General features: G+C 43.1%; 1 protein-coding gene and 1 long non-coding RNA gene across 3 annotated transcripts; one reads left to right on the forward strand and one right to left on the reverse strand.

Annotated features, from left to right (window-relative positions):
• Positions 1-43,501: 43,501 nt before the first annotated feature.
• Positions 43,502-98,030, forward strand: LOC132501739 (uncharacterized). 2 transcript variants are annotated; one of them, XR_009534301.1, is made up of 4 exons: positions 43,502-43,692; positions 44,840-44,936; positions 95,711-95,830; positions 97,798-98,030. It is a non-coding gene; the product is annotated as an uncharacterized LOC132501739 (long non-coding RNA). The 2 variants fall into 2 exon arrangements; XR_009534302.1 differs by lacking the exon at positions 97,798-98,030 and adding an exon at positions 96,458-96,765.
• FAM110C (family with sequence similarity 110 member C) lies at positions 93,458-101,455 on the reverse strand. The gene is made up of 2 exons (XM_060117452.1): positions 100,362-101,455; positions 93,458-96,635 (listed from the first exon to the last, which is right to left on the reverse strand). The coding sequence occupies exon 1, from the start codon at positions 101,354-101,356 to the stop codon at positions 100,391-100,393; it is 966 nt and encodes a 321-aa protein (XP_059973435.1). The 5' UTR covers positions 101,357-101,455; the 3' UTR covers positions 93,458-96,635; positions 100,362-100,390.
• Between the last annotated feature and the right edge of the window lie 42,724 nt (positions 101,456-144,179).

The following is a 144,179-nucleotide window of genomic DNA, read 5'->3' on the forward strand; positions in this document are numbered from 1 at the left end:
CTAGGGCTGGGCTGGGGCTAGGGCTAGGTTTAGGGCTAGGCCCTTAGTTAGGAATAGGGTCAAGGCCTTACTTAAGGACAGTGTCAAGGCCAGGCCTATGAGGAGCAGAAAGGCCTCTATAGGATCAGCATCAGGGGCTGGGGCTGCGGCTGGGGCTGGGCCTGGGGCCTTTGTTAGAAATAGTGTCAAGGCCTTAGTTACCACATTGTCAGGGGAAGGCCTAGGAGGATCATAAGGGCCTCTATAGGATCAGCATCATGGCCTAGGGCTGGGGCTGGGGCTGGGGCTGGGGCTGGGACTGGGGCTGGGACTGGGCCTAGGGCTGGGGCTAGGGCTGGGACTGGAGCTGGGGCTGGGGCTGGGGCTGGGACTGGGGCTAGGGCTGGGGCTAGGGCTGGGGCTGGGGTTAGGGCTAGGGCTAGGCCCTTTGTTAGGAAAAGTGTCAAGGCTTTAGTTAGTGTCACTGTCAGGGCCTTAGTTAGGGACAGTATCACGGCCTGAGTTAGTAGTAGTGTTAAGGCCTGAGTTAAGGACAGTGTCAGGGCAAGGCCTAGGAGGAGCATAAGGGCCTCTGTAGGATCAGCATCAGGGGCTAGGGTGGGGCCTGGGGCTGGGGCGGTGGCTGGGGATAGAGCTAGGGCTGGGACTGGGGCTAGGGCTGGGGCTGGGGCTCGGGCTCGGGCTACGGCTACGGCTAGGCCCTTAGTTAAGAATAGTGTCAAGGCCTTAGTTAGGGTCACTGTCAGGGCCATACTTAGGGTTAGCATCAGAGCCTTCGTTAGGTATAATGTGGCCCTGAGTTAGAATTCGTGTCAGGGCCGTAGTGAGGGACAGTGCCAGGCCCTCGATTAGGACGAGCGTCAGAGCCTTTTTTATGTATAATGGCAGGGCCAGTGTTAGCAGGAGAGTTAGGCCCTTAGTTACGGACATTGTCAGGGCCTTATTTAGGGACAGTATCACGGCCTGACTTAGGAGTAGTGTCAAGCCCTGAGTTAAGGACAGTGTCAGGGCAAGACCTAGGAGGAGCATAAGGGCCTTTGTAGGATAAGCATCAGAGGCTGGGGCTCGGCCTGGGGTTCGGGCTGGGACTGGGGCTAGGGCTGGGGCTGGGCATGGGGCTGGGGCTAGGGCTAGGGCTAGGGCTAGGCCCTTAGTTAGGAATAGTGTCAAGGCCTTAGTTAGGGTCACTGTCAGGGCCATAGTTAGGGTTAGCATCAGAGCCTTCGTTAGGTATAATGTGGCCCTGAGTTAGGAGTCGTGTCAGGGCCTTAGTGAGGGACAGTGACAGGCCCTCGATTAGGACGAGCATCAGAGCCTTTTTTATGTATAATGGCAGGGCCAGAGTTAGGAGGAGAGTCAGGCCCTTAGTTAGGGACACTGTCAGGGCCGTACTTAGGGACAGTATCACGGCCTGAGTTAGTAGTAGTGTCAAGGCCTGAGTTAAGGACAGTGTCAGGGCAAGGCCTAGGAGGAGAATAAGGGCCTTTGTAGGATAAGCATCAGAGGCTGGGGCTGGGGCTGGGGCTGGGGCTGGGGCTGGGGCTGGGGCTGGGGCTGGGGCTGGGGCTGGGGCTGGGGCTAGGGCTGGGGCTGGGGCTGGGACTGGACCTAGGGCTGGGGCTGGGGCTGGGGCTGGGGCTGCGCTGGGGCTGGCGCTGGGCCTGGGGCCTTAATTAGAAATAGTGTCAAGGCCTTAGTTAAGGACACTGTCAGGGAAAGGCCTAGGAGGAGCATAAAGGCCTCTCTAGGATCAGGGTTAGGGGCTAGAGCTGCGACTAGGGCTAGGGCTAGGACTACGCCCTTAGTTAGGAATAGTGTCAAGGCCTTAGTTAGGGTCACTGTCAGGGCCTTATTTAGGGACAGTATCACGGCCTGAGTTAGTAGTAGTGTCAAGACCTGAGTTAAGGACAGTGTCAGGGCAAGGCCTAGGAGGAGCATAATGGCCTCTGTAGGATCAGCATCAGGGGCTGGGGTTGGGCCTAGGGCTGGGGCTAGGGCTGGGGGTGGGGCTGGAGCTAGGGATGGGGCTGGGGCTGAGGCTAGGGATGGGGCTGGGGCTGGAGCTGGGGCTGAGGCTAAGGCTAGGCCTGGGGCTGGGGCTGGGGCTGGGGCTGGGGCTGGGGCTAGGGATGTGGATGGGGCTGGAGCTGGGGCTGAGACTAAGGCTAGGGCTGGGGCTGGGGCCGGGGCTAGGGCTAGGGCTAGGCCCTTTGTTAGGAAAACTGTCAAGGCTTTAGTTAGTGCCACTGTCAGGGCCTTAGGGACAGTATCACGGCCTGAGTTAGTAGTAGTGTCAAGGCCTGAGTTAAGGACAGTGTCAGGGCAAGGCCTAGGAGGAGCATAAGGGCCTTTGTAGGAAAAGCATCAGAGGCTGGGGCTGGGGCTGGGCCTGGGGCTGGGGCTGCGCTGGGGCTGGCGCTGGGCCTGGGGCCTTAATTAGAAATAGTGTCAAGGCCTTAGTTAAGGACAGTGTCAGGGAAAGGCCTAGGAGGACCATAAGGGCCTCTGTAGGATCAGGGTTAGGGGCTGGAGCTCCGGCTAGGGCTAGGCCTAGGACTACGCCCTTAGTTAGGAATAGTGTCAAGGCCTTAGTTAGGGTCACTGTCAGGGCCTTACTTAGGGTTAGCATCAGAGCCTTCGTTAGGTATAATGTGGCCCTGAGTTAGAATTAGTGTCAGGGCCTTAGTGAGGGACAGTGCCAGGCCCTCGATTAGGACGAGCGACAGAGCCTTTTTTATGTATAATGGCAGGGCCAGAGTTAGGAGGAGAGTCAAGCCCTTAGTTAGGTAGGACACTGTCAGGGCCTTAGTTACGGACAGTATCACAGCCTGAGTTAGTAGTAGTGTCAACGCCTGAGTTAAGGACAGTGTCAGGGCAAGGCCTAGGAGGAGCATAAGGGCCTCTGTAGGATGAGCATCAGGTGCTGGGGTTGGGCCTGGGGCTGGGGCTAGGACTGGGGCTGGGGCTGGGGCTAGGGCTAGGGTTAGGCCTGCGTCTTGGGCTGGGGCTGGGGCTGGGGCTAGGGCTAGGGCTAGGCCCTTAGTTAGGAATAGTGTCAAGGCCTTAGTTAGTGTCACTGTCAAGGTCTTAGTTAGGGTTAGCATTAGAGCTTTGGTTAGGTATACTGACAGGGCCTGAGGTAGAAGTAGTGTCAGGGCCTTAGTGAGGGACAGTCTCAGGGCCTCGCTTAGGACGAGTGTCAGAGCTTTTTTTATGTATAATGGAAGGGCCAGAGTTAGGAGGACATTCAGTCCCTTAGACAGGGACACTGTCAGGGCCTTAGTTAGGGACACTATCACGGCCTGAGTTAGTAGTAGTGTCAAGGCCTGAGTTAAGGACAGTGTCAGGGAAAGGCCTAGGAGTACCATAAGGGCCTCTGTAGGATAAGTATCTGGGGCTGGGGCTGGGGCTGGGGCTAGGCTTGGGGATGCACCTGGTGCTGAGGCTAGGGCTAGGGCTGGGACTGGGGCTAGGGCTGGGCCTGGGGCTCAGACTGGAGCTAGGCCTCGGGCTGGGGCTGGGGCTATGGTTAGGGCTAGGCCCTTAGTTACGAATAGTGTCAAGGCCTTAGTTAAGGACAGTGTCAGGGCCAGGCCTATGAGGAGCACAAGGGCCTCTGCAGGATCCGCATTTTGGGCCGGGGCTGGGGCTGGCGCTGGGGCTTTGGTTGGAGCTGGAGCTGGGGCTAGCGCTGTGGCTGGGCCTGGGGTTAGGGCTAGGGCTACGGCCTTAGTTAGGAATAGTGTCAAGGCCTTAGTTAGGGTCACTGTCAGGGCCTTAGTTACGGTTACCATCAGAGTCTTCATTATGTAAAATGTCAGGGCATGAGCTAGAAGTAGTGCCAGGGCCGTAGTGAGGGACAGTGTCAAGGACTCAGTTAGTACGAGAGTCAGAGCCTTTCTTATGTATAACTGCAGGGCCAGAGCTGGGACGAGAGTCAGGTCCTTAGTTAGGGACACTGTCAGACCCTTACTTAGGACTAGCATCAGAGCCTTGGTTAGGTATCGTGTCACAGCCTGAGTTAGCCGTAGGCTCAGGCCCTACTTAGGGACAGTGTCAGGGCCTTGGTTAAGACTGGCATCAGGGCCTTCTGTTAGGTACACTTTCAGGGCCTGAGTCACGAATAGTGTTAGGGACTTTGTTACGGACAGTATCAGGCCCTGATGCTGTCCCTTATAGTCTCAGCTGTCACTAAATAATGCCCTGATCCTGTCCACAACTAAGGCCCTGAATATGTCCCTAAGTGCATCTCTGACGATGTCCTTAACAGCCTGAACTCTCTTCAGGTTATCTCTGAGGCTCTGACACTGGCCCTTCCTAAGGCCTCACCCCGGGGTTGTCCCAGGCTGCTGGGCAGTTCTCTCTTGTCCGCATCTCTGGCCAGCTGCCTGCCATTGGTCACTCTTAAGACTCAGCGATGCAGTGATCCCACGTGGGATGTGCCTGTGTAGACTCACCTGTGGGAGGAGACTCATGGCCACTCCGCCCTCCAGGGGACTGCGGCTCAGGGTAGGAATCTCTCAGCCAGTGTCTGGAGAACGGGTTCGGTGTCCTTGTTTGTTGTAAATCCCTTGAAGTTACCTCTAACATTTTTTAAATGGATATCCCCCTCAACATATTTATAATTTAAATTATTTACCACATAAAAATTCAGGATGACATTATTAGAATGAGCAGGAAAACACGGGATGCCCCCCACCCCCAATGATCTCTTACTTGGAGGATTTAAAATTCTAATGAGAAAACAATCACTCTCCTCACTCTCTTGGGGTAATGCCCCCCCCCAGTGATGCCTCCCTCAATGATCTATTACTTGGAGAATTTAAAATTCTAATGAGAAAACACTCACTCTCCTCACCCTCTTGGGTGTCAGCACAAGGCGGGAATCAGCTGCATCCTTTATTTATCCCTCTGGTTTTCCAGAACCTTTCCTTCAAGGAGAAATCTCTGGGCTCTGCGCGAGCTGTGAGTGGTGACCATCAGGTAAATCTGAGGCTGAAAAGCAAGGGGAAAAGAGACAGAGGAGGAGATGAGAATCGGTGATGGGGAGAAGCAGGGGCATCCCCGTTCAATCGCAGGCCGAGAGTCTGGGTTAATCTCCAACGAAGCTAAGGACCACCAGGATCTGGCCCCACTGGCCTTGTCACCTGGTGTGGGGACTGGGGACAGCCAAACCACCATGGCCACTCTCAGAGAAATAAAGAAGGTGGGAGGGCACCCCGAGAGCCAGATTGAAAATGGTCATGCTGTGAGATAGTAAGATGCCCTTTTCAGAAAAGTGAAGACTGTTCTCTTGGCTCTCAAAGACTTGCAAATACTCTGTGTCTTTCTGGAGGCATGCTGAAGGCTTCAGCCTTTGAGGGCAGTAATGGGAGTGCATCGGGGCTCAAAACCATCCGGCACTCAACTCACTCCTTGAGGGTGCCGAGGATGACCAGTGACCACCCCTCGGGTGCCGTGGGGCCTGAAATTCCCTGATCACCGAGGACGGGAGGGGCCGCACAGACACTCCACTGGACCACCGGGGGCTTGGCCGGTGGGCTACATACAGTCCTTTATCAGATACATGGTTTGCAAACATCCTGTGCCATTTTGGATGGTGGATTATCTTATTCCTTGCTCCTATTATACACAACTCTTTTTCATTTTGAGGAAATCTAATTCATCTATTTTGTCTTTTGTTGCTTGTGCTTTCGGTAGATCTAAGATATCATGACCAAATCCAAGGTCATGAAGATCTACTCTCATGTTTTCTTCTACGAGTTTTATAATTTTGGCTCTTGCACCTAGGCCTTTGGTCCATTTTGTGTTGATTTTGTATGTGGGGTGGGGGGAGGTAAGGGTCCAACTTTACTCTTCTGCATGTGGGTATCCAGTTGTTCCACTACCTGTGCTAACTGTTTGGGAGAAAATACTTGCAAATGATGCGACCAACAAGGTCTTAATTCTAAAATATACAAACGGCTCATACAGCTCAAAAAAGAAAAAAAAAATCAAAAAATAAGCAGAAGGTCTAAACAGACATTTCTCCAAAGACATACAGATAGCCAATAGGCACATGGAAAGATGCTCCACATCGCTAATTATTAGAGAACGCAAATCAAAACTACAGTGAGTTATCACCTCCTAGTGGTCAGAATGGCCATCATTAAAATGTCTAGAAAGAAATGCTGGAAGGGGTGTGGTGTACTACATACACTACTGGTGGGAATGTAAATTGATGCAGCCACTATGGAAAACAGTATGGAGGTTCCTCAGAAACTAAAACTACAATTACCATACGACCCAGCAATCCCACTCCTGGGCACATATCCAGACAGAACTATAATTCAAAAAGATACATGCACCCCAGCATTCACAGCAGCACTATTCACAATAGCCAAGACATGGAAGCAACCTGAATGTCCCTCAGCAGATGAATGGATATAGAAGATGTGGTACATATATACAACGGAATATTACTCAGCCATAAAACAGAATGAAATAATGCCATTTGCAGCTACATGGATGGACCTAGAGATTATCATACAAAGTGAAGTAAGTCAGACAGAGAACAACAAATACCATATGATATCACTTATATGTGGATTATAAAATGAGACCCAAATGAACCTATCTACAGAACAAACACAGACTCACAAATATAGAAAACAGACTTGTGGTTGTCAAGGGGAAGACAGGGGAGAGGGATGGATTGGGAGTTTGGTATTAGTAGATGCAAGTTATTAGATATAGGATGGATACATAAGGTCTTCCTGTACAGCACAGGGAACTGTATTCAATACCCTGTAATGAACCATAATGGAAAAGAATATGAAAAATATGTATATATGTATGTACGTATACATGAATCACTTTGCTGTGCAGCAGAAATTAACACAACATTGTAGGTTAACTATACTTCAGTATCCATTAGTTTGAAGGCACTTTTTATACATTAGGTCTTAGTTCTCTTGTCCTTTCATCCTGGGACAAATGTGTAACAGAAACTAACCTGGATTACTCCCGGATGAACTCTTATCACACAGACCTTTAACTGTTGAACAAACCATGAATACCAGTTACACCATGGGATGTCCTGACCCAATATGAAGTTTGTAAACCTTGTCACAAGCCTGCAGAATCCACTAAATTTGGAAATTCAAACTGAAATGAAGCCACCTATCCCATGACTTCTCCACAACTAGTTATACAACAACAATTGGAAACCATATACGATCAAATGAATGTAGACAGAAACAACTATAGCCTTCCTTTTTTTCCCTTTTAGGTGAAGACGGTATTTAAGGTGATGTCTTGGGCCGTTTCACGGTGTTACTCAATTTCCTGGGTATCTGCCATGCACACAGGAGGTACACATGTTGGTTAACTTGTTTGTGCAACTAAATGAAGGTAGTTAATACCACAAAACTGTAAACATAAAGTGAATTAAATGCTAAAGTCGTGTTTTGTATTTTTAATGACAATGAAAAAAAAAGTGTAGCGCTGATATTTGTTACAAAAATGAACGTTAAAGACATTCTTAGTGAAAAAAGCCATACAGAAAAGCCCCCCTAGATCCCATACTCATCTTGTCTGCTTCAAAGCCATCAAGGTTGTCCAAATGAGGGAGAAACTCAGTCATGGTTCTAGAAAAAAGAAAACTGGATCAGGATGGAAAGACATTTTCATACCGTTCGGACAGTAGGTGAAGGTTGAGGTGGGGCTGAGTATTAAATTATAATGTGGACATCAGGATTTCTTCATTTAGGGGTTATGTGCTGGTGCCTTGGGCAAAACACACTGAGCATTTTGTGTCAAGTGGCAAATGTGAGTACTTTTTGACATTGTTGCAACTTTTCTGTACATTTTAAATTACTGGAAAGTAAGTTACTTTTCTAGACAACCATGTCAGGATCATGCCAGAAAATCAGAGAAGACAGACATCAAATTTTTCTTATAGAGGCCAAGCCTTACCCAGACCACGTTCAACCAAAGCTGTGATACTTATTTCCCTTGTAGGAGTCCGCATGGTATTAAGAGGCACCGTGGGAAGAGTATATTAGTAGCTACCATGTTGTGGGTCCTGTGGATCACCTGGGGGGCAGTAGAAACGGTGAGATTTTAGTCTTGCAATTGTTCACATTACTTCAAAAACTATGTTAAAAAATAAATTCAGTAAAGTTGCAAACTATGCACTCAATATACACAAATCAGTTTCGTTTCTATACACTAATAATGAACCACCAGCAAGAAACATTAAGAAAACAATCCCATTTACAATTCCATCCAAAAGAACGAACTATTTAGCAATAAATTTAACCAAGGACACGAAAGACCTATACTCAGAAAACTATAAAGCACTGGTAAAGAAACTGAAGGCACAATAGGAAACAATATTCCATGCTCATGCGTCAGAAAAATTACTATTATTAAAATGTTTGGGAGAGGGGGAAGGTGGCGGAAGAGTAAGACACGCAGATCACCTTCCTCTCCACAGATACATCCGAAATACAGCTACACGGGGAACCACCCCTACAGAACACCTACTGAACGCTGGCAGAAGACCTCAGACCTCCCAAAAGGCAAGAAACTCCCCACGGGGCTTCCCTGGTGGCGCAGTGGTTCAGAGTCCGCCTGCCGATGCAGGGGACACGGGTTCGTGCCCCGGGCCGGGAAGATCCCACATGCCGCGGAGCGGCTAGGCCCGTGAGCCATGGCCGCTGAGCCTGCGCGTCCGGAGCCTGTGCTCCGCCACGGGAGAGGCCACAACAGTGAGAGGCCCGTGTACCGAAAAAAAAAAAGAAAGAAAGAAAGAAAAGAAACTCCCCACGTACCTGGGTAGGGCAAAAGAAAACAGAATAAACAGAGACGAAAGGATAGGGCCGGGACCTGCACCAGTGGGAGGGAGCCGTGAAGGAGAAACGGTTTCCACACACTAGGAGCCCCTTCGCGGGCGGAGACTGCGGGTGGCGGAGGGGGAAAGCTTCGGAGCCGCGGAGGAGACCGCAGCCACAGGGGTACGGAGGGCAAAGCAGAGAGATTCCCGCACAGAGGACCGGTGCCGACCGCCACTCACCAGCCCGAGAGGCTTGTCTCCTCACCCGCCGGGGCCGGCGGGGCTGAGAGCTGAGGCTCGGGCTTCAGTCAGAGCACGCTGGCGGCGTGAACACAGCCTGAAGGGAGTTAGTGCGCCACGGCCGGCCGGGAGGGAGTCCGGGGAAAAGTCTGGAGCTGCCGAAGAGGCAAGAGACTTTTCCTTCCCTCTTTGTTTCCTGGTGCGTGAGGAGAGGGGATTCAGAGCGCTGCTGAAAGGAGGAGCTCCAGAGACGGGCGCGAGGCGCGGCTGAAAGCGCGGACCCCAGAGACGGGCGTGGGACGCTGGGGCTGCTGCTGCCGCCACCAAGAAGCCCCTGTGCGAGCGCAGGTCACTCTCCACACCTCCCCTCCCGGGAGCCTGTGCTGCCCGCCACCGCCACGGTCCCGGGCTCCACAGACCACATCCCCGGGAGAACGCACGGGCGCGCCTCGTGCTGACGCAACGTCACGCCGGCCTCCGCCGACGCACGCTCGCCCCGCCTCCGTGCCCCTCCCTCCCCCGCGGCCTGAGGGAGCCAGAGCGCCCGAATCAGCGGCTCCTTTAACCCCGTCCTGTCTGAGCGAAGAACATACGGCCTCCGGCGACCTACACGCAGAGGCGGGGCCGAATCCAAAGCTGAGCCCCGGGAGCTGTGCGAACAGAGAAGACAAAGGGGAATCTCTCCCAGCAGCCTCAGAAGCAGCGGATTAAAGCTCCGCAATCAACTTGATGTACCCTGCGTCTGTGGAATACCTGAATAGACAACGAATCATCCCAAATTGAGGAGGTGGACTTTGAGAGCAAGATTTATTTATTTTTTTCCCCTTTTCCTCTTTTTGTGAGTGTGTACGTGTATGCTTCTGTGTGAGATTTTGTCTGTATACCTTTGCTTTCACCATTTGTCCTAGGGTTCTATCCATCCGTTTTTTTTTTGTTTGTTTTTTGTTTCACTTAAAAAAATTTTTTTTCGTAGTAATTCTTTACTTTAATAACTTTATTTTATTTGACCTTACTTTATTTCCTTTTATCCTCTTTCTTTCTTTCTTTCTTTCTTTCTTTCTACTTTTTCTCCCTTTTATTCTGAGCCGTGTGGATGAAAGGCTCTTGGTGCTACAGCCAGGAGTCAGTGCTGTGCCTCTGAGGTGGGAGAGCCAACTTCTGGACACGGGTCCAAAAGGGACCTCCGAGCTCCACGTAATATCCAACGGCGAAAATCTCCCAGAGATCTCCATCTCAACACCAACACCAAGCTTATCTCAATGACCAGCAAGCTACAGTGCTGGACTCCCTATGCCAAACAACTAGCAAGACAGGAACACAACCCCACCCATTAGCAGAGAGGCTGCCTAAAATCATAATAAGTCCAAGACACCCCAAAACACACCACCAGACATGGACCTGCCCACCAGAAAGACAAGATCCAGCCTCATCCACCAGAACACAGGCACCCTCCACCAGGAAGCCTACACAACCCACTGAACCAACTTTAGCCACTGGGGACAGACACCAAAAACGACGGGAACTACGAACCTGCAGCCTGCAAAAAGGAGACCCCCAAACACAGTAAGAGAAGCAAAATGAGAAGACAGAAAAACACACAGCAGATGAAGGAGCAAGATGAAAACCCACCAGACCTAACAAATGAAGAGGAAATAGGCAGTCTCCCTGAAAAAGAATTCAGAATAATGATAGTAAAGATGATCCAAAATCTTGGAAATACAATAGAGAAAATGCAAGAAACATTTAACAAGGACCTAGAAGAACTAAAGATGAAACAAGCAACGATGAACAACACAATAAATGAAATTAAAAATACTCTAGAAGGGATCAATAGCAGAATAACTGAGGCAGAAGAACGGATAAGTGACCTGGAAGATAAAATAGTGGAAATAACTACTGCAGAGCAGAATAGAGAAAAAAGAATGAAAAGAACTGAGTACAGTCTCAGAGACCTCTGGGACAACATTAAACGCACCAACATTCGAATTATAGGGGTTCCAGAAGAAGAAGAGAAAAGGAAAGGGACTGAGAAAATATTTGAAGAGATTATAGTTGAAAACTTCCCTAATATGGGAAAGGAAATAGTTAATCAAGTCCAGGAAGCACAGAGAGTACCATACAGGATAAATCCAAGGAGAAACATGCCAAGATACATATTAATCAAACTGTCAAAAATTAAATGCAAAGAAAACATATTAAAAGCAGCAAGGGAAAAACAACATATAACACACAAGGGAATCCCCATAAGGTTAACAGCTGATCTTTCAGCAGAAACTCTGCAAGCCGGAAGGGACTGGCAGGACATATTTAAAGTGATGAAGGAGAACAACCTACAGCCAAGATTACTCTACCCAGCAAGGATCTCATTCAGATTAGATGGAGAAATTAAAACCCCCACAGACAAGCAAAAGCTGAGAGAGTTCAGCACCACCAAACCAGCTTTACAACAAATGCTAAAGGATCTTCTCTAGGCAAGAAACACAAGAGAAGGAAAAGACCTGTAATAACAGACCCACGCACATATGGTCACCTTATCTTTGATAAAGTGGCAGGAATGTACAGTGGAGAAAGGACAGCCTCTTCAATAAGTGGTGCTGGGAAAACTGGACAGGTACGTGTAAAAGTAGGAGATTAGATCACTCCCTAACACCATACACAAAAATAAGCTCAAAATGGACTAAAGACCTAAATGTAAGGCCAGACACCATCAAACTCTTAGAGGAAAACATAGGCAGAACACTCTATGACATAAATCACATCAAGATCCTTTCTGACCCACCTCCTAGAGAAATGGAAATAAAAACAAAAACAAACAAATGGGACCTAATGAAACTTCAAAGCTTTCGCACAGCAAAGGAAACCATAAACAAGATGAAAAGACAACCCTCAGAATGGGAGAAAATATTTGCAAATGAAGCAACTGACAAAGGATTAATCTCCAAAATTTACAAGCAGCTCATGCAGCTCAATAACAAAAAACCAAACAACCCAATCCAAAAATGGGCAGAAGACCTAAACAGACATTTCTCCAAAGAAGATATACAGACTGCCAACAAACACACGAAAGAATGCTCAACATCATTAATGATTAGAGAAATGCAAATCAAAACTAGAATGAGATATCACCTCACACCAGTCAGAATGGCCATCATCAAAAAATCTAGACACAGTAAATGCTGCAGAGGATGTGGAGAAAAGGGAACACTCTTGCACTGCTGGTGGGAATGTGAGTTGGCACAGCCACTATGGCAAACAGTATGGAGGTTCCTTAAAAAACTACAAATAGGGCCTCCCTGGTGGCGCAGTGGTTGGGAGTCCGCCTGCCGATGCAGGGGATACGGGTTCGTGCCCCGGTCTGGGAGGATCCCATATGCCGCGGAGCGGCTGGGCCCGTGAGCCATGGCCGCTGGGCCTGCGCGTCCGGAGCCTGTGCTCCGCAACGGGAGAGGCCACAGCAGTGAGAGGCCCGCATACCGCAAAAAGAAAAGAAAAAAAAAAAAAAAAAAAAAACTACAAATAGAACTACCATATGACCCAGCAATCCAACTACTGGGCATATACCCTGAGAAAACCATAATTCAAAAAGAGTCATGTACCAAAATGTTCACTGCAGCTCTATTTACAATAGCCCGGAGATGGAAACAACCTAAGTGTCCATCATCGGATGAATGGATAAAGAAGACGTGGCACATATATACAATGGAATATTACTCAGCCACAAAAAGAAATGAAATTGAGCTATTTCTAATGAGGTGGATGGAGCTAGAGTCTGTCATACAGAGTGAAGTCAGTCAGAAAGAGAAAGACAAATACCGTATGCTGACACATATATATGGAATTTAAGGGAAAAAATGTCATGAAGAACCTAGGGTTAACACAGGAATAAAGACACAGACCTACTAGAGAATGGACTTGAGGATATGGGGAGGGGGAAGGGTAAGCTGTGACAAAGTGAGAGAGTGGCTTGGACATATATACACTACCAAACGTAAAATAGATAGCTAGTGGGAAGCAGCCGCGTAGCACAGGGAGATCAGCTTGGTGCTCTGTGACCACCTAGAGGGGTGGGATAGGGAGGGTGGGAGGGAGGGAGATGCAACAGGGAAGAGATATGGGGACATATGTATATGTATAACTGATTCACTCTGTTATAAAGCAGAAACTAACACACCATTGTAAAGCAATTAGACTCCAATAAAGATGTTAAAAAAAATGATTCTTTGGCAAAATCCTGCACCTTGTTGCTACTTGTTCATTCCTCATTGCTTTCAATTCCTAGAAAGTATCTTTGCAAGGCAACATGGACATTCACACCTGTATGACGCTGTTTCTACAGAAGGCCCTGACACTGCCCCTAAATAACGGCCTGACACTGGTCCCAAGTATGGACCTGATCCTGTCCATAACTAAGGCCCTGAAGATGTCCCTCATGAAGTCTCTGACACTGCCCTTAATAAGCCCCTGACACTGTCCCTAGCTCATGGCCTAAGCTATAACTTACAAAGTCCCTAACACTATCCCCAGGACGCTGACACCCTCCCTGAGGCTTTGATGCTGTCCTTTAGTGCCTAAGCGGTGACAAAATAACACCCTGATTCTATTACTAAGGCCCTGAATATATCCCCAAGAAAGTCTCTGAAGTGTCCCTAACTAACGGCCTGAACTGTCTCTTACGAAGGCCCTCAAGTGATCTCTGAGGGCCTCACAACACTGTCCCTAACTAAGGCCCCGTTGCTGGCCCTAACGAACGTCCTGATGCTGAACCTAACTGAGGCCCTGATGCTCTTCCCAACTAAGGCCTTGATGCCCATTCTACCTGAGGCCCTAAAACTGTCTGTAACTAATGACCTGACTCTTTTCCTAACTAACACCCTCATTTTGTCCCTCATTAATGCCCTGACACTGGTCGACACCACAGCCCTGACGCTGGCCCAATCTAAGGCCTGGACGATGTCCCTAATAGTCTTAGATGTCCCTCACCGTTGTCCTGACCCTGTCCCTCACCAAGGCCCTGACCCTCTTCATAACTAAGGCCCGGATGCCGTCTCTACCTCAGAATCTGAAATTCTCATGTCCCGACGCTCCCTAACGTCCTGACGCGGCCCCTAAGTGAGGCCCTGACACTCTTCTTAACTAAGGACTTGCCGCTGTCCCCACCTAAAACCCTGACACTGTCTGTAACTAATGACCTCTTTCCCTAACGAACACCACAGTTTTGGCCCTACCTAACGCCCTCACACTGGTTCTAATTATGGCCACGATGCTGGCTCTAAGGCCCTGAAGAGACCCCTAAGTAACAGCCCGAACTGTGTCGAGCTAAGGCTCTCACGTTCTCTCTAACTGAAGCACGGACACTGTCCCTAACTTAGGCCCTGATGCTGTCCCCTATAGTCTCAGCTGTCACTAAATGATGCCCTGATCCTGTCCACAACTAAGGCCCTGAGTATGTCCCTAAGTGCATCTCTGACGATGTCCTTAACAGCCTGAACTCTCTTCAGGTTATCTCTGAGGCTCTGACACTGGCCCTTCCTAAGGCCTCACCCCGGGGTTGTCCCAGGCTGCTGGGCAGTTCTCTCTTGTCCGCATCTCTGGCCAGCTGCCTGCCATTGGCCACTCTAAGGTTCTGCGATGCAGTGGTCCCACGTGGGATGTGCCTGTGTAGGCTCACCTGTGGGAGGAGACTCATGGCCACTCCGCCCTCCAGGGGACTGCGGCTCAGGGTAGGAATCTCTCAGCCAGTGTCTGGAGAACGGGTTCTGTGTCCTTGTTTGTTGTAAATCCCTTGGAGTTACCTCTAACATGTTTTAAATGGATATCCCCCTCAGGATAATTGGATAATAATTTGATTATATCAATAATCAAATTACTGATAAATAATATAAATTACTTACCACATAAAAATTCAGGAATGACATTATTAGAATGAGCAGGAAAACACCGGATGCCCCCCACCCCCACTGATCTATTACTTGGAGGATTTAAAATTCTAATGAGAAAACACTCACTCTCCTCACCCTCTTGGGTGTCAGCACAAGGCGGGAATCAGCTGCATCCTTTATTTATCCCTCTGATTTTCCAGAACCTTTCCTTCAAGGAGAAATCTCTGGGCTCTGCGGGAGCTGTGAGTGGTGACCATCAGGTAAATCTGAGACTGAAAAGCAAGAGGAAAAGAGATAGAGGAGGAGATGAGAATCGGTGATGGGGAGAAGCAGGGGCATCCCCGTTCAATCGCAGGCCGAGGGTCTGGGTTAATCTCCAACGAAGCTAAGGGCCACCAGGATCTGGCCCCACTGGCCTTGTCACCTGGTGTGGGGACTGGGGACAGCCAAACCACCATGGCCACTCTCAGAGAAATAAACAAGGTGGGAGGGCACCCCGAGAGCCAGATTGAAAATGGTCATGCTGTGAGATAGTGAGATGCCCTTTTCAGAAAAGTGAAGACTGTTCTCTTGGCTCTCAAAGACTCGCAAATACTCTGTGTCCTTCTGGAGGCATGCTGAAGGCTTCAGCCTTTGAGGGCAGTAATGGGAGTGCATCGGGGCTCAACACCATCCAGCACTCACTCACTCCTTGAGGGTGCCGAGGATGACCAGTGACCACCCCTCGGGTGCCGTGGGGCCTGAAATTCCCTGATCACCGAGGACGGGAGGGGCCGCACAGACACTCCACTGGACCACCGGGGGCTTGGCCGGTGGGCTACATACAGTCCTTTATCAGATACATGGTTTGCAAACATCCTGCGCCATTTTGGATGGGGGATTATCTTATTCCTTGCTCCTTTTACACACAACTCCCTTTCATTTTGAGGAAGTCTAATTCATCTATTTTGTCTTTTGTTGCTTGTGCTTTTGGTAGATCTAAGATATCATGACCAAATCCAAGGTCATGAAGATCTACTCTCATGTTTTCTTCTACGAGTTTTATAAGTTTGGCTCTTGCACCTAGGCCTTTGGTCCATTTTGTGTTGATTTTGTATGTGGGGTGGGGGGAGGTAAGGGTCCAACTTTACTCTTCTGCATGTGGGTATCCAGTTGTTCCACTACCTGTGCTAACTGTTTGGGAGAAAATGCCTGCAAATGATGCGACCAACAAGGTCTTAATTCTAAAATATACAAACGGCTCATACAGCTCAAAAAAAGAAAAAAAGGTCAAAAAATAAGCAGAAGGTCTAAACAGACATTTCTCCAAAGACATACAGATAGCCAATAGGCACATGGAAAGATGCTCCACATCGCTAATTATTAGAGAACGCAAATCAAAACTACAGTGAGTTATCACCTCCTAGTGGTCAGAATGGCCATCATTAAAATGTCTAGAAAGAAATGCTGGAAGGGGTGTGGTGTACTACATACACTACTGGTGGGAATGTAAATTGATGCAGCCACTATGGAAAACAGTATGGAGGTTCCTCAGAAACTAAAACTACAATTACCATACGACCCAGCAATCCCACTCCTGGGCACATATCCAGACAGAACTATAATTCAAAAAGATACATGCACCCCAGCATTCACAGCAGCACTATTCACAATAGCCAAGACATGGAAGCAACCTGAATGTCCCTCAGCAGATGAATGGATATAGAAGATGTGGTACATATATACAACGGAATATTACTCAGCCATAAAACAGAATGAAATAATGCCATTTGCAGCTACATGGATGGACCTAGATATTATCATACAAAGTGAAGTAAGTCAGACAGAGAACAACAAATACCATATGATATCACTTATATGTGGATTATAAAATGAGACCCAAATGAACCTATCTACAGAACAAACACAGACTCACAAATATAGAAAACAGACTTGTGGTTGTCAAGGGGAAGACAGGGGAGAGGGATGGATTGGGAGTTTGGTATTAGTAGATGCAAGTTATTAGATATAGGATGGATACATAAGGTCTTCCTGTACAGCACAGGGAACTGTATTCAATACCCTGTAATGAACCATAATGGAAAAGAATATGAAAAATATGTACATATGTATGTACGTATACATGAATCACTTTGCTGTGCAGCAGAAATTAACACAACATTGTAGGTTAACTATACTTCAGTATCCATTAGTTTGAAGGCACTTTTATAAATTAGGTATTAGTTCTCTTGTCCTTTCACCCTGGGACAAATGTATAACAGAAACTAACCTGGATTACTCCCGGATGAACTCATATCACACAGACCTTTAACTGTTGAACAAACCGTGAATACCAGTTACACCAGGGGATGTCCTGATCCAATATGAAGCTTGTAAACCTTGTAACAAGCCTGCAGAATCCACTAAATTTGGAAATTCAAACTGAAATGAAGCCACCTATCCCATGACTTCTCCACAACTAGTTATACAACATCAATTGGAAACCATATACAATCAAATGAATGTAGACAGAAACAACTATAGCCTTCCTTTTTTTCCCTTTCAGATGAATACGGTATTTAAGGTGATGTCTTGGGCCGTTTCAGGGTGTTACTCAATTTCCTGGGTATCTGCCATGCACACGGGAGGTACACATGTTAGTTAACTTGTTTGTGCAACTAAATGAAGGTAGTTAATACCACAAAACTGTATACATAAAGTGAATTAAACGCTAAAGTCGTGTTTTGTATTTTTAATGGCAATGAAAAAAAAAACTGTAGCGCTGATATTTGTTACAAAAATGAACGTTAAAAACATTCTTAGTGAAAAAAGCCATACAGAAAAGGCCCCCTAGATCCCATACTCATCTTGTCTGCTTCAAATCCATCAAGGTTGTCCAAATGAGGGAGAAACTCAGTCATGGTTCCAGAAAAAGAAAACTGGATCAGGATGGAAAAAGACATTTTCATACCGTTCGGACAGTAGGTGAAGGTTGAAGTGGGGCGGAGTATTAAATTATAATGTGGACATCAGGATTTCTTCATTTAGGGGTTATGTGCTGGTGCCTTGGGCAAAACACACTGAGCATTTTGTGTCAAGTGGCAAATGTGAGTACTTTTTGACATTATTGCAACTTTTCTGTACATTTTAAATTACTGGAAAGTAAATTACTTTTCTAGACAACCATGTCAGGATCATGCCAGAAAATCAGGTAAGACAGACATCAAATTTTTCTTATAGAGGCCAAGACTTACCCAGACCACGTTCAACCAAAGTTGTGATACTTATTTCCCTTGTAGGAGTCCGCACGGTATTAAGAGGCACCGTGGGAAGAGTGTAGTAGTAGCTACCATGTCGTGGGTCCTGTGGATCACCTGGGGGGCAGTAGAAACGGTGAGATTTTAGTATTGCAATTTTTCACATTACTTCAAAAACTATGTTAAAAAATAAATTCAGTAAAGTTGCAAACTATGCACTCAATATACACAAATCAGTTTCGTTTCTATACACTAATAATGAACCACCAGCAAGAAACATTAAGAAAACAATCCCATTTACAATTCCATCCAAAAGAACGAACTATTTAGCAATAAATTTAACCAAGGACACGAAAGACCTATACTCAGAAAACTATAAAGCACTGGTAAAGAAACTGAAGGCACAATAGGAAACAATATTCCATGCTCATGCATCAGAAAAATTACTATTATTAAAATGTTTGGGAGAGGGGGAAGGTGGCGGAAGAGTAAGACACGCAGATCACCTTCCTCTCCACAGATACATCCGAAATACAGCTACACGGAGAACCACCCCTACAGAACACCCACTGAACGCTGGCAGAAGACCTCAGACCTCCCAAAAGGCAAGAAACTCCCCACGGGGCTTCCCTGGTGGCGCAGTGGTTCAGAGTCCGCCTGCCGATGCAGGGGACACGGGTTCGTGCCCCGGGCCGGGAAGATCCCACATGCCGCGGAGCGGCTAGGCCCGTGAGCCATGGCCGCTGAGCCTGCGCGTCCGGAGCCTGTGCTCCGCAACGGGAGAGGCCACAACAGTGAGAGGCCCGTGTACCGAAAAAAAAAAAGAAAGAAAGAAAGAAAAGAAACTCCCCACGTACCTGGGTAGGGCAAAAGAAAACAGAATAAACAGAGACGAAAGGATAGGGCCGGGACGTGCACCAGTGGGAGGGAGCCGTGAAGGAGAAACGGTTTCCACACACTAGGAGCCCCTTCGCGGGCGGAGACTGCGGGTGGCGGAGGGGGAAAGCTTCGGAGCCGCGGAGGAGACCGCAGCCACAGGGGTACGGAGGGCAAAGCAGAGAGATTCCCGCACAGAGGACCGGTGCCGACCGCCACTCACCAGCCCGAGAGGCTTTTCTCCTCACCCGCCGGGGCCGGCGGGGCTGAGAGCTGAGGCTCGGGCTTCAGTCAGAGCGCACTGGCGGCGTGAACACAGCCTGAAGGGAGTTAGTGCGCCACGGCCGGCCGGGAGGGAGTCCGGGGAAAAGTCTGGAGCTGCCGAAGAGGCAAGAGACTTTTCCTTCCCTCTTTGTTTCCTGGTGCGTGAGGAGAGGGGATTCAGAGCGCTGCTGAAAGGAGGAGCTCCAGAGACGGGCGCGAGGCGCGGCTGAAAGCGCGGACCCCAGAGACGGGCGTGGGACGCTGGGGCTGCTGCTGCCGCCACCAAGAAGCCCCTGTGCGAGCGCAGGTCACTCTCCACACCTCCCCTCCCGGGAGCCTGTGCTGCCCGCCACCGCCACGGTCCCGGGCTCCACAGACCACATCCCCGGGAGAACGCACGGGCGCGCCTCGTGCTGACGCAACGTCACGCCGGCCTCCGCCGACGCACGCTCGCCCCGCCTCCGTGCCCCTCCCTCCCCCGCGGCCTGAGGGAGCCAGAGCGCCCGAATCAGCGGCTCCTTTAACCCCGTCCTGTCTGAGCGAAGAACATACGGCCTCCAGCGACCTACACGCAGAGGCGGGGCCGAATCCAAAGCTGAGCCCCGGGAGCTGTGCGAACAGAGAAGACAAAGGGGAATCTCTCCCAGCAGCCTCAGAAGCAGCGGATTAAAGCTCCGCAATCAACTTGATGTACCCTGCATCTGTGGAATACCTGAATAGACAACGAATCATCCCAAATTGAGGAGGTGGACTTTGAGAGCAAGATTTATGATTTTTTTTCCCCTTTCCCTCTTTTTGTGAGTGTGCACGTGTATGCTTCTGTGTGAGATTTTGTCTGTATACCTTTGCTTTCACCATTTGTCCTAGGGTTCTATCCGCCCGTTTTTTGGGGGTCTTGTTTTTCTTACTTAAAAAATTTTTTCTTAATAATTCTTTATTTTAATAACTTTATTTTATTTGACCTTACTTTATTTTCTTTTATCCTCTTTCTTTCTTTCTTTCTTTCTACTTTTTCTCCCTTTTATTCTGAGCCGTGTGGATGAAAGGCTCTTGGTGCTGCAGCCAGGAGTCACTGCTGTGCCTCTGAGGTGGGAGAGCCAACTTCAGGACGCGGGTCCAAAAGAGACCTCCGAGCTCCACGTAATATCCAACGGCGAAAATCTCCCAGAGATCTCCATCTCAACACCAACACCCAGCTTATCTCAATGACCAGCAAGCTACAGTGCTGGACTCCCTATGCCAAACAACTAGCAAGACAGGAACACAACCCCACCCATTAGCAGAGAGGCTGCCTAAAATCATAATAAGTCCAAGACACCCCAAAACACACCACCAGACGTGGACCTGCCCACCAGAAAGACAAGATCCAGCCTCATCCACCAGAACACAGGCACCCTCCACCAGGAAGCCTACACAACCCACTGAACCAACTTTAGCCACTGGGGACAGACACCAAAAACGACGGGAACTACGAACCTGCAGCCTTCAAAAAGGAGACCCCCAAACACAGTAAGAGAAGCAAAATGAGAAGACAGAAAAACACACAGCAGATGAAGGAGCAAGATGAAAACCCACCAGACCTAACAAATGAAGAGGAAATAGGCAGTCTCCCTGAAAAAGAATTCAGAATAATGATAGTAAAGATGATCCAAAATCTTGGAAATACAATAGAGAAAATGCAAGAAACATTTAACAAGGACCTAGAAGAACTAAGATGAAACAAGCAACGATGAACAACACAATAAATGAAATTAAAAATACTCTAGAAGGGATCAATAGCAGAATAACTGAGGCAGAAGAACAGATAAGTGACCTGGAAGATAAAATAGTGGAAATAACTACTGCAGAGCAGAATAGAGAAAAAAGAATGAAAAGAACTGAGGACAGTCTCAGAGACCTCTGGGACAACATTAAACGCACCAACATTTGAATTATAGGGGTTGCAGAAGAAGAAGAGAAAAGGAAAGGGACTGAGAAAATATTTGAAGAGACTATAGTTGAAAACTTCCCTAATATGGGAAAGGAAATAGTTAATCAAGTCCAGGAAGCACAGAGAGTACCATACAGGATAAATCCAAGGAGAAACATGCCAAGACACATATTAATCAAACTGTCAAAAATTAAATGCAAAGAAAACATATTAAAAGCAGCAAGGGAAAAACAACATATAACACACAAGGGAATCCCCATAAGGTTAACAGCTGATCTTTCAGCAGAAACTCTGCAAGCCAGAAAGGACTGGCAGGACATATTTAAAGTGATGAAGGAGAACAACCTACAGCCAAGATTACTCTACCCAGCAAGGATCTCATTCAGATTAGATGGAGAAATTAAAACCTTCACAGACAAGCAAAAGCTGAGAGAGTTCAGCACCACCAAACCAGCTTTACAACAAATACTAAAGGATCTTCTCTAGGCAAGAAACACAAGAGAAGGAAAAGACCTGTAATAACAGACCCACGCACATATGGTCACCTTATCTTTGATAAAGTGGCAGGAATGTACAGTGGAGAAAGGACAGCCTCTTCAATAAGTGGTGCTGGGAAAACTGGACAGGTACATGTAAAAGTAGGAGATTAGATCACTCCCTAACACCATACACAAAAATAAGCTCAAAATGGACTAAAGACCTAAATGTAAGGCCAGACACTATCAAACTCTTAGGGGAAAAACATAGGCAGAACACTCTATGACATAAATCACATCAAGATCCTTTCTGACCCACCTCCTAGAGAAATGGAAATAAAAACAAAAACAAACAAATGGGACCTAATGAAACTTCAAAGCTTTTGCACAGCAAAGGAAACCATAAACAAGATGAAAAGACAACCCTCAGAATGGGAGAAAATATTTGCAAATGAAGCAACTGACAAAGGATTAATCTCCAAAATTTACAAGCAGCTCATGCAGCTCAATAACAAAAAACCAAACAACCCAATCCAAAAATGGACAGAAGACCTAAACAGACATTTCTCCAAAGAAGATATACAGACTGCCAACAAACAAACAAAAGAATGCTCAACATCATTAATGATTAGAGAAATGCAAATCAAAACTAGAACGAGATATCACCTCACACCAGTCAGAATGGCCATCATCAAAAAATCTAGACACAGTAAATGCTGCAGAGGATGTGGAGAAAAGGGAACACTCTTGCACTGCTGGTGGGAATGTGAGTTGGCACAGCCACTATGGCGAACAGTATGGAGGTTCCTTAAAAAACTACAAATAGAACTACCATATGACCCAGCAATCCAACTACTGGGCATATACCCTGAGAAAACCATAATTCAAAAAGAGTCATGTACCAAAATGTTCACTGCAGCTCTATTTACAATAGCCCGGAGATGGAATCAACCTAAGTGTCCATCATCGGATGAATGGATAAAGAAGATGTGGCTCATATATACAATGGAATATTACTCAGCCCCCAAAAGAAACGAAATTGAGCTATTCGTAATGAGGTGGATGGAGCTAGAGTCTGTCATACAGAGTGAAGTCAGTCAGAAAGGGAAAGACAAATACCATATGCTGACACATATATATGGAATTTAAGGAAAAAAATGTCGTGAAGAACCTAGGGTTAAGACAGGAATAAAGACACAGACCTACTAGAGAATGGACTTGAAGATATGGGGAGGGGGAAGGGTAAGCTGTGACAAAGTGAGAGAGTGGCTTGGACATATATACACTACCAAACGTAAAATAGATAGCTAGTGGGAAGCAGCCGCATAGCACAGGGAGATCAGCTTGGTGCTTTGTGACCACCTAGAGGGGTGGGATAGGGAGGGTGGGAGGGAGGGAGACGCAAGAGGGAAGAGATATGGGAACATATGTATATGTTTTACCGATTCACTTTGTTATAAAGCAGAAACTAACACACCATTGTAAAGCAATTATACTCCAATAAAGTTGTAAAGAAATGTTTATTCTACCTAAAGCCATCAACAACCAGTGCCTGGAAAACTAGACACCGGACTCCAAAGAACGACAGTGGTCACCAACTACACTGCATATAAAGCTAACTAAAAGCACACCGTATTCCACATTAAACTCTTTCTCTCCTGAGTCCCCTGAAGATGCACCCACCCAGCCAGCAGTCAGTTGCACAGGAAGATTCTCCACACTTGCTCATTTTTTCCTCTTGCAGAGTCTCCTCACCAGTGGCTCCTGAGAAAACCTAGCTCCTGTCAGTGTGGACAATGCCTCATGTTTCAGAAACCTAAGCCCTGACAGGAGACAAAGCTCCCGTCTGCTTGTCACAGAGCGAAGTCTGTGGGCAGGGTGCACCCGTGCCCCCAGGGTCAGACAGGTGGGTTTGGCGCCCCCTGTGGGACGTGAGAAAAGTGCCGGGAGTGCCGCACTCACAAACCCAGAGGCCTCGTCCGGAAGGCAGTTCTGCTGTATATACTAAGTTTGGAAATCCAAACTGAAATGGAGCCAAGTGTCTCACTGTATCTTCTCTAAAATTGGTTAAGGAGCAATTAATTACAAACCATATGTAATGAAATGAATGTAGACACAAACATTACAACTTAAACCAAAATTCACTCAAAATTGCCCATAGACAAATTTAAATTACCAAACTATATAAATCCTAGACAAAAAAAGATAATCTACATGACTTTGGGTCTGGTGACCTTATTCAGAAAACAGGAAGACAAACCACAAACTGCAAGAAACTATTTCCAAAACACATATCTGTTAAAGGATTTGTACTCAAATTATGCCAACAGCACCATTAAAATTTAGTAAAGATTGAAACACACACCTAGCCCAGGAAGATAAACAGGCAGTAAATAAGCATACAAGAATATACTCAAGATGCTGGTGGAATGCATGTACAACCAACTTTGGAAGACAGTTTGGCAGTTTTTTCCAAATCTAAAAAGTCTCACCTTAGGATCCAAGAAGTGTACCTCTTGTATTTAGACAACTCCTTTGAAAAACTGTGTTCAAACCGAAACTAGCATCAAGTAATGCACAGCAGCTCTATTCATAATGGCTAAAAACTTAAGATATCAGGATGTCCTTCTGTAGATGAATTCATAAGCAAATTAGGGCACATACATGTCAAGGGGAGCAGAATACACCACCCCAAAATATGCCCATTTGACAAAAGGATTATTTTGGACTGGCTAATTTAAGAAACAGCAGACCCAGGAGAATCTTTCAAAACCAAGTAGATGGCTTCCCTGGTGGCACAGTGGTTGAGAGTCTGCCTGCCGATGCAGGGGACACGGGTTCGTGCCCTAGTGTGGGAAGATCCCACATGCCACGGAGTGGTTGGGCCCATGAGCCATGGCCGCAGAGCCTGCACGTCCAGAGCCTGTGCTCCGCAACGGGAGAGGCCACAACAGTGAGAGGCCCATGTACCGCAAATAAATAAATAAATAAATAAAGTAGAAAATGCCCTTTTAGGAGGTAAATTTCCATTTATTAAGGATATCTCCATTTGTAAGGGTATGTCCCTCTTTGGACCAGGAATTGAAAGATGACTAAATATCAAGAAAAGTTTTTTGGGACTTCCCTGCTGGTCCAGTGGTTAAGACTCCACACTCCCAATGCAGGGGACCAGGGTTCAATCCCTGGTCTGGGAACTAGATCCCACATGCTGCAATTAAGGGCCTGCATGCCGCCACTAAAGTTTACACAGGCTGCAACTAAGACCCAGTGCAGCCAAATAAATAAATGTTTAAAAAAAAAAAACAAAGCTTGTCAATGAAATAGGCCTGGATGTAAATCTGTGTAACAACCATACCCTTGTTTACTGGGCTTTGACTAATAACATCCCTTAAATGGCTTCCTCCATTCCCTAACATCTTTCTTTTGTTCTCAGCAGAAGATAGCATTTAAGGTAATGGCTTGGGCCATTTCAGGGAGTGACTCAGTTTTCCTGGGTATCTTTCAAGTATACAGGAGGTACGCATGGGATATATTAAACTTCTGATTGTTTTCTCCAGTTCGTCTCTTTTTCATTACAAGGGAGATCTCAATAAAGAACATAGAAGTGTAGAGGGAAAATTATTTTTCCTCTCATACACATGCAGTGCAATAGTATTCAGAGATATAAAGGAATGGATCATCAACCCATGCAAATATATATAGATAGATATAGATGCAACTAACACGTACATTGCTAAGTGAAAGAATCCAGTCTGAAGTGCTACACACTGTATGACCTCATTTATATGACATTCTAGAAAAGGTAAAACTGACACTGGTAAACAGTTTAAGGAATATGTGGTAGAAATAGTCCATATGATACTTTAGTGGTGAATACCTGTCACTATGCATTTGTCTACACCCACAGATTTTTACAACACAACAAGTAATTTACAATCTATTCAAACTTAGCTACTTAGGATATGGGAGTGTCAAAGCCTGGAATACAGAATGTAACAAAGAATCTAACTGTTTCAGAAATGTATGGAAAAACTCACTGTTGGTAGTGGGACAAATGGGCTGACCTAAGTTAACTTTGGAAATGTACAGAATCTGTAGACCAAAGACAAAATGTGCCATACATACACAGTGGACTCTAAGTTCTTTCCCATGAGGGGTAGTAGCTAACAGTACTGAAACTACTATATCAGTAATTGAATGGAACAAGCACTGAATTTAATAAATGACAAATGGTGGAAGCCAGGTTTCTTACCACTGGACTGGGATGTTACAGTCAAACAAAGGGAAAAGATTACGATATCCATGTCATAACAGATCCGGTTGGAGACATCGGTATAAACTATCTTTAGCCTACACATAGTTCCACATGGATATCTTTATAATTATGTGTATATGCATAGGCTGGGATACATGCATGTATTTCTATGTACTGTCAGCTGAGCATATTTAGCTCCCACATGTAAGTTTTTAATACCATTCTCTAATAAAAGAAACAAGGGCTCTTTGAAGAAAGGGCTGATGCTAGGACTGAGACAGTAAATATATGAAGCAGCGTAATCTTAAAATATCAGAAAGTAAAGAAGTACCCAAAATTTTAAAAACCCACAAAAGGAAAATTATGTAAAATGAAAACAGGAGCAAATGGAAAAAGCTCTCAACAGCCAAAGCAAGAATGAACTAAGCAGTCTAATAATGTAGTGCTGGATTATAAACAAAAGTTTACAGTAATCATTCACGTGTCCAAACTGGTAAAAATAAATTACATAGTTTTCGATGAATGGTGTTAAATAGAAATCTCCTATGCACAAAGCTTCTAAACAATTCATATAGACACTCAGCTGTAACACCTCTCTCCTCAGTGGCTTCTGCATTATGACTTCCTCCTAAATAAGACACACAGGATGGACATGGGGAAAAAAATAATCTGTGGGAAAACTTGACAAACACTACTTCAGCTAGGTGACCAAAGTTAAGAATATAAGTGAGAAGTTTCCTTAAGAGCCTGTCCTCTTGATATATAGTGAAGAGGAAGCACTTCACCTCTGTGATCTGCTTTTTCAAAGCCAAGTCTAACCACGACAAAAACACCAAGCAAATCCCAGTGCCCGGCAGTCTATACAATACCTGACCAGTCCTCCTCCACACTGTCAAGGTCATGGAAACAAGGAGAGTCTGAGCAACTGTCAGAGCCCAGAAGAGACTAAACAGACATGATGACCCCATGTCCTTTGAGACCCTGGAACAAGGAAAGGTATAAAAAAGGGAACGTGAATAGGAACTTCAGTTAATAGTAAAGTATCAGTATTTGTTCATTATTTGTCATGATTCTGTAAAAAATTAGACAGGAAAAAGTAAACGTCAAATAAGAGAAATCTACTGTAACAAACTGGAAATCTAGAGGAAAAGGGGGATTTCTTTGTAAAAACACATTACCAAAATGGACCCTAAATTAAGGAAAACACAAAAAGGCCAATTAATCACTGAGGAACCTCTTCCCCTACTGGTTATCCTATCACTGTTCCAGGCTTTTCCTCTCCTGGGACAGGGAAGGAACAGGGACAGAGCTGTTTGGCAGCTCCCCTAGTATATGACCCCACCCAGTGTCTTCACCTCCCCCAGCCACGCCTACCCAGTGAGGACACCTGAGGAAGGGTCAGGGATTATTGACTCAGATGTATCAACCAGGACTTTTTCTTTTCCCAGCGACTGGACACACTTACGGAAGTAAAATAAATTAGTATTTATTGTAAGGGTAGAAATACATTAATACTTGCAAGTGACAAGTTGAAGAATGGGTTTGGACCTGGCAGGTCCAGCGGCTCACACTGTCTCAGTGTGACCTTGCTTCTCTCCAAACCTTTGTCCTGCTCAGTGCCTTTGGGGGACCCCATTCACAGGCACAGGCTCTCTCACTGCCCTTTGGCCAACAGCAGTTCTAGGCTGACAACCACTCACCATCCATTTTCCGAGAAAGAGTTTCTCCTTTTCTTGGATTCCAAAAAGTCATGGTTTTAAATGCCTTTGATCTGGCTTGGGTTGCATTCTCATCCTTGACCCAACACCAGAAGGTGGAAAATGGGACTGGCTAGATGTGGGTTGTAAACTCTTCTTCGAGCTGGGTGGAACATGGGGTCATCCTTCTGCAACTGTTTGGACTGGAAGCAGGTGAGATGTAATTCCCAAAGGAAAACTGAGGCACTTGGGCCTGAGAACAGATGTTGGCTGGGAGAAAGCAACAGATTCTAAGTCAATGACAGCTCACTGCACAGCACAGAATCTGACACAAAAGGAAGAAAGGGGTTCACTTAGGGTCAGGGACTGCAGCTACTCATCCAGTGCTCTTACTGTCCCTCTCAAGACTGCAAGAAGTTCTTTCACTTGCTGAAAAGTCAGGATCATTGGTGGTGGTAAACTCAAGTCTCTTTCCTTGGGCATCAGGTCCTCACATCTCAGAGGCTGGCCCAGAACAGCCCATGTGCCCTCAGAACACACACAGACCTCATTCCTGCCCCTGAGAGGAGGGAGCCCGTGAGTTATGCCATCTCCCTGGCCATATTAATTGCCCATCCCTGAAAAACAATACTGCTCCTTTTCCAGTTTCTTCTCTCTCCTTTTCTAAGGGAAGAAACCAAATGCTAGGGTGGTAAGGAAACTCTTGTGCAATGAAGTAACGGGAGGCTCAAGAATTATTCCATGCCATGGAACCCATAATTGTCAGGCTTCCAGAGGCCACATGGATGCATATGGCTCTCCAAGACAATGGCAGTGTCAGTGTAAACCTCCCACTGGGCGGTCCAGGTGCTCCCATATCTTTGATCCTTAATGAATATGCATGTCAAAAGTTTCTAACGACTGAAAGGACAAAGGATTGCAGGGCCATGGTCTACTGTATGGGTGTTGTGTCAGGGACACAGTCCAATGTTTAGAGGATTATTACTTCTCTTGGCAGCCTATGAGGCTGTGAGCGGGAGGCCTTTTTCTCAGCCACATGCATGTTAGTAGTTGAAACTTCTCAAAGAAATGTCTACACTGCCCAGGTAGCTCTTGAATTGCCCAGCATCATGGTCAGCTCCGTAACTGTACATGAGGGCCTGACAATGCCCAGGCTGGACTGAGCTAGAGGACCACAGATGCCTGCCTGGATAGTCAGAGGTTAAAGGCTGTCTTGCCTGAGACTTGATCATCTATTCATGCCCACTCAGATGGAACAAAGGATGCCTCCAGGGCCAGGAGGGCCCCACCAGCCCTTAAGAAGGTGGCATCTGGGGGCTGGCAGGTCACTGCCCCCAGTCCTGTATAAATCCACACGTGTCCGCTGAGTGCCCTCCTGTCTTGGCTGTGCTGGAACCTGGGGCTGCCCAGGCAGAGTAGGGCCAGCATCACCCTTCCCAGGTAGGAGGGCAGAAGGAAACCATGCATGACTTCTGACACCCTCCCCAATCCTTGACAGATTTTGAGTTGGATAAGAAACAGTCCGAGACAAGAACAGACATTTCATTCTTCTTTCAGAGCCCAGGACTGGGGGAAGGGAGGCCCAGGACTGGGGGAAGGGAGGCCAGAAAACCAGTTATTGACCTCAGCTCCCTGACTCCTGTTTGACCCTGGGCAAGTCCTATCCATTCTGGAGGCTTCAGAGAGAAAGAGAGGGGAGGGCAATGAGGGCCAATTGTGCTTAAACCTAACTCTAACCTTTACCCTAAGAACCCTAACCTCTAACCGTAACCCCCTAACAACCCTAGCCCCAGACCCCTAGACCCTTGCCCCGACCCCTAAACTCTAACCCCCGACCCTTTAGCCACAGCCCTCTACCAGGATGCTCCAACAATGACCCCTAACCCTAAACTGTGACCCCTGAACCCTCACACTGACTCAAACCTAGGCCTAAAGCCTGGCCTAGTGGGTACCGAGGGATGACTGTATGAACTCTCAAATAAACCAAGGAATTAAATCTTCCTGACCATGAATTTAGCAATGGTTTCTTAGATTTGACAGTAAAGCATAAGAAATGAAAGAAAAAAATAGATAAATTGGATTTCCTCAAAATTACAAACCTTTGTGCATCAAAAGAGGCTATCCAGAAAGGAAGAAGACAGCCCACAGAATGGAAGACAATATTGGCACATTCTATATCTGATAAGACTCTTTACCTAGAATATACCCAGGACTTTTCCAACTCATCAACACAAAGACAACAACATTTTTGAAACAGACAAATGGCTGCATGGACTGCTCTCCAGGCAAGACATACAAATGGTCAACAAGGACATGGAAAGAGGTCAAACGTCATTAGTCATGATGAAAATGCAAATGAAAGCCACAGTGTGATGCCCCTTCACACACACTAGAATAAAAATAAACTTTAAAATCAATTTTAAAATATATAAATAAAAATAACAAATGGCAGCAATGCAGAGAAATTGGAACCCTTAAAAGTTACTTGTGGAGATGCACAATGGTGCAGTCTATGCGTACAAACCTTTACCATTTACTTAAAAATATAAAATATAATTACCATGTGGTTCAACAACTCCACTCCTAGATATATACCAAAAAAATGGAAAACAGGCATTCAAACAAAAACTTGTACACCAATTATTCATAGCAGCACTGTTCACAATAGCCCAGGATAGAAAAGATTTAAATGTCCATCAGCAGGTAAACGGATAAGCAAAATAAGGTAGATTCATAAGCTACATTATTCTGTCATATAAAGGAATAAAGTAAAATTATACAGCCGCTGTGGAAAACTGTATGGTGGCTCCTAAAAAACATGGATGTGATCCCTTGATTCCACTCCAGGGTGTACACCCAGAATATTAGAAAGCAAGGGCTGGAACAGACATTTGTACCCCATATTCATAGCAACGTTATTCACAATAGCCAAAAGGTGGAAGCAACACAACACATCCTTCAACAGATGAATGGATAAGTACAGTGTAGTAATATACACAATGGAATATGATTCAACCTTTAAAACTAAGATAATTCTCACACATGCTACAATGTGGATGAACCTTGAAGTCATTATGCTAAGTGAAACCAGCCAGACACAAAAAGGACAAATGTTCTATGATTCCACTAGTATGAGGTATCCAGATAAGTCAAACTCAAAGACAAAGTAGAATAAGGTTGCCAGGGGTTGAGATGAGTTCGTGTTTAATGGTTACGGTTTCACATGGGGAAAATAAAGCTCTGGAGATGGATGGTGAGGATATTTTTACAACAATGTGAATGTAGTTAATGCCACAGAACTGTGTACTTACAAATGGTTTAAATGGGGCTTTCCCCATGGCACAGTGGCTAAGAATCTGCCTGCCAATGCAGGGGACATGAGTTTAAGCGCTGGTCCTGGAAGATCCCACATGCCGCAGAGCAACTAAGCCCGTGAGCCACAGCTACTGAGCCCTCGTGCCACAACTACTGAAACCTGTGCGCCTAGAGCCCGTGCTCCGTAACAAGAGAAGCCACCGCAATGAGAAGCCTGCACACAGCAACGAAGAGTAGCCCCGCTCGCCGCAACTAGAGAAAGCCTGCGTGCAGCAACAAAGACCCGACACAGCCAAAAAATAGAAAATAAAATAAAATAATTTTTTAAAAAGTTTTTAAAAAATGATTTAAATGGTAAATGTTATGTGTTTTTAATCACAATGGAAAAAATGAATGAAATAATGATCAATGTTACAATGTGGATAAACACTGAAAACATCCTAAGTGAAAGAAGCCATATAGAAAAACCACCCAGATCATGCTCATCTTGTACACTTTAAACCCAGCAAGGTTTTTTAAGTGAGGAAAAGCCCCAGTGATGGTTCCAAGAAAAGAAAACTGGATTCGAATAGAAAAATACATTTCCACAAAGCTGGGGCAGCTGGTGAAAGTTGAAGCAGGTCTGTAGATAGGATTATAATGTGGAAACCATAATTATTCCTCATTTGGGGGTTATGTGCTCGTTCCCTGGGAGAGTGGCCCTCCTACTCTCTCAGGGTAAAACAAACTGGAGTATTTTGTGAATGTGGAAAACTTTATACTGCTATTTAAAGTTTTTTATACACTTGAAATTTACTAGAAAATAAAGTACTTATCAAAACAGCCATGTCATACCATGCCAGAAATACAAACAGAGCTATAGGGACTTGCCTGGGTGCGCGGTGGTTAAAAATCCAACTGCCAATGCAGAGGACATGGGTTCGAGCCCTGGTCCAGAAAGATAACACATGCTGCGGAGCAACTAAGCCCGTGCACCACAACTACTGAGCCTGTGCTCTAGAGCCCATGAGCCACAACTACTGAAGCCCGAAGCCTAGAGCCCATGCTCTGCAAGAAGAGAAGCCACTGAAATGAGAAGCCCATGCACTTCAACGAAGAGTAGCCCCAACTTGCTGCAACTACAGAAAGCCCACGTGCAATAACAAAGACCCAACACAGGCCAAGAAAATTAATTAATTAAAAAAAATAGAGCTACAGAGCATACAGCACTTCCACTCCTGGGTGTGTATCTCGGGATAACCATAAACCCATAGGACACAGGCACTTCAACTATTAGTGCAGCCCTTTTGCAGGAGCCTCGACTTGGAAACAATATAAATGTCCTTGGAAGGAAAAAATGGATAAAGATGATATGGTACTTATGTACAATGGAATATTACTCAGCCATGAGATCAATGAAATAAGGCCAGTTGCAGCAACTCAGGTGAACTTAGGTACAATCATTCTAAGTGACATAAGTCAAACACAAAAGGACACTTAGCATAAGATATCACTTATAGGTGGAATCTAAAAATGGCTACACATGAACTAAATTACAAAAGAGAGTCACACATTTAGAAAACAAACTTAAGGCTGCTAAAGGGGAAAGGTGGGGTGGGGTGAGGCATAAACCAGAGGGTTGAAATTAGCACAGATAGGGTTCCAAAGACCAAATAGGTAATTGACAAGACCTACTCTATAGCTCAAAAAACTAGACTGGGCACACTCTAGTCACCATAAAAGAATATATACGACTGGTAAGAATCTGAAAAAGAATTTATGGATGTCTCTCTGTAAGTGAATCAAGTGGATGTGCAGCAGCAAGAAAGACAGCATTGAAAATCAGCTATACCCCATTATAAAAATAAATTACAAAAAAAAAAAACAAAACCAAGGAGAAACTGTTACAAAATTCGTTCAGGGGCTGTGATGAAACCTGCATTGACCCCATCTAGATCTACAGTGAAACGGGACAAGAGCAGAGGGCTCCATCTCTGTCTTTACATTTACAGTCTAATGTGAGCTCAAGTCATTTTACCTCTGTTCATACACTGCTGATTATTTTCAACAAATCACAAAGATATTGGTGTTTTATATTTACTATTTGGTGCTTGAGCTGGAATATCAGGCAGCGCCTTGAGGATATTAATCCTGGCTGAGCTATGCTAACCTGGAGCGCTACTTGGAGATGCCCAAATTTTTAACGTAGTCATAACAGTCCCTGCACTTGTAATAATTTTCTTTATAGTTGTACCCATTATACTGCAGGGTTCAGAAACTGACTTGGGCCACTAATAACTGGGATACCTGAGGTAGCATTTCCCCAAATAAATCATGTAAACTTTTGACTACTTCCCCCATCATTCTTACTCCTACTCATATTACCAATAGTAGAAGCTGGTTCTGGTAAAAGTGGAACTGTATATTCAGCTCTAGCCTGCAATCTGGCCCACGCAGGAGCCTCTGTCGACCTAACCATTTCCTCCTTACCTTTAGCAGGTGTCTCTTCAATTCTTCGTGCTATTTCTTGTATTACTATAGTCTTTAATCCAAAACCAGAAGTCAAATCCCAATACCAAACACCATTATTTGTTTAGTCTTCCCTAACTATAGCCATATTACTATAATTACCACTCTCAGTCCAAGCAGCCAGAATTGCCACACTGTTAAGAGATAGAAATCTCAACACTACATTCTTTGACCCTGTAGGAGGAAATCGAATTCTATAGCAACACCTAGTTTGATTCTTTGGTCACCCTGAAGTGTGTGTATTCATGGCCTACCAGGGTTTGTTATAATTTCACATATCATTACATTCATTACATTACGATTTAGGACAAAAACTGTCTTTCAGCTATTTGGGAATATTATGAGTCATGTCCACTGGCCTTTTAGGATTTCTCTTGTGGGCCCATCTTATATTTACCATAAGGATAGCTGTCGACTCAGTAGCATACTTTGCATCAGCTACCATAATTACTTCTGTCCCTACAGGAGTAAAAGTATCTAGCCGATTAGAAACTCTTTATTTAATTTTTAAATTTTTTTATTTTTGGCTGCGTTGGGTCTTCGTTGCTGCGCACCGGCTTTCTCTCGTTGCGGTGAGCGGGAGCTACTCTTCGTCGCCATGCGCAGGCTTCTCATGGCGGTGGCTTCTCTTGTTGCAGAGCACAGGCTCTAGGCATGTGGCCTTCAGTAGTTGTGGCTCACGGGCTCTAGAGGGCAGGCTCAGTAGTTGTGGCGCACGGGCTTTTTGCTCCACGGCATGTGGAATCTTCCTGGACCGGGGATCAAACCCGTTTCACCTATATTGGCAGGCCAATTCTTTACCACTGCATCACCAGCAAAGTCCCTGATTAGCAACTCTTCACGGAGGTAATATTATATGAGATCCCACTCTATTATGAGTTTTAGGCTTTATTTTCCTTTTTACAGTAGGTGGTTTGACAGGAATCATCTTAGCCAACTCATCCCCAGACACTGTCCTCCAGGATACATACTATGTAGTAGCACACTTCCATGACGTAGTGTCCATGGGAGCAGTCTTCACTATTATAGGAGACTTCCTACACTGATTCCCACTATTCTCAGGTTACACAGTTAACTCAGCAGTAGCAAAACTCACTTCACAGGTATATTTGTAGTAGTAAATATGACTTCCTGCAGCACTTTCTTGGCCTCTCAGGGAGGTTACTACATTCCTCTGAGGCACACACAACATGAAATATTTTGTCTTTAGGCTCATTCGTCTCAGTAGCAGCAGTAATGCTAATAATCTTCATACTGTGAAAACCATTTGTGTCCAAACGAGAAGTCTCAGCAGTTGAAACTGCTGCTCCTAACCTAGAATGGTTGCACGGATGCCCTCCACCATATCCTGTATTTGAAGTCCTACCTATGTAAATGTAAAATAAGGTAGGACTCAAGTCCTTTTCAAGCAGTTTGAAGCCAACAGCATAACAATTATGTCTTTCTCAATAAATGAGATAAAAGTAAAAAGTGATGTAAAATTTTCAAAGTGAAATCATAGGCTAAAATAGTGTATATCACGAAGGCATATCAATTTCATCTAAGCTCTCAAGATACAACATCACCGATTATGGAAGAACTTTTACATTTTCATCACACACATTAATAGTGATTTTTAAAAGAAGTTCTCTAGTCTTCTATATTATTTCACTAATATTGACAATTAAACTAACTCATATAGGTACAATAGATGCACAGGTAGAGAAAATTTGAACATTTTACCAGCCATTATTGTAATCTTAGCTGCTCTATCATCATTGTGAATCCTTTACATGATACATGAAATCAATAACTCTTCCCAAAGCATAAAAACTATGGGTCAGTAATGATACTGATGCTACAAATACACAGATTATGAAGATTTAAATGTTGACTGCTCTGTAATCCCCACATCAGAGCTAAAACCAGGAGAATAGTGATTAATAGAAGTCAACAACCTAGCACTATAGAGATAGTCATTGAAGGTTAGTTTCATCTGAAATTGTTGTACACTCCAGAGCTGTTCCTTCTCAGGCCTAAAAAGAGCTGCTCTCCCAGGACGCCTAAATTAAAGAATCCTAATACCGACAGGACCAGGCCTATGTTGTGGACAATGATCAGTAGAGGTCGTTTTCCTGAGGTCAAAGACAGGACAGAGGGATATGGCTGAGATGTGGGGTGAATCTGGAGCCCATGGGGATGCACCCTCCAAGCTCCAGGCTAGGAATGGGGCCTCTGGGGTCCCAGGCCACCCACCACGCCCTCCCGAGCAGCATCTTGGCAACATTCCCTGTCGGTGATGGGGCAGCCCCAGCACTTGTCACGCCCCAATGCTGTGTCCTATGTGGGTCCCATGCTCTTGGGGCCACACCCACACTCTGCAGGTCCACGCTGCAGGGTCCTTCCTGCCTCAGGAGTAGAGACCCCACAGCAAGCAGTTTCCTCCCCAACCAGCAGGAGGAGGGGAGGAGAGCAGGGGCACCAGGGGAATCTCACTCAGACAGCACCCCAGGGGTGCCAGCGGGAACAGTGATGATGCAGATGAGGCACAGACCAAGAGATGGATCCAGAGGACCCAACAGGCAGCTGGTCAGGTCCTGGCTCATCTGCACCCCAGACACCTTTGTCCCTCATACAGCCCCTTCCTCATACACCCTCTCCTTAAATGCAGATTCTTCAGATGCAAACAGGCAGAGCTTCAGGCTGAAAGTCAGCTCTTTCAAAGTGACCCCTCAGCAAACACGGCAGGATTCCATTCCAGTGGGTGCCCTGGAGTCCACAACTCAGGGACTGAAGTGGATATCGGTGCCAGGGGCAGTGGGAGGGAATGAGGAGTGAGACGTTCGTGGTTGTGGAATTTTGGTTTTGCAAGATGAAAAGTTCTAGGGATGGTGGTGATGGCTCCACGAGAAAGTGAATAGATCTGATGCCTCAGAAACGTGCACTTAAAATGGTGAAGATGGTAAAGGGTATGTGACGTGTGTTTTATTTCACTTAAAATAAATTCTTAAAATAATGTCTTGTTCACTGTGATTCCATTTCGACTCCCCTTCATCACAGATGTCGGAGGCCCAGACACAGTCCACTACCTTAGGGGCCATCACGGTACCCTCACATGGCACATGGGAGACCATTCTTAGGGGGGGCTAGTCTGTGCTCACCTGACCTCTGTCCAGGGGGACCCAGGCAGTGGTGACCCCCATAGATTAGACATATGATATGATATGTTATTAATATGATACCACCAAGCATTGTCACTCACCAGAACACAGAGCAGCAACCCACTCAAACATGCCTGACCTCACATGAATGTGAGAAGACTAAGAGAAGAAAAGGTACCACAGGTTAATCAGGTCAACACCCTTAATGCAGAGGTTGGAAATCTCAAAGGGGAAAAGACACACTGCAGGCAAAGAGCACATATGGGCTCTCCCCGTACATGTGATCCTGACCCATGCAGATGTGGTGAGAGCCACACAGTCCCCACACCCTTTACCTGGGGTCGCACGTCCACACTCACCATGGTGACCCCACCTCCCTAGACCCTGCACCTAAAGTCACACGTTCTGTCTCAACAGGTGACCCCTCCTACCCAGACATCTCCACCTGAGTCACATGTCCACAGTCCCAGGGTGAACCACCCTCCCCAGACTCCCCCAACTGGGGTCACACGTGCACAGTCTCCAGGGTGACCTCACCTCCCCAGACCCTGCACCTGGGGTGACATGTCCCCTTGGTCAGGACACCATGGCTCTGCTGGTGGATCCCCTCATGTGGAAACAAGCTGTGTTCCTGGGGCCTCCTGGGATGGGAAAATGTGGCAGGTGGGTCTCCTCTCCCCACACTTGTACCAGAGAAGTCCTCCTCTTTTCAGTTTGATTCTGTTGATTTTACCTGTTTTTAAAGCTTTCATGCTAAAGTTGAACACGCTACTTGGTTCTGGCAGGCTCAGTACTTTCTTGTCTCACATGCTTGTTGAGATAACTCACAGGACAGCAGGGTTGAAAGCAGAGGGGCAGCCCTGGACGCTTCTGAGTAGGGACGGTAGAATGGAAGGAGAGCTCAGCAGCAGCCTCAGCTGTTACCCATCGGGCTTTTGCCCGATCTGCATGCCCTGCAATCAATTCACCAGCTAAACCTGCCTCCCTACACACCATGCAAGTGCTGGTGAATTGGAATTATTGCCAGGTAGCCCTCCTGTGGATTCTCCACGAGCCCCAGGGAAGGTGAACCTTACAGGGATTAAGACTAAGGCCCCGACCAGAGCACTGACCCTTGGGAGGACCAAGTAACCACACTCAGAAGAGAGGCTGTTACTTAGAGAAGCCCACCTCAGTTCCAGACCCCAGACATTTAAGCACTCACCTTCAGATGCAAGCACGGAGCTTCCCAGTCCTGAGGCCAGGTCGGGTTTCTACCCAGGTTCCCATAGTCCTAGCGTACACAGAACATGGTCAGGCCTAAATCTTCTTCTTATAGACAACACATGGTCAGCTCTGAACATAATCAGTAGAAAGGACATGCAGAGGTCTAAATCTACCGTGTAGACAGAACTTGACCATGTTTAAACTAGCTTAGGGCTGATCTCATAGGAGGTACAGATCACACACATGGGTCTCTCATCTTTGGACACCCACATCAGGAAACTGAACAAAATCTTTGTCATTAAACATTTCAACAGGCAAAACAGAAATGTTACCAGTTTCTCTGGCCACCTGATGGTCAGGATCCATGGGTGAGCCATGAACTTCTGAGAGTGCAGCCCCGTCTGCTGCCAGGACAGACAAGAAGTGGCCTGATTCCAGCCTCCCAAGCTTCCAGAAGGAGGCGGCCGCACTGGAACCCAGGCAGGACAGTCCTGCATGGTCCGGGCCGGGAGATCCGGTCTGTCCATTCCACTGGCCGATTCCGGGCGGGGCGCTCAGGGCCACTGAGAGCCCTGCACTCAGGTCCTGCTTCCCTGCAGCGTGTGCATGTGCATGTGCGTGTGTGTGTGTGTGTGCGTGTGCGTGTGGGTGTGTGTAGAGGGGGCGGTGGCTGACGGCTCCCATGGCTCCCGTCCCGGGCACCGCGCTGTCTTCGAGGGGAGTCACGGGGAGAGGTAGGGGCACAGAAGCTTTTGGAGAGGAGAACCCACCGCGGAGCTCCTTGCACACTGGCTCGCCCCACCTGGTGACCCGCCTGCCCCTCGTGGGCCGCATGTCACCCCCCAGCCCCCACCCCCGAGGGCAGGGCGCCTGCTCTTTCAAAAGGACAAGGTCTCACATGAAGGAGACCCAGTGGGGACTGTCACGCCCCCACTCCTGATGCTGACTTTGGGAGAATGAACCCCCTTGACTGGGTGATGGGACACTGTGAGGAAAGAGGTGGCGGCCCCATCCAAGTCGGGGCCTGGCTGAGAGATGGGAACACAGGAGCCAAGTGCAGGGCCTGGAGGCCAGGCCAACAGGAGGGGCATCCCCAGCCTTGGCCGGCCTCTCCAACTGTGACATTGTAGCTTTAGGGGACCTGGGGCAGGTGACTGAATGTAATGGGGGTCTAAACTGGACCCTGAATGGGGCTTAAGGAAGGTGTGAAGGATGTTACTGAGACCGTGACAGTCATTGGAAGACAGACTCTGTGTCAGGACATCCTGCTCCATCCATTTAAATCCCTGAGATCTGTGACCTTTACGTGGCTACGCAGGATTGTTAGAGCAGCTGCGTGTGGATATATCTGCAAGTGGTTCCAGCAAACACACAGTTGTGCACACAGGCGGGCATAGCACACACACAAACATATGTAGGTGCACAGCACAAATATATTCACACACTAGCATATGAACACACATGCACACATATGCCCATGCACACACTAACGTGAGCAAGTGCACACTAACGAACGTGTGCAAGTGCACATACCTATGCACATGCACAGCATAGGTATGCAAACAGGCACATGCACACGCATGTACATAGCACACACACAGGGAATAAAGTGAATCCATAAAGTGAGTCCGTAAAGCATTAATTCCTGAACACAAGTGAAGCTGACATGTATTTTTCCCTTTTCTTAGCTTTGATGTTTTTCACAACAAAAAGTTTAAGGAAAAAGTTAATGGCAAATGACTTTTGATTCATAGGACTTTCTGACGTTATTCCACAAATATTATGACAGGAGAAATGAATGTAGATAGTACATGTGTCCACTAATGGATGAATGGAGAAGAAAAACATGGTCCATCAATACAAGGGAATGTTATTCAGTCTAAAAGGGAAGGCAATTCTGACACAGGCTGCAGCAGGGATGAACCTTGAGGGCATTAATGCTCAGTGATGTAAGCTAGACACAGACAAACAAACAGTGCTTGATCCACTCATACAAGGCCCCTAGAGCAGTCGGAAACATAGAGACAGAAAGTAGGATGGTGAGTGCCAGGGGCTGAGGGAGGGACAATGGCGACTGAGTGTTTAATGGGGACTGTTTCAATTTTGCAGGATGAAAAAATTCTGGAGGGCGATGGCGGTCAAGTTTGCACAACAGTGCGAATTACTTCTGGACCCTGAAATGTGCACTTAAAAATGGTTAAGATAGTAAAGTTTATGTTTTGTGTATTGGACCACAATTTTTAAAACTTTAAAAAAAAACCAACAGGAAGTAGTCCGTGAATAACACAAGATGCACAACTTCACTAACAACCGAGGGATTAAAACCGTAAGAAAACTACTGTGCACACACCTACCAGAATGGCAGACATGAAGACACAGTATCAAATATCAGCAGGATGTGGAGCAATGGAAAGCCTGGTGCGCAGCGGGGGGTGCAACCACTTCTGAAACAATCGGGCCTCAGAGAGCGAAGTCCGTGCACACAGACCCACAGTGTTCCTCCCAGCTGAACACAACCCCCCCCCAGCCCTGCACCAGGACACACGGACATGGACTCTGCAGCCACAGGAGCTAAACCTGAAAGAACCTGAAGACCATCACAAGCAGATGCAGAAATGAACCATGCACGCTCCTATGAAGGAATATTCCACAGCAATGGAGTACATTTTGTTTAAAGGCAGTAAAACTATAAAAAATCATTTTTTTAAAAAAACTATATTCACAAGATGAAAGAATCTATAATTCTGGCACCTAGGGATTGTTGAATGCTCCTAAAAATAGATTGTTGTGGAAACGTTTATTATAAGGAAATTGACATATTCTCTAGGAAGGACGGGGTGAATGGGCCTGCTACATTTTCTACATTGAAGACATATACAGTTTTTGATTCTACTTCTGTTAACTGAAGTGGGGCTTCATTGGATTTCTGCTACCGCGGAGATAATCAAATTCTGGGTAGGGGTCAGGAGAAAACTAGTCATAGGCGTTCTCGTGTAATAATTACTGTTGAAAGTGTAAATGATCCATTTATCAGTAAGACTGAGAGTAGAATAACTGCTACATTACTTCATATGAGAGTGTGTGTGCTACTGTCCCTAGGGCTCCAGTGAGTGAGTATTTTGAATGTGAAGCTCATCCAGATCTGAGAATGGAATAAATGTCTAGGGGTGATATGGCTAATATAAATAATATGCCAACATTTATATTAATTAGTGGGTAAGATATGGGAAGAGGAATTCATGTTTTGAGAGCCAGGGTTAAGGTTAGCATTGGGGCAATAATATATAAATTGATGATGTTGATGGACATAGTGGTTCTTTAAGAAGTAATTTGTATGCCTCAGCAATGGTTTGTAATCATCCATGGGGGCTGAGGATTGTTGGCCCTTTCTGGATTTGTATATAGCCTAGGATTTTCCATTTAATTAATATGAGGAATGCTATGGTGAATTAAATTGGGTCATTTGTGAAAGAATGTTGATTATAAACATATTCTTAGGAAGAGGACTTGAACCAGTGCAGATAAAGGTTTCAGTTTTACATAATTACCGGGCTCTGCCACCTTAACAAACATGGTTCTACAGTAGGGTATGTATAAATTAATTGAATGTAGAGTATATCATCATTTAGTTTCCAGACATTTTGTAAAGTAAGCCGTAATGCTCTTGTCCTTTCCTACTGGCAGAAATCTGCAATAGACAGAAAGCAACCAGGATGACTCCAGTCTGAACTCAGATCACGTGAGACTTTAATCGTTGAACAATTAAAAGCAGTTATAGCATTGAAATGTCGTGATCCAGCATCAAGGTCATAAACCATATTGCCGCTATGAACTCCAGAATACAATTACACTGTTATCCCCAGTAAAACTTGTTCCGTTGATCAGTGTTTTAGAAGAACAGGTGATAAAGCATTTTGACTAGCTCGTCTAAATTTTGATCACTCAGAGGTGGTTGATTCTCCAAAAAATAAATGACACACGGGCCCAAGGCGCACCAGTTTCAGTAGTTGTGGCACACAGGCTCAGAAGTTGTAGCCCACTGGCTTAGTTGCTCTGTGGCAACTGGGATCTTCCCAGACCAGGGATCGAACCCGTGTCCCCTGCATTGGCAGGCGAATTCTTAACCACTTCATCACCAGGGAAGTCCCAGAATCGCAGTCTCCCTTTTAGTATACCTTAAGCCCAAAGAATCCATGGAGAATTGTTACAGAAAATAAGACAATAAAATATTGTAAGGACTGTGACAGAAGCATATAGTACACAGTTCATATAGACACAGCCCAAGCAGTTACAAAGTATATTAAAAGGGAGGCTGCAATTTTATTTTATTATTTTTATTATTTTTTAACATCTTTATTGGAGTATAATTCCTTTACAATGATGTGTTATTTTCTGCTTTATAACAAAGTGAGTCAGTTATACATAAGCATATGTTCCCATATTTCTTCCCTCTTGCATCTCCCTCCCTCCCACCCTCCCTATCCCACCCCTCTAGGTGGTCACAAAGCACTGAGCTGGTCTCCCTGTGCTATGCGGCTGAGGGAGGCTGCAATGTTAAAAGAATAAGATAAATTATACCCACAAACTCCCAATCTTTCCTGAAACGTTGCAATCTGGAACCCTATTGTAGGAAGCAGAAGATTCCAGGAGACATTGTACAAATGAAGGACTCTAAACCCTGTGGTTGGATAAGGAATTCTGGAAGGAAGGTATCCTCACCCGAGGAGAGCAGGTTCCTATACTTGTCTAACATCACATACCTGGACAGTTCCCACTGATCTTGGTCCAGGCATTGCCTGTCCTCTTGAGAGAAAACTATGGCCATATCCTGGAATGTCAGCAGTCCCTGAAATTAAAAGTACACATACCGTGTGGCCACGGGAAGAGTTCATAATGTGACCCAAGAAGAAAAGAGCAAGTTAAGAGAACTGGTTTTAATTTAGAAGAGTGTCTTCAATTACCCACTAATGTATATATATATATATATATATTTTTTTTTTACAAAGTAAGTTTCTCTATCTTATTTCTAACTACAAGAAAAGAGTGTGGCATGTGATCCACAAAACCAGTATAGAGACTATACTTATCTGGAAAAGAAATGATAAAATGATGGTTTCAACAGAGGCATATGCATTTTTGAGTGTTTTATTTATATCAAATTGGATAAAATGTGTGTATTTCTCAGACAGAAAAGACGTGTCGAGGTAGAAATGTACCTTTCAACTATTCATGGGTACACAAGTACACTGGGGAGACTGTAAAAGTTCAGATTGTGATTCAGTAGGTCCGGTGGGCCTGAGTTCTATTTTTTTAACAAGCTCACTTTTAACTAGTGATGCCACAGTCTGATTCATTATCGACAATTGTGAATAGCAGAGACATAATTAGAAAGGTAAAAATTCATATTTAATTTTGAGCTTAAAGTGTTTTATGGATTTTACACCTTTAATAGGATAGTAAGCACAGCAGCAACAATCATTTGTGAATATTTACTATAGACCGTGTATCTTTCTAACTTTGTAGTGTAGGACTCCAGGAAAAATGCCTGGGCTGCGGTCACAGTGGGCGGGGCCGCCCCTCCAGGACCCTCGACGGGGCCCTGCGCTCCTGGCGGCTCCCTCCCCCGGCGCCTCCGTCCCTCCCAGAAGGCCTCGGGGCAGAGCGGTCCCACCCACTGCGCCCAGAACGGAGCCCGCGTTTCCGCAGAGCTGGAGCTCCCGGCTCGGGGTCTCTTCCCTCCGCCTTCACGGAACTGCCCCGGAGCCCGCGGCGAGGGCGGCCTCACTGACGCTGCCGGCTCTGGAGGGGCCCCGGAGGCCGAAGCCGCGACAGTCGTGCGGACGGCGGGCCGGGTAAGTGGGCGCCGACCCTCCGCCTGGTACGGTGCCCTGGCGGCAGGGCAAGACCAGCTTCTGAGGGGCAGGGGTTCGCTGCCACCCGCCGCTGCTGTGCAGAAAGGGCGGCCCCCAGCGTCTGGTCCCGGGAACTTCGGTCCCTCCTCTCGCCCCTGCCCTCGGCCTGGCTCGCGGGGCCTGGGGGGCGTGGGGAGGGGGTCGGCCTGAGTGTCCTGAGGGGAAACGGGGCAAGGGAGGCGCAGGGCCCGGCTGCAGCGTCAGCGCGCCTCCCCGCGACTGCGGGGAAGGCGGCTAAAAACTCCTCCCGAGGCTCGCAGGCCCCTTATTCAGCGGAGTCCCTCTGCCCTCCTTCCTCCCTGAGCTAAAGGACCGGGGCAGGGGATAGGGCAGGGCACTGGCGCGGGTAATGGGGACCATCAGCAGGTGATTGTTAACTAAGGAAAACCGGCTCTCCCAACGTGAGGAATGCAGCGCTTTTCTTTGTTTGCGGAGATGCCAGAGGCTGGGCTCCCTGAATTCCTTCCTTTCATATGCACCTCAGCGCTCTGGGGCCTGCATTCTGTATTTGCATATCCTGACATCCTCAGGGCTCGCGGCTCACACTGGAGGGCTGCAAGGGCTGATGACTGTGATATCCTTTGTTTACTGAGATGGCAAGAAATATTCCATTTCTCACAGGCTTGAGGGGCACAGAGTGAAAAGGGTAGGAGAATCTCACTCGGCATGTACTTTGGTTTACATATAGATAATATGTACACTTAACTGTGCTACTAGAGGTTCTCAAGTGTGATCAACTTGTACTACTGCCCTCTATGTATTAACTTCATGAATATCATAAGATACATGCCTATAGAATTGACTTAATCCATTTAAATAGGATAATGGTTTTTAAAGGAAACATAATTGAAATATGACAACAAATCCCTTACCACTAAAGGCTGGGTCTGGAGCAACCTAAATAAATGTTCCATTGTTAAAATATTGAAAGATGTATTCAATAGAAATATCAACAAAAATGACAAATGATGAGGGCAGCAGAATGTTGAAATGTTCTATCTTTATCCTTAAAGTGGCAGAACATCATGTATTAGTAGGCGCTGAGGGCAGAAGATGCCTGATTTATACCTTTGTCATATTTGTACAGTTGTTTCAACAAGTAACTTAAAGACCAAATGGAAAAAAAGGAGGTTTGTGCCTGAGATCATGTTGATGTGAAACCAGGGATGGCCACCTTGTCCCAGGTGAGTTAAGTTTACCTGGCAGGTAGACCACAGAGCTCCTGAGAAGCAAGGGTTGGAATTTTTCTGCTGGGTGCCCCTTAGGTTCTGTGACTTGACTGATTGTGAGTCATGTTTCGGGAAAGACCTGATCACAGGAAAAGGGTGGGGAAGAGTGATTTGGGGAGCAGCTAACAACATGCATCACGGCTCATGGCTTGAATGAATTTTAAAGAAACAGGAAAACAAATGCTTCTTATGGAATCAGAGAATGTCCAGCCGGACAATCCCAGAAAATGAGGAACACCCATCCCATTTTCCAGATGAGAAAACAGAGGCCCAGCAAGGTGAAATCCCTCACCCAAGTTGCACCCGTCTCTCCTCCCCACTACATGGTTCATGAAAGCACGACTTTTCCTGTCGTGATCACTGCTGAACCCCAAAAAGGACCAGGCATCTAGCCGCTGCTCCAAAAATTTTGGTTGACTGTAGGAACAATGCTATTTCTTTCTTTCTCACTCTTATTCAGGATTGTGCCAAGAACTCCCCAGGCTGCAATGTAATTCGATAAATGTAAATATTAATTGAGTTTTGTTGTGATGAGGACTTAGGCTTTGGAGGTAACAGACTTGGTTCAGATCTTGGTTCTGCCACTCAATAGCTGTTTGGCTTTGGGAACATTACTAAACCTCTCTGAGCTTATTTCCTCCTTTGTAAAGTGGGGATACATGTATCTGAGCCAGCAGAGCACCTGCATGAGAGATGTGCACTAAATATTGGTCTTTCTCACTCTCCCACGCCATCTCTGTGCTTCCCAGAGAAGATGTATAGAAGGATATAGTACTTTTTAAAATTAATTAATTAATTAATTAATTTTTGGCTGTGTTGGGTCTTCGTTGCTGTGCGCGGGCTTTCTCCATTTGCGGCGAGCGGGGGCTACTCTTTGTTGTGGTGCGCGGGCTTCTCATTGCAGTGGCTTCTCTTGCTGCACTTGTTGTGGAACACCGGCTCTAGGCCCACGGGCTTCAGTAGTTGTGGCCTGCAGGTTCACTAGTTGTGGTGCATGGGCATAACTGCTCCGCAGCATGTGAGATCTTCCCTGACCAGGGCTCGAACCCATGTCCCCTGCGTTGGCAGGCATATTCTTAACCACTGCGCCACCAGGGAAGTCCAATATAGTACTTTATAAAGAGGGGTTTTAGTTGATTTCAGATAGTGTACATGTTTCTTGTAGAAAAGATTTTTCCACTATAGAAACATTAACATGCAATACCACTACAAATGCAGTATTCTATGGGTTAGACATTATCAGTAAATTTTATAAGTAATTGGGCAAAGGCCAAAGCACTAGGTACTGGGGAGTAAGAAGTCTCAAGTCTGGGGTGCCCCCCCACCCCAATTTCAAGAGCAGGGTGTGTTTTTCAAATCCATATTTCATCTGGTCTTTGTTTCTCATCCATCCTCTGTGTCTGCCTTTCACAAAAGGCTCAGATCCTCCACTTTCACACCTTCCTGGCTGGCTGTGCTCCAGCTCCCGTCCTGGAACCTCTGCACGCATGGGTGTGTCTGCTCTCCCTGGGCCTCACCAGCTTTGCCAGGGAGCTGCTGTATTGTGCACTGCTAGCTGTACCCCAGAGTGCCTAGACCCTTCTGGTACATGAAGTACACCCTCATCACCATGAGTGCACGCCCATCCCCTTACCTTATATCCTGCCTCTAAGCCAGGCTTGGGGGTGACTAGTGTGCATTCAGCTATGTGAGGTGCTGGGATCAAAGTGAAGTTCCCAACTTTTGAAGTTGCAGGCTTGAGGGGCACACAGTGATGTAAAGTCGGGTCACCTGACTTAAAGGGGGGGCTGATTGCTTTAAAGCCGGGGCAGCTGGCTTAAACCCTGCGTCCCTCCGCTGCAGGACGAGACCAACTTTGGCGCTGCTCGGGTTTGCTCCAAGCCAGCACTGCTGTGCAGGAAGAGCTTCCAGTAGCGCCTTAGTGCGGGGGGACTTGGTCCGTTGTCTTGCCGCTGCCCTCAGAGCGGGACCACCTGCTCTTCTGGAGGAGAATCAGGGAGGGGGAAGTGCAGAGTCCCGGCTGGAGTTGCGGCACCCCTTGTCTGATGGCAGGGAAGTGGGGACGGGGCTGTGTGGTGTCCTGGGGCTGGACTCACCAGGTCGACTCAGCCTCTCAGCCTCCTAACCTCACCCCACACACCCCACAAGAGTCTCCGATAATATGTAATTGTGCCTTAGGTTCTCGGTCTTCAAACTCATACCCAGGTTCCCAGGTCCCTTGATTTAGCCAATTCCTCTGTGCTCTTTCTTCTATTAGATACAGTCCCAGAGGGAGGGGCTGGGGGATGGGACTGGAGGGACCCCGGCAGCACTGGCCTAGGCTGACTAAAGAGATCCAGGGCCTGCGCTCTCACACATGTGCGAGGACCCTTAAGGCGCAATCGAGGGGGCCAGTTAGAGGCAGTCCTTGTTGCCTCAAGTGAGTATGGATCACCGTCGTGTGGGGAGCACGCTGACCCCTGAGAAGTACTGTTAGGAGGATGTGTTCCTCCCTCGCCTTCAAGGACGTGGGTGGGCTTCAGGGCTCCATTTCCCCTCCCGACCTCCAGGGCTGACTGCACCCCAGCGGCCTTGCAGACCTGGCTTCCTGTCCCAGAACTTGCCAGGCTCCAGGAAGAATCCAGACTGCAGAGATGGTGCTTGAGCGCTCCAGCTTAAGAAGTGCTGTCCCTGGGGACCCAACAGTGGAGGGAGGAAGGGTGAAGGGAGTAGGGGGGTGGGGTTGGGAGGGGTGGCTGCCCTGGGAGACGTTGAGATAGAAATATCGCCCCCCACACCCCCTGCCCCTGCAACTGACTGACCCACTGATGCCATAGGATCTCAGGCCCTTTTAGTCAGGGATGCCTTGGTTTCTTTACTCCTGCGTTCAAAACTATGCAAAACCAACTCTTCATCCTCTTGCTGCCTGGCCAGGACTTGTAAAGCACTGTTCTTTTGGAGCACTCGTTCCCTAAACTGCAGTTTGGAGCTGTCCCAGCTATTTAAAGGTGTTCTCCTTAAACTGAGACTAAATCCTACTCTTTTGGAAAAACGCCCTGCACTTCTGAGGAGATCATGTTTTCTGCCCATTCCTTCCTTCTACTTCCCTCTTAAGAAGCCCTGTGCTCAAAGGGCTTGGTGACTTATTTTTTGCTTGATGTCAAAAAGAAACCTTCCCCATGCACCGCAAAAATCTTTCCTGGGGCATAGGTGTTTCAAAACCATGACCGTGTTTTGCAGTCAGTATACACTGGGTAGACTGCCTAGCAGTCCCTCTAAGAGCCAGAGGTGAGCGTAATCAACTTATCTGATTGGATGCCCTTCAAGTTTAGGAAGGTCCCATTCTTATGCCCCAGCAGATAAGACAGGGCCCTGGATGGCTGTGGCTGTGATTAGATAACTTCTGATGATTTTATTTCCCTTACTGAGCTGCTGCTTCTAGGTTAAATTCATTTTATTACCTGTCCTTTTTTTTTTTTTTTTTTTTTTTTGCGGTACGCGGGCCGCTCACTGTTGTGGTTTCTCCCGTCGTGGAGCACAGGCTCTGGACGCACAGGCTCAGCGGCCATGGCTCATGGGCCTAGCCTTTCCACGGCATGTGGGATCCTCCCGTACTGGGGCATGAACCTGTGTCCCCTGCATTGCAGGCGGACTCTCAACCACTGCGCCACCAGAGAAACCCTACCTGTACATTTTTAAAGAAAGACTGAAAAAGTCACTGTAATAGGTCAGGAGTCTGAGCTCAGGGTTAATCAAAGGTACTCACAGGGAGGAAGGTGGATAAACATAGGTGCGTAAAATAGGAGGGTTGGCAAGTACAGCCAAGACAACCGGGCTCACTGTGCGCACTAATAAAGGCCAGAATCTCCTCATTTATCTCTGGTGGGAAGTTCTGATGGTTTCTCAGGATCAAACTCAAATCATATTCAAACTAGGGGGCTTCCCAGAAGGCGCTGAAGCACCGGCAGAGCCCACCTGTGCTCCCACCTTGGCACTCCAGGATCAGAGTTGGGTTTGGAGATGTGGTTGCTGTAACCCCAAGGAGGTGAGCAGAGAGGAGGAGTTGATTACCGGTCTCCTCTGACTCTCTGGCCCAAATTGCCTGGCTTCACGGTGGGGGTGTAGAGTTTTGCTTTGAGCAACTTATGGGGCACTTCCAGACTGGTGGGGTTGCCCAGTGGCCCGACAGTCTGACAGGCTGGCTGCGGTGTGACCGCCCTTTGTTTCTTCAGAATCTGTTCATCAGGAGGTGCATGGTTGCGGAAGCCCATTCACCGCCACCCCCCGCCCCGAGGGTGATGGCACCTTCCCTGGCTGTACCCTATGATCACCAGGTACTTGAAATGAATGCAAGGTTTTTGACTTCAAGGAAGAGCTCACATAACCCCTTCTGCCTCATAATGTGTGGGATTTACTATAATGGAAGGACATTATAAAGAACAGGTAGAAAACTCACCTGTTGGTCTCCATGTAGGAGTTTATTTTGCATGAATCTCTCCTACATGAGTAGATAGCAGAGGTTTATTTTTGTTCCCATGTGTGTAGTTGTGGCAGAGGACACAGGTATGGTGGTTTGAAGCCCTCAAAGAAATATTCTCAGAATTCTCAAGACTTCTCTTGATTGGAACCGAAAGAGACCTGGGAAAGGAGGAAAAGCAAAGGAGGAGGGAGAACGAATGGCTGTTTCTCAGTAAATTCACCTTCCTGGTTGATTTTTCTGTCTTCTCATTTCTTTTAACTTCTAGGTATGTCTAATGGAATGATGTAGAAAGGCTGATTTTTATGCTTTAAAAGATTTTACATCACAAAGAAACTAGAAGTGGCTAACAGAACTTATTCACATCAATGTTACATAGAGACTTTGATATTAAATTTGTATACTAAAATGGGTTAATCCAAATTTTCTCTTTCTTTTTGAGTGAATATTTGTAACATATTTTTGTAGATAATAATTTATCCTAGATATACAAAATTGTGAGAATGGGTACCATTTTTCACCACTTAAATGATTTCTTTTAAATGAATAGATCGTACACTTTAAAGGCCAATGTTGTCTTACATGTTGTTTTTTAATTCCTTGATTTCCAAAACTTGTGTTTATTTAATTGATTTCTATCTAATAATCTGTCTCTCCTTTATTGTTTCTTACTTTATATTTTATTGATCTATAGTTAATTTACATTATTATATTAGTTTCAGAGGTACAACATGGTGACTCATAAATGTTTAGGTTCTTCTCCATTTATACTTATTATAAAAGAGTGGCTCTATTCCCCATGCTATACAGAACGTCACTGTAGATTATTGATTTTATACATAGTGGATTCTTCCTCAGAATCTCCTACCACTATTTTGCTCCTCCACCCTGTCTCTCCCTGCTGGTAACCACTAGTCTGTTCTTTAATCTGTGAGTCTGTTTCATTGTTGTTGTTGTTGTATTCAATGTTTTAGATGCCACGTGTAAGTGATAACCTACCAGGCTTGTTTTCTCTGCGGCTTATTTTACTAAGCATAATACCCTCCAAGTCCATCCATGTTCTTGCAAATAGCAAAATTTCATTTTTTGCTGAAGTCATCATAAATATCATTTTTTATCCCCTAACCTATTGATGAACACTTAGTTTGACTCTATATCTTGGCTATGGCAAATAACGCTGTTATGAACATTGGTGTGCAGTTATTATTTTTTTTTAAATAGTGTTTTTGTTTTCTTCTGATATACTCAAGAGGGAAATTGCTGGATATTATGGTAGTTCTATTTTTAGTTTTTTGTGGAACCTCCATTCTTCTTTCCACAGTAGCTGCACTACTTCACATTCACATCAAGAGTTTACAAGAGTTTCCCTTTCTCCACATCCTCACTAACCTTTGTTATTTGTGACCTTTTTGATGACAGCCATTCTGACAAGACTGAGGTGATATATCTCATAGTTTTGATTTGCATTTTATTGCCGATTAGCTATGTTTAGCATCTTTGTGCATTCTGGCTGTCTATCTGTATTTTTTCCTTGGAAAAATGTCTATTTAGGTCTTCTCATTTTTTAAAAAAATATTTTGGGTGCTGTTCTGATATTGAGTTGCATGTGCTGTTTCTGTAGGTTAGATATGAACCCTTGCTTGGTCATCTTTTTGGTGTTAACCTCTTATCATGTGCAAATATTGTCTCTCCTTCAGCAGGTTGTCTTTTCATTTTGTCTTTGGTTTCCTTTGCTGTGCAAAATCTTTTAAGTTTAGTGAAGTCCCATTTGTTTATTTTTGCTTTTGTTTCATTTGCCTTAGTAGACTGAACGCAAAACTGTTGCTATCATTTATGTTGAAGAATGTTCTGTATTTTCCTCTCGGGGTTTTGTGGTCCTACATTTAGGTCTTTATTCAGTTTTGCATTAATTTTATATACGGTGTGCTAAAATACTCTAATTTTATTCTTTTCCATGTAGCTGACCAGTTTTCCTAGTACCACTTATTGAAGAGACAGTTCTTTCTCCATATTGCCTGCTTTGTCATAAATCAATTAAATATACGCGTGTGGGCTTATTTCTGGGATCTCTATTCTATTCCAGTGATCTTTGTGTCTGTTTTTGCTCCGGTCCGATGCTCTTTGATTACTGTCGCTTTGCAGTATAATCTGAAGTAAAGGTGCCTGATGCCTCCAGCTCTGTTCTTTCTCAAGATTGTTTGGCTATTTGGGGTCTTTGTGTTTCTATACAAATTTTAAAATTACTTTTTCAAGTTCTATGAAAATGCTTTGGTATTCTGATAGGGATTGCATTAAATCTGTAGATTGTCTTTGGCAGTATGGTTATTTTAACAGTATTAATTCTTCCAGTCCATGCACCTGCTATATTTTCTCATCTTTTTCTGTTGCCTTCAACTTCTTTCACCAATGGCTGATACATTTCTGAGTACATGTCTTTTACCTGCTTAGGTGTGTTTGTTCTTAGGTATCTTATTATTTTTAGTGTGATTGCATATGGTATTGTTTTCTTAATTTTTTTCTTTCTGACAGCTTTGAGTTTTGTTTTTTTCTTCTTTTTCTAATTCCTTCAGGTGTAATGTTAGGTTGTTTATTTGATATTTTTCTTGTTTCCTAAGAATAAGCTTGTATCACTATAACTTCCCCCTGTGAACTGCGTTGGCTGTGTCCCATAGATTTTGGATCACTGTGTGTTCATTTTCATTTCTCTTGGGTATTTTTAGAATCCCTCTTTAATTTCTTCACTGTTCCTTTCTTCCCCTTTTATTCATCTGTGACGTGAGGACTATCTTTAATATTATGTTTGGATTTCTTTCAGGTGTGTGTGTGTGTGTGTGTGTGTGTGTGTGTGTGTGTGATTATTTAAGTTGCTGAGCTCTTAATTTTACATGGACACTAACAACCCTGCATTGTTACCCTGCTCCCCCAGTTACTGAATTTGACCTTATATTTTACATCTACTTGTTTTGTGTGTCCCTTAACTTCTTATTGTGAATATAGATGATTTTATTACTGTTTTCTTTCATCCTTCCTATTAGCTGTGTACATGGTTGATTTACTGCCTTTGTTGAATATTTGCCTTATCCAATGAGGTTTTTCCGTTAGTAAGTTTCCTTTTCTAATTTTTATGTTTCAGTCATGGCCTTTTCTTTTTCACTGAGAAAAGCCCCTTTAAGATTTCTCATAAAGCTGGTTTGGCGATACTGTGCTCTTTTAGTTTTGCTTCTCTGTAAAACTTTAGATCTCACCATCAAATCTGAAGGAGAGCCTTGCTGGGTAGAGTATTTTTGGTTATAAGCTTTTCCCTTTCATGACTTTAAATATATCATGCCACTCCCTTCTGGCATGCAGAGGTTATCCTGAAAAGTCAGCTGATAACTTAATGCAAGTTCGCACGTTTGTAACTTGTTGCTTTTCCTTTGCTCCTTTTAATAGTGTCTTTTTATCTTTATTTTTTTGCCATTTTCATTACAATGAGTCTTGGTGTGGTCCTGTTTGGGTTGATCCTGTTTTGGCCTTACTGTGTTTACTGGACTGGATGTCTGTTTTCTTTCCCAGGTTATGGAAGTTTTCAGCTCTTATGTTTTCAGGTATGCTCTACACTGCTTTCTCTTTCCTTTTTGCTTCTGGGACCAGTATAATGCAAATATTAGTACACCCGATGTTTCACATGTCTGTTCAACTTTCTTCATTTCATTTTAATCTATTGTTTTACAGTTCATCTTCAGTGATTGCCAGTACTCTGTCCTTCAGTTTTCTGATTCATTCCTCTGTGTCATTTAGTCTACAGTAGTTTCCTTTTAGTGTATTTTTCATTTCAGTTATTGTATTCCTCATCTCTGTTCTGTTGTTCTTTAGTGCTCTAACTCTTTTTAAAAAAATTCTACCTTCTTGCTCTGGTCGTCCACTCTTCTCCTGAGTTCTTTGATCATCTTTGTAGTCATTACCTTGAACTACTTTTTGAGGAGATTGGCTACCTCCACTTCACGTAGATCCTCTTCTGAGTTCATTGATCATCTCTGTAGTCATTACCTTGAACTACTTTTTGAGGAGGTTGGCTACCTCCACTTCACGTAGATCTTCTTCTGAGTTCTTTGATCATCTTTATAGTCATTACCTTGAACTACTTTTTGAGGAGATTGGCTACCTCCACTTCACGTAGATCCTCTTCTGAGTTCTTTGGTCATCTTTGTAGTCATTACCTTGAACTACTTTTTGAGGAGATTGGCTACCTCCACTTCACGTAGATCCTCTTCTGAGTTCTTTGATCATCTTTGTAGTCATTACCTTGAACTATTTGTTGAGGAGATTGGCTACCTCCACTTCACGTAGATCCTCTCCTGAGTTCTTTGATCATCTTTGTAGTCATTACCTTGAACTACTTTTTGAGGAGGTTGGCTACCTCCACTTCACGTAGATCCTCTTCTGAGTTCTTTGATCATCTCTATAGTCATTACCTTGAACTACTTTTTGAGGAGGTTGGCTACCTCCACTTCACGTAGATCCTCTTCTGAGTTCTTTGGTCATCTTTATAGTCATTACCTTGAACTACTTTTTGAGGAGGTTGGCTACCTCCACTTCACGTAGATCTTCTCCTGAGTTCTTTGGTCATCTTTCTAGTCATTACCTTGAACTACTTTTTGAGGAGGTTGGCTACCTCCACTTCACTTAGATCTTCTCCTGAGTTCTTTGGTCATCTTTGTAGTCATTACCTTGAACTACTTTTTGAGGAGAGTGGCTACCTCCACTTCACGTAGATCCTCTTCTGAGTTCTTTGATCATCTTTGTAGTCATTACCTTGAACTACTTTTTGAGGAGGTTGGCTACCTCCACTTCACGTAGATCCTCTTCTGAGTTCTTTGATCATCTCTGTAGTCATTACCTTGAACTACTTTTTGAGGAGATTGGCTACCTCCACTTCACTTAGATCTTCTTCTGAGTTCTTTGATCATCTTTGTAGTCATTACCTTGAACTACTTTTTGAGGAGATTGGCTACCTCCACTTCACTTAGATCTTCTCCTGAGTTCTTTGATCATCTTTGTAGTCATTACCTTGAACTACTTTTTGAGGAGATTGGCTACCTCCACTTCACGTAGATCTTCTCCTGAGTTCTCTGATCATCTTTGTAGTCATTACCTTGAACTACTTTTTGAGGAGATTGGCTACCTCCACTTCACGTAGATCTTCTCCTGAGTTCTTTGGTCATCTTTGTAGTCATTACCTTGAACTACTTTTTGAGGAGGTTGGCTACCTCAACTTCACGTAGATCTTCTCCTGAGTTCTTTGGTCATCTTTGTAGTCATTACCTTGAACTACTTTTTGAGGAGGTTGGCTACCTCCACTTCACGTAGATCCTCTTCTGAGTTCTTTGGTCATCTTTCTAGTCATTACCTTGAACTACTTTTTGAGGAGATTGGCTACCTCCACTTCACTTAGATCCTCTTCTGAGTTCTTTGATCATCTTTGTAGTCATTACCTTGAACTACTTCTTGAGGAGGTTGGCTACCTCCCCTTCACGTAGATCCTCTTCTGAGTTCTTTGATCATCTTTCTAGTCATTACCTTGAACTACTTTTTGAGGAGATTGGCTACCTCCACTTCACGTAGATCTTCTCCTGAGTTCTTTGGTCATCTTTGTAGTCATTACCTTGAACTCTCTGTTGAGGAGGTTGGCTACCTCCCCTTCACGTAGATCCTCTTCTGAGTTCTTTGATCATCTTTCTAGTCATTACCTTGAAGTACTTTTTGAGGAGATTGGCTACCTCCACTTCACGTAGATCCTCTTCTGAGTTCTTTGATCATCTTTGTAGTCATTACCTTGAACTACTTTTTGAGGAGATTGGCTACCTCCACTTCACGTAGATCCTCTTCTGAGTTCTTTGGTCATCTTTATAGTCATTACCTTGAACTACTTGTTGAGGAGGTTGGCTACCTCCACTTCACGTAGATCCTCTTCTGAGTTCTTTGATCATCTTTGTAGTCATTACCTTGAACTACTTTTTGAGGAGATTGGCTACCTCCACTTCACGTAGATCCTCTTCTGAGTTCTTTGGTCATCTCTGTAGTCATTACCTTGAACTCTCTGTTGAGGAGGTTGGCTACCTCCACTTCACGTAGATCCTCTCCTGAGTTCTTTGATCATCTCTGTAGTCATTACCTTGAACTACTTTTTGAGGAGTTTGGCTACCTCCACTTCACGTAGATCTTCTCCTGAGTTCTTTGGTCATCTTTGTAGTCATTACCTTGAACTACTTTTTGAGGAGATTGGCTACCTCCACTTCACGTAGATCCTCTTCTGAGTTCTTTGATCATCTTTCTAGTCATTACCTTGAACTACTTTTTGAGGAGGTTGGCTACCTCCACTTCACGTAGATCCTCTTCTGAGTTCTTTGGTCATCTCTGTAGTCATTACCTTGAACTACTTTTTGAGGAGGTTGGCTACCTCCACTTCACGTAGATCTTCTTCTGAGTTCTTTGATCATCTCTGTAGTCATTACCTTGAACTACTTCTTGAGGAGGTTGGCTACCTCCACTTCACGTAGATCCTCTTCTGAGTTCTTTGATCATCTTTGTAGTCATTACCTTGAACTACTTTTTGAGGAGGTTGGCTACCTCCACTTCACGTAGATCCTCTTCTGAGTTCTTTGGTCATCTTTGTAGTCATTACCTTGAACTACTTTTTGAGGAGATTGGCTACCTCCACTTCACGTAGATCCTCTTCTGAGTTCTTTGGTCATCTTTATAGTCATTACCTTGAACTACTTGTTGAGGAGGTTGGCTACCTCCACCTCACGTAGATCCTCTCCTGAGTTCTTTGGTCATCTTTGTAGTCATTACCTTGAACTACTTTTTGAGGAGATTGGCTACCTCCACTTCACGTAGATCCTCTTCTGAGTTCTTTGATCATCTTTCTTGTCATTACCTTGAACTACTTTTTGAGGAGGTTGGCTACCTCCACTTCACGTAGATCTTCTCCTGAGTTCTTTGATCATCTTTGTAGTCATTACCTTGAACTACTTTTTGAGGAGGTTGGCTACCTCCACTTCACGTAGATCCTCTCCTGAGTTCTTTGATCATCTTTGTAGTCATTACCTTGAACTACTTCTTGAGGAGGTTGGCTACCTGCACTTCACGTAGATCCTCTTCTGAGTTCTTTGATCATCTTTGTAGTCATTACCTTGAACTACTTTTTGAGGAGATTGGCTACCTCCACTTCACGTAGATCCTCTTCTGAGTTCTTTGATCATCTCTGTAGTCATTACCTTGAACTACTTCTTGAGGAGGTTGGCTACCTCCACTTCACGTAGATCCTCTTCTGAGTTCTTTGGTCATGTCTGTAGTCATTACCTTGAACTACTTGTTGAGGAGGTTGGCTACCTCCACTTCACGTAGATCCTCTTCTGAGTTCTTTGATCATCTCTGTAGTCATTACCTTGAACTACTTTTTGAGGAGGTTGGCTACCTCCCCTTCACGTAGATCCTCTTCTGAGTTCTTTGGTCATCTCTGTAGTCATTACCTTGAACTCTCTGTTGAGGAGGTTGGCTACCTCCACTTCACGTAGATCCTCTCCTGAGTTCTTACCTTGTTCCTTCCTTTGGATCGTGTTTCAGTGTCACCTCATTTTTCTTAACTTGCTGTTTTTATTGCTGTGTATGTAGTAGGTTCGTTACATTTCCTGACCTTCTAGAAGTGGCCTTTTGTAGGAGAGGTCCTATGTGTCCCAGAAGCCCACTGTCCCCTGGTCACTAGAACTATATGTTCTAGGTGTACCCCCTATGTGGGCTACTTGGGCTCTTCTATTGTGGTGGGCTGACTGCTGTGGGTGGTCTGGTAGGCTTGGCTGCCCCCAGACGGCTTGTTTGACAGACTCTCCTTGTATGGAGGCTGTCTGTGCTGCTTGGTGAGGCTAAATCATAAGGCAGTTGGCTGCACGACTCTGTGGGACACCAAATCTAGTGCTGGTTCACTTATGGGTAGAATTGCAGTCCAGGTGATATCAGGGCTAGTGCCCAGTCACTGGTCCTGGGGCGATGCTGGCTACTGGGAGGAAGACACAGGTCCTGAGTTCTGGCTGCAGGGCCCAGGAGTCTCAGAGTTGGTGTTGGATCACTGTTCCTGACACAGCTATCTGCAGGGTCTGGGGTATCCCTAATCTTGTGCTGTCATTCTGATGGGCAGGGTCAAGACCCAAGTGAGTCCATGGCTGCTTCTGGCCTGCAAGTGAGTGTTCTGGTCACACAGGCTGCTGGGCTGTGGTATTCCTGGAGCTGGTGTGTGCCTGTTGGTGTATGAGGCTGATCCCACTGCTAGAGCAGATTTGCTGTTGGGTAGGTCCAAGCTCCATCCAGTCCCTGTGCAGCAATCACCTGCCGACGGTGAGACTGATTCCAAGGCCAGAGCAGGCTCACTTGTCAGAGGGGCCAAGGACTCTGGGGCTGGTGCCTCTCCACTTAGGTGTGGAGGCTGGTCCTGGGGCTTTTGGTGGCTGGGCCCATGTCCAGCGGCAGCTGTGCATTGAGAGGGTCTGAAAGCAGCCTGTTTGCTGGTGGATGGGGCTATGCCCCTGCTCAGTCAGTTGCTTGGCCTGCAGCATCCTAGTACTTGTGTCTATAGTCTGGTGGAAATGGGTAGGGCTAGACCCTGAGGCTAAAAAGATAGAGGGAGGACTCTGAAATTATGCTTGCTGGTACCAGTGGCCACGAGGTAGAAGGAGCTCCCCCAAGTGGCTGCTGCCAGTGTCTGTGTCCCTGAGGCTGTGCTGTAGTTGCCTCTGGACTCTCTGGGAGACTCGCCAAGATCAGGAGGCAGGTGTGACCCAGGATCCGTTCAAATGACGGCTTCTGTTCTGATTCTCGGGTCATGTGGGATTTTGTGAGCATTTTTTTTTTTTTTTTTTTTTTTTTTTGCGGTACGCGGCCCTCTCACTGTTGTGGCCTCTCCCGTTGTGGAGCGCAGGCTCAACGGCCATGGCTCACGGGCCCAGCAGCTCTGCGGCATATGGGATCTTCCCAGAACGGGGCACAAACCTGTGTCCCCTGCATCAGCAGGTGGGCTCTCAACCACTGCGCCACCAGGGAAGCCCTGTGAGCATCTTTTAATTGTGGAATCTCTATTTCCCACAACCCTCTGGCTCTCTGGAAAATAAGCACCACTGGTCTTCAAAGCCCAACTTTCTAGGAACCCTTCTTTCCAGCACAGGGTCCCTGGGCTTGGGAGCCTGATGTTGGGTTCATACCCCTTGCCACCTGGGTGCACCTCAGGAATTGTAATTATTCTCCCATTTGTGGGCCACCCACCTGGGGGGATGGGTCTTGGCTCTGGTGAGATTTTGCCCTTCCTTCTGTCTTGCCGAGGTGCCTTCCTTGTATTTTTAGCTCTAAAACATCTTTTATGGTAGGTCCCGGCCTTTTTCATCAATTGCTGTTCTGTAAAGAGTTATGACTTTGGTGTGCCAATGAGAGGCATCAGGCTCTGGGTCTTTGAATGCTACCATCTTGGACAATCTCTCCACTTCATTCTTAAATCATATTATTTAATTTTTCTTAGTATCTTATTTGACTAGCGACAGTTTGAAATTTATCACTCATGTTTACTTCTCCTGTTTTAAAAAAATTGAATAGTGCATTCATTCATTTTGAAATGAAGGTAGTGACCTGTGAATTTCCATACCTCAAAAATCAAGGATAGGACAAAAGCCTTTTCTACCTGTGTTACCCTCAAACTCTGCACCCCACACCAGCTTGGGGATTAAGCTCTTGCACCCATGCTCACCTTCTTTTTTTGGACCGTTAACCATCGCTGCATCTGTGTGTGTGTGTTGACAAAGTGAACTCTAGTCTTTCCAGTTTTTGTGTTTTGTTTTTTGGATTAGGGAAGAGTCCTACTATGAATGTACATTTACTGGTCTGCTGAAGTTCATATTAAACCTGTCAAGCACATTACCAGAATTGGAATTGCTTGTATATACACTTTGAGAAATTTTAGAGACAATGGTAGAACAGAAGTAAATTGTATTTCAAATCCCACAATATTCTCAGACCATGAAAACCCTTTCCTTTTTAATATATTTGTGTGTAGTTTATCTTTTTGCCCATACTGTATTTCCCAGAGATGGGTAAGTGTTACGTTTCTTGCTAGCATATTTACGGTATTGTTCAAAGTCAGGCGTTTGGTGATTTAACATGATCATATTTCCATGAACTTGCAAGTACAAGATCTTCTCTCACACTGTCTTTTACTCCCTGCTTTTTTATATTGCCCTCCTAATTCTCAGTCCTGGTCTTTCTTTATGTTCTTCATCAACCTGGATAGGTTATACTATTTTCTCCGTTATTGAAGACCAATAGAATAGAATAGAACACCCAGAAATAAACCCTGATATATGGCCAAATGGGTTTTGACAAGTTGCCAAGTCTTTTCAAAGTAGAAAGGATAGTATTTTCAACAAATGATGCTGAGAAGTTTTGTTGTCAACATGCAAAAGAAGGAAGATGGACCCTTACCTAGCATCATATGCAAAAATTAATGAAAACATATCAAAAAACTAAATATAAGACCTAATAAAATAAAAAGTCTTAAAAGAAGACACAGGACAAGAGATTCATGACATTGTATTTGGCAGTGATTTCCTCAATATGAAACGAAGGAACAACAAAAGTACAGCTAACAAAAAAATAAACAATTTGCAGTACATAATTTTAAAAAATGTGTATCAAAGGAATGTAAACAGAATAAAATGGCAACCCACAAGATGGGAGAAAATATTTGAAAGCCATCTATCTGAGAAGAGATTTCTATTCAGAATATACAGAGAACTCCTACAACTCAACAAGAAGCAAACACCCTGATTCAAAAATGGATAAAAGACTTGAATAGATGGTTCCTCAAAAAGAGGTACAAATGACTAAGCACTTGAATAGATGCTCCATATCACTAAATGCATGTTTATATATTTGTGTGCATGCATACACACACAAGCACACAGACACATACACAAGCAGAAAACAAGTATTGGTGAGGATATGAGGGAGTTGGAAGCATTGTGCTCTGTCAGTGGGAATGTAAAATGATATAGCTGCTTTGCAAAAGAGTATGGCAATTTTTCAGATATTGAAAAATAGAATTACTACATGATCCAGGAATTATACTATGAGGTATACCCAAAGGAATTGAAATCAGGGTCTTAAAGTAGTATTTTTACTGCAGTGTTTAGAGCAGTAATAATCACAGTAGCTAAAATATGAAAGCAACCTAAGTGTTCATCCACTAGTTCCTGGATAAGCAAAGTGTGGTATACCCATATAATACAATATTATTCAGTGTTAAGAAGGAAAACATCTAGGAATATGCTACAACATGGATGAATCCTGAGGAAATTTAGCTACCAAATATGCCATTTTTGTGACTTTTAGTGAGTCATAACAATGCAACTACTTATTTCAATTATATGGGGTACTTAGTGTGGTCAAAACCATAGAAATTGGGAGGGTAATGATGCTTTTCAGGTGGTTATGGAACAAAAAGGAAAGTTATGTTTAAAGGATATAGAGTTACAGTTTTAAAACGTAGAAAAGAATTAGAAAGATAAATGGCGATGTTGATCGCCCAATAATATGAATGTATTTAAGATCACTGAACGGTGCACTTTATAATAACTAACATGTTATATTTTATATTATTTGATTTTACCAACATACAAAATTGGGAAAGAATGTAATATCAGGAAAGGGAGTGGCCCTGGGATACAGCAGAGAGTAATCAGAAGGGTGAGACACTGCATATGTTGAAGAAGAAGAGCTGAGAGTCTTCATTGGACAGAAGAGACTTTATACAAAAGAAACAAAATTCCTCTGAGGGTGTATTAAATAGATATCTGTGGGTGTACTGCTATCTCCCCTGGGTTATCTTTAAGAGTCTTTACTAAAGTCCATAAGGCTTGCTGAGGCTTTTTTAAAAACTGGATTCCCTAGGAGATAATTAGAGGGTGGTACTTAAGTCTATGTCTAAGTTGACAGATTTTGCAGGGAAGACGAACCTGAGAACAGTGGAGGTCCTGAGAGTGTAAGTACATGGAAATTGGAAAAAATAATAATAAAGGGAATTAGGAAAACTTTTGACTTCGAAGGTCATGTATTACTGAGTCAGACCTGAGGTTTCTAAGGAGTTATATACACAGTTGCTATTTGGATTGCTTGTTGATGAAGATCAACAAGATCAGTGGAAAAACTAGAGTCGTTTCCAAGTGTAGGTAAGATATAATGAGAGGATGGAGGTGGAAAGTAGGGAGGCCCAGAGAAAAGTGGGAAGGTCATACTGGGCCAAGATGGTGGTAATATCCAGCAGAACGGATGGTAGGGCAGACTATGCATTCATCTTTTTTATTTCGGCTCCCCACCTCATCCTTATTAATTCTTTGGGAATATTTCATTGCTCTGTGACGCAGGTACAGAATTCGAGTGAGGAGACTACACCCTCAGTGTCCAGCTGTCTGAGTCCTCAGTGTGCTTCAAATAATGGAGAACTATTGCTGCTTTATGAGAAGAGTTAGTACCTCGTAGCTAAGCTTTAGCTGGAGCTTTTGCAGGATTGATTCCAATTTATATATAATGTTGGCATGGAGGTTCCTCCTCCTCTTTTCTTGACCACTATGAAATGAATCTATATTTCTCAATATTTGTGTATATCAGATAAATACATTAAGTAAAGGAATCTTATATATTGCTCCCTGCATAGTTTGCTCTTTCTTGTTTCTCTTTTACCTTTACTAAATTAGCACAGGGAGAGACCGTGCAATGTTCTAATCAGGAGAGATTAGAACATCATATTTCTAGAGAGGTTGGTTGGACAGAGCAGGGGTCCCAGTGAGAATCAAAGCTTCTGTTTCTACTTGGAAGTGTACCTGCATAGAGTAGAGGGCTCCAGGAAATATCCTAGAATATTGCAGTGTCCCTGCGGGAGATCATTAAGAGAGGCAGGATCTGGTCCCAGATCAGTGTACTATGACATGTTTGTCAGTCATCTGGTGTGAGATTCTCAGAGCCAATCCCGTATGGTAAAGCTGAGTGCAGAGTATGAAGAACCTGTGAAAGCCTTTGACTGAATGTTAAAGATGAAGCTCTGATTTTGGGGAGAATTTTCTTACCTGACTGAATGTCACCCTTCTGTGGGGATGAGATTCTGTGCTTTTCTTCTCTTGATGACCACTGACTGAAAGTCATTAGAGGATCATGTCTAGACAGCATTCTTTATTTAATTTCTTAAAGAAGAAAACATAGAAAACATTTTTATCCACTTTCAAATTGAGGATCAAGGGGAATGACATCAGTGAAAATGTCAGAGTAGGGAGCTCTAGCTTGTGTCCATCACCAGAAACACTGACATACGTGGTAAAACCTGTCAGAATGATCTTATCAACACATGTAAGTTTTCTTTTCGCCCTGTAGATTTATCTTTCACTGAAACTTAACTTACTACAGAATGTGGAGAATAAACAGGGAAGTAGAAATTGCATTTCCTGATGAGAGAATCACTAAGTCACATTAGCTGTTCTGAGCTATGTCTTACTCACCGTGACTGTAACTAAAACAAACAAACAAACAAAACACTTTTTTTTTGTAAGTCAGTTCTGACATTTCCTTGTTAAAGAAAAGGTAACAGATACAGATTTAGATCTACCAGAATTGCGCAAAATGTTGATTGTACCTGTGCTGAATATATGAGCATGACCTGCTACAAATCTTCATTATACTTATTGCCACAACTGACAAATTCCCTTTTGCCACTCCTGATATGTTGCATGTAAGGAATGCATAGGACACTAACCCCAGCTGGTCACAGGTAAACTCTGCCACATGGATTACTGCATGTTTTCCTGCTGGAAGAGCACACATTCTCGAGTATCATGACTGCAGAGTATGTGGGCTCTTCTTTTTTCTGGATAAAGGTTAGATAATCACCTAATTTTATGAGAAATATATAAATTGTATTTGCATATTCTTCAGGTTTTTATTTATCCATTCTCTTTCAAGTCCTAAGTGCAAATATTAAAGTGATTTCCAAGAGGGTGGTAAATAAGACAGCTACGTTTATGCTCCAAAATTAGCAATAAAGCATAATACAATTGTAAATGCATTAATGTGTGATTAATATGTAGATACTTATGTAAATACAATTTTAGTAATGCTTTGTGGAGAGCTTCAGAATCTAGGTATTTTTTTAAAAAAAGAATAAGGAGTTCTTGAAACTCTCAGGGAATTATATAGAAGTCTTTGTGTCTATAAATATCAATCTGGAATAATGCATTTTCTCAGAAATAAACTAGGCATAAAATTGTAGGGAAAAACTTCATGAAATGAAAGAGCATGTGAGATGGACATACAAGAAAAAGAATATTCTCAGAGAATAATGAACAGTGTGAATTTCAGCAGAAGTGTAATACAGATTCAGAGAGTAAAACTTTGGAGAGCCTAATTATGAGTTCCTCATATTGCATCTTTGGAGAGACGGCAGTCATTTGAAATATGATCTTATAAGATGACGTTAACATACTTAAATACTTTCGTTTAGAAATGACCACTTAGAACCAGAATAAATGAAAGAGAGCACAAAATTATGTTTCTGTTGATTTTTGAAGATCTCAGGTGAGTGCTGATAATTTCAATATATATGATTTCGGGCTTCCCTGGTGGTGCAGTGGTTGAGAGTCCGCCTGCCGATGCAGGGGACACGGGTTCGTGCCCCGGTCCGGGAAGATCCCACATGCCGCGAAGCGGCTAGGCCCGTGAGCCATGGCCGCTGAGCCTGCACGTCCGGAGCCTGTGCTCCACAATGGGAGAGCCCACAACAGTGATAGGCCCGCGTACCGCAAACAAAACAAAACAAAACAAAACAAAACCATGATGTCTTTCACTGCAAAATAAAGGAGCTGTTACGGTGGAGGATTCCTGGACTGAATGTCAATATTATGACATGGTGTGAGTGTGTTTCGTGTTTGGGAATTACAATCATTGTTGCTTTTGTTGTGGTCATCCATTTACAATGCTTGGTGTCAGTTGATTTTTCTCTTGTAAATATAAAATGCAGTCTGTGTGTGTGGAAAAAAGAAAACATACATGATGTCTTGATAAAGTTGTATGTAATTTGAGATCTGGAAAAAAGCATTTCTTTTCTGTAATGCTAGGATGCTAATTGGACATTGTTGCAAGAAAGATTTCAGGATGCAAATCTCGTGTCTCTAAGGTGGGAAGCCAGTTCATGGCGGAACATTCTATTACACTTGTGTGAGTGCAGAAATATTTCTTTGGAAGGAAGAGATCACGAATCCCTTTTTAACAGTTAGTGGTTTATAGTATACCGATTGAGCAAAATGGGTATTTCTGAACTTTAGAAAAAAATAATATAGTTTTTCTGCATTTATATTATGCAGCTGATGTAGAATATCAAAAATTCTTTATTTTGAAAAACAATGTAATCAATTTGACATAAGTCATATATATTGAACCTGTGGTACACACACACAATAAAACTTACATTCAAAAAATCTTTTTCACTTAAGAAATATTTTCTAGTGTAGTTGATTTACAACGTTGTGGTATTTTAAAATACATGTTTATTAGAGTATAATTGCTTTATAACACTGTATTAGTTTCTGCTTTACAACAAAGTGAATCACCTATATGTATACATATATCCCCATATCCCCCCGTCTTGTGGCTCCCTCCCAGACTCCCTATCCCACCCCTGTGGGGGACATAAAGCACCGAGCTGATCTCCCTGTGCTATGCGGCAGCTTCCCACTAGCTCTTTTACATTTGGTCGTGTATATATGTCAGTGCTACTCTCTCACCACGTCCCTGTGTCCCCTTCAGCCCTGTGTCCTGAAGTCCGTTCTCTACATCTGTGTCTTTATTCCTGCCCTGTCACTAGGTTCGTCAGTACCATTTTTCTGAATTCCATATATATGTGTTCACATACAGTATTTGTTTTTCTCTTTCTGACGTACTTCACTCTGTATGACAGACTCTAGGTCCAACCACCTCACTACAAATAACTCAATTTTGTTCCTTTTTATGGCTGAGTAATACTCCATTGTATATATGTGCCACATCTTCTTTCTGTATTCATCTTTCGATGGACATTTAGGTTGCTTCTATGTCCTGGCTATTTTAAATAGTGCTACAGCGAACATTGTGGTACATGTATCTTTTTGAATTATGGTTTTCTCCGGCTATATGCCCAGTAGTGGAATTGCTGGGTCATATGGTAGTTCTATTTGTAGCTTTTAAGGAACCTCCATATTGTTCTCCATAGTGGCTGTATCAGTTTGCATTCCCACCAACAGTGCAGGAGTGTTCCCTTTTCTCCACACCCTCTGCAGACTTTATACATTATTGTATTAATTTCTTCTGTGCAGCAAAGTGATTCAGTTATATATATATATATATATATATATATTCTTTTCCATTATGGTTTATCACAGGATACTGAATATAGTTTCCTCTGCTGTACAATAGGTCTCTGTGGCTTGTCCATCCTATGGAGAATAGTTTGCTTCTGCTATTCCGAAACTCCCAACCTTTCCATCACTCTCTCCATGGCAACCACAACTCTGTTTTCTATATCTGTGTGTTTGTTTCTGTTTTGCTGACATGTTCATTTGTGTCCTGTTTTCGATTCCACATGTAAGTGATATTGTATGGTATTTGCCTTTCTCTTTTTTTAAAATTTTTCTTTATTTTTTCTTTATTTTTTTTTGCTTTATAACAAATTTAATCAGTTATACATATACATATGTTCCCATATCCCCTCCCTTTTGCGTCTCCCTCCCACCCACCCTATCCCACCCCTCCAGGCGGTTACAAAGCACCGAACTGATCTCCCTGTGCTATGCGGCTTGCCTTTCTCTTTCTGACTTACTTCACTTAGTATCATTATCTCTATGTCCATCCATGTTGCAGCAAATGGCATTATTTCATTCTTTTTTATGTCTGAGTAATATCTATTGTATACGTATACCACACTTTCTTTATACATTCATTTTTCAATGAACATTTAGGTTGTTTCCATGTCTTGGCTATTATAAATAGTGCTGCTATGAACATAGCGTTTTATGTATTTCTTTGAATTATAGTTTTGTCTAGATATATGTCCACAAGTGGGATTGCTAGATCATATGGCAACTCTCTTTATAGTTTTTTTGAGGAACCTCCATACTGTTTTCCATAGTGACTGCACCAACTTACATGGCCACCAACAGCGTAGAGGGGTTCCCTTTTCTCTATACCCCATCCAGCATTTGTTAATTGTAGATATTTTTAATGATGGCCATTCTGATCTGTGTGAAGTGATACCTCATTGTAGTTTGGATTTGCATTTCTCTAATAATTAGTGATGATTAGCATCTTTTCATGTGCCTATTGGCTATCTGTATGTCTTCTTTAGAGAAATGTTTATTTAGGTCTTCTACCCATTTTTCCATTGAGTTATTTGTTATATTGTTATTGAGTTGTAGGAGCTGTTTGTATAGTTTGTAAATTAAGCCGTTGTCAGTCTCATCATTTGCTAATATTTTCTCCCAGCCCATAGGTTGTATTTTCATTTTGATTATGGTTTCCTTTGCTGTGCAAAAGCTTATAAGTTTGATTAGTTCCTGTTTCTTTTTTGCTTTTACTGTAAGTCCGCTACGTATGAACAAGTTCTGTTCCAAGAGTGTGTTTGTAAGTCCAACTTGTTTGTAAGTCCAACAAAGTTAGCCGAGGTACCCAGGTTACACAGTCGGCTATATGGTATTGTACCGTAATAGGTTTATAATACTTTTCACACAAACAGTATATAAGAAACAAACACAAAAACAAAGAAGACATTTTTAGTCTTACAGTACAGTGACTTGAAAAGTACAGTAATACAGTACAACAGCTGGGATACTGGGGCTGGCATCGAGGGAACAGGCGAGAAGAGTTACTGATTGGAGGAGGGGGAGGAGGTGGGAGGTGGTAGAGGTGAAGGATTATCAGCAGTGGGAGACAGGGGGCAAGCTCCAATTTCACTCATGCCTGACATGGATGACACAGGTTCTGGTTCCTTGCTGGATTTAATTCTATCTACCCTCTTGAAAAAATGATCCATTGATGTCTGGGTCGTAGCTCGTTTCTTCTCATCATAGATGATGACATGGTAGCACTGGTTTGCGTTCTGAACGGCTGCTGCCACCTTTGGGTTCCATTGTAGGTCCGAGCCCTGTGCCTCCAAAACTAACAGTGCCTCCTCAAATTTAGAAGATTCCCTTGGCATTTTCTGTGTCGTGAATCTCTTCAGTTCTTCAGTTACTTCTTCTTCCTCCTGTCCCTCTTCATCCTTTCTCTGCGCCTCCAATTCCATCAGTAAGCTCCTCATGTTGCACAGCAAGGAGTTCAGTGAAATCGTCCTCTTGCAGATCTAGCTCCAGCTTCTCACTGAGGGTCACTACGTTGCTGAAGACCTCTTCAGACTTCTGATCTGCCTTCTCAAGTCCACAAACATCATGAACAAACTGTGGGCAAAGGTTCTTCCAATCCCCATTCATGGTGACCAACATACGCTCACACCATGCAAAGTCAATGTTTTTTATGGCCTTGTAGATGTTATAGTCCTTCCAAAATTGTCCCTAGGTTCTTCCTGATTTGTCACTTACCTTTACTGCCTGACAAAAAGTGTGACATAAATAATATTTCTTGAAAGTTGCTATAACTCCCTGGTCCATAGGATGGATGAGCAATGCAGTATTCGGTGACAGATGCACTACTTTGACGTTGGGAAAAGTCATCCATGAATGGGGGGTGGCCCAGAGCGTTGTCGAGCAGCAAAAGAATGTTTTTCTGGGACGTCTTTCTCGGAGCAATATTTCTCTACATCTGGGATAAAGTGGTGGCAAAACCAGTCCTGGATCATGGCCTGTGTAATCCAGGATTTGGAGTTATGCTTCCACACAATAGGAAGAGAGTCATTCGCTATGTTTTTAAGGGTTCTTGGGTTCTCTGAATGATGAACTAAGAGAGACTTCAGCTTCCTATCACTGGAAGAATTGCCACCAAACAACAGTTAGCCTATCTGTTGCTGCTTTACAGCCCGGCATCAACTTTTCCTTCTTACTGATGTAACTTCCGTCTGGCATCCTCTTCCAGTGCAGTTGTGTCTCATCCACATTAAACACCTGGTTGGGTAAATGCACACCATCATCAATAATTTCTCGAAGTGTTTCAGGAAGTTCCTGGACAGCTACCCTATCTGCACCTGCTGCCTCTCCACTTACTTTTACCTTGTTGAGGTTGGCTCTACCCTTGAACCGATGAAACCAGCCATGGCTGGCATTAAAAAATAAGCCCTCTGATTCTTTCCCGTGTTTCTTCTTCAAGTCTTCATAAAGGCTTTTAGCTTTCTCTTGAGTCACCATTAATCTGAGCAGGATTTAGCACTGATGTTAATCCTGCATCTGCACACTGAGAAGTTTCTCCATCTCCTCCATCACTTTTCCATGCTTCTTTGATATTTTGTCATGAACATTGAGTATTATATTGGCTGTGGGTTTGTCATAAATAGCTTTTATTATGTTGAGATATGTTTCCTTTATACCCATTTTGGTAAGCGTTTTTATCATGAATGGATGTTGAAGTTTCTCAAATGCTTTTTTGGCATCTATTGAGATGATCATTTGTTTTGTGTTTTTCCTTTGTTGATGGAGTATATCATGTTGATTGATTTGCATATGTGGAAACAACTTTGTGACACGGGGTTGAATCAAATTTGATCATGGTGTATGATCCTCTTATGTGTTGTTGGATTCAGTTTTCTAATATTCAGTTGAGAATTTTTGCATCCATATTTATCAGAGATATTGGCCTGCAGTTTTCTTTTTTGGTAGTGTCTTTCTCTGTGGTTTTTTTTTTTTTTTCATCTTTATTGAATTTGTTACATTATTGCTTCTGTTTTATGTTTTGGTTTCTTACTTGTGAGGCATGTGGGATCTTAGCTCCACCACTAGGGATTGAACCCACACCCCCTGCACTGGAAGGCGAAATCTTAACTGCAGGACCACCAGAAAAGTCCCCATCTGTGTTTTTTTTTTTTTTCAGTAAATTTCTTTCTTTATTTATTTTTGGATGTATTGGGTGTTCGTTGCTGTGCACGGGCTTTCTCTAGTTGTGGCGCGTGGGGGTTACTCTTCGTTGTGGTGTGCGGGCTGTTCACTGCACTGGCTTCCTTTTTGCAGAGCATGGGCTCTAGGTGCGTGGGCTTCAGTAGTTGTGGCTATCAGGCTCAGTAGTTGTGGCTTGTGGGCTGTAGAACACAGGCTCAGTAGTTGTGGCACACAGGCTTAGTTGCTCCACGGCATGTGGGATCTTCCCGGATCAGGGCTTGAACCTATGTCCCCTGCATTGGCAGACGGATTCTTAACCACTGTGCCACCAGGGAAGTCCCCCCCCATCTGGTTTTGATATCAGGGTGATGGTGGCTTCATAGAATGTCATTGGATGTATTCCTTACTCTTCAATCTTTTCAAAGAGTTTGAGAAGAATCAGTGTAAGTTTTGCTTTGTATATTTGGTAGAATTTGCCTGTGAAACCATCTGATCCTGGATTTTTGTTGGTAGGGAGTTTTTGTAAATTACAGATTCTGTTTTGCTTCTAGTGATCAGTCTGTTCAAGTTATCTATTTCTTCTTGATTCAGTTTTGTTTGGCTGTAAAAAAACAACATATATTTTTAAGTTATGTTAGCAGCTAAATACTTACCATGTATTAGACCACAAAAGAGCAAAGGAAATAATATTAAAATATCTTTTCAAATAGAAAAAGTATTGAAATATTTTTAAGAAATTGGGATAATAATACTAGTTATAGTAATGACAAATTTCTCTGAACTTAAACACTACTTTATCTAAGATGCATATTATATGCTTATCATTTTACTGTTTTTAAATACATGGAATGTTTTCTCCTTTCTAATGTAATTCTTTTATTTTACCTGTATATTGGGAAAAAATTTTAGTTGCACATAATATAAAAAATTACACTTTAATAGGAGACATTAATCCATTTACATTTGCTGTAGTATTGAAAATACTTAGGTTTAGAGTTACCATGTTATTGAGTACTCTATTTTATTTATTTATTTTTAAAAATATTTAATTTGGGGGAGGTATAAATTATTTTATTTATTTATTTATAGCATCTTTATTGGACTATAATTGCTTTACAATGGTGTGTTAGTTTCTGCTGTATAACAAAGTGAATCAGCTATACATATACATATGTCCCGATTTCTCCTCCCTCTTGCGTCTCCCTCCCACCCTCCCTATCCCACCCCTCTAAGTGGTCACGAAGCACTAAGCTGATCTCCCTGTGCTATGCAGCTGTTTCCTACTAGCTATCTATTTTACATTTGGTAGTATATATAAGTCCACGCCACTCTCTCACTTCGTCCCAGCTTACCCTTCCCCCTCCCCATGTCCTCAAGTCCATTCTCTACGTCTGCGTCTGTATTCCTGCCTGCCCGTAGTTTCTTCCCAACCATTTTTTCTCTTTTTTTTTAGATTCCATATATATGTGTTAGCATACAGTATTTGTTTTTGTCTTTCTGACTTACTTCACTCTGTATGACAGACTCTAGGTCCATCCGCCTCACTATAAATAACTCAATTTAATTTCTTTTTATGGCTGATAATATTCCATTTTATATTGAAGATGTGCAAAATCTTCTTTATCCATTCATCAGTTGATGGACACTTAGGTTGCTTCCATGTCCTGGCTATTGCAAATAGAGTTGCAATGAACATTGTGGAACGTGACTCTTTTTGAATTATGGTTTTCTCCAGGTATATGCCCAGTAGTGGGATTGCTGTGTCATACGGTAGTTCTATTTTTAGTTTTTTAAGGAAGCTCCCTACTGTTCTCCATAGTGGCTGTGTGTCAATTTACATTCCCACCAACCGTGCAAGAGTGTTCCCTTTTCTCCACACCTCTGCAGCATTTATTGTTTGTAGATTTTTTGAATGATGGCCATTCTTACCTGTGTGGGATGATACCTCATTATAATTTTGATTTGCATTTCTCTAATGATCAGTGATGTTGAGCATTCTTTCATGTGTTTCCTGGCAATCTGTATATCTTCTTTGGAGGAATGTCTAATAGGTCTTCTGCCCATTTACGGATTGGGTTGTTTGTTTCTTTGATATTGAGCTGCATGGGCTGCTTGTAAAGTTTGGAGATTAATCCTCTGTCAGTTGCTTCATTGGCAAATATTTTCTCCCATTCTGGGGGTTGTCTTTTCGTCTTGTTTACGTTTTCCTTTGCTGTGCAAAAGCTTTGAAGTCTCATTAGGTCCCATGTTTTTATTTTTGTTTTTATTTCCATTTCTCTAGGAGGTGGGTCAAAAAGGATCTTGCTCTGATTGATGTCATAGAGTGTTCTGCCTATGTTTTCCTCTAAGAATTTTATAGTGTCTGGTTTACATTAAGTCTTTAATCCATTTTGAGTTTATTTTTGTGTATGGTGTTAGGGAGTCTTCTAATTTCATTCTTTTACTTGTAGCTGTCCAGTTTTCCCAGCATCACTTATTGAAGAGGCCGTGATTTCTCCATTCTATATTCTTGCCTCCTTTATCAAAAATAAGGTGACCATATGTGTATGGGTTTATCTCTGGGCTTTCTCTTCTGTTCCATCTATCTATATTTCTGTTTTTGTGCCAGTACCATACTGTGTTGATTACTGTAGCTTTGTAGTATAGTCTGAAGTCAGGGATCCTGATTACTCCAGCTCCGTTTTTCTTCTCAAGATTGCTTTGGCTGTTCGGGGTCTTTTGTGTTTCCATACAAATTGGGAAATAATTTGTTGTAGTTTTCTGGAAAATGCCATTGGTAGTTTGATAGGGATTGCATTGAATTTGTAGATTGCTTTGGGTAGTAGAGTCATTTCACAATGTTGATTCTTCCAATCCAAGAACATGGTATATCTCTCCACCTGTTTGTGTCATCTTTGATTTCTTTCATCGGTGTCTTATAGTTTTCTGAGTAAAAGTCTTTTGTCTCCTTAGGTAGATTTATTCCTAGGTATTTTATTCTTTTTGTTGCATGAGTAAATGGGAGTGTTTCCTTAATTTCTCTTTCAGACTTTTCATCTTTAGTGTATGGGAATGAAAGAGATATCTGTACATTAATTTTGTATCCTGCAGCCTTACAAAATTCATTGATTAACTCTAGTAGGTTTCTGGTAGCACCTTTAGGATTCTCTATATGTAGTATCATGTCATCTAGTGGCAAACAGTGACAGCTTAACTTCTTTTCCGATTTAGATTCCTTTTATTTATTTTTCTTATCTGATTGTTGTAGGTAAAAATTCTCTGGGTTTAGCCCACAGAGAAGTGGCTGTGTGCATTGGGGCTGTGTACAAGATGAAGGCTGCTGCAAGAAAAAGTGAACACAAGGGCATCTTTGTCCGTCTTGCTTCTGCAGAATACAAAGTTTCAGATTTGTTGCATTTTTAGTTGAAAGTTTATTATAAATTTTTACTTAAAAAAGAGAAAACTCATAGTGTTTGAACGGACAAAGGCTGCTGTGTTCAAAAATCACGGAAGAGGAGAAAAAATAAAGTTGAAACATCCGGTGGACTTGAAGCACCCGCCCACCCCCATACTCCCATCACCACCAAAAACAGAAGAAAAAGCTGTGATTACAAAAGCATCTTTCTGTATGATTTGTGCTTGGGGAGAGATCATGGTAGAATTATGAGCTGCTGAAACTCTTCTTAGATCTCTGACACTGAAGTTATCTACTTAATAGATAGGTTTTCTAAGTTTCTATTTTCATGTTGTCTTGCTTAGTAAAGGTGGTTTTCAGTGCTTCCAGAATTGCCCAGTTGCACCATTTCCAAGACATTATTTTCCTTTGTATTGAATACATCTGGTTACAAAGTAGCTGTGCTATTGCAGAGCCTATGGATCACACATCTTTTAGCAGGGAAATGTGTGTAGTAGGTGGGAGCAGGCCTTACTTCAGGACTTGTCTTTGCTCCAACACCTGTTCTGTGCAGGTTTTCCATCATTTTAGCCCTACCTTCACATCCAGCCTCAGTTGTTTCCACTCCTTCTTGTCACTTTCCTTGTAGCCATACCTATGGAATAGCAGCCCCCAAATGTGATATAATCTCTCACTCATTCTGGGCATTGTACTCTAACTCCAAATACCTTTCTGTACTGGGACAAATTCCTTCTTTACTCTTGAAGAGGCAGCCCATGTGTTCCCACCTCAGACATGTCTGTCTGCCACCCCAGTGTCTCCTAAACAGTCTGGGCACTCACTGCACCTCTTTATGTCTGTTTCTTTCTTCTGTGCAGGAACACGTCAGAGATTGCGGGGGCAGCAGTAACAAGCTGGTGTGCTCATGCATGGTTCAGCTCTAGATTCCTGCCTGCCACTCTAAAAGTGTTTGAAGTTTAAAATTCACATGAAGATTTTCCTTAGGAAGAGAATGGTTGGCTTGAGTAGGTTCTTGAGCCTAGTTCATTTCTGTGTTCGGCAGCTATTGAGATCCAGGTCTAAGCCATGATTCTGCCCCTAGCAGCTGTGTGGCACTGGGAGGTCACTTGGTATTTCTCAGGTTAAGTCGCAGCATGAGTAACACTTTCTCATGGCCTTGTCAGTTGTATCTGATGAATAATAACAAGCATACAAAACATTTAGTTTTCTGGAACCTGGAATGCAACAGTTCCTTGCTAAGTATCAGCTGTGTTGACAAGATTGGACTGAAAGCAGCTTTCAGAAGTAATGGGAATATCATTGAGGTAAAGGGTATAGAAGAAAAACATGTGCTGTAGTGTGCCTTTTGTTGAAAGGCACGTTTTATCAGCTATTCAGCAAGAAAAGAAGCACTGCCTGTAGACACTGAGGTCAGTCTTTGAAGAGAAACATGTTCTAATAACCTTTAAAATTATCTACATCATGCTTTTTATGGACCTTTCCACCTGGAAATTCTGGAGAAAGAAGATTTTGAGTGGGATCAAGAGTGATGACTCACGGGTTTTGATCTAGGGTCCAAAAGCCAGGAGCACTTCTGCCATTTGTGGATTTCAAATGCACCAGGATGCCTCAGAAGCACTTTTTCCTGCCCTCCAGGAGTCCAGCAAGTTCCTATGGCCACAGTGTATCCAGACAGCCATTCTATTAACTCACTGAGAGACAAGAATGTTGCCCACTTAAGCAATGGTTTTACTTTTATATAGAAAGACATTATTTATCTAAGTGTCACTTTTGAAGCTATTAGTTCACATAGCTCATTTTCAAAATTTTCTCAAATTATCAGGGTCATAGCTAATGTCACTGGCACCTAAGATAAGAGGGCTTTTTTTTAAAGAAACATTTTGTGAGAGGAAAAAATCACCACATTTCAAACTTTAACATCTCATATTATGCATTGGTAAATTAGAAATGAACACGCTCCCCTGCCAGCCCTCGTCATAGCTAATGATCAAGATCTCCTGCCTGAGCTTTTTTAAACCCAGCATTTGCTGGCTGGCTGTGGTCAGTAGGTAGCACAGCTAACACCTCATTTCTCTTTGCCCTCCTGTCACACAGGTGAGGACAATCCTGAAGCAGCATGGATGGCGAGTGGCTGAACACAATGGCAGCAGCAGACCTGGTTCTGGTCTCTCCTAATTTTTGCATTGTCATCTTGATTTAACACAGGTGCCTCAAATGTGGGGATTAGGAGGACATCTCTTTCTGGATGAGCACATAGAACTGTAAAGTACTTTTGTTTCTGTGATTTGCAGACTTTGGAATATAGTGTGTCTACACACTGAGGCAGGTAGTTCTGTAGTAGCACCACATGTGTGGGTCTCAGGCCCACAGTGGCTGAGTCTCCTCACTGCCTGGCCCACTGCCAATCTGGACCATGCAAAGCTTCACCCAATACATCTTTAACTTCTGAGCACATCTCTCCCCCAGCCGCAGGTGACAAGTTGACAGTGGAGCCAAAGGGAACAGGCTCCAGGAAATGGGATGTAATTCTTAGAAATGAAGGGTTGAGTCTTCGACAAGCCTGGTGGATGGAGGCAAACTTGTGTAATGAGTAAACACAATGTGTGTCTTTTAATTAAATATTAAACCATAATAGAATGAGTGTAGAGAAGTGCCTAACATGGCTCAAATCTCAGATTTCAGATGTGGAAGTGCTGCTGTTTCAATCTGAAGGAGCATAGCCATGGTTGAGGGGCTAGGGACTAAGGGATGGGCTGCACTCCCAGCCCCCTTCAATCAGCACTGCACCAGTTTTATTTATTTTCTAAATAAGGATTCTCTTTGAAAAATGATTTAAACGACTCATTCTAATTTCCTGTTTTACAAATGAAATGTAATGAAGCCCAGAGTGGTGAACTGGCTTGGTCACAGTCATCTAGTGCTCAGTCTTCTTTCATCTACAAAAGTAGAAAAGCAGTAAAACCTCTTGTGGTGATGGAATTTAGATATAACACTGTTGTCTCCCATCCTCCATCCAGCCATTCTGCTCATGTGGGGATCGCTAAAGTCCTCATCTTTGGGGGAAGGGGTGGCTAGAAAGGGACTAGCTCTTGATTACTTCAGATGTAATGCAGTTGTAAACAGCATAAGTTTTAGTGTTGTTATTTTTGTGCTTTTTGTCATGGTAATGATGAACAGCAAATTACTTTTCATTTACCTTGCAAAGACAAGACTCCATATTTCACACAGGTGAATTTTTTGGATCCTATTCATTGAATTATTGTAGAGTTTTACTATACTAACAGTGACAATTGAATCGGTAACTCTTCCAGCTTTAGATCAGAGTCAGAAGTGAAAATGAAAGAAACAATGACCCACAAAGGAAACAGTGGACTGTTTACTTAACTTCTGCCTGTCCTAGGTAACATTCAACGCTGGCAGTGATTGGTCCAGCCCCACATCTTGCTCATAGGTGAGACAAGTCCTATCACCTAAGGCCTCCATAAGTTGGTTTCTTTCTGTTCACTCAATTTTAGTTCTAATTTCCAAGGAACACTATTTTCTAGGTTAGGAGCTTTTTCTGTAATAAAATCAGTGTTCTAATTTAAATTTAATTTAAATTAAATTCATACTTTTAATTTAACTATGGTTTTTTCCCAGTTTTATTGAGCTATGATTGACATATAACATTGTACAAGTTTGTGTACAACGTAATGATTTTATATTTGTATACATTGCAGAATGATCACCACCATAAATTTAGTTGATGTCCATCACCTCACATATTATTTTTTTTTCTTATGATAAGAAGTTTTAAGATCTACAATCTTACCAACTTTCAAATATACAATCCAGTATTGTTAACTATAGTCATTATACTATATGCTATCAGTACATTCTTGACTGTGTCCTTCTGGGTGGCCAATCATCCCAAATATCCAGGACAGTCCTGGGCAAACCAGAGCAGCTGCTCACCTACTGTGACATAACTTTCCACTACCAATTGGAATTTAGCCAAATCAGAGTGTTTTCAAACTAGATTAGTTTTCCAAGTCTTTACACCCGGTACTCTTAAGTACTACACTTGTGTTTTGATTTATCAGAGTGCTTTCAGCCCCACACAATGGAGTCACATTGAAACTCCATTGCATGTGTCCAACTCAGTAAAGTAGCAAACATACACAAAAAAAGTTGCTAAGAGTCCTTGGAGTTCCACCTCAGTGCAGACCCTCTTTGTACACACTGCCTTATCTTCATGGAAGTGGGAGGTACTAACCCCACAGTTTTACCTGGAGATTAGCAGATTAAGGAGTAATGGGACCACTTGAACTCCTTGAGGAAATAAATAACTCCTTTTTTTCCCACCTGGCCCCTGAGGCAACACTGCCTATTGTGATTTATTCCTCAATTATTTTACCGCCTCCCATTAATTACTTGGATCTAGTCTGGGCTTGTACAGTCCTGTTCAGAGTAGCTGATTGGCAGAAACCTGATCAGGGCTCTCCTAGTTAAAGAGAAGTTCTTTGCTGATGGTAATAGAGCATGCAAACAAGCTGGAGGTATAGGAAGACCTTGGCATTCGAGAACCAAGCGTGCTACGGGGCTGGCTGAGAACACTGGGTGGAGGGGAGAGAGAGCTTATTCTCACTGATTCAGCAATTTTACTTACTTAAGGGTGTGGTGGCACTTGGGGCTTCTCAGGGCCTCTCTCAGAGAGTCAATAAAGAGCTGTCTCCTAATTCTGCATATTTATTTTAACTCTCCTTCTGCACCTTTTGCCAGGTGAACATGGGGAAAAGGCGGGGACAGGGATGTTGATGGAGGAAAGTTAAGATAAAGTCTGAATCCATTATTTATTGAGCATCTACCAGAAATGATTCACCACAAAACAGTTATTTCCTGAGGTGGTGGATGATCCTGTAACTGGCCCAGTGGGACAAATAAAGCAGACTCAGCAGCTGCGATCCTGTTTTTGGAAGATTCTTCCTCAATCAGTCTTATTCTGCAATCATGCCACATTCCATCTCTTTATTCAGTGTACTCTCCCCTCAGTGCACACACATGCACGTACACATGCATGTTCAAACACACACACACTGCCCACAGCAGGTTTCAGTCTTATCCTGAGAGTCAGAGCAGTGTCAGTATCAGTTTGGATAATTGTTTGATCTTGGATCACTTCACCCATTGGCTTCTAATTATACTAAGGTATTTGTCACACTCTGCACGTGCTAGAGGATCCCATGCCTATCAGCCTTTGGAAACGTTATTCTCTCTGCCTCAAATGCAACCCTCCTCTTCCATGAAAACTAATTCCCATTTATCCTTTTGGACTCAGAAGCAGTTCATGACTGTGGCTGGGCATCACCAATCTGGAGTGAGAGGGTCTGGATCTAAACATGGTTCTGTGGATCAGTAGCTGTGTGACCATAGGCCACCTGCTTCACTCAGCAAGCCTCCATTTTCACCTACTGATGGAATGATGTGATGGTAATAACTGTAACCAAACAGAGCTGTGTAAAGGATGGTGATGGGCCGAAGAACACCAGGGGCCTCTAGCTGGGGCACCTTACTATGGCAGCTCCTGGGGCCTTGACAGCCCGCAAGTCTCCTTTTGCCGTTACTCATACTGACTGTTCAACATTATTGCCTTTGCAATCTCAGCCTCAGAGTGTCCCTCCATCAAATATCTTCACAGTAGTGCTTGCAAGTTCCAGCTTAGAAGAGGAGACATCCAAGTGCAATATGCGTTGACCAGTGAGGGGGATCAAGAAGACACCAGGGATGGAAACCAAAAATCAGCTAAAGAGCCTGGATGCCACAAGAGAGAGGGACTGTTTCTTGGCAATTTTAATGAGGATACAGTATATCCAGGCAGTTTATCAAGTAGGACTTGGATTTAACCTAGGCTCGTTCTAATTGTGTCTGGTTTTCCATGAACATCTCTCATCAGGGAACCCAAGCTTATTCCTTGAGGATGAGAACACCTTTGTATAAATATACATATCTGCCTCTGATTTCAGTAAATCATTAATTTTTTTAGGCTTTCCTATTCTTCAAATTCAGATTTTAACTTTAACTGTCAACTGAGGAGTACCAGGGGAGTAAAAGGCCTGTCAATGACAGTTTACCTCTTCTGGCTGATAATCAATTCAGGGAAATGAACTGGAGAGCCCACAGGTCTGAGAAAAATAAAATACACTATTCTCATCTACGTAGAAGTACACTTCAGAATGAAAAGGAAGAGAATAAACTATAATGATAAAGCAATACTACTGATGCATATTGGCCCAGTTACAAAGGGGATAAATGGCTCACAAAAGTAGTTAATCCCTTTTGCTTTTAATAAAAGGAATAGACAGAAATCTGGGTGTGTACAATGCTGATTAATCATTTTCCAAATACTTTATGGGGCAGGTTTTGTTTTGAGTTGTCCTAACATTAAATAAAGATCTCGGCCTTGGGAAATATTGTTTTTGAGCTCTTAAATTGTAATAACCCATGCTTCTAAGTGAGGTTCAAGTCCTAGCGATGAAGCCCTAGGCTGGTACAATTTTCCTAGATGCTTTCACTGGGGAATCTTAAGAAGTACACAGTGTGGGTACTCTGGATACAAACAAAACACTTGAAAAGTGCCAAAATATGTCAAATAGACCTCAGCGAGTGAGAAGAGATGAAACTGAATGAGAATTAGAAATTGGAAGCTCATGGGAGGACACACTAGGAATTTTTTGAGTAACTTCTAGAAGATCACACTGAAGTCTAATTGTTGGGCATTTTCCTTTCTGCATTTCAAAGGAGTGAAGAGGACTCCCCATAACTTTTGCTAAGAGGTATAAAATAACACAAAGAATTGGCATTCCTAGGTGGAACAAATCCAGTAATACTTCTAAATGATGATTTTTTTAAAAAACAGAACTAGCAACGACTCTAAAGGGAATGATTTAGTTTCTTTCCTCACAACTTAGATTTTATACTTGCATTTTATAAACTTTTGTCTTTAAATCCTGCTGTGAACACAGAAGTGAAGACAGAGCTATAGAGCTTCAGATAAGCATACAATGGACATGATAGAGGGATGTCTTGAAGGACAATGAAGAGGAGAGGACTTGAAACCCTGTGAACAGAAACCAAGAAGGGCAACAGTGTAATGGAGCTTTACGATACCAGGCAATTGCAAACGCGGGGTCACACCTAATGAAGCTACTCTTGGATTCATTAACCAGCTCTTTCTGATTGGTATGTTCACTAACCAACTATGCTAATATTTAATATTAGGAATAAAACAAAGTAGGCAAACTTGCACCACACTACTCCAGGTATAACAAGGAGAATTTACAGAGTCATAGATGAACTCTCCAAATCAGAGAAACATTCACCCATAAACGGTTGTGTTGTATAATTGTGAGTAATGTAAATACCTAAAACGTGGTGCTCTGAGAAGCCGGCAGGAATGTCTTTTGGTGCAAGAAAGATTCTCCAACCATCCTCCATGTCCTTTGATTTAGGTGGTTCTCTTTTCTTTGTATGATGAAATCAAGGATCTAAAATTGTCTGAAAAACTAAAGATGCACAGTTTGTCTCATGAAGAATGGCTGGCTTTACAGCAATTGTTGTTTACAGATTATAAAACTGTTGAACAGAGAAAACAGTTAGCCTCTGCCTACAGGTTTTGTCCACGTAGGATGCATACCTTACCAAGTGTGTGGTCTTCCGAGCAAGCCAGTGAAGCCCCATAATGGAAGGTGATTTTGAAATCTTATGACTAATTAGTAACAATATCTTTGAACCGTTTTTATGATCAAGTGTTCTACTTTGCTGTAAATAGAAAAATGTTCTCTGATCAGAAATGAAGAGACGTCAGAGTAGGAAGTAGAGTATGAAGTGTTGGATTTTAGATTGTAAACTCTCATGCAATATTAGGTATTTTAAGATATTTATTTCTAGAAACTCTGAATATAAGAAAGGAACTATTATCAGAACTGGAATAACAAAACAAACAAAAAACCAGATCACACCCTAAAATTTTGGTTGCAGAGAGTTTATGGAGTATGAGGACTGGAAGCTTCAATTTGGCAACATCCGGAAAATCAGTCCATTTCTTCCAAGTCTATCTGAAAACAGGTCAATTATTTCCACTCTAGCTATGCCACAGGGGAGCAGCATTTTAAATGAGATGGCAGTGTATGTGAAGACCCTTGTAAATATGCTCTGCAGATGTGAAGAATAATCTAGGCTTAAAATAATGTGGCGTAGGCTTTCCTTCCACTAAGGGTAAAAAGCTATTTGTGTGTATGACACCCAACCTGCTATGTGCATGTGTGACCAGTCAGAGCAGACAAGAGAACAAACATGTCAAAATGGAACAAACATATGCACACACACACTGCACTCAATATATAAAAGGTTTTATGCAAAAGGATGAATTTGAAAATTTAATCGGGTCTCTCACTGAATTGGATAAGGTAATTAGTGGAGAATCTCATGAGAAAGCTATAGGGGTTTTTAACAGAAAGCTCTAGGAAAACCCAGCGGCCAAGACACAAAGCAGAGATGCCTCAGATAAGTTCTTTTTTTTTTTTTCCATTTCACGTAGAGTTTACTACAGATTTAGATCAGGAGAAGTTATAGCCACCGTCATAACAAGACTTTTCTTTCTTTTTTTTTTTATTACTTTCTGCTTTATAACAAAGTGAATCAGTCATGCACATACATCTGTTCCCCCATCCCTTCCCTCTTGCGTCTCCCTCCCTCCCACCCTCCCTATCCCACCCCTCCAGGCGGTCACAAAGCACCGAGCTGATCTCCCTGTGCTATGCGGCTGCTTCCCACTATCTATCTACCTTACGTTTGGTAGTGTATATATGTCCATGTCTCTCTTTCGCTTTGTCACAGCTTACCCTTTCCCCTCCCCATATCCTCAAGTCCATTCTCAAGTAGGTCTGTGTCTTTATTCCTGTTTTACCCCTATGTTCTTTTTTTTTTCTTTTTGCGGTATGCGGGCCTCTCACTGTTGTGGCCTCTCCCGTTGCGGAGCACAGGCTCCGGATGCGCAGGCCCAGCGGCCATGGCTCACGGGCCCAGCCGCTCCGCGGCATATGGGATCCTCCCAGACCGGGGCACGAACCCGTATCCCCTGCATCGGCAGGCGGACTCTTAACTACTGCGCCACCAGGGAGGCCCTCTTTTTTTTTCTTAAATTTTTTTTTTTAGTTTCTGCTTTATAACAAAGTGAATCAGTCATACATATACATCTGTTCCCACATCCCTTCCCTCATGCATCTCCCTCCCTCCCACCCTCCCCATCCCACCCCTCCAGGCGGTCACAAGGCACCGAGCTGATCTCCCTGTGCTCTGCGGCTGCTTCCCAGTATCTATCTACCTTATGTTTGGTAGTGTATATATGTCCATGCCTCTCTTTCGGTTTGTCACAGCTTACCCTTCCCCCTCCCCATATCCTCAAGTCCATTCTCAAGTAGGTCTGTGTCTTTATTCCCGTTTTACCCCTAGGTTCTTCATGACATTTTTTTTTAATTCCATATATATGTGTTAGCATACGGTATTTGTTTCTCTTTCTGACTTACTTCACTCTGTATGACAGACTCTAGGTCTATCCACCTCATTACAAATAGCTCAGTTTCGTTTCTTTTTATGGCTGAGTAATATTCCATTGTATATATGTGCCACATCTTCTTTATCCATTCATCTGATGATGGACACTTAGGTTGTTTCCATCTCGGGGCTATTGTGAATAGAGCTGCAATGAACATTTTGGTACATGTCTCTTTTTGAATTATGGTTTTCTCAGGGTATATGCCTAGTAGTGGGATTGCTGGGTCATATGGTAGTTCTATTTTTAGTTTTTTAAGGAACCTCCATACCGTTCTCCATAGTGGCTGTACCAATTCACATTCCCACCAGCAGTGCAAGAGTGTTCCCTTTTCTCCACACCCTCTCCAGCATTTATTGTTTCTAGATTTCTTGATGATGGCCATTCTGACTGGTGTGAGATGATATCTCATTGTAGTTTCGATTTGCATTTCTCTAATGATTAATGATGTTGAGCATTCTTTCATGTGTTTGTTGGCAGTCTGTATATCTTCTTTGGAGAAATGCCTATTTAAGTCTTCTGCCCATTTTTGGATTGGGTTGTTTTTTTGCTATTGAGCTGCATGAGCTGCTTATAAATTTTGGAGATTAATCCTTTGTCAGTTGCTTCATTGTCAAATATTTTCTCCCATTCTGAGGGTTGTCTTTTGGTCTTGTTTATGGTTTCCTTTGCTGTGCAAAAGCTTTGAAGTTTCATTAGGTCCCATTTGTTTATCTTTGTTTTTATTTCCATTTCTCTAGGAGGTGGGTCCAAAAGGATCTTGCTGTGACTTATGTCATAGAGTGTTCTGCATATGTTTTCCTCTAAGAGTTTGATAGTTTCTGGCCTTACATTTAGGTCTTTAATCCATTTTGAGCTTATTTTTGTGTATGGTGTTAGGGAATTATCTAATCTCATACTTTTACATGTCCCCGTCCAGTTTTCCCAGCACCACTTATTGAAGAGGCTGTCCTTTCTCCACTGTACATTCCTGCCTCCTTTATCAAAGATAAGGTGACCATATGTGCATGGGTTTATCTCTGGGCTTTCTATCCTGTTCCATTGATCTATCTTTCTGTTTTTGTGCCAGTACCACACTGTCTTGATTACTGTAGCTTTGTAGTATAGTCTGAAGTCAGGGAGCCTGATTCCTCCAACTATGTTTTTCATTCTCAAGATTGCTTTGGCTATTCGGAGTCTTTTGTTTTTCCAAACAAATTTTTAAATTTTTTGTTCTAGTTCTGTGAAAAATGCCAGTGGTAGTTTGATAGGGATTGCATTGAATCTGTAGATTGCTTTGGGTAGTAGAGTCATTTTCACAATATTGAGTCTTCCAATCCAGGAGCATGGTATATCTCTCCATCTATTTGTATCATCTTTAATTTCTTTCATCAGTGTCTTATAATTTTCTGCATACAGGTCTTTTGTCTCCTTAGGTAGGTTTATTCCTAGATATTTTATTCTTTTTGTTGCAATGGTAAATGGGAGTGTTTTCTTGATTTCACTTTCAGATTTTTCATCACTAGTGTACAGGAATGCCAGAGATTTCTGTGCATTAATTTTGTATCCTGCTACTTTACCAAATTCATTGATTAGCTTTAGTAGTTTTCTGGTAGCATCTTTAGGATTCTCTATGTATAGTATCATGTCATCTGCAAACAGTGACAGCTTTACTTCTTCTTTTCCAATTTGGATTCTTTTATTTCCTTTTCTTCTCTGATTGCTGTGGCTAAAACTTCCAAAACTAAGTTGACTAAGAGTGGTGAGAGTGGGCAGCCTTGTCTTGTTCCTGATCGTAGTGGAAATGGTTTCAGTTTTTCACCATTGAGGATGATGTTGGCTGTGGGTTTGTCATATATGGCCTTTATTATGTTGAGGAAAGTTCCCTCTATGCCTACTTTCTGGAGGGTTTTTATCATAAATGGGTGTTGAATTTTGTCGAAAGCTTTCTCTGCATCTGTTGAGATGATCATATGGTTTTTCTTCTTCAATTTGTTAATATGGTGTATCACATTGATTGATTTGCGTATATTGAAGAATCCTTGCATTCCTGGAATAAACCCCACTTGATCACGGTGTATGATCCTTTTAATGTGCTGTTGGATTCTGTTTGCTAGTATTTTGTTGAGGATTTTTGCATCTATGTTCATCAGTGATATTGGCCTGTAGTTTTGTCTTTGTGACATCCTTGCCTGGTTTTGGTATCAAGGTGATGGTGGCCTCGTAGAATGAGTTTGGGAACGCTCCTCCCTCTGCTATATTTTGGAAGAGTTTGAGGAGGATAGGTGTTAGCTCTTCTCTAAATGTTTGATAGAATTCGCCTGTGAAGCCATCTGGTCCTGGGCTTTTGTTTGTTGGAAGATTTTTAATCACAGTTTCAATTTCAGTGCTTGTGATTGGTCTATTCATATTTTCTATTTCTTCCTGATTCAGTCTTGGCAGGTTGTGCATTTCTAAGAATTTGTCCATTTCTTCCAGGTTGTCCATTTTATTGGCATAGAGTTGCTTGTAGTAATCTCTCATGATCTTTTGTATTTCTGCAGTGTCAGTTGTTACTTCTTTTTCATTTCTAATTCTATTGATTTGAGTCTTCTCCCTTTTTTTCTTGATGAGTCTGGCTAATGGTTTATCAATTTTGTTTATCTTTTCAAAGAACCAGCTTTTAGTTTGTTGATCTTTTCTATTGTTTCCTTCATTTCTTTTTCATTTATTTCTGATCTGATCTTTATGATTTCTTTCCTTCTGCTAACTTTGGGGGTTTTTTGTTCTTCTTTGTCTAATTGCTTTAGGTCCAGGGTCAGGTTGTTTACTTGAGATGTTTCCTGTTTCTTAAGGTGGGATTGTATTGCTATAAACTTCCCCCTTAGAACTGCTTTTGCTGCATCCCATAGGTTTTGGGTCGTCGTGTCTCCATTGTCATTTGTTTCTAGGTATTTTTTGATTTCCTCTTTGATTTCTTCAGTGATCACTTCGTTATTGAGTAGTGTATTGTTTAGCCTCCATGTGTTTGTATTTTTTACAGATCTTTTCCTGTAATTGATGTCTAGTCTCATAGCATTGTGGTCGGAAAAGATACTTGATACAATTTCAATTTTCTTAAATTTCCCAAGGCTTGATTTCTGACCCAAGATATGATCTATCCTGGAGAATGTTCCATGAGCACTTGAGAAAAATGTGTATTCTGTTGTTTTTGGATGGAATGTCCTATAAATATCAATTAAGTCCATCTTGTTTAATGTATCATTTAAAGCTTGTGTTTCCTTATTTATTTTCATTTTGGATGATCTGTCCATTGGTGAAAGTGGGGTGTTAAAGTCCCCTACTATGAGTGTGTTACTGTCAATTTCCCCTTTTATGGATGTTAGTATTTGCCTTATGTATTGAGGTGCTCCTATGTTGGGTGCATAAATATTTACAATTGTTATATCTTCTTCTTGGATCAATCCCTTGATCATTATGTAGTGTCCTTCTTTGTCTCTTCTAATAGTCTTTATTTTAAAGTCTATTTTGTCTGATATAAGAATTGCTACTCCAGCTTTCTTTTGATTTCCATTTGCATGGAATATCTTTTTCCATCCCCTTACTTTCAATCTGTATGTGTCTCTAGGTCTGAAGTGGGTCTCTTGTAGACAGCATATATATGGGTCTTGTTTTTGTATCCATGCAGCCAATCTGTGTCTTTTGGTGGGAGCATTTAGTCCATTTACATGTAAGGTAATTATTGATATGTATGTTCCTATTCCCATTTCCTTAATTGTTTTGGGTTTGTTATTGTAGGTATTTTCCTTCTGTTGTGTTTCTTGCCTAGAGAAGTTCCTTTAGCATTTGTTGTAAAGCTGGTTTGGTGGTGCTGAACTCTCTCAGCTTTTGCTTGTCTGTAAAGATTTTAATTTCTCCATCAAATCTGAATGAGACCCTTGCTGGGTAGAGTAGTCTTGGTTGCAGGTTTTTCTCCTTCATCACTTTAATTATGTCCTGCCACTCCCTTCTGGCTTATAGAGTTTCTGCTGAGAGATCAGCTGTTAACCTGATGGGGATTCCCTTGTGTGTTATGTGTTGTTTTTCCCTTGCTGCTTTTAATATGATTTCTTTGTGTTTAATTTTTGACAGTTTGATCAATATGTGTCTTGGCATGTTTCTCCTTGGATTTATTCTGTATGGGACTCTCTGTGCCTCCTGGACTTGATTAACTGTTTCCTTTCCTATATTAGGGAAGTTTTCAACTATAATCTCTTCAAATATTTTCTCAGTCCCTTTCTTTTTCTCTTCTTCTTCTGGAACCCCTATAATTCAAATGTTGGTGCATTTAATGTTGTCCCAGAGGTCTCTGAGACTGTCCTCAATTCTTTTCATTCTTTTTTCTTTATTCTGCTCTGCAGTAGTTATTTCCACTATTTTATCTTCCACGTCACTTATCCATTCTTCTGCCTCAGTTATTCTGCTATTGATCCCATCTAGAGTATCTTTCATTTCATTTATTGTGTTTTTAATCGATGCTTGATTCATCTTTAGTTCTTCTAGGTCCTTGTTAACTGTTTCTTGCATTTTGTGTATTCTATTTCCAAGATTTTGGATCTTGGAAATAGAATCTTGGATCATCTTTACTATCATTATTCTGAATTCTTTTTCAGGGAGACTGCCTATTTCCTCTTCATTTGTTAGGTCTGGTGGGTTTTTATCTTGCTCCTTCTCCTGCTGTGTGTTCTTCTGTCTTCTCATTTTGCTTATCTTACTGTGTTTGGGTTCTCCTTTTTGCAGGCTGCAGGTTCGTAGTTCCCGTTGTTTTTGGTGTCTGTCCCCAGTGGCTAAGGTTGGTTTAGTGGGTTGTGTAGGCTTCTTGGTGGAGGGGACTACTGCCTGTGTTCTGGTGGATGAGGCTGGATCTTGTCTTTCTGGTGGGCAGGTCCACGTCTGGTGGTGTGTTTTGGGGTGTCTGCAGACTTTTTATGATTTTAGGCCACCTCTCTGCTAATGGGTGGCGTTGTGTTCCTGTCTTGCTAGTTGTTTGGCATAGGGTGTCCAGCACTGTAGCTTGCTGGTCGTTGAGTGAAGCTGGGTGCTGGTGTTGAGATGGAGATCTCTGGAAGATTTTCGCCGTTTGATATTATGTGGAGCTGGGAGGTCTCTTGTGGACCAGTGTCCCGAAGTTGGCTCTCCCACCTCAGAGGCACAGCACTGACTCCTGGCTCCTCAATTTGGGATCATTCATTGTCTATTCATGTATTCCACAGATGCAGGGTACATCAAGTTGATTGTGGAGCTTTAATCCGTTGCTTCTGAGGCTGCTGGGAGAGATTTCCCTTTCTCTTCTTTGTTCTCACAGCTCCCGTGTCTCAGCTTTGGATATGGCCCCACCTCTCCGTGTAGGTCGCTGGAGGGCATCTGTTCTTCGCTCAGACAGGACAGGGTTAAAGGAGCAGCCGGTTCGGGGACTCTGGCTCACTCAGGCTGTGGGGCAGGGAGGGGCATGGAGTGTGGGTGGAGCCTGCAGCGGCAGAGGCCGGCGTGACGTTGCACCAGCTTGAGGCACGCCGTGCGTTCTCCCAGGGAAGCCTTCCCTGGATCCTGGGACCCCTGCAGTGACGGGCTGCACAGGCTCCATGGAAGGGGGGCGTGGACAGTGACCTGCGCTCGCACACAGGCCTCACGGCAGCGGCAGCAGCCCCAGCTTCCCACGCCCGTCTCTGGGGTCCGCGCTTTCAGCCGCGGCTCTCACCCGTCTCTGGAGCTCCTCCAAGCAGCGCTCTTAATCCCCTCTCCTCGTGCACCAGGAAACAAAGAGGGAAGAAAAAGTCTCTTGCCTCTTCGGCAGGTCCAAACTTTTTCCCAGACTCCCTCCCGGCTAGCTGTGGCGCATTAGCCCCTTCAGGCTGTGTTCACGCCGCCAACCCCAGTCCTCTCCCTGCGTTCCGACTGAAGCCCGACCCTCAGCTCCCAGCGCCGCCCGCCCCGGCGGGCGAGCAGACAAGTCTCTCAGGCTGGTGAGTGCCGGCTGGCACTGATCCTCTGTGCGGGAATCTCTCCGCTTTGCCCTACCCAGGTACGTGGGGAGTTTCTTGCCTTTTGGGAGGTCTGAGGTCTTCTGCCAGCGTACAGTAGGTGTTCTGTAGGAGTTGTTCCACATGTAGCTGTATTTCTGGTGTATCTGTGGGGAGGAAGGTGATCTCCATGTCTTACTCTTCCGCCATCTTCCCCGGAAGTCCTCAGATAAGTTCTTGAATGATTCACTTAACCATTTAGTGAGGCTAATAGATTCTCTATAACTCCTCCACAACTGCAGGCCAATTATATCATTAAATGGAGGTGTCAGTAACTTGACTCTTTCCTCCTCTGCAAAACAGAAGCAGTAGCAATACTTGCCCCAACTACCTCAAAGATGTTTGCGAAGATCAAATAAGAAAATAAATATCAAGAGAGCCTAGTAAACTTAAAACTTCTAGATAAGTTCAAAGTAGCTGTGCTTTGCCATTGATATTCCTTCATAGCTTCCAGATATTTCACTAAATGATCAGAAAAATCCCACAATACTTTTTCAGAATTTCCTAGTGCAGTTTTGGTGCTTTCTCTAGACCAGAAAAATGTGTTTGCTTTCTTTCTTGTTCTCTGTTTTGAAATTCTAGCCCACTCTTTCTTTACTAAACCATGGTGGTGAGAGAACTTTATACACCCACTGGACCTATCACCACTGATTCCCCTTCTGCTGGAAGTAGGTTCTACACAGGGAAATGGCTAGCTAAACACAGAGCCGATTAGCAAATCCCACGTTCCAGAGCTGTGAAACCCGAAGAACTCCAGAAAAGAAAAAAAAAAACAATGATACCAAGTGATGGCAGCTTGAATATATAAACTGGTTCATAAATATTTAGACAAATTATTGAGTGATGATAAATATATATTGAATCATTAGGGGACTAATATGAGAATAATAATAACTATTCAGTGTCCCCTCTGCATAAGTGCCTTTAAAAACATTCTTCACTCTCTAAACTGCCCATTTACCTTTTAATAAAAAGGAAACTGAGAGATGGTTTACTGCTCTCCAAGTTGCTCCAGAGGCACTTGCCTTCTACAAGCCTCTGTTTCAATGAGCTCCCACTCTACTGTCTGGACAGCGCTCACGTTCGCTCTTTCAGAGCTCAGAATTTAATCTCTCCTGCAAATGCATTTTTATTAGAAAGTGTTCCTTGGAAAAGGCCCTGTAGCTCTCTGACAGGGTTCCTGACATGGACCACTGCGGGTTTAGTACGCTGACCACATAAGTACATCCTGTGACCAGGGTTAGTATTGGGTGAGCAATCCTGAGGATGCTGGCAGAGTGGGTGCAACGACTTCCTGTGCCTTCAAGTCTGAGTTCACTCAGCCCAGAGGCAACAGGAAAAGGTGACTCAGGCTTCCTTCTGCCTCTACCTGCATGGGGAAAATGTTGACTGTTGGCTGTGGGCCGTGGCTTTAAAACGCACTCGAGACTTAGTGCATATCTTGCTCTTCTCTTTTACTATTGCTGAAAAAACTTCACAAACCAAAAGACATGCCGAAGTTCCCAGGACTCCAAAGTGGCTTTAAAGGAGTTCGTCCTCCTCCTTTTACAACTGTGGCCATTTCTCATTTACCTAAAAGTTGCTGGGTAGCCCCTACAATAATCATGGTTCTGCCAGACTTCGCTGAGACGATCCAGAAGGCCTCGAGCTTCTTATCTGGCATTGGAATTCTGTGATGTACATGAGGTGGATGCACTCTGGATTCGCAACACTCGTTCGTGGAGCTTGTGATGCAGCAGGTGGGCTGTCACCCAGTTTGGCATTTTGCCTCACTGTCCCAAGCTCTTCTGGCACAGCTTGCTTGCTCCCCCTCTGATTTTCTCTTTATTTTAGATTCTGTTTCTAAGGCACATGCCATCCCATGTAAAATGACCAACATACCCTACACCATGAGAGCCTGTCCCGTAGTGTGGACATGTGCACGCTGCCCTGAGCCGTCTCAGCGTGTGAGACGTTGAGGCAGTGTCGCCACCCTCACCGGAGCCGCTCAGCAGACGGAAATGGGGGCAGTCAGGTAATGCGTGAGTGGCTGCTTGGACCAGAATCCTGCTTAGGTTTTGATCTGTTGAATCACTCTGCGCCCTTGAGAAGTTATGAAATTCTCCAAGCATTCTGGCTCTCATTTACTTCTTAAAAGAGAGAATACGGCTGCTTTTGGAACCAGGCAGATTTAGGTTCATACTCGTACTTCTCCAGCATATTAGTTCTCTGACCCGAGCAGCTACTAAATCTCTCCACACCTCAGCTACCTCACAGGTTAAAATGGTGATCCTGATAGATTGGTGTGAGGCTAAGGTGGAATAACCAAGGTGAGCGCTTCGTCCTGCTCCTGGTGCAGGTGCCCAGGAAGTGCAGGCTCCCTCCTGGGCTGTGCTGACCAGCTTCTTCCAGGGAGCTGGGCGCTCCCAGGAACAGGGCTAACACCAGAGAAGCATCTAACCCTTCTTTATCTTCACCACATGACCTTCCCCACCAGACAGGAAACACTCTACCTAAGCCGCCCTAACTTAAGGCAAGAGTGAAAATGCCAAACCCTTAATGCCATGAACTTCGAGTTCTCACGTGCTCATGGTAATTTGGGCATTGATTTCCTCAGAGTGGGAATTAAAGTGAAATTGAGAACTTGGCATGGAGATGTGTATTAATCAAGGTGCCCTCTTAGGCTGTCCCATCTTGCCAGCTGGCTGGATACTGAAGATTCTCCGAGGACACCAGAAAGTTCCCGCCAAACAGGGACAGCTGGTTGCCCTGCTCAGGTTCAGCAACCAGGGCAGGGCTGGGAAGGAGCCTGGACAGACGCAGGGGCGTCCACCTGCTGGAGGCTGGGGCGGTGGTACACAAATCCTAACATCCCTTCCAGCTTTGAGGGTCTGTGGTCCCGGGTCCCTGCCCACCTCAGCAGATGCTGCACGGACATTCTCTCTGGTGCCTGACTGACACCTGCAAGGAAGCGGCCTGAGAGCTCTCTACTGGCACTTCGGATGCACCCCTTTCCAGACTGCGGGTGCTGCAGTCCTGACTGCCAAGCAGAGGAGGCCCGGCCCGCACCCAGCTGTTTACCTCCAAGGGCGTGTCTTCGACACAGCCTCAGAGGCCACCAGAGAAAACACGGCCCCTTCGTGAGAGCGGGCCTGCTCCGACCTCTGGCAGTCACCGCTTCTTTGCTATCTTGACTTTTTATTCTACTTGAAAAGAGGACTTCCTCTAAGAGCCAGGAAAGCCACACAGCCCTTTACCAACACCGTTCTGACTGGATACAGACCGAGCCCCGAGGCCCCATTTGTAATGCGTTCTGCTTTTTATTCAATTTAGACTTCACATGAATTTGAAGCATGAAGGGCCTCCAGGGATTAAAATAAACCATTCGTAACTTGCATGTTTTATTTCCCAGTAGCTTGGCTCTTTTTATATGATTTGGACGTTGGGTTCCATCTATGGTTCAGACACATTGGCCAATAAATAAAAACTACCAAACGAAGGGTCGTATTGAAATCCGTGAGTCTGGCTCATGGCGCGGCTCACTTCTGTCTGCTCGACTTTACTCCGCTTTATCCCCTCCCCCACCTTCCATCTGCGTGTTTCCCACGTCTGTCATCTAACTGCCGGCCTATCTACCCTTTACTGAGTATCTGACCTTCCTCCTAGAACACACGCCACTCATGGCAGGGCGCCCGGGGAGCCCCAGTGCCTACTGCGGTGCCTGGCTCCTCAATACATGAACGTGGGTGAATCTGCTTCCTGTCATCAGTGGGTTGTCCTTGATTATAGCCGCTACTGCTCAGGACCATGAGTGTTTCAACAGCAGGGTATGCATTTAGTGGATACCGTAATTTCCATTCTGGCACTTGTAGTAAGAGTCCTACTTAAGCTCAAAATTGAGTATCCCACAGGCTATATACTAAAGCCAAGATTCCAGTCTTTCCATATCTGTTTCTGTGGCTCAGGTTCTCACTTTCTAAAGACATCAATATTCTGTTTTGACTGAAGGATGAATAGTTATCAATGGTTTAATACATTCTCCCCTTCAGAAAGCATTTCAATTTTAATGACAATTTTCAAGGAGATAACACAAAGATGACAATTGTAGGATTGGGGTCATTGTAGCAGAGAAAATGAGGAAAATATTACTGGATAGGAGCACATTGCCTGGTGTTTCTGTATTTTCTCCCCAGGAACTGTTCCTTCCTACTTCCACAACCAGAGTTATAAGCTCCTGGTTGAGAATTCAGTTTCCTTCTTGCTTGGTATTTCCAACCTGGAACGTTTAACTATTATATAAATTAATTTATCTCATCACAGAAAATGCAAGCAAAGTTGAAACATCTAACCACTGTGCATCACTTCATTGCTTCTGTCTTATTGAGTTTTCAAAAAGGGAAACAGAAAGGTGAGAACTCATGTTTACCTGAAGGAAGACAATGACAGCTGCTGTTGGATTCTGTGATGGAAGCCACAGAGCACAATGTCTGGACAGTTTCTGAACAGTTACAATCAGAGAGTTTCTACAGTCCCTGGGGGCTTGTCCATGGCCTTCGTGGAAATACAGGGTAAACTATTCTCCTCAAGAAGCCCGTCTTTAGATGCTTGTGTGGATTTGTGCATAAGCAGTGGCTGATGTGGCAGGACTGAAAAAGCAGCTGGCTTGGCTCAGCCGGATCAGCAATTAAGAGACTGGACTTCCCCACGGGCTCAGGCCTACCTCTCCAGTACCAGCAGATACAGAGAGCAAACCTGCTGTACGTAGAGTCCGCCTTCATGAAGGAGTTAACTAACGGGAAAGGTTACAAACTACACTCTCATTTTTATCTTTGGACCCAGTTTACAATGATAATATTAATAAACCATGAAGAAAAGAAATTTAAACAAAAGACTGATGAAACAAAGAAAACCAACGTGCTAAATATTCAAACTATTTTTATTGCATTCCATCTCCAGGGAGAACTGGAGACTTCAGACACCACGCAGCTCTCCTGGGTCAAGTTTTAGAATGCGCCCCTCATTTCTACTGATAATCTGCTGAGATGATATTAAGAAAAAAGGGAGAAAGCCAAAGATTTGAGTAATTATAATAAGCACACTCTTGCTTCAGTTTTTTCACATTGTACAAATTCATAAAGTAATACTAAAAATGATAAAAAATACTTTATTTCTTTGATACAGAATATACAATATTGCACTCATGTCGCAAGTAGTGTGCAGAAAAAATGAACTCTATTCAGAAACAGCCATAACAATTGTCTGGGCCTGATATTTTATGGAATCACCAACTACAGCACTGCACCTTTAACCCACTGAAAAGGGCAACGTTTGATAAAGCCTTCTTTGTATCCAGTGTCAGTGACCAGCGGTTTAGAAACTACATGCATCAGTATATAGTGAGGAAACTTTCCAGTTACATAAATACCTTCCACTCTGAGGCACTGCTGACCTGTACCCATGTATTAATGAAACAGATACTCTCAAGATATTTTCCATGCTGTATCAATATTTTTTTCTCTCCATTGTGCTTAATCATATTACCTGAGAAGCTATTCTTTTGTGAACAAAAGAAGCTATTTTGTAGCAATAGTGAAAAGCAATTACAAGCTTTTTCATTCAGATTGAGCTACAAAGTTTGATTTTCTCAAAGTCACTCAGCAAATTGGGGTAATTCAGTTAGGAAAGGACCTCTGGCCTCCAACCACACACTCAGGCCCGGAGCTTAGGCATGAATCTGAACGGACAAGAGGGAGCCTTAACCCATCCTGCTGGGGTCTGGGGATACCCTGTTCCTGACAGCTCCTTCCAGGAGTCGCCTCCACTGAAGTGCAAATGCTTCTCAAAAATCTTGGTGCTTTTAAATGGTAACCAATTTGTTTTTCTCTTTTTCATCTATTACATGGATGGTAGAGTCCGCACCATTTTGATCTCAGATAAATCTGAGCTAGGTTTCGGTTCATCCTATTCTGACAATAGAAAGGCACATAAGAATTTTACTTAAAGCATTCACATATAAAATTAATGGAATGTGTAAACAAGGGAACTGCATATATGAAAAGGTCCTTTAAAGAAAACTCCTCTCAGGCTTCCCTGGTGGCGCAGTGGTTGAGAGTCCGCCTGCCGATGCAGGGGACACGGGTTCGTGCCCCGTTCTGGGAGGTTCCCACGTGCCGCGGAGCGGCTGGGCCCGTGAGCCACGGCCGCTGAGCCTGCGCATCCGGAGCCTGTGCTCCGCAACGGGAGAGGCCACGGCAGTGAGGGGCCCGCGTACCGCAAAAAAAAAAAAAAAAGAAAAAAAGAAAACTCCTTTCATCTTTGACATTATCTTCTAAGTGTAATCCAGTGAACAGCAAAACAGCAGCATTTTAAAAAAAACAAAAGGGAAACATTTCTTAGAGCAGGGAATCTTTGTCTTTCTAGAGACTACATTGACAGAGGTACATCCATCAGCCAACAGAGCCTCCCCAAACGCGCATCTGTGTTTTACTTAAGAACAAATCCCTAGAGTACGGAGCACTTTATAGAGTAGTGAACCCTCTGCTTACGGTCAAATTTTGAAATTCAATTAAACAACATACAAAAAGATAACCAAGGAGAGAATGATTTAAAATTATCCTGATAAAAACAAAAACCATATGAAGTGTAGGAAAACTATTTGAAGACCAATAACTATGTAAAAATAAATATTTAAGTAACTCAAGGACCTATTCTCACAGTAAAACAGTTACAAAAATAGAATACAATATTAAACAAATACATGAATATATCAAAATTGGTTTATAAAATATTTTACCATGGAGAAACCTATTTCTCTCTCCTCCCAATTCTTCTAATAATTTTATTCTTGAAGGGACATATTTTGACAAAACATTGTAAGCTTTGACCAGGTGACAAATTTTCTTTGGGTTGTCATCATCGATAGAAAATTCCTCTCAAAAGTTTCTGAATCTGATATCTACTCTGAGTGCCATGAGCTGGTTCAGATTTAGGGTCACAGTAACTGCTTACCGACACCCAGAGGCTAACCCTTGTCTCAAACACACCCTTTTCAGAGAAGGGTGAAGTGTTGCCAAGTTTGGAATGACTGCCTGATAGGTGGGTGTGTGAATTAGACCAGAGAGCAGGGCACGTCACATGTCGTGAGTCCATGTTCTGTCTAAACCGAGGCTTTTTATCCTTTTGGAAGCTGGGAACAAGAGAACCATGGAGGCCCATTCTAAATGGTGCTGCAGAAGAGGACCACTGCTGTTGATCTGAAGGAAGGAAGCTCCAATATTCTTCTGCCAGCTCTCAAGGAACTGTCCAGGTACAATAAAAGGTTTCCTAGCAGTATTTCAGCTCTTTATCTTTTAATGGTACCTGTGCATGGCTACAACCCAACAGGAGTGGTGTTCACAGAATGGCCTTGCAGCTCTCAAGTGGTTTTAAAAGTGCTTTCTGATTCATTTCATAAGATGATCAGTTGCAGTTTGGGAATTCACTGTAGTTTACAGTGCAGTGGTGCTTAGAAATTGAGGTCCACGCGTGAGTATGCACACGGGGCATGTGTTTGCTCTTTGTCAGCCATAGTATTTGTGTAGAATATAACTTCTTATGATCACAGAACTTTGATTTAAATGGTGCCAATCCATCCAATATGATTGAAGAAGTAAATACCGTGGCATTCGTGTTTGCTTTTCATGCTCTTTGCCTTTTTTTCTTTTTAAAATTAATTTAGATATCATTAAAATGTATCACTGTGCCTTTTTATCAGCAAGCCACTCAAAAAGATGCCCTTGAAAATATTTCCAAGCAGCTTTTCCCTCTTCTGCTGCTCTCTGGAAGCAAGGATAGGTCCACCTAACACAAGAAAATATCTTCCAGAGCTACAGCTGTGTCATAACAGTTATAACTCAGCTCATTTCCAAGTTCTGTGTTCCCATCTTCTCCATAGCACTTCAAACCTTCTGAAATTGCTTAGGCTTCTTCAACGGTGTGCTTTATTCCTGGGAAAACAGCAATCATATGGACACCTGGGTACACTGGACAAAACCTGGCCGTGAGGATGGCCCTGGGGTCCCAATCATCCAGACGTACTTCAAGGAGTCCCCACTGTCGGGAAGGCTTGCTTCCTGAGGAATAAGGAAAAAGCTGTGAATCAACACCAGTCTAGGCAAAAGTTATAAAGCCAAGCATTGAACTACAAAGTCTGGTCCCTGCAGTTTTTGGTTTTGTGATATTTTCTGCATTTTAAACATCTCCTTTGCACATTTTAAATTTTGAAAAGAAATCAGTAGCAAAAGCAGCTATCATCTGGTTTCTCTGCATCCATCTCCCTGCAGGCCTTTTTCTGGGGCAGTAAAGAAAAATTTATTTGAATGTTGATTGGTAAGGCCAGTGCCCACTAGCACAGAGCTGGACAACAAAACAGAACACAAAGCAAGCAGTACAAATAAATTTTTAGAGGCAAACAGATTCTTCGCTTTCAAACACAAATCTCTCTGAAAGGCCCAGGGGCTGGCCTGAAGACAGAGTAGGTAGGCTTATTACAGCTCAAGCCACTCGTTTACCTAAAATGCACTCTTAGTTGGTGACTACAGAGCTTCCCATCTAGTCAAAAAAGAAAGAAGCAGAAAGTCAGGAGTGCCCCAGTTTGTTTGCACTATCTCCCCATGGCATCTTTGCAGATGGTGAGACAGTTCTACCCCCTAGCTTTCAGTTGCCCCACATCTATCAAAGAAAAATGTGAAGAGAGCTGGCAATGTCTGAGATTTTTGCCTTAAAACTGAACAATGTTTATCCCTAATTAATTCAAAGGACAAGTTACCATTCTTTTATAACAATATTAAAATCAGTAACATATATCTGTGCAAAAGATAGAGCAGTTTTCAGGAATTATACACTGGGAAACAGAATACCAAAATTATCCACATGTAACTATCTGTCACTAATGGATCCCAGTGGGACTGCATGCAGATTCTACAAGTCATTCTCCAGCTCTGATATTCTCAGTTTTGGAAAGCAAATATTTTTACTCCATGGGGTAATAAATTTGTGAGCCTTTTATTTAATTCTGGATGGGCTATTTTTATTTTACTTTATAATATCTCTATCTAGCAAGGAGACAAAAACCTCCATAAAAAATGTTTTCTTTTTTCACTTAGAAAGCATATATTTGTTCATCTCAAATTTTCTGAATTTTTCATGAAATCTTAAAATGAATCCGTACGGACTCCAACACAAATGTCCTGATAAACTAGAGAAAAATTACACCTTGTAGTCTTGCTTCCACAGCTTCCAGAAGTTATGGAATTAATCTCGGGCAAGTAATCCTGTGAGAAAAGGTCAGCTGCATTTTGTTCAAGCTGCCAGAAGACCCTCACCAATGAAGGCGAAGGGTCTAAGCGCTCTCCTGGCTCTTCTTCAGAGGGGACTTCGTGTCTGTGAATGGCAAGTTGAGGGGCCGTGACCATGGGCAGACATCATCCCAGTCCCAGTGAGCTGGAGAAAGGACATGCATTACTTCCTCACAATTCCCCGAGCAGCCAGCCCTTAGGTGTCCTGGGTGGAAGCTCAGATAACCTGAGCTGTTTTGGGTCTAGGAGAGTAAATTTGTAGAGAAAATCTTTACAGTGCTGGTGATTGCCAATGACATACAGCAAATTGGGCAGGTTCCGTGTCAATTCCATCTCCCTTCTCTGAGCAGTAATATGAAACAGCTCAGGATACAGGTGACACCGTCCCCCACTTGAACAAACAGAGTTACGTAGAGGGAGGGAGAGGGTGAGTGAGTGAACCTCTGTTCTCCTGCAGAGGCTCACCCTGGGCAGTTTCCTAAACCTGTGTCACTTTCCCTCTTGCCTCAACTACTTCTCTGTCTTAAAAGTGAAAGTTCTTACAGGCTAACCAACCTTCTTAAATCTTTCACAGACTCAGACCTAAAAGGAAAGGTTATTTGGAAAGTTACTTCGTGGACTGAATCCTAAACTCCCTCTCAGGCTTTCACACTGGAGCACTGCGGGTGAGCGTGGGGCTGGGTTTCGATGGATCAGAGGAGAGTGCTTTTATATTTTTGGTGTCAGGTTTTATTTTGGTGTGTTTGTGCACCATTATGTTACTTCAGCACTATTTGCACCACCAATTTTACCTATACTCTTTGCATAAAATACAGTGCACTCTGGCCACCTGGAAGGAGCTTATTTATAAGTTTACTTTTTACATACTACAATAGATGACAGTTTTTTTGTTTTCCTTTTCTGGGTTACAATCGTGCAACACAGGCATACAGATTACTGACTATATGGAATCATAAAGCGTAGAGGTTGGAAAGCATCTGCTATCTGCCTTCGTTTTATGGACAATGGGAGCCTAAGCTAGAAGTGCGGGAGTGGTTGCTACCAGAAGCACTCCCCACTCCTCACTGAGAGCTCCATCCTACACAACATCCCTCTGGGACACGCCGGCCCCTGCAGCTTCCTTCCTCCACATCAGGGTGTTCATGGCCAACCCTAACCCTGGCCAGCATTCACTCATCTCGGTTCCCAAGACAACCGGTGAAAAGTACAAGTTAATGTGTGCTTTTAGTTTAAATTCTGACCGCCTATATACATTCCTTGGGGATTCAGCCTAGTGGAAATGCAATAATCCTCAATGAACTACAAGGGAGCACTTAAGTCATGACCCTTCTGAGTTCAAGAGAAACAATGAACTCCTCTGTTTTTGCGAATTGTCACAACCGTACCAAGACCATGGCCACTAGGGGAAGTTAGGCTTTTTCCAGGCCTCAGACACAGGTGAGCTGTGTGCATCATGTCTGTGGCAGACTTCTCACCATGATGAAGACTGATACTGTGTGTTCAATTAGTCATCTCAACGGCAGAAAAATTACTTCCACCACGTGAATTTCACAAACACCTGTAGCAAGTTGTCAGTGCAGGGTCAGAGAAAACAAGATGTTGTAATGTTTAAAATCTTGGCTCCCAAAGAGAACCCTGAAAAAGTACCTTCCCTCCTCTCTTCACCACCCCCGGAAGTGCCCTCTCCACAGAGGTGACAGTGAGGATAAGCATTCCTTAGTTCCAAGGGGAAGAAATGTCCAAGGGGAAGAAATTTACCTCCCAAATTATCATCAGAGGCAAATAAAATACAGAATACTGCCAAGTAGAACTCTAAGATGCTAGTTATGATCTCGTCCAGCTCCCAGTTCAACAAACTGAAGCTCCTTCTTGTGAACTAAGCTGCTGCAGCGGCTCACCGCACGAAGGTCTCAAAACAATTTGAACAAAATTTAGCCAAATACAGATCTCTGAGCTAAATTAATGTCAAACTGCTGACAAGATCCTGTAGAGAAGTTCTCCTCCCTCCCACTTGGGTAAAGGCCTCCAGGAAGTGCAGAGCCTTCCTTTCTGCTGGAGGGGAGATGGCAGCCCCACCCCAGGGCCACAGGCTGACCGGTCAACTCACATCAAAGCTCTGGATGCCCACAGTAACTGGGGCTCTCAGGCTATGTTCAAATCAGGATAACTGCTGAGGTGTAAAACCACTTCCTGAGCATTTATAATCCCAATTTCTCCACTTTTCACAATAATAGACCAACTGGGATGGTGTTAGTGTGCACAGTTACCTTTCCAGGCAGCCAAAAACCGCACACTCAAAAGAACTGGTGCAGGCCCTGCGGGGACCTGGCCTGGCGGCCCTTCTGCTCTTCAGCAGAGGCCACTCTGACGCAGGAGCCTCTGCGTCTCTATCGCTAGGGTCCCTCGCTACTTGAGAAGGCTGGATCTGCCTGGCTCGGTCACTCCCCAAGCCCTCACGGGCACGCCACACACACACCCTTCCCGGCCTCTCTGGACGCAAACCTCGGTCCGGGTCTCCCGGGGCGCAGCGGTCACGCCGGGCCCTGCAGCCCCTGGCCGGGGGTCTCCTTGGCCTTCTTACAGGTGTACAGCCACTTGATGATGCGGGCGTTCCTCTCGACCACCGAGGTGGTGCTGGGCACCTGCTCCGTCAGCTCTCCCTCCTGCAGCCCCTCGTCGCCACTGCTGTGCCGGGAGAAGCCACTGTCGGAGGTGGCGACGCTCACGCTGCGGACCTTGAGGGCGACGAGGTCCGACCCGGCGGAGAAGTTCTCCCGCCCGAGCGCCTCCACCACCTCGGGCTCCAGGCCGCAGTACTGGAAGAAGGTGTCACATTCGGCCAAGGACGCGGAGTAGCGCGAGCTGAGGTCGGACTGCGAGCGCTGCAGTCCCCTGTGCCTCGCCCCGAGCAGCTCCGGACCCCGGGGCGCAGCCGGAACTCTGGAGGGCGCCCTGACCGGCGGGGCGGGGACCGGGGGCGCGGAGGGCCCTGGCACCGCGGGAGCCGCGACTGGGCCGGGCTCGGTCGGGGCGGCCTCCTGGGCCCCGGCCCCGCCCTCCTCTCCCATCCGGGACGTGCCGGGGGACCCCGGCGTCTTGTCCTTGCCCGGCCCCGGTAAGAGCTTCTTCACCAGGCCTCCCCTGGGGCTGTCGGCTCCCGACCCTCGGACGAACTCGCATTTCTGTCGGTAGATAACCAGCGAGTCCGGCCTCAGCGGCTTCCGCGCTATGGCCCTGCGCGCCACCGGACCGGGGACGCGCGCCTGGGGCCGAGAGTCGCCCGCCTGCCCTTCGCTCGCCCCGGGGCTGCTGCCCTCGCCAGCCGGGCCTGGGCCGGCTCCCGGCGGGCCCCGCACGTACTTGGAGCGGTCGGCTGCCAGCCTTTCCACCGCGCTCCTGCGCGTCGGCCCCGCCGCGTCCCGGGCCCGGGGGGCCCCGGAGTCCCGGGACAGGAGGAGCTCGCTCGGGGGCGCGTCCAGGGCTGGCAGGGCGCGCATCCTCGGAGCTCAACAAACTGCGGAAACGCGCTACGGCCGCGGCGCCCGTCAGGCCGCCAGCCAATTCCGAAGTCCGCGAGGGGTGGGGAGCGGCTCCCCCGTTCCCGCCGGCCAGTCGGGAGCCTGGGCGAACCCGAGTCCGCGCGGATTGGCTAGTTGCCTCGGTCCCCGCCCCTCCGGCTCCTCCCCGCTTGTTCCCGCCCCCGCCCCTCACCGCGCGCCCGGTTCCCGGGTCCGCGCGCCCGGTTCCCGGGTCCCCGCCCCCGCCCCCGCTAGCTCCGGGCAGCCAGTAGCCGGTAGGACTGCGGGCGGACCTTCCCCCAGGGGGCTGCGCGCGGAGCCCGGCGCTCCGGAGCTGGGAGGGCCAGTCTGCGCCACAGGGCAGAGGAACGGGGAGGGACCGAGTTGGTTCAGACCCAGGTATCCACCGCCTCCTCCCAGCCTCGGAGTGCCTCGGGTCCCCGTTGGACGCTGGCATTTCCGGACTGGGGGAGGGCAGAGCGGCTCACGGGCTCCCCACCCCCGCCCCCGGCAGGTGTCTCGTGTCCTTTGAATCCTTAAAGTGACCTCAGCGTGTTTGGAAACTTCTGACTCTTTAATTTCCTAAATCTCTACCTGAGCACTACTCTTAACTGTCAGAAAGAAAAGTCTATAAAAAAGGAAAGGAAACGCGTCGCAGAACAGGTCAGTCTATGTGTTAGGTAGAAAGAACCCAGGAACGGGGTAGGGACCTGGACTGCGTCCAGACTCCGTCAGGCGGCCTACGGGGGGCCTAACCAGACCGGAGCACCTGGTGCCGGGACTCGCCGGAGAGCAGTGTTGTCGGAGGCGAGGCTCAGTGGATTTGGAAAAAAACCTGAACAAATTCCCAGAATGACTCCTGTTTTTACCGTAATCAGTGCAGCGGGGAAACCACGGGCTCACCGGGGTAGTGGATCAGCCTAGGAATGCTAAAAGTCTAAGGCGAAACATTTCCAAAATTCCATTCTTTCAAAAGTTGGACAAAGGACTAAAAATATCTGCCAGATGAGTGAAATGTCCACGTTATCTCATGTTAAGGCCGACACAAAGACAGGCTGACCTTTCAAAGTTGTGGTTGAGTGCGCCTGGTGCAGGGCAACACAGCAGCCGGTGGGCTGCAGACAGGAAGGTGCCTTAGGTCTGGGTCTGAGTATGTTTCCAGAAATGCCAGTGGGCACCAAGAGGGAGCTTGTGGTGAGTCAGCAGGAGCAGCAGCTGAATGATTTCCAACAGGTTTGGCAAACTGGCACCTACTGACCACCAACCGCTCAGGATCGCAGCAGGTGCCAAATGCGTCTTTGCACCTTGAGTTTCCGTGAGGTCAAATCCTGTCGTCAGTGACAGAAGCACAAGAAACCAGGTCTCCTGAGAATCGGACTACCCAGTTAGTGTGACCAGAAAATGCCACACTGATGCGAAAAGATGACTGTGGTCCTGAGGGTGAGAGAGAGAGAGAGAGATGGAGCCGGTGCCAGCTCCTGGGTTGGACACACTGTTTCCCACAATAGGATACTACTGGTGGAGGGGGACCATGTGGGAGCCCAAAGTCCAGCCTTTTCTCTGCTCGAGCGGCCTGGTCTATTGTCAGTCAGAGAAAGTCAGTCTTCTTAATTGCTTAGCCCAACGTGGCTCCTTTTCCTCCTTTGCACTTCAAATGCAATTGCAGCAGGTCAGAGAGGGAGAACTCCTAAGCATAGGATATCCAGAATTTGTCTGAGCCTGGGTCCACCATTTATTAGCTATGTTCTTGGACAGATAACAAACCTCTCAGGGTCTTTGTTTTGTTATTTGTAAAAATCCTCATTTTTATAGCTTAGAACATTCATTGCTTTGTAGTGAGCGCTAAATGAATGTTAAAGAAAGACCTAGGCTTAGGTCTCTGCTCTAGCTTCTGGAGAGGCTGTCAGGTTGGACTTCTCAATAACTCTGGTTGCTCCTCTGTAAACTAGAGCTCCTTACATCCACCTGTTAGGGCATTTGTTAATGAGATTATGCATATAAAGGGCTTAGCACTATGTCTGGTACAGATCCAATTTTCAATAAATAAATGTTTTGATTATGATGGTTATGACTAGTGGTTTATCACATTTTAAATAATGTTCGTGAATTCACATATGAGTACTGAACATAATAAAAACTACTGTAAAGTATTTAAGATTTATTGCTATTAAAGCTAATTATATTTATATCCATAATTTTCTATCCATTAAGCAGATAACTAACTGGAGTAATAAGATACTGACAAGAAAATTTTCTAAATAAATTGATATCATTGCTCAGCTGGTAGCTTAGACTTTGAGCCTAATTTCCTCTTCGGCATCATCTCAAAAGACTTGGTCAGAGCAGGAAATAATGCTTACAGACCCAATGATCCAGGAACTCTATTCCAAGGAATATATCCTAAGGAACTAAAAAGAGATGTGTGCACAGAATGAGGATATTCGTTGCAGACAAACAGTTGAAATCAACCTACATTCAACAACAGGAAGAAAGATAATGTATGACATACTTGTGGGATGGAGTATTACACAACCATTTACAGTCATGTTTGCACAGGATATTTTATGGAATGGGAAATGATCATGATGTATGTGAAATTTTAAAAATAGGACAAATATAGTGGCAGTCTTGAATAAATTTCTAGAAACATAAAACCTCCCAAGACTAAATCATGAAGAAACAGAAAATCCAAATAGACCTATAACTAGTAGGAGATTGAATCAGTAATCAAATGTCTCCCATCAAAGAAAAGCCTTGAACCTGATTATTCACTGACCAAACTTTTAAAGAAGAACTAATACCAATCCGTCTTAACCTTTTCCCAAAAAGTGAAGAGTAGGGAACACTTCCTAACTCATTCTATAAGGCCTGCATTACCCTGATACCAAAGCTAGACAGAGACAACACAAGAGATCTACAGATCCTTATCTCTTATCAACAATGATGCAAAAATGCTTAACAAAATACTAGCAAGCATAATTCACCAGCATATTGAAAGGATTATCCACCATAACCAAGTGGGATTTATTCCTGGAATGTAAAGGTGGTTCAACATATGAAAATCAATCAATGTAATATGCCATATCAACAGAATGAAGAGAAAAAAACACACATGGTCATCTCAATTGATGCAGAAAAGACACTTGACAAAATGCAGCATCCTTTCATGATAAAAACACTCAACAAACTAGGAATAGAAGGAAATGACTTCAACATAATAAAAGTCATATGTGAAAAAACTAGAATGAACATTATGCTCAGTGGTGAGAGACTGAAAGCTTTTTCTCTAAGATTAGAAACAAGGCAAGGATGTGTGCTTTCACCACTTCTATTCAATGTAGAACTGAAACTTCAAGCCAGAGTAATTTGGCAAGAAAAATACACAAAAGCCATACAAATTGGAAAGAAAGAGGTAAATTTTCCTCTGTTTGCAGATGATATGATATTATATGTAGTAAACTCTGAAGATTCTGGAAAAAAAACTATTACAATGAAAAAAATTCAGTAAAGTAGGAGGATACAGGTCAACACAGAAAAATCAATGGCATTTCTATACACTAACAATGATCAATCTAAAACAAAACTTACAAAACAATTGCATTCACTATAGTGTCCCAAAAAAAGAGTAAAATACTTAGGAATTAACTTAAACAAGGAGGTAAAAGACTTGTATGAAAACTACAAAACACCACTGAAAGAAATGAAAGAAGACATAAATAAATTGAAATACATCCCATGTTAATGGTTTGCAAGACTTAATCTTGTTAAAAAGCCAGTACTACCCAAAACGATCTACAGATTGAATGTGATCCCTATGAAAATCCCCATGACACTTTTGCAGAAATAGAAAAAAAACTGTCCTAAAATTCATATAAAATCTCAAGGGACCCCAAATAGCAAAAGCAAACTTGAAAAAGAAGAACAAAACTGGAGGACTTACACTCCTGATTTAATAACTTACTACCAAGCTAAATCAAAAGAGTGTGGCATTGGCATAAAGACAGGTATAAAGACCAATGGAATAGAATAGAGAGTCTGAAAATAAGCCCTCACATATATGGTCAAATGAATTTTTACAAGGGTGCCAAGACCAGTCAATAGGGAAGGGACAGTCTTTGCAACAAATGGTGCTGGGAAAACAATATCCACATGCAACAGGATGAAGTTGGACTTTTACCGAACGCCAATATACAAAAATTAACTCAAATTGGATCAAGAACCTAAATATAAGCCTTAACACAATACAAATCTTAGAAGAAGATATAGGACAAAACTTTATGACATTGGATTTGGCAATGTTTTCTTGGGTATGACACCAAAGGCACAGGAAACAACAACAACAAAAATAGATTGCACTTCATGAAAATGTTTGAAAATGTGTGCATCAAAGACAGTTATCCACAGAGTAAAATGGCAACCCATAGAATGGGAGAAAGTATTTGCTAATCATGTATCTGATACAGGATTAATAGTCAGAATACATAGAGAACTCCCAAAACTCAACAACACAAAAACAAAAACCCAATTCAAAAGTGGACAAAGGATTCAGACATTTCTCCAAAAAATGATTATACAAATGGCCAATAAGCACATGAAGAAATGTTCAACATCAGTAATCATTAGGAAAATGTAAATCAAAAGTGCAAAGAAATACCACCTCACACCCATTAGGATAGCTACAAGGAAGGAAGGAAAGAAGGAAGGAAGGAAGTCCAGAAAACAAGTGCAGGTAAAGATCTGGAGAAATTGGGACTCATGCTCTCTTGGTGGGAATGTAGAATGATGAAACTGCTGTGGGAAACAGCATGGCCTTCATCAAAAACTTAAAAATAGAATTACTCTGTGTTCCAACAATTCCACTTCTGGTTATATATCCAAAAGAATTGAAAGCAAGATCTGGAAGAGTATTTGTACACCATAGTAGCATTCATAGTTCATAGTAGCATTATTCACAATAGCTAAAATGTTGAAGCAACCCAAGTGTCCATCAACAGATGAATGAATATGCAAAAAAGTATATACATGCAAGAGAATATCATTCAGCCTTAAAAATGAAGAAAATTTTGCAATACACTGCAATGCGTGTGAAGCTTGAGGACATATGCCAAGTGAAATAAGCCCGTCACAAAAAGACAACTACAGTGTGACTCCACTTACATGAGGTACCTAGAGTAGTCAAAATTATAGGGACAGAAAGTATAATGGTGGTTGCCATGGGCTAGGGGAGAGGATTCTGGGGATTTATTGTTTAATGGTAGGACTTCAGTTTTACGAGATGGAAAGAGTTATGGAGATGGATGGTGGTGATGGTTGCACAACAAAGTGAATGCATTTAAAACCACTGAACTGAACACTTAAAATGGTTAAGATGGTAATTGTCATGTTATACACATAACAATAAATATTTTACCACAATAAAAAAGTGGAAAAAAGCAAGAACTGTGGTACAATCATATTATGGAACATCACTCAGCAATAGAAAGAAATGAACTGATACACCCAACTTGGATGAATCTATAGTGAATTATGTTGAAGAAAAGCCCATCCCAAAAGTTGACATACTGTATGGTTTTATTTGTATAGCTTTATCACAATGACAAAGTTATAGAAATGAAGAACAAATTAGTGGTCCCACGGCTTAGGGAAGAAGTAGGAGAGAAGTGGGTCTAACTATAAGAGGACAATGTGAGACATGATAAAAATGTATCTTCACTGTATGCATGTCAATATCCTGGTTGTGATATTTTATTACAGTTTTGCAAATATCACCATTGGGGAAAAATGAGTGAACGGCGCGCTGGATATCACTGTATTTTTTCTTACATCAGCATGTGAATCTATCTTTTTTATCTCAAAATATGTTTAATAATTCAAAAATTAAAATAGTAATATAAATAAGTGAATAAATAAATAGGTGTGTCAGTTACTCCAGTACTTCAGCTTCTGAGTACATTCTAGAACATAATAAATATTTACTAGCCCTCACTGTATGCAGAACACTGTTCCAGCTACCAAAGATACAGCAACAAACAATGATAATAATAAAAAAAAAGCATAAGCCATACTTTAATGTATGTATCTCTTTTCAAGTTGATTTAATGTTAGCTTTTCTGCCTTAATGATCAAAGTGTTTGCTGAGTTTGTTTTCTGAGAGGAATAACTGTTGATTTTAAAATAATACATGAGTTATAAACACATTTATGTACAAATAACCACAATTACTCAGAAGCATATCATTTAATTATCTTTGGATCGGATTTGTAAACAGCAATACACTTCACCAATGTGCTCATTCACCTTTCCTGTGACAGACTCTGGCTACAATATTTATTCACATAATGGTCATAAACATTTGTTTGATTAAAATAGTGCTGGACTACTTTAATAAATGTTGTAATAGAAGGTTTGTATATTTTTAAAATTTATTTATTATTGGAATAAATTTGGCAATATGTCTTCCTCTCTCAATTTGTGAGCCCAAAAACATGGAGAATCTATCTTTGAATTTATCAGTCACTTAAAACTCTGCAAAATGATTATGATACAAAGTATTTTGATTCCTAGCTGTTTTTTGCAATATTTATCAACTATTGATGGTAAATTATTAAAATTCCTCTGGGGGATAGTCTTTAATTTGAAGTTAACTAAAATGAAAATATATAAATAAAGTGTTTTATAAGTGCACATGGAAAGTATTGATAAGGTTAATGCCTTGTAATGCAAGATGGTTCAGATAAAAATTAAGGGATCCTTCTGCCTTCCTAATATATGTACACGCTCATCAATGTGTGAATGTGTGTATAATCTGGGTTATGTATTTAATATATATGGTTTAAAAGAGAGAACATTATAGTTAAAATTATAAAACTTAAGTCCTAATTCTAGGTATTTCCATAAATAACTGAATGAATGTGTTCACATCACTTAATTTTTTTTGAGTCTCAGTTTCCTCATCAGTAAAATGGAATAATAATACCTGCCTTTTATCTTTTACAGGGTCATTATAAAAATAAAATTAAGTAGTATACATAGAAAGGGCTTTGGAAAATAGAGAGGGTTCTTCAAACACAAGCTTTTATTGTAGAACACAGCAGAATTTTGTGATAGGTTGACTCAAATTACTTAATAATTTTTGAATGACTAAATAAATATTTTAAACATGTGATTAGTAGAAAAGTAAGGGAAAGTTAGATGCCCATAAGTGACTTTCCAAATGCTTACCAGTGTTCCTGTGCCAATCCATCCTCTTCTAATTAAGCTTGTTTTGTTTCAATATATGAACAATCAGGAAAAATGAAAATTTATTTATTATGCATTTTGTTCTGTGTTGTGTTTAGTTATAGGGGCTCCCTGACTTATCAACACCTAATTTAAAATTTATTAGCTAATTCTATCCTGAGAATAAATTAAGAGAATAGGAAAAGCATAACCACCCTGCTGTAGTGAGACATTCCCCCCATAGACGCATTACCCGAAATCATACTACTTAATAATAGTTCCAGGGCTTCCCTGATGGCACAGTGGTTAAGAATCCGCCTGCCAATGCAGGGGACACGGGTTTGAGCCCTGTTCTGGAAAGATCCCACATGCCGTGGAGCAACTAAGCCCGTGCACTACAACTACTGAGCCTGCACTCTAGAGCCCACGAGCCACAGCTACTGAGCCCGTGCACCACAACTACTGAAGCCTGCACGCCTAGAGCCCCTGCTCCGCAACAAGAGAAGCCACCACAACAAGAAGACTGTGCACCACAATGAAGAGTAGCCCCCGGTCGCCTCAACTAGAGAAAGCCCATGTGCTGCAAAGAAGACCCAATGTAGCCAATAAATAAATAAACAAACAAATAAATGTTTATTAAAAAAATTAATAGTTCCAGTGCTATTACTAGTGCAGTAGCTTACACCATTCAACCAGCACCACACTATTAATATGATAGTTCTATTTGTTTCTGACACAGCTGAAATTGACACAGTTTCATCTACTTATAGGTTAAATAGTGGTTGTGGTGGGTTATCCATGATATCAACTGTTTATACTGTTTTTTCTGTAAGAAGGTATATTTGGAGTTCCCTTAAGTTTATTTATAAAGAGACTTTGGAAACATATTCTTTTATAATATGCCTATCCTCTCATTGTAACAATATTGCTGTTTTTTATTGGAAATTTATTGCATTGAACTACATATGACATGATAATATTTGAAAATATTAAAGGCTTTTCCAGTATTTCCTTTTCCTATTTAGGAGCATCTAGGTTATTCTCTGCTCTGTGCTTCAGAAGAAGGTGGATGCTAAAAGAAATATAGATTCAAGAAGATATTTCCTGGCATTTGGGGATCAGCAGCTCAGCCCTGGATAAAGGGGTGAATGGGGAGGAAGTGAAATAAACTCAGTTCAAAAACAATAAAGCTTATTCAGGGCAGCACACGATGTTGTAAGGGTAAACTTTCCTGGCTCCATTCTACCTCCAGACTAGATCAAAATCTCCTGGACCAGATTGGAAGAAGTATCAGAAAGGAAATTAGAAGTGAGTAGATATTGATAATGGTGGGTGTCATGATGCTGCCTTTCTCCCCGCAGCTGAGCTCTGGAAATTGGCAAGGATGAGACAAATGTCATGATAGGCTTGAGCTCTGAAAGCAGAGGTCATCCCTAGAGACCGTCTCTTGGCAGGGGACATGCATCGTAGTGCAGCGCCTCAGAGCTGGACCTGGACCCCTACTGGTGGGGAACAGGACTCAGCAAAGAGCGACATGGATGGACGACCAGAGGTCAGAGGGAACAAGCACAGTTCAGTAGATGAGTATAGACAGATGACAACCAGAAATCCACCTGCCACACACCCTCCCTGTGCCTGAGGTAGCCTCCAGGAACCTAGGCGGGATCCTGGGTAAATAAGTGGGCCGAAAATCCAAACTGAGTGAGCAAAAAGAGAGCTGGAAGTCTTTTCCTGCAGACATTAGGAGCTAAATGGACATGTGTGAGCAAGGCTGTTATCATAAACATTCTAACACTCCTCTTAAGAAAGAGTATTTTGGTTATAAACCATAGACTTACAAATAGTTTATTTTGCATTAAAATAAACGTTTAAAGTTAAGGATTGTATTCATTTTTTTTTGGTATGAATCTCTTATTTGAGTAGAAAGTAAATTACAGAATGTTATGTACATTTTGGTATCTAAATAAATTAAAAAGAATAGAATATGCTATTCTGCATATATAACTATAAAAAGAATATTAAAATGTGGTATGAATGTATACCAAATTTACCACAGAAGTTTCCTCAGAGGAGGGGAAGAATGGGACAGGAACTTCAACTATAGCTGCAATGTTTGTTTTTAGAAAAAAAATATTTAAAACAAACATAAAAATATGTAAATCTCACTTTTCCTCACTGTTTCTTGCTCTCAGAATAAGCCTTTGCTATAAAGTGCTGATGTATCATCTACTAGTTTTCTTTTTTCCTCAGTTGCAATTGATATTGATGATGATTCGACAGTTCGAGTGTCTAAAAACGTGTTGGAGTGTAACTATTATGGTAACTTTGAGGTAGTGGTAGCTGAGTTGGATGTTACAAATAGAATTTCAGCATGAAGAGATTGGGGTGAAAGTTCCCTGCTACAGGGAACTGAGACAAAGGCTTCAACCTGAGACAGTTGACTGTCATTTTCAAAGGGGGACATCTGGTGGTGGGGAAAAATAGAATGATAATAACCTGAAAAGGTGGCCAAAAGAAAGACGCTGCTTTGGCCTGTGAGAGGTGAACATACTGTAAAAACGAGGCAAAGACCACCGAAGGTGCGTATAAAGAGGAGGTGGCTGGGGGCATGGTGAGGGGAAGGGACAGGGAGTTTGGGACGGACATGTCCACACGGCTCTATTTAAAGTGGATAAAAAACAAGCACCTGCTGTAGGGCACGGGGAACTCTGCTCAGTGATATGTGGCAGCCTGGATTGATGGGGAGTTTGAGGGAGAATGGCTGATTTGCTTTGTTGTGCCCCTGAAACTATCACAACATTGTCAATCGACTATACTCCAATATAATATAAAAAGTTAAAATGAAACAAAAACAAAACAAAAATAAATAAATAAAAACAACGCCGTTAACAAAAAAGATTGAGTGGAGATTCACTTTCTTTAATTATGGCAGTGACTAAGAAAACAAACAAACATATCTACAAATAAGCATTAAAAAAAAGAGGAGGTGGCTGGCCGGCTAAAGTACCTGGGGAGGTGAGAGTGACAAGAGCCAAGCCTGGAAGGGGACTATTAACTCCAGAGAGAAAATAGCGGAATAAAGTAAGAAGTCAAACAAAAGAAGACAAACCATAAAACAACCTCTCCCCAGCCTCAGCATACACTCTACCCTCCTTCCTGTTGAGGGTAGTGTTAACAGACTCCACAGAAGAAGTTCAAAGTAGAATATTTAAAACTAAATAAAGATACTGGTTCTGGTTTCTCTTGAAGATTAGAAATACCTGATATACTCTAGATAAACACATTTAACTAAATTAAGACTAAACCACATTTTGAAGCATAAGATTGAATCTTATTGTTTTCTAAACACAGTAATCAAGTCAGTTAAGCAAAAAAAGCCACCACAAAAACCCTCAAAACTTAGATGAACCCCAACTGTTGAAACCTGACTAGTTTGTTACAGCAGCACACAGACAAAATCACAGATGGTATCCGATGTTCACATCTCAATTTGGTTACAATAACTCTGGCAAGGGTCTTAGGAAGTTCTTTAACAGGTGAAACTTATCAAATTTCCAGGAGGTATTGTTGTCTTCTTTCTTTTTCTTTCTTTCTTTCTCTATTATTTAAGAAGAATAAACCTTGAGTATAAGATGTCCATGCATCATTTACTAACTTTTTTCCCCTTTGAATTGAATTTGATATTGGTGGTGCTATGGGCAGTTCAAGTGTCTACAGAAATGTGCTGGAGTGTAACTGTTATTGTAAAGCTGCCCCCAAGCCAGAAAGGTAAACATTCTCTACCGTGGGACACGTAAGTGCCTTGTTGAATGCTCTTTAGGAGAAGTAATGAGTAGACACTAGAAACCAAGGCATGAATGGTGCTATGCAGATGAGCTCTCTCTCCTGCCTACCCATGGCCAGACTATGGCTTTAAAATTAAATATCCTCAGCTGAGTGCATAAAGTTAACTTAAAACTACTGGCTTTCATTCCAACAGACAGAATGTCAAGTAAAAATTACCAAAAATACCTTCCCATAGTCAAAAAGCCATCAATGCAAGAAGCTGATCAAATTAGGGAAGTTTTGACATGTTCTTCTTTAAATATTTCACAAAGATTATAATGAAAAGATGACACTTATTTGGGGGAGATGGTTTAATATCTAACCAGTAGGAGAGACTGAAGTTATTTCCATATCTATTATTTTTAAAGTTTATTTTTTCTCATTCTAAATGTAACACAGAAATGAAACAAAACAAAATGAATCAATACTGCCCATGGTACCTAGTATGCTTAAACTTACAAGGCACGAATACACTGGTTCCAAACCACTGCCTGGTTTAGCCTAAGCCCTGCAAGCTGATACTTGGGGCCCCTGCTGATGTTGGGTGTTTCCCTGCAGCTCAACCAAACCTCCTTAGTGATCTCTGCTTCCAGCCACACACCCCTGCAGTCCAGCTCCATCCCTTCTGCTCTTTGTCTGTCCTTGCTCTCCCTCTGAAATTATCCAGCAGCCCTACTCACAGGGCTCAGAGTCTGTCTGGCACTGTCAGGTGTACTGTTTTTAAAACTATATGCAATATGTTTTCTAATCAACATTATGTAGGTTCCTCAAGACCAGAACTTTATTTTTCCATAATTGAATCCCTAACTAGCAGAGTTATCTGCATTCATTAAGTAACGAATAGAAGTTTGTCAGTTGATTTGTATCTGTATTTTCTTGGTCAATTATTGACATCTCTGCTTTTCAGTTACTTCTTTCAATAAGTCATTAAAATGCATCACTCAGATTTTTATTATAACAATATATTTTTATGATTTACTTTCACTCCATAATCAGAAGTTTAATTACAGTAGCCATATTTTTGTTTATAAACCTTGACACATGTTTCTACATATAGATAATGGCCAATCTCTGAATCTAATATGAAAGCTAAATTAACTTTCAAAGTCATTAAAATATAAATCTTTGATGAATGGGTGATGAATGGGTTCTTTGCCTTCTCTTATTCAATCTGAGGAATTTGAAAAATGACATTATTACTTAAGTGCTTTGTTGTGTTCTTGTTATAATAATGCAAAGTTATAATATTACAGTAATGCCAATGAAGGTGGATTCAGGATTTATTATAGTTCATTGCATATACATTAGAATAATTTTTTCAAATAGAGTTTGTGAAACAAAAGATAAATTATTTTCTCCATCAAAAACCACTTTTTTTTTCAATAAAACCATTGCACAAAAAAAATTTTCTTACTATTTGTACTAATCGGTGTTAGGGTAGGCTGACTATAAGTTGCAGAAGATCTAATTACAGTTAGGGGGACCATGGATCTTTGTTTGCCTGGAACAGTCCAAATTTATACCTATTATTCTGACATAATTATTAATCCCGCCCCTTTACTTAACCAAAAATCTTAGTTAGGATAGTCACTCTAGTTATGCTGCCAGTTCAAACCAATTGTGTCTTTATGGAAATTAATTAACTTCTACTGGGCTCAATTTCCCATTTTTAAAATGAGGAGGTTGACCTAGGTGATATGTCAGGCCTGTTCAGCTCTACCATTATGACCTGTGAAGAAAGCATAGGTAGGTCTGAAGAATGATGTTGCTTATAGTTTTCTAGTTCTCAGGATAACAAACTTCCTCACCAAAGATTCACAGAAAGGCTCCCTTAAAACAGCTACTTAATACAAAACAAAAATCCAAATTCTGCTCTCTGATCTGACTCTGGCATGCTGTTATTTGCTAAGCTCTATGTGACTCATTCCTCTTGTAAAGACTTGTCAAGAATGACAAAACCCTTTCAACAATCAATCGTTTTCTTACGTAGGTCTTTAAGTTAAATAAACTTTACCTCTTCTGTGGATATAATCTGGGGAAGGAGGTAGAGAGCTGGGGAAAAGCAGGAAGAAGCCATATGAACCAACAGAAAAGCTGGTAAAGGAGTATCTGCATATTCAGCAACAGCTAAACGGGGGTGTGCAGGAGGGCGCTGAGCGCTGCCTTGGGCCTGTTAACAATACATCCACTAGAAGAGGGATTTCTAACCCAAATGCCCAGGATATTTTAGATCCTCAAACGTAATACAAGGGATCTATAAACTATTTCAATATTTTGAAAATCCAAATGGAAAGTGGTGATCAACTTTATAGCTGTATTAGCTTATCCAGAGGATTGGATTCCTGTGCTTTCAGCCAGCATTCTGTGAACCCATTGTGATGGGAGCAGGACAGGACAGACAACCAGACAGAAGAAAGCCTAGTTGAGACAATTCGGTAACAAAGCACAGCTGACCTCACTCTACACATCTTTGACAAGACATTTTTACTATAGAAGTCAGTCACATGCAGTCCAGGTGTTACATATAACACCCCATAAGTAGTTCTTTAGCTTGGGAATTTCTGAGGAAGAATATAGGTTCTGTTGAGGATAACTGAAAACAATCTGCAGTGAGAAGGATACAGACTGGTAGGTTCCAAGGTTTGCATGCAAAATTACATCAAGTGGATACTGACGTCAGACAGCAATTCCTTCTTCTTCATGCTCTGCTCCGTAACTGCCCTTTCAGGGCAGCTGGGGACACTGCTCTGGTTTGGAAGCTGTTTCTTCTGGACACAGAAAATCCTCCTGTGTGTGTTGTGGTCATTGCTCTGTGCAGTCTCTGATGTACACTTGCTCCTGTCTAGGGTTTACTACCAATTACAGAGAGTTCTTGGATTTTACTAAGGCATTTACTCAAGATGCAGTCACTATATGCAATTTTTTTTTCCTGTTGACTTCCATCTGATTTGCTCTAAAATTTGCTGGATGCCTGCTTGGCTAGTTGCGGAGGTCAGCGTTTCTGGTATAGTAAATCTGACGCAGTAGAAGGAGGCCCTGGACAAGTTGTGGGGAATGATGATGGCTAAAGGTGGCAGAGCAAGTTTGGAGGGGGCCTTGAAGGCCAGGCAGGGGTGAGGTTTGAAATGCTAGGAGACAGGGCTCACCAAATGTCTCTGGTTAGGAGAGTGACAAAATAGTGGAGCCCTAAATAAATAAGAGTAGTCTAATTTTCTTGGGTCCTAACTTAAAGTCATATTTTAAAAGGGACTTTTTATTTAAGCTCCCGACTCCAGGAAGAAAAGTGTTTTCCCAAGTGGTCTACAGAACTCTTGGAGGAGATGTTTATAGGAACGCCCAGGGAAACAGGTTTTGTCATGAGGTAAGCTTCGGAAATTGCCTCTTAAATTATCCTTTGTATGCCTAAGATTTCACAATAACATTTTAAACATCTTCTACACTAAAGAAATCCATTTAATTTTGGTTGCCATGTAACTTTCAAACTCACTGGAGAGCTAGATTTGTGCTTGCACGTATGTGTCATAAAGCATCAGTCAATGTTCTGCAAAACTCTGACACATAGGCCTTGTTCAAAAAGAACAAGATAATTCAGTATAAAAGCCCTTTTAATGCTGAAAAATCTGACAAGATAATGCATTTGTTCAATGCTTCCTATACGTCAGGAGCTGTGTTTTCTACGTGCTGCCTCACACAGAGCCGGACATCACTGGAACCCACGTCGGTTATGGAAAGATGAACGTCCTTTCTCTAGACTACTACAGTGTCTCTGCTTTAATTTAAGCCCATTTCCTCTTGCTGGTATTCACACACTTTTGGAAAGAAAAGGATCAATATCCTGTTTATATAATAAGGAGAAAACTTTCCTTTTAATAACTTGCTTTTAAGTTTTCTCGTACTATTCAGTCATCAGTTTGAATCACTTTGGTCCCCTTTTTTGAACTCTCACTAGTGTTCCATCCTTTTTCTTACAACCACTCTAAGGCAGCTTTGAAGTTCATCAGAAAACAAGAAACAGGGAACAGAGACTTCCTAGTACAAAAGAGGCAGCTGAGTCATAGGTCCTGGAGCAGAAAACTCCGGGTCCTGTGGATGTGAAGGCTCAAGGGGCATGTGGGCTGAGAGGGGAGGGCAGAGGGGAAGCCTGCCTCAACCCAGCCGTGGAGAGATGAGATCCACGCGCCTGCCCAAGGCCCTCAGAAGTTCCAGAGCTGAAACATTATCCCACAGCTCCCTGACGGGCACTGAAGCAAAAACACAAAGACTCCTCAGGAATATTATGGGAAGCCAGTCAAGATGATAAAGTGACACAGTTGTTCTTTCTTAACAAGAGCCTAGTGTGCTTAATCTTGAGTTTAATACTTCAAATAGTGACATTTTAACCTGAGTGGAAAAAAACATTGGTGTCAAATTGTAGTCACATGTTTATAATTCTCTCTATAAAGACGTAGAGTCTTTGTGCAGATGTTAATCTTCAATAAATATGATTTCACGTGATCGACTGGCAGTTCACACGTTACCTGAACTTGTTCTGAGGGGAGGTGAGAGTTACAACCCTAAAGACCGATATCAGGGCACCTAATTACTTTGTCCACTCTTGTGCCAAACAATGAGGGGCAGCCGGGGAGGCAGGGGTGTGTGTTTGCTCTGGGCGCGGCCGCAGGACGCAGCCTCCTGTGACACAGTGGAGGGTTAGTAGTGTCACACCTGAGCAGCATTACATCCCCTCTGAATCAAAGGGATTAGGAAGTTTCCAAAACTGATGCCTAAGAACTGGATATTAATTAAACAGGAAGGTAAATAATAAATTACCTCTACAAAGATACACTTTCTGAGATAAATGAAAAGTTTAATAATTTATTTTGTACTTTAAGAAGGAAGTTTATTCATTTTCAGAAATTTGTTTTCTTAAAGATCTAGGACATGATAGACCGGGAGAAATAGCTGCATGGGCATGCCTGCTCCAGTGTCTGGACCATAGAGTAGATTCTGATTGTGAATCAACCAGGTATGGGGAAGGGCACTGGTTTTAAAACCAGGAAGTCTGGAACCGGATCCTGGCTCTGCCAGCTACTAGTTACATGGCCTGGATGTATGGCATGGGATAAGTCTACCTTCCTAGTATGGCTTCGTAGGGGTGGTGAAGGGCGATGTGTAGAAAAGGCTCTGACATAGTCGACAGCTTTTCCTCTTCCTCTAATGAATTCTTTTCCCGTTTACCCACACATATCCTCTTTCCCTCAAACCCGGGGCTCCTTAAGCTACAAAGTGTGCTGGGTGAAGGCAGCCGAGGGAGTGTGGGTGCTGTTTCCCTGGCAGCTTCCCAGAGGACACCTGGGGTATGAAAGTCTATAGGGAATTTGTTAAAGCCATCAATTTTGTATTCCAGGTAAGCAGACTGGTACTGGTTTTTATCCTAAGAACTCAATCTTTTCTGTCCCGGGGTACCCTCGGGCTCCAGTGATGAGGAATTTGCATCCATGTATCACGAAAGAGCCACATCAATCATTAGGACTTTATTCAAGTTTTTGATGAGACAAGGATGCAATCAGATACACGGCGACTCTTCTCCATGAACCATTTTAATCTCTAGCAAAGCCAGAAGCGGGCACTGAGGCGAGTGGCCTGGACTCATGGCACAACCCTTCAACCCTCACTTTTCTGGCGCCCTTTACTTTGCCATTTTGCAACCCCTGTCTTCCAGGGCAGAGGCCCCTCCCCCGCTTCGACCTCAGCTGGTCATGTGACTCACTTTGGCCGATAGAATGTTAGCTGACCCCGGAGCAGTCAGGGGTCTGAGAAGCCCTTGCTATTCCCGCTGCCTCCTCACTCCTCTGCCTCACGACGGGTATATTGTATTCCCGTTATAATTCCAACGTTAGCAGAAAGATATGTGTGTATGTACAGAGGGATTGCATATCTTGTACAGGTTTCCCTGCTATCCCAAAGTAGAGTGCTCCTGCGCAGCCTTTTGTAACCAGAATAGCATAAGGTGAAGAGCAATTAACTAATCACGGTAAAGCACAGATACTCACAGACACAGTGCATAGCACTGGCGGCCTGGGGGCATGGGAACAGTAAGAGTTGAAGATTGTACCATGAGTACAGATAACCTACCACAGTTCACACTTCTGGTTTTCAGGGAAATTAAAATGGTCGATAGTGAAGTCTCCACATGCATTATTTCATCCTTACTTTATTAAAAACTAGAATAAAGTTATAACAATTGATGTGGCTCTTTCACAGCACATTTGAGGTTGTTAAGAGGTTATAATCGATGCAAAAACATCGGCTCTGGCCTCAGTGATCATTGTGCAGTCTTCTTTCATGCAAAAACAGTTACAGAGCCAACTGTAAAATGTAAAAAAAGCAACAAATCCCCCAGGGCCCAAGAATGTGTCTGTGTGAGAGTATAAATGTGAGTAACTATAAAGGGCTGGAATAACCTGTCTTAGGGCTTCATCAGGGAAGTTACTGGGACACCAGTCTCTTCTCTGGAAAGTTCTGAGCATTCTGGCTGGTTGCCCGCACCCCTCCCCGCCACACACCAACCCCCCGAAGGCAATGTCTTACAAACGAATGTGCTGCCAGATAGATTTTACTCATGACACAGAAAGCCTTGAAGTCCCTGGCCCTGTGGGGAAGCGAGGCAAGTCCTAGCACGCTTTAGTCCTTCTGATGCCCATGTAGACACCGTCTTGGTAGGCTGGTGCTCTGGGTCGCCATGTCACTATTCTGGACTAGGAGTGCAGAGTCTGAGCATCTGGCATTGATCAGAGACAGACTGCTGGACCCTAGAAACTTAAAGACTATCAAGGACTGTCCAGGTAGAAGGTGGGGTAGAAACGTGGCAATTTTTATGATCTCTAGGGTTTCCAGTCTTTGCACCAAGCAACGGGTGCTCATTACGTGCCAAAACCAACAGCCAATCACATTGCCTATTTTCTTTTTTTTTAAAAATAATGCCTATTTTCTTCTTTTTAAATAAATTTATTTATTTATTTATTTTTGACTGCTTTGGGTCTTCATTGCTGCATGCGGGCTTTCTCTAGTTGAGGCGAGCAGGGGCTACTCTTCATTTTGGTGCACGGGCTTTTCATTGTGGTGGCTTCTCTTGTTGCAGAGAACAGGCTCTAGGCACACGGGCTTCCGTAGTTGTGGCACACAGGCTAAGTAGTTGCGGCGCACGGGCTTAGTTGCTCCGTAGCATGTGGGATCTTCCCAGACCAGGGCTTGAACCCGTGGCCCCTGCATTGGCAGGAGGATTCTTAACCACTGCACCACCAGGGAAGTCCCATGTTGCCTATTTTCAAGGCTCTATTTAACCAGAAATTCAAATTTCTCTAAACATTTAAAAATCTTCCCCCGGGGGCATATTTCAGGTGGCAAAGCTTCAGGTGGCAAAGCAGGACAAGCAGCAGCATCAGCTCAAGGAAACTCCCACATGATCAACTGACCACATCACACTTGAATACTTAACTCCTGTCAACACAATTTCAATCATTACACTAACAAAACTTCCTAAGCCTGAAAAAATAAAACTGAGGAACTATCACCTGGGAAACTTAACAAACAAAACTTACTGAGGATCAGCTGGAGCACTAAAGGGCTTTTATAATTTTGCTGTAGGGAAGTGAGTCAAGGTGAGATGGCAATTGAAGCTGATTTCTCCAGAGAAGCATTCAACTATCCTTGGTGGTCTGAAGCTGGACAGAAGACCACTGAGAGATGGAAGCGGAGGAACAACAGTCATCGGTCCACTGGGAAATAAAACCAAGTCCTCCCGCATATGCGGGATACTGTGTGTGTTGTGTGAAGAGGGTGAGTCACTGCCCCATCTGAAATGGGCTGCAGCAACACAAGAGGTTTGGAAATGTCATACTTCCCTAAAGCGGCAGAAAAGCAGATCAGTGGTGACTCAGTGAGAATATGGACCTTCCAGGATCTGCAGAAATTCTCTTTATCATCTCAGTGTGAACTGAAACATTTCTATAGCAGGCAGATCAAGGTTTCTCTCTGTTTCCTCCTCCCACCTCTCCCTGCCTTCTTCAGTCTGGGTTATCGGGGCTTTGCCTGTGTGTGTCATCATTTGAGACAGCATTCCATAGTGCAGGAGTTTGGGGGATGCTGGCATAAGCTATTAGACAACCTGTGTCCCAGACAAAAGGCAATTCACTATTTCTGCATTTAATCAAGCCAAGTGTCCAGGATGCTACATTGGGTTTTGGGACTAGTCCTGGCCGGTAATAAAGCATTTCTGCCTTGGTGTCCAGGACCAGAAGTGGGTGCTAGCAGAATATTTGGACTTTCAGATCCCAGTGAAGTATCACTCATCATTAATTGCAAAGTCCTGAGTGAATGAATCTAACACTGGAAAGAGCGTGCTGAGGCGATTGATTCAAACATCAGTGTGCTGTGTCAGCACTGACTTATTTCTAATTTCCCTCCATTTGGGATGAGTTTCCATATTTGACAATTAGTTCCCATCAGTTTGTTCCCAGAGGCTCTGTCCCTCCTTTTCCTGCAGAAACTCTTGGCTGTGGGCCTCAGCCTGGCCGCCCTTTTCTTGGCCCACCTCATTTCCATGCAGCCACTGTAGCCTCGGTGTCAAACAGCACAGCCTCAGCTGAAGAGAGAAACAGAAGCTCTGGAAAACTCTCTGGAAATCCACTGAAGACTTTGCTAAGGGAAGGAGGAAAAGGTAACTAGTTGGCAAAAAGGGATAAAACAGCTTTGGACTGTTTTGGGGTCTTTGGTCATGGAGAACCCCTTTACTGTACAAATTCTGATCAATCCAAAGCAAATCCAATAAAATGCCCCAAAAGGTGTCTTGTTGGGAGTTCTGTTTCATCTGAGTTAAAATTGCATGATAGTTTACTACATATCTGTTGGTATTATGGAGACACCTGAAGAAGCTTTCTGGTTAGCATGCTGTCAACATAATATTATTTTTCTACTAGGTTTTGGAATAGAAATCATTCAGTTTGAGTCATGAAGAATAAAATGCCCTTTGGTTGCATCTCAGTGATTCATAGTGGAAAGGTATTAGTTAGGAATTTTGAATAAGTACCTTAAAATGAGGTGATTGAATATAATAGTATCCGAAAAATAGAAAATAGATTTGGCTTATATTCCTCTTTAATGCTTTATTTTGGGTAAATGAATCAATAGTAATCTCTCCCTCCTTCCAAAAGAAAAAAAGGGGGGGACAGTTGGGAAAGGGCAAAATGGAGAGTTTTAAAGTCAGAGACAGTACCGTCCACCCATCACATTTGGAGAAATGCAGGTTTCCTTGTCTCTGAGCTCCCTCAGCATTTTGGGTGTTTGGTCATCTCAGCCTGATGCCAACCCTTCGATTGCCTTGGAGATGATTCCTCACTTACTCTCAGAATCTCCTAAGTCGGTGAGCCCTGTTCCCTGAGGCAGCAACGCGCAAAGCCCAGAGCAGGGGATCTGCGGCCATACGGCTGGTTTAATCCTGACTCTGACTTGCTAGCTGAGGAGTACTGAGGAGTACTGAGTACCCTCCCTCTGCTTTAGTTGCATGGGGATAGGCAAGTAGCCTCTAAGCTATTTGAGGATTAAATAGGTTTTTCAAGAAAGAGAAAGCTGGGCCTCCCTGGTGGCGCAGTGGTTGAGAGTCTGCCTGCCGATGCAGGGGATACGGGTTCGTGCCCCGGTCTGGGAGGATCCCATATGCCGCGGAGCGGCTGGGCCCGTGAGCCATGGCCGCTGAGCCATGGCCGCTGAGCCATGGCCGCTGAGCCATGGCCGCTGAGCCTGCGCGTCCGGAGCCTGCGCGTCCGGAGCCTGCGCGTCCGGAGCCTGTGCTCCGCAACGGGAGAGGCCACAACAGTGAGAGGCCCGCATACCGAAAAAAAAAAAAAAAAAAGAAAGAGAAAGCTTTTAGTATACCACCTTGTTCATGGTAGGTGTGCTATTCTTCTTTGATAAATGAAGGAGCTTGTTCTCAGCCTCATATGGCCTGGTCTCTTTAAAGACCCACTTTTGTTACTTCTCTGCTGCTTTATCTTCTTTCCCCCTACTTCCAAATTTTGATAATAGACAACTGGTAGTTGGTGGCCATCCCTCTGAGGTATGGAATGTTCTCCGTGGTATCAGTTAAGAAGGAAACACAAATTGAGATACTGAAAAACAAACAAACAAACTTACAGTGGCTTCACATAACAGAAGTCACATTTCTCACTCATATAGGGCAGGGATGGGTAGGTGGAGAGCCCTCCACCAAAGATGTGTGCTCCCTCTGTAGTGCAAATGTTTAGCTGAAAAGTTGCTGTGCATGAGGACTACATTCACCAGCCCATCTTGTGTGGTGAACACAAGTGACTGAGTCCCAGTCAACAGAATATGGACAGAGTGATGTGTATGCCTGTAGGGGTGACCCATAAAGGCATCCTTTGATCCTCCACTCTGGTCTTGATTCCATTGGCTGCTGAGTGTTGATGGAGCTGCCTTCAGTGGGACTTAGAAGCACACATGGAAGAGAGCCAAGTCTCCCCCAGGCCAGGTCCCTCCAAGTTTGCCTGATGTTGAGTTCCTGTCCCTGGTCCGAAACACCCAATCTTAGGCATTCTTGGCATTTCCTCCAATGTGAAAAATAAGTCCTCAGTGTCTCCCCCACTGCTTGAAATGCATGTGGGCTCATGTCCTTTACTCCTTTTGATGAATTTGGTAGTTCAAATGCATTTGACCTGAGAAAACAAAGACGGGAATGTTTGTGTTGATGTAAACTATTACTACATTTTGGAATATTGGTCTATTGCACTTATTTTTATCCCACTCTATTAAAGTCTAAACATGAGGCTTACGTTTCTAGGATTTAAAAATATATTCATTATTGATATATGTATGATCTTGCCCAGTAAGTTGACAGAAGGGAATATTTTATTCCTGGGCTAAAAAACATATCCCTGTATCCAATGCAGAATTAAAAAATAATTTTAATCACTAAGTATTATACACATGTGAGAAAGTTCATACAACATAAGTGTGTGGTTTAATGAATCATTACATGAACACTAATGTGACCACCACTCAGACCAAGAAATGAAAGGTCATCTCCTGTAAGACATGTCCTGAGCATGATTAAGGCACAAATTATTACTCATTAAAGAGAAGAGACCAACCACAAGAGGACCTTGGGGCTTCTGCCAAGAGGGTGTTAGGAAGGACCCTACCAGATTTGGCTGGTGTTCAGTAATCTGGGGGAGAGTGTGAGGAAGCAGGGCTCTGCTCTGGGATAGAGGCTCGGGGGATCCAGGCAGTTTTACGACTGGGGGGGGGTCTCAACAAGTCTTAGCAGGAGGTGGGAGGCTGGGCTGACATAGCTGTGTAGCCGTCACTCAGACCAGCTGGGGTTTGGTGGTTTGGACAAGGTTTATGTTCTGTCTGTTCAGACGTGATCACCCAGGGCTCTTGTTTTTGTCTTCCTCCTGCCTGGTGCTGATCTGTACAGGAGCAGATCAGCAGGCCAGCTTTGGGATGCATGGCGTGGCTTTTCTCTCAGGGTTCACACCCCTTTCGCACTGTGTCATTTAAAAGTCCCTCTCATAGGGCTCCCTGGTGGCGCAGTGGTTGAGAGTCCGCCTGCCAATGCAGGGGACACGGGTTCGTGCCCCGGTCCGGTAGGATCCCACATGCCGCGGAGCGGCTGGGCCCGTGAGCCATGGCTGCTGAGCCTGCACGACTGGAGCCTGTGCTCCACAACGGGAGAGGCCACAGCAGTGAGAGGCCCGTGTACCGCAAAAAAAGAAAAAAAAAAGTCCCTCTCATAACGCTGGGAATTAAGGGGTTTAGACTTGTCCACTGGACAGTAGTAGGTGCGCTTTTTGACCTCACATTCAAATGGAAGTTTTTTCTTCTTCTCCAAGTACTATTGAAATAATAGTTAATTTTCCTCAATTTTTAAATTAACTCCAGAAGCAATCAGTTAAAGATTGAAGAAAACAATCAGACAGATTATCACAATTCTCCAGGATACATGTTTTTACTTTCTTAATAATTCTTTATATATGATTTTTAAAAGGCCTGCTTGCAACTTGGTGTGTGACCATGTTGTAGTCTTTAACCTTTCTCTGCCCTCAATTTCATGTTATGTATCTAATCTGTGAAGATGTAAAAAGAAATGACGTGTAAAGGACAATTTCAATACTCAGCTAACTTTCCGCAGGAAATTTGCTTCAAAAGCATATAAAACATATTTTCTTTATTTGACCATATTGGTAGCTAATCTATAACCCCATGGTTAAGAGACTTGCACTTTTCTTCTACCTTTGATGTAACTTGCTGTGGAACATTGGGGTGGACCTCCCTATCTGTAACATGAGGATGATAAGAGGGCCTCCAGATATAAAAGAGGTAACATCAGAGAAGATGCTGTAAGTTCTTCATAAATTGCTTCATATTTTAAAAATTTCCTCTAACTTACCTTTGCAAATTTTATCTATGTTATACTCCTGTGTAACAGTTATTATTTTCAGTAGGGGAATATTCAACCAAGAGTGGCTCAGCAATTTGTCCAATTTCATTTAGTTCGTGTTAAGGCCAGAAACCAAGCTGCTGCTTCTTTTTTCACTCTAAACATTTATAGTCTAATCACTCTTCTACTGCATTTTTACAGCATGGCTCCTCAAAGTTTTTCTCCTAAAGAAAATTATGCTAGCTCTATTTACAATAGCGAGGACATGGAAGCAACCTAAGTGTCCATCAACAGATGAATGGATAAAGATGTGGCACATATATACAATGGAATATTACTCGGCCATAAAAAGAAATGAAATTGAGTTATTTGTAGTGAAGTGGATAGACCTAGAGTCTGTCATACAGAGTGAAGTAAGTCAGAAAGAGAAAAACAAATGCCGTATGCTAACACACATATATGGAATCTAAAAAAAAATAAATAAAAAGAAAGGTTCTGAAAAACCTTGGGGCAGGACAGAAATAAAGACGCAAATGTAGAGAATGGACTTGAGGACACGGGGAGGGGGAAGGGTAAGCTGGGACAAAGTGAGAGAGTGGCATGGACATATATACACTACCAAATGTAAAATAGATAACTAGTGGGAAGCAGTCGCATAGCACAGGGAGATCAGCTCAGTGCTTTGTGACCACCTAGTGGGGTGGGATAGGGAGGATGGGAGGGAGATGCAAGAGGGAGGGGATATGGGGATATATGTATATGTATATGTATAACTGATTCACTTTGTTATAAAGCAGAAACTAACACACCATTGTAAAGTGATTATACTCCAATAAAGATGTTAAAAAAAAAGAAAAAGAAGAAGAAAATTATGCTAAATTTTTCTTAAGAATCTCATTTGCATGCAGGGAAAGCACTACAATACAAGGTTAAGAAAAACAAAGGCATATATCCCTACTAGCATTAAGGCTGTAACTTTCAGTTCAAGAATTATTGCAACTGAGATCATGACTGAGCAGATCTTTCTGGATTTAAATGTGATTGCTTCCTGGTGCCTGCTTCCTAAGTCCGTGCTGGCTGCATCTTGTAATTACTAAACACCAGGCCAGCCTTCCCAGCACTTCCAACAAGGAGTGTCGCCTGTTCTGTTATTAGTTATTAGTGTTTGAGGATATTCTGAAGAAACCTGAAGTGGAAAACCATTAGGCACTAATCAAAACAAGAGAAGAACATGCATATATTCCAACTACTGCCTTCAGAAAACATTCATTGTCTACAGACCCTCTGAGCTTCCTCCTGGCAGAAAGGCAAAGTAGTGCATTTTTCTTTCTTCCTATTTTATCTAAAGATAGATATTATCATGAATATTATATAAGTAAGAAGAACAAGACATAATAACAGATAACAATAGATATATGTCAACCCTAATGACACAGAATTATTGCCAAGGGTGAAAGTAACCAATGTTTCTTTACTTAAAAAATAATGACTATAGAAAGAGCAATGGATCTTAAGGTCAAAGAACAAAGATTGAGACCTGTCCCTGCATCTCCCAGGTGAGACTTTTGGCTAATTAGTTAACTCCCCAGAGTGCTTATTTCTCATCTATAAATGGTGATTTTAATATCTGATCTACCAACTCCCAGGGTGGTTGTGAGGATCAACTATTATAAACTTTAGTGGTTGAGACCTCTTTAATTTTTCTTTTACTTGCCTCTTACCAACATTAGTAATAAACTTTATCTGTAAAGTAAAAGGATTAATTTGAAAATTGCTCAGATTATCTTTTAACTCTAAAATTGAGAGAATGTATGGCCTTTTGCCTTTCCCATTCTTTGAGCCCCTTTCACATCCTAGGATCACATAAAGCCAAAAAATTGTAGAGAACCTATTATGATGCAGGTCCTTCATGTGCATCACCATTGTTTCTTGATTTAGCTAACAACACACACACACACACACACACACACACACAACTCTCAGTTTAAGAACACTTGTAAAACATTTATATATTATTTATCAAATGATAATTGGGCACCTGATATATACTAGGCACTATGTACCAAATACTAATATTCCAGATTTACAAATGAGGAAACTGAGATTAAACAGCATGAGATTAAATAGCTAGTTGGTTCAAGAGGCAGGATTCAAACTGATGTCTTTCTTATTCCAAAGGCTGTGTGATACCAATATGCATGCTGCTGTCTCTCCAGGGATGTCATCTAATAAAAATAAGTTGTCTTTAACTTTTCTAACTGCCTCTGTTTAGTGTAAAGACAATTGAACAGAATCTTGGGGGGGGGGAGGGGAAACATTGTCTGGTTGTGGGAACCAAAGTCTAAAAATGCTTTTGCTAGTATGAGTAACATATGTAAACAGCACCTATTCTGATTCATAATTCCATAAGGTTGAATGGTGCCCTGCACTGTTGCTTTGACCTAGAAAAGCAATACAACCTAGGCAACTATGCCTTAATGGAAGAGCAAGGCTTGAAGCAAAAAATTGGGGCCCTGGCCCTTACTCTGTTTGTCATGAGCTGCATGCCTTTGAAGAAATTGTTTAGCTTCTCAGAATTGCACTTCTACTGTCTTCAGGACAGATGATAAACCATATCACGCCTACCTCACAAAGACATGTGAAAGCATTTTGTAAAATACAATACTCTGCAAATATAAAAAGTTATTGGTCACATTGGTAGAAGGCATTTCAAGCACCAGTTAAAGTTGAGCTTGAAGTTATGACCTGAAGAAAGAAAGATTACTCAGTGAGTAGGTGAATAAAGAGTGTTGTAGGGCTCACATTACAGCCTTTGGGGTTTGGATGCCCAAGAAGGAGCTGGGGTAGTTGGATCAGAGAGTATTGTTGAAGCTAATGTTTAAGTACATGAACAGAATCAGCTTGAGGTAGGGATAGATCACAGGCAAAGTGCAAGTGTGGACAGTCGCTGGTAAAGTACAAGCTAAAACCACACCTGGAGAAAGTGTCAAGTCGCCAAAGCCAGAGGCAAGCAGAGTGAAACTGTTGTGGAGAAACCCAAGTCAGGAAGAACAAGCCCTGAGTAGCAGATGCGTGATGTGAATGTAGTATCAGGGTATCAGGGTTCAGGGAATCCAGGTCCAAGAAAGTTCAAGTGGGGAGAGTCTGGGCCGTGGCTTGTTGGTCTTTTGCAGCCATTTCTCCTTTAACTTCCACCACTTGTTCACATATGAAGGAGGCAGGACTAATGGCCACATTGAGGAAACAGAGCAGAGTCAGAGAATGTCAAAAAGGTGTGTGCATCTGTGGAAGATTTTCTAGTAGGGAAGACCCCGAAATCCAAAGCTACTAGTTATGAGGGAGCCCTGAAGCAAGAAACTGTAAACATAATTGATGAAATCCTCTAGAACCTGGGGAGGCTTAAGACAGAAAATAACAATTAATATTCTTTATCTAATGCCAAAACAATTTGAAAGTTCTTATGTTGTAAATGCTGTTGACAGCTGTTGCTTTTTAGAAAAGGTACACCCATGTATATATTGTTCAAATATTTTTTTATCTTAGCACCTTTTATTAATGATAATAACAAATGATTACAAATGATTTATATTTTATATTTATATTTTTGTTGATTATGGAGCACGAAGCTTAACTTCTTCAGATAATTTCCCACATGTATAGGATGAAGACATCTCTCTATGAATATCTGTGAACCATTATCACGTCTTCAGAGTCAAAAATCTACAGTTGTATGAAAACAAAGAATTAAAAATTTTTTACAAGGCCTAACTTCAAAGTACTTATTAAACATGTATATATATTAGGCTATTTTCTATTCTAAAATAAAATCCCCAATACACTGCTTAGTGAAATCATTGTATTCACTGGGAATGGGTTTATATAGTGGTGGGCAAAAAGGAGTCAGTTAAATAAAATACATGTTATTTTCTTCTCATATTCAAGAATCCCAGCCTTTCCTTGTCTTTTATAGTCTTGTTTTCTAGAACATGACAGTTTTGAAGATTACAGGCTGATTATTTTATACTTATTGCCCTAAAGCAAAAAATAGCAACTTTGCTGTGGAGAAGTTTAGCAGACATGACGTTCAATAAGCAGTCAAAGTTAACATAAACTGTGATGGGACAAATTGAAATCACGTGCCACCCCACAGGATGCACTGAGAAGTACATAAGCATCACTTCTCTGATGCTTGTCAGAGAGTCATGATCTGAGTCAAGTTAGAAAGAAATATCAGACACACCTATTGAGGGACATTATCCAAAGAAGACCTACAAATAGTCAACTGGTATATGAAAAGATGTTCACTATCACCAATTATCAGGGAAATCAAAATCAAAAGCATAATGAGACATCACCTCACACCTGTTTGGATGGTTATTATTAAAAGAAGTGTCGGTGATGATGTAGAAATTGGAACCCTTGTATACAGTTGGTAGAAATGTAAATGGTGCAGCCTCCATGGAAAACAGTATGGAGGTTGCTCAAAAAATCAAAACTACTGTATGATCCAAGCAATCACATTTCTAAGTTAATGTCCAAAGGATCTGAAATCAGGATCTTGAAGGGATATCTGCACTCCTGGGTTCATTGCAGCATTATTCACAATAGCCAAGATATGGAAACAACATAAATGTCCATTGATGGGTGAATGGATAAAGAAGATATGAGACATAGATATATCTCATACACAGTAGAACATTATTCAACGAGGAGAGAGAAGGAAATTCTGCCATTTGTGACAACATGGATGAACCTTGAGGGCATCATGCTAAGTGAAACAGGCCAAATAAAGACAAACGCTGTATTTATATCACTTATATGTGGAATTTTAAAAAAGCTGAACTCATACAAACAGAGAGTAGAATAATGGTTGCCAGGGGCTGTGATGGTGTATTAAAGTACACAATGTTATATATAAATTATATCTCAATAAAGCTGGAGAAAATAAAAAGAATTAATAAAGCAACAACTTTCACAAACTAGAAACTACAAAGGCTACAAGGAAAAATAGAAACAATAAAGTAAATATAGAAACATCAGACTAAGCCTCTCTCAGTTCAAGACATATTAAGAACATTACATAATCAATAATATAGTTCTTATGGATATATTAAATTCAGGCCCCTGATGAAAAAGAATACATTTTATTTCAAATAATGAAAGCATCCTTAAAACTGGTACAGCATAGAACACAAAACCTCAATAAATAAAAATATAAGCTTCTCCAACAGTGATGTACTAAAACTAGAAATTAATAATAAAATAAGAATATAAAAGAGGTCCAGTCACCTGAATATAGCAAAAAAAAATGCTATTAAATAACTGAAATTTCATATTTCCCTGAAAGTAACAATGACAGCATAGTATAATATCTGAATCTGTAGGACCAAATGAAGCAGTTACAAGAAGAAATTTTGTATCAATACTCACGTCTAAAAAAATAAAAATATTAAACAAGCACTTTGAAAAGTTAGAAAGAAAACCAAGAAACAATCAAAAGAAAGCAAAAGAAAGGTATTACTAAAGGCAGAAGAAGAAATTAATGAATTAGGAAAACGTTGAACTAAGTAAACTAAAGCTGTGTAGAAAAAATACATTGTTGCTATTATTATTTTGAATTACAAAACTGTCTCTGTGTGAACATATCATTTCATTTGTTTTTCATAAAAACCTAGGAGGAATGATTGTTTTGAGTTGTGAATTTTTCAAAGGTTGACAGAATTTTCTAATTTTAAGTTCTTAAATTTAAAAATTTAAGATGGTAACAGCAACTTTCAGTTAAAAATATAAAGGGAGAGGACATTGCTTAAAAGTAGAGTTTTATGTTACCACATTTAAGATTTTTAAAAAGTGGTTACAAATTTTCAAATTCTAAGCAAAATATAGAAAAGTTCTCACCTTTCATCTAGGCAGGATTTAGACATATCTGAGAAAATCTACTAGGATGATGTGTGGCATCTTGCATGTGGCTTGAGAGCTCAGGGGCAAAAACTCAACTACTGCTCTTGCTGGGATTCAGACATGTCCAAATGTGTCGGCTGAGGTGGCAGAATTTTATCCTCACGTGCATTTATAGTGTTGGGCAGTGGCGTAGAGGAGAGCTTCAGGGGCCTTCAGAAGGAGTCATCTTGAGTGAGAAACTCAAACAAAAATAGCAGACACAAAGAGTTAATCCAGTCATCTTTGCGGTCATTCATCAGATACTTGATGTATAGGCACCAAGACACACACTGAGCAAATCAGAGTAAAGCCCTCACCGTCAAGGATCTTACTTCCTTTTGGAGGAGGAAAAAGTAAAGTGTATACAATGTCAGTGTTATAAGTGCTGTGAGGAAGAGTGAGTTAGGGTGAGGAGACCGATCCTGACTGTCTAGGCTGTCATTTTCAGTAGGGGAGTTAGAAAAGGCCGCTGGGAGAGGGAGGAGGGCTCCTGTGAGCAGTGAGGAGGGCCGAAGTGAAGGCCACAGGAGCTGGTGTGGCCGGGGGCCCTCAGCAAGGGGTACGGGTGGGAGAAATGGGGTCGATGAGGCCGGCTGTGGGGCGCATCACCAAGGTTTTCGAGGTCAGACAAGGACTCTGGGGAATCACAGGCTTTGTCGGATCTTAAGTAGATGAGTGACCCTAATCCTCCAAAGCACTCAGAGTGAAGGGTTATTGCGATGTGGCTTCTCTTTTCTCAGGACACAGGTGGAAGACACAGGGAGAGGTTTTCTAAGGTAAAATCTGAAATTAAAGATACCCTCTAGGACACTGGGGGCCAAGCATCTCTGCTGTGGGATTCCACAAGGACTACATCTACTCATCTGCCCTCCTGCCTTCCAGGAGGGCAGATGAGCCGCTAGTAAGACACAGCACCCCTGAGGGAGGCCTAGCAGCCTGGGTGGTGAGAACTGGGAGAAGCCCTAAGCCACCCTGAATGTCTGCTTGGGGCTGCGGAGGGCTCTTCTGATCACCGCGGTGCCCTAGACTCAGGCCTGGGAAAGGAAGCCGTACTGACTTCCACCGGTGGCTCTGCTTTTCCTTCTTCCCTACCCTCTCCTCCTTCTCCACTTCTTCCCTACCCACTGGATCTTCTCTTTTCTGTAGGCTGAAGCTTGTGGAGGGTTGTTCCAAGGGCTCCAGGAGGAGATCGTGAAAGTCCTCTGTCATCTGAGCGATTCCTTAAGTGAGGGTATCCACAAGCACCGACTTTAAGCAGCTGAGCGGATATGTTGAATGGGATGACAAATTGCTGCAACATGTCTTGTGGCAAGATGGCATGAACTTCCAGGATCACACAGAAACCCGAGGAGCAGGTAGCACTTCACAACAGAATTCAAGGTGAGTTTCAAAGACCAGGAGAAGGTTAGAGGGAACCAGAACCACTAGTTCACGATCAGACAGAAAAGACTAGATTGTAACCAGGTACAGTTTGTTTACATATACTATTTGCTAATATTGCTTCGGTTCAGAAACAATTTTTCTAAATTTTTAAAAGAAATTGGAGAATTCTTTATTTAAAAGCTGGGTACTATAATTGAGACCATGGGCTCCTTCCCTGGGATATGATTTCTACTTTGTCACTGTGTATACTAGCAGTGCATCACTTAAGTAGGAGAAAATTGTTGCTCAGTACCAAACTGCCAACTCTGATATATCAGGTTCCAATAACACAGTCTTAATTCTTTCCTTGAAATACCACTCATGGCATGACATTGGGGGTACAAACATTGAGGATGGAGAGAAAGAATTAAAGAGCAGCATCTGCTTTCTCTTGGTCCAGATACACAGGTAGAGAGGGCATAGTTTAGAGATTAAGAGTGATGCCTCTGGACTCAGGCTACTGAATTTTTCTGTGTCTCAGTTTCCATAAATGAAACATTAGGATAATAACAGTATCTACCTTATAGCATTGTTGGAAAGATGAAGTGAGATTTTCACTGCACATCACTTAGCCCAGTTTCTGTATTACAGTAGTTGCACTGCAACCACATAACTAGCTTTATTACAGTTGTTTCCATTGGCCTTTTACCTGGACAACTGTTTCCAAATTAAATACAGAACAGATATCTGAACACTTACTTATACAAATTGTATTATCATGTTTCACTTAATACTGACAGTAAAGGGTCCCCATAAACTAAATTATCAGACTCATACTTGCCATGTAAATTATATTGACACTTTTCAGGAAATTTTAAAGCACCCCCCCTCCCCCCGCCCCAATTGTTAATATGATTTCTTTGTGGTCAGAAACTATAGGCAGCTTGTGCTGCATGTCATGACTGATTAGTAGTTCAAATAAATAACAGTCAGTGAGCCTCCAAGGAAAAGGAAATTGACTTAAAAAATACAATATTTAGTTCTGTTAATCTAGCATTTTGTTTCTGCAAAAGACTCTTCTGTTATTGTCTTCTTGTGATCCTTGTGCTGACACAGCAGTGTAATAGGTTGGAAATTGGTGAACTAACCAAAAACTGTATATTGTTTAACATCCTTTGCGAAGTATTTGCATAATGCTGACAGTTTTACAGTCCTATTAAGTTAGTGACTTGAGCCACCTGGTTGTAAATTCTTAGGAAAACCACTGTAAGCTTTTTGCTTGGTGATCTGACTGGGCATATAATGTTTCAAGAAGTTTTGTTTCCTTTTCTTTTTGTAAGAGAGCGTTCACAGAGAAATAGTATAACTTTTCCAAGGTCAAGGTTACTTATGAGCTGACAAAAAACCAACGCTGGCTGTGCCAAGATGTCACATTAACAGAAATTCTTAAAATTAGGGGAAATGGGAGAGGCTGTGTTTGTTGGAAAAGCTGGTTGTACGCACATGTAATTGGTGTGTATTTTAAGTAATGACTCACAGGTTGACTGTCAACTTATCCAAATACCAAGAGACTCTTCATCCTTAATTCATCTTGACTTTCAGGCTTACTTGGAACTGCTAAGAAATTAGCAAAATTAATACTTTTTCTGGTTTCCTGAAAGCAACTCAAATGTGATACAAGAACCAGTACCACCTAGTAAGGCAGGACCAAAATTTTAAATGTTCCTCACTGACATTAATCATTTATCATTTCTATGTTAATCCAAAGAATCTAATGGAAACTAAACACTAAAAAAAAAAAAATTCCCTCAGATATTGGGATGTTTCCAAATTGTTAACTGTTTACATTTATTTAGACAAAACATCTGGATATCTGACTTAAAAAGCTTTTCAACTCTATATTTTTATTAGGTGAACAGTATTTTTTTAAGTCCCAGGACTGAAAATGTCTTATCCTTTAGAACTTGTTGAAAGAGTTGTTGCACTAAAGAATGCCCCAGGAACAAACAGGAAATTCAGTAGATTCTAGCATTTTGGCAAATACCATTTTTATTTAAAAAACACATTTGTAATATAGCTTGAATAAAATAAGCAGACCTTACTAAAGGTAAGACTTTACTAAAGGTAAGACCTTACTAAAGGTAAGACCATTTAGTGACTTAAACCTCCTCCCCTGTTTATTAGCCTCTATGAGTCAGGTTTAACATAACCCTGATTCCCCTGAGTGAAAGATTATATATTATTTGATATAAATTACTTTGATTTAGGCCAATAATATTCAAGAACTATTTTTTCTCTTAAGTTAATCATCATATTTTCATCCTCAGAAACTTGGAAGACAAAGAAGACACTTATAAGATAAATTTTATGTACATTATACAGAATAAAAAAATGTTAAAATGTGTAAACATCAATGGTAATTAGTATACCATTTACTGAGCATTCACTACGTGCCAGCTGGTTTACATACCTTATCTCATTCAATCCTCCAACTATAATTTATTAGGTATTCTATTTGTTGATTTGCAGGTAAGGAAACAAGTTCAGAGTGTCACTTGCCAAGGTCACTTAGCTCTAAGGGGCAGAGCGGGGCTTCAGGCCCAAGTCTCCCTGATGGCAGGGCCAGCACCCTTTCATTGTGAAACCATTTGCTCTAGGATCTTGGTAGAATACGCAAAATACATTAAAATTTGGGAAAAGTTATTTTTTCTAACTCAAACCCATTACTGAGTATTATATTCAAAGGGAATATTTTACCTTTTAAAAAAGTCCTTGGTTACTCCTTTCCTTCACTGCAGAGACCAGACAGTGGTGTCAGAGGTTTATGGAGCCCTGCTGTGTGTACTGAATAAATCTCTGGGCTTTGGAGAGAGCACATGCCCTGGGCCAGCCCACTAGCTCTGAGTTCTCAGCTACTGCAACCCTACTTTGTTCACTTTTTCATTTTTGACGTTAAAGCAACTCATATTCAACAGGGCATAGAGAATTATGGCATAAATCAATTTTCTATTTTTCAGACAGCTTTTAAACTTTAACTTTCTAATATAAAACCAAGAAAACTATAACTCCTAATACTCCAAATGTAATACATTGTGCTGACCAGCAAAACTGTCCTTTCATGATGTTTTCAGGGAAAGGAAGTAGGTTAGAATTAAGACCAGCATAAACTTAAGTTGAATTAGAATTATATTTGTTGAATAAGTGAAATGAAATATTAAACGTATTCTTTACCATGTATTGAATAGAAAGGTAATAACATTTGGTCAGCAGGATTTTTTTCCACTTTTGAGATATAAATAGGACAGCCAAAGATCAGAATTAAGAATGTACCAGAACTTTAGCTGCCCTTTCTTCATGTATGAAGAAAAGGTCATGTTTGATTTTGCTTATATGCTCTATCTCTTCTGGTTAGCACAGTGATGAGCACAGAGGCAGTAAGAACACTCATTATTAATTAGCTTAACAAACACTCTGGTAACTAAACTTCTGACACTGTAGCATAAGGTGAAATTTGCTTTGCTTTTCCCCATGCATTGCTGTTGTTGTTTTGCATTTATTCTTTTTTTTTCCTTTAAGCTTTTTTAAAAAAAATTTTATTGGGGCATAGTTGATCTACAATGTTGTGTTAGTTTCAGGTGTACAGCAAAGTGAATCAGTTATACATATACGTATATCCACTCTTTTTTCAGATTATTTTCCCATATAGGCCATTACACATTATTGAGTAGAGTTCCCTGTGCTATACAGTAGGTTCTTATTAGTTATCTATTTTATATATAGTAGTGCCCCACGCACTGTTGATTTATTTTAAGTATGGGACCCCTAGAGATAACAGTGGCATTTTCATGAGATTTTTTTTGTAATGAAAATCACACAGTTCACTTTAAATGGTGAGCCAGGATCCAAACCAAGTCTGTCAGATTCTGGAGCACTTATTTCACACACTGTTCAGATAAAGATTCTTTGCTCCTGACAAGGAAGGAGCCAGGTGCTAATGCAGATGCTGACGGTTTCCACCAAAAAGTCCTCTGTGTCACATGCGCATGTGCGTGTGTAACCCAGAAGTCAGGTTGTAGGACTCAGAATGCTTCTGTGATGGGCTTGGGGGCCACAGAGAGCTGCAGACATTTACAGTCTCTGCCCCTGGGGTGCGGGTCACACTGCTGCAGCTCCCTCTCCCAGGCAAGGAGACGGTCTCTCTCCTGCAGTCTCAGAGAATGTGGGGCAGAGCTCAACAGTGTAAAAATAATCAAGTCAGGTTTCCTTTTATACCATGGCACTGAAGTGTAACTACTCTTTGTCACACTCTACTAACAACCTGTTAACAGATGTTTCGTTTAATAGACGTCAGTAGACGGCCTAACATCCCATGGTTTGAAATGTTGGTTCCCAAACAACTATGTTTAACTTTGTATTTGCCTGGTCTCTTCTGGTCCCTCTGGCTTGGTATTTATGTTCCACCTGCTGGAATGAGACTTTTTTCTGGCATAAGGTTTATATAACGAGTGAGGGCTACGTTTGCTTAAAAGCTAGAACAATGGCTTAATGAACCTGAAACAGTCCTGATGTTTACACTCAGGCAAGGAGAGTTCTCCTCCACCATCCACTTCAGAGGGAATATTTACTGACTGCGGATGGAGTCTCCTTCCCTCCCCAAGAAAGACGGTGCCAGTGGCTGAATTCCCAGACAAGAATGATTCACGACTAGAACTTAACAGGTTTGTTTCCCATTTCTACAGCTTACGGAACAGGAAGAACTCCTGGTCTCCTTCTGGCGTAACTTTTCAAGTGTTTTTGACTTTCTGTCATTGCAAAGGTGTTGGCATATTTGTGGGCATGTCGGTGGGATTCACTCTCTGCATTCCTTCATTTGTGGGTGTAAAGGGTCTGTCCTCAGAGCAGGTCAAAGGCATCATGCAGTAGTGACAACTAATATCCAGTCCTCATCGCCCTTGTAACAATGGTCTTCTCACATCTGTGCACCCGAGGGAGCAGTCCCTTCCTCAGGCCCTTTGGGACGGTGTTTGGTGGGGAAAGAGAGGGCACCAGCTGGGAGGGGTACAGCATCCCCGGTCCTGGGGAGGGCGCAATGGCGTATGAAGTCTTTGTATGGCTCCGTTGGCCAAAGTATATGTTGGCGAACACTGCAGGGGTCTCAGTGGCCCAGGCTTTGGGGTCTTGTGGGTGTCTACAATAGCTTGGTTGGCAAAGGCTGCTGTGTTCTCTTGTTCTTTTCCCATGTGGGGAAGTTCTAGCCAAAGGATCCCTCTTGGCACTGGGTCTGGCGTACCAGGGCTCAGAGGGACAGCAGAGCCAAGTCCGGGAACTTCTGTGGGTCTGGAGCTTTCGGCACAGGGACAGTTGCCATGGTGGTGGCGCCTGAGTGTGAGGTGTGAGAGTATGCAGATCACCAGTAGAGCTGGGTCCTGGGTCCCAGTGGGGTGTGGGACACAGTGACAGCATGGGCGCAGGCTTGGCAAGGCAGAGCCGTGGCCCGGCCCAGGGTGTGAGATGCGGCAACAGGTGGCCCCAGGGACGGAGGGTCATGGGCTGACTCAGAACCCGGGGGGCCGGGAGCAGCAGTACAGATGGTGCGGCACTGTGGTACCCCAGTGCAGGAGAGCGGGTGCCGCAGCCACTGGGGAGCAGGTCTCACTGCAGCCGTGTCTCCAGACCCCAGTCAGGGAGCTGCATGGAGGGAGACACGGCACTTGGCCGCTGGGCAGCCCCGTCAGCTGTGTTCAGCTGGGTGCAGCGTGCGGGGGCCTTGCTGATGTCGCTCCCAAATGTGCTTTTTAAAGGAATGTACTAGAGCAACTACATGTATGCGAAGATTGTTCAATAAAATTTTAATTTTAGAATAGATTTTGATTTATAAAAATTGTAGAGACAGTACAGAGAGTTTTCGTATACCGCATATCCAATTTCTCCTATTATTAACATCTTACGCTAGTGGTATATTTATCACAATCAATGAACAAATGTTGATACATCATTATTAACTAAAGTTCACACCTTATTTAGATTTGCTTAGTTTTTTCTTAATGTCCTGTTCCAAGATCCTGCCAGAATATCAAATTACTTAGTAATAATTTCTTCTTAAGCTTCTCTTGGTTGTGACTGTTTCTCAGACTTTCCTTGTTTTCATGACCTTGTAGTACTAAGGAGTGCTGGTCAGGCATTTTGTATAATCCCCTTTAATTAGAATCTGTATGCCCTTTTTTCGTTATTAAATTGGGATTATGTGGTTTGGGAGGAAGACCACAGAGGTAAAGTGTAATTTTCATCACATCATACCAAGAGTGCACCCAGTCACTGCAACGTCTCATTGAGGTGAACCTACATCACCTGGCTGAGGTCATGTTTATTGGGTTTCTTCACTTAAAGTTAATATTTCCCCCCTTTCCATACACATTCTTTGAAGGAAGTCATCATATACGGCCCACATCTGAGTGGGAGGTTATGCTCCAACATCTTTAGGGATAAGTACCCTAAAGAATCCACAGTCCAGTGGAGAGTTGAAAGGAAAGACATGCAGGATGTGGCCTCCTGGAAGGTTTAAAAAAATGGTAGAAGGAACCACTCTGCCTCTTGTACAGGTTGAAGGATGAACCAATCAGAGGTAGACATACCCCGAGCTCAGTGTTTTGCTCCTGGAGTTTACCAATCCTGACTCCAGGAAAACTCTTCCAGGATTTGAAATATGAGCCACTTCTTCCAGTATCATGGTAGTTAAATCTGTTCACCACTTCTAGGTTCCCCACTCTATACCTAACACATTAGGATAGGGAGTTTATTAATAGAAGGAAGAACATCCATATTTATTTTAACCGAGGCCAGTGGTGATTTGGAAACCAAGAAGTATCTGGAATTGTTTGCACCTTTAATTCTGGTGATCAAAATCCATTGCTGTGGACACGTAGGAACAGGACGTTTACTGAGTTTAAAATTAGAGCCAGGTTCCTTGATATTTTGCTTGCGTGTCTGTGAACTATTCTGTGAGCTAAAGGCAATTGCCGATAATCATAGAAACATTGGTCTGATGAAAGGGAATTATTGTATAGTTGTAACCCTGGAGTCAGAGGTATGATGTCCACTCCTTAGAAATGTGACATATAAGCAAAATGTGTACAAAAGCATAGAAAAATGTCCATTTAACTAAACACAAAAGCAGCCCATAGAAATACTGAGCTGATAAGACGGCCCTGTCCAGGAAAGCCAAACTAATAAGGCATCATAAACTGGCTGCCTTCTGTTTCTTCAGGTGGAAAGGTTGGCTTCCTATGTGCCCCTTAAGGGGACTGAAATTTTGGGTAGCTGGTCTTCAGAGCTCTAGCCACAGGAGCTGCAGCTTGTGGTCTGCTTGTCATGTTCATTGGACTTATTCACTTCAAGTTTCCCTGCCAATTTGTTAGCACATATTTTTTGATTAAAACTGTGTTGAAATTTTATGTCAGCTGCCAACCTATTTTAAAATCAGCTTGCAAAGTTTTCACTCCTAGAGCACATTTTTTTCCTGTAAGGATGCATAAGACCTACAATTTTCAACCATGAGGATTATCATTTAAGATATTTACATTTATAAGCCAGAAGGTGTAATCTCCCATGAAAATACATTTTAGGTGGTCATTTTTTGGGAAAGGATCCTACTGGTCAGCCAACATGTTACAATGTGGCTTCCAAACACTCAGTAAATGAAGTCAGTGCTGAGTCAACACTCTGGGGAACTTTAAGTCCAAATACTAAAGCACATAAGGCAAGATAGGGCCCACATTTCTGCAGGTGACTTCTCTCAAACGTCAGGAGATAACTGTCATCCCAGAACTACCCTTGACACTAGTCCAACATGCACCTGCCAAGGACTTCTTCCAACGAAGCCTCTGGACCTATCTTCTTTTTCTCTCTTCAGCTCACATTAAAATACAAACAAAACACCTGCTTCTCAAGTCATAAGAAGAAGGCGACAGCTCTTGTGACATGAGCGAAGGCCATGGTACCGTCTCAACATTTCCAGGCTGCTCACCTGGTTACAGGTTCGTAGATGAGAGATTCTCTGCTCCTCCAGCAGATGGCTCTCTGTGACAGCCAGCCGCATCTTCCAAGCACCTGTGCTGTGCTGTGCATCAGCAGAGAAGTGCTTTGTATCAGCTTTATCACTTGAATATCCTGACGACACATGTGCCCGTTGGAATTCCTATGAAGTCTGAAGCTTGCTCGAGTGCAGTGTGGGCTTCGCTGCATTTCTAGGTGTTTTCATTTGGACCAAGATTTTGTCTGCTCAAAGAGATTGAAAGCTAAAGTCTAATTTCCTGTCTAAAAACTAAACATAGCTAAAGATTGTTATGACTATGCTCCTCTTTCATCTCATTATATTTACTCCTATAACATTTTTCTTTTTTAATTTGAAATAATTTTTTCTTATTTTTTCAGAGTAATATAGCTTTATTTTCCTAATTATAAATATAATACATACTAATATAGAAAAAATGAGCAATACAGAAATTGTAGAGAGGAAAATATAAGGCATCTTAAGCCCACAACCTAAGAGGCAAACATCACTAACATTTGAATGAGTAATTTTTCTAAGCTTCTTTTTATTAAATCTTACATAAAATATACAATTGGATAAAAATGAGATTATACGAAAAGGGATGTTGGGTGATCTGCTTTTTAACTTAAAGTATACCGTTGAAAGGTCTGGTATAAATAAATATGAATCTACTTTGTTACATTTTAATGGATGTACCCTATTCTACTATGGGTTTGTTTCATATGTTTATCATCCAACCTCCTGATAAATGTTAGGCTATCTTTATGCCATGATGCACATAATTGAAATAAATGACACTGTAATTTTTAAAAATATCAAATATTCATTGAGTATTTACTATATGACACGCTTAATAATAATTATTATTATATATCATTTCGCAAGTGTGGACTCGACAGTTCCCTTTGAGGACTGTCCTGAAATCTCCTATGCTGTTTAGTACTAAGACTGAAGTAGGACACCACAAGATTGGGCAATGCGGGAGGAGGAATTATTCTGATGAAAGGTGGTCAGGTTCCGGGTAAGATGGCGGAAGAGTAAGACGCGGAGATCACCTTCCTCCCCACAGATACACCAGAAATACAGCTACACGTGGAACAACTCCTACAGAACACCTACTGAACGCTGGCAGAAGACCCCAGACCTCCCAAAAGGCAAGAAACTCCCCACATACCTGGGTAGGGCAAAGCGGAGAGATTCCCGCACAGAGGAGCGGTGCCGAGCGGCACTCACCAGCCCGAGAGGCTTGTCTGCTCCCCCGCCGGGGCGGGCAGCGCTGGAGCTGAGGCTCGGGCTTCGGTCAGAGCGCAGCGAGAGGACTGGGGCTGGCGGCGAGAACTCAGCCTGAAGGGGGCTAATGTGCCACAGCTAGCCGGGAGGGAGTCCAGGAAAACTCTGGAGCTGCCGAAGAGGCAGGAGACTTTTTCTTCCCTCTTGGTTTCCTGGTGCGCGAGGAGAGGGGATTCAGAGCGCCGCGTAAAGGAGCTCCAGAGACGGGCGCGAGTCGCGGCTGAAAGCGCGGAGCCCAGAGACGGGCGTGGGACGCTGGGGCTGCTGCTGCCGCCGCCAAGAAGCCTGTGTGCGAGCGCAGGTCACTGTCCACACCGCCCTTCCGGGAGCCTGTGCAGCCTGCCACTGCCGGGGTCCCGGGATCCAGGGGCAGCTTCCCTGAGAGAACGCACGGCGCGCCTCGGGCTGGTGCAACGTCACGCCGACGTCTGCCGCTGCAGGCTCGCCCCGCACTCCGTGCCCCTCCCTCCCGCCCGGCCTGAGTGAGCCAGAGCCCCCGAAGAGGCTGCTCCTTTAACCCTGTCCTGTCTGAGCGAAGAACAGACGCCCTCCGGCGACCTACACGCAGAGGCGGGGCCAAATCCAAAGCTGAGACCCAGGAGCTGTGAGAACAAAGAAGAGAAAGGGAAACCTCTCCCAGCAGCCTCAGAAGCAGCGGATTAAAGCTCCACAATCAACTTCATGTACCCTGCATCTGTGGAATACATGAATAGACAACAAATCATCCCAAATTGAGGAGCCAGGAGTCAGTGCTGTGCCTCTGAGGTGGGAGAGCCAACTTCAGGACACTGGTCCACAAGAGACCTCCCAGCTCCACATAATATCAAACGGCAAAAATCTTCCAGAGATCTCCATCTCAACACCAGCACCCAGCTTCACTCAACGACCAGCAAGCTACAGTGCTGGACACCCTATGCCAAACAACTAGCAAGACAGGAACACAACGCCACCCATTAGCAGAGAGGTGGCCTAAAATCATAAAAAGTCTGCAGACACCCCAAAACACACCACCAGACGTGGACCTGCCCACCAGAAAGACAAGATCCAGCCTCATCCACCAGAACACAGGCAGTAGTCCCCTCCACCAAGAAGCCTACACAACCCACTAAACCAACCTTAGCCACTGGGGACAGACACCAAAAACAACGGGAACTACGAACCTGCAGCCTGCAAAAAGGAGACCCCAAACACAGTAACATAAGCAAAATGAGAAGACAGAAAAACACACAGCAGGAGAAGGAGCAAGATAAAAACCCACCAGACCTAACAAATGAAGAGGTAATAGGCAGTCTATCTGAAAAAGAATTCAGAATAATGATGGTAAAGATGATCCAAAATCTTGGAAATAGAATAGACAAAATGCAAGAAACAGTTAACAAGGACCTAGAAGAACTAAAGACGAATCAAGCATCGATTAAAAACACAATAAATGAAATAAAAAATACTCTAGATGAGATCAATAGCAGAATAACTGAGGCAGAAGAACGGATAAGTGAGGTGGAAGATAAAATAGTGGAAATAACTGCTGCACAGCAAAATAAAGAAAAAAGAATGAAAAGAACAGAGGACAGTCTCAGAGACCTCTGGGACAACATTAAATGCACCAACATTCGAATTATAGGGGTTCCAGAAGAAGAAGAGAAAAAGAAAGGGACTGAGAAAATATTTGAAGAGATTATAGTTGAAAACTTCCCTAATATGGGAAAGGAAATAGTTAATCAAGTCCAGGAGGCACAGAGAGTCCCATACAGAATAAATCCAAGGAGAAATACACCAAGACACATATTAATCAAACTGTCAAAAATTAAACACAAAGAAATCATATTAAAAGCAGCAAGGCAAAAACAACAAAAAACACACAAGGGAATCCCCATCAGGATAACAGCTGATCTCTCAACAGAAACTCTACAAGCCAGAAGGGAGTGGCAGGACATAATTAAAGTGATGAAGGAGAAAAACCTGCAACCAAGATTACTCTACCCAGCAAGGATCTCATTCAGATTTGATGGAGAAATTAAAACCTTTACAGACAAGCAAAAGCTGAGAGAGTTCAGCACCACCAAACCAGCTTTACAACAAATGCTAAAGGAACTTCTCTAGGCAAGAAACACAACAGAAGGAAAAGAACTACAATAACGAACCCAAAACAATTAAGAAAATGGGAATAGGAACATACATATCAATAATTACCTTAAATGTAAATGGACTAAATGCTCCCACCAAAAGACACAGACTGGCTGAATGGATACAAAAACAAGACCCATATATATGCTGTCTACAAGAGACCCACTTCAGACCTAGAGACACATACAGACTGAAAGTAAGGGGATGGAAAAAGATATTCCATGCAAATGGAAACCAAAAGAAAGCTGGAGTAGCAATTCTCATATCAGACAAAATAGACTTTAAAATAAAGACTACTAGAAGAGACAAAGAAGGACACTACATAATGATCAAGGGATCAATCCAAGAAGAAGATATAACAATTGTAAATATTTATGCACCAAATATAGGAGCACCCCAATACATAAGGGAAATATTAACAGCCATAAAAGGAGAAATCGACAGTAACACAATCATAGTAGGGGACTTTAACACCCCACTTTCACCAATGGACAGGTCATCCAAAATGAAAATAAATAAGGAAACACAAGCTTTAAATCATACATTAAACAAGATGG

The sequence above is a fragment of the Mesoplodon densirostris genome, chromosome 14, assembly GCF_025265405.1.
Source record: "Mesoplodon densirostris isolate mMesDen1 chromosome 14, mMesDen1 primary haplotype, whole genome shotgun sequence".
In the NCBI taxonomy this organism is placed as follows: Eukaryota; Metazoa; Chordata; class Mammalia; order Artiodactyla; family Ziphiidae; genus Mesoplodon; species Mesoplodon densirostris.

What these genes read in the sequence shown, in the direction of transcription:
- FAM110C (XM_060117452.1), bottom strand. Translation starts at nt 101,356, where the DNA reads ATGCGCGCCCTGCCAGCCCTGGACGCGCCCCCGAGCGAGCTCCTCCTG.